Below are 137,522 nucleotides of genomic sequence, written 5' to 3'. Positions count from 1 at the left end.
AAACTTGGATCGAATGGATTTTGGTTGTATTCAAATGTCTTTCTTTGTTATTCTCATTCCGATCATTGGTCAACCTTTGTCAAGATTGTCCTATGCCTCTTTACCTTTTTATAATTCGTGCAAATGTTCTATCTAGATCATTAAGGGCAACCACAAGGAACCATACTATTGAAGCTTTCCAACCATCCTCAGGTGCTCAGGCGATCTCCCATCTTTTCTTTGCTGATGACTCTTTATTACTTGCTAAGGCATCAATAGCAAATGCAGTAGTCCTATGGAAGATTATGGAGGATTATCGTGTTACTTCAAGCCAGAATATGAATCAGTAGAAATCAGCGATTCGATTTCGCTCGAAGATCAAGCCTGTATTGAAAGATGCCATCAAAAAATCTTTGTGGGTGGATGAACAGGAAGGAGTATGGAAATACTTAGGTGTTCCAATAACAAGTAAAAGATTCTAGAGGCTTGGATGCAGGGAAATGGAATAGAGCATCAGGAAAGATTGGATAGTTGGAAGTTTAATGTTTCTCTATGATGGGCAGAATAACTTTGCTCAAGTTAGTGTTTTCTTCCATTCCAACATAACAAATACTATTGTTCCTAGGACTTCTCTGCAGAAAATAGAGCAAATTTTTAAAAATGTCATTTAGGGTGACTAGGGAGAGGAAAGAAGGGTGCACCTTGTGGCATGGGATAAGGTAATGCGACCGCTGTAGGATGGAGGATTGGGAATCCAATCTTTCATTGTAAGAAAGGAAGCAATGTGGACTAAACATACAATAAAATATATTCTTGAACCAGATAATATTTGGGGCTCACTGATGAGAGCCAAATATGGAATGCAAGCTTTGTTCCCCTAAAATCTACCACGCTGCAATTGCTCTAGTTTTAGGAAAGAGATCTGCTATTTTGCTCCAATGCTGTGGTCTAAAATCCGATGGATAATTAGTGATGGTCGAATAGTTGGTGTGCAATATGATGCATGGATAATTAATTTCTTTTTGGTAGCATGGCCCACTCATATGAATCAAGAAGCCTTGGAGAACATGAAGGTAAAGGATCTCCTCATTCCAAGTGAGAACTGCCGGAACTCCTCTCTTATAAACCAATTATTTGGGGATCACTTGGCAAATAAGATTGTCTATTGCCATTCCTTATCATAATGTGCCAATAAAATGATGTGGGGATTGGATTGTAGCTCTAAAGTTCGGGCTAGAGATCTCCACAAGCTCCTTAAGGGTTCTCCAAGCAATGGGAGAGATAGTTCTTGGGGCCTGGAAGTGTGTTGTACACCTGAGAGTGGCGTTATTCTTATAGAAATTAGTGTAGGACGAATCCCTTGTAGAGGAGTTCTAATCAGAAGGGGTTGAATATTATTTCTTATTGTAACTGTTGTTTTACAGAAGAGGAGACAATAGCCCATGTTCTTTTCTAGTGCTCAAAAGCAAGATAGATATGGCAATAGTTAGATATTCCTCTTATACGTATTATGGATCCTTCTCCTGCTAAAGTATTCATTGAATTCTTTAAGCCCAATAGGAATAGATCCAACGAAAAACTCTTATATAGTAGGGCTGCATATATTGCATAAAATATCTGGCTTGAGAGAAATAGCCATATATTTAAGAATAATGATAATTCCCCCAAGGTTTGTTATTGAAAGAGCCTCCATCCAAGCTACAAAGGTTATTGAACTAATTATTGTTGAAAAACCTTTGATTGCTCGAGACATCTGAGACTCCACTTTAGCACATGCATCTTATTAGATGATTTATATTATTTGGGAGTTTCTACCTTCAAGCTTTCACTTTGTGTAATGCCTAGCCCAGCCTTTGGGTCATTGGCAGAGCATAGCCCAAAGGTCTGCTACTAAACAACTAAGATGCTGCCTTATTGAATAGTAGAAAAAAATAGAATTTTTTGCATGGATATCTTTCTAAAAATTCAAATTTGTGTGAATACCTTTTTAAAATTTATATTTATTTTTGTATCCTCATAAAACATTATTTTTGCACAAATGCATCTAATATAATGGTTTTTCTAACACCGTTAATAAAAACCATATTTATTTTAAATAAATAAAATAAAAATTTAAAATTATTTTTTGTCCTCCATCGCGATCATCTTATAAATATTTCTTTTTGCACATCCATCCATTTAAGGGTATTCCAGTTATTTTAATTTGAAACTGTTAATTTTTTAATGGCGTTAGATGATATGGGTATATATGTAAAAATAAGAATAGAAAAAAGGATAGGACAGCAAAATAAGTGTTTTACAATGATATATATATATATATATAAATTTGGAAGGATATTGATGTAAAATTGGATATTTAGGAGGATATTCATGAAAAAAAATCTAAAAAATAAAATAAAACAAAGAAGGGGCGGATGCCGCAGATCCCCTGTTCGACGTAGAGAAGGCGGCGAACTCCGCCCTCTCCTCAAACTCCGAACGGTAGGGGGATTTCACTACCTATAAAACCCTGGCATAGCCACCCGAGAAGAATAGCACCAAAAGCTCTTTATTCCTCTCTTCGTTTCTTCTGTCTCTATTTTCTTGCTCGTGGTGCCCTGTTAATGAGCTTGTTGTGCCATCGCCAAGTCCTTGCCGGAGATGAGGTAAGCACCATCTCTTTTTTCTTGAAAATTTTCCCCTTCATGATTTCTATCAAGAGGAGCAATTCTTGGTTTGAATCCCTGCGAGAAATTGTTGGATTATTCCAATTTTAGAGCTCTCCTATTCCATAGATCCATCAATTTCTTCGCTATATTCGAAGTCGGCCGCCTCTAACTCTTCTCTGACCATCTCTCCTTGACGAAGAATTATTGCACATCCCTAGCCCCAGATTTCCTTAGTTTGGTTATCGGACTTTATACCAGCGAAACCCATTCCAACGCTCCAATTGCTCAGCATATTAAGGCTAGGTTGCGTTTAATGAATCGAGCCCACTAAATAACTAGACACCAGCAGTCCTCCCATTCTCCTCTACCGGTGGACGTTGTGGGCCGCCCCTATAATGCCGGCCGAAGCGCGGATGAAGGCCCGATCTTTAGAACCCTCCCTCATCTTTTCTCTCCACCGATCCCGCGTCTCTTCTCCGACTTTTTGATTCCTAGATTGCGTTTAAGCTGCCTTCCAAAAAAGTTATTGGGGAACATTTTTTGGTCTTGGGTTTCAATTCCTTGTAAAAATTGATCTCTTCCAGTTTTTGCTGCAAGGGAAGTCCCAGATCTCGGTTTGGAGGTACCAATTTAATATGGCACTCTGTAGTGATCGAGGAATTTGAATCTAGAGTTTGATTGCAAGTCATGACTTCCGTTGTTGTTTAGATGGTGAATTCTGCCATCTTTATAGGTTTTCTTGAACTAATGAGTGTAAATATCGGCAGCCATATTGTACTGGAAGGATAGATTTCTGCAATGTATTGTATTCTTTGTGCATTTGGTGGCTTTGGGAGAATGTTATTTTCAAAAGCTTTGTCTGGACTAAACCAGAGTTGATGCTTTTCTATTTGTTCATCATGTGATCTATTTTATGTTCTAAATAGTAGGAGATGAACTGTTATCATGCTACTTACTCAAGTCTGTAGCTTGCTGTTGATTTTGCATGACTAATGATGTGTAAATTTTCATGCTGTTACATGCATATTTGAACTTAACTACTACTGGATCATGTCTCGGGAAAAGAAAATGTCAAATTGAAATTATTCATGGCATAATTTCTTTTGTGTAATTCTTAAAAAATTTTAATTGCTGGGAAAGTTGAACCAATATCATGCTATAACATGGTACATTGATAGTGATGTCTAAATGGTAGCACTGTCCACCACCACTATATATTGGTATTCAAGCATCGAATGGCCTCCCCAGTTTCAAGGAATGACATTTTCCTATTTTAATTTGGAATTTATTGTCTGATGTAGCTCGAATTGTAGGGCTTATAAGTATCAGTTATGCACATAGAATTATTGCATTATTATGTGCTTTCTACTTAGGACTATTTGCTTATTCTGTATTTTGTCCCTGGGCAATCACTCTCTCCATGTGCATTATGCACACCTGCACATTATTGAATACTATGCATATCATTTGCTTATAGTTTGCTTTGTCCTAATCACAGGTATAGATTGAGAGTTTATTGCTGAATACCTGTTAATACTATGATGATACACCATTGAAAAGAGTTGGTTATTACCGTTACCTGCTTAGACAGTAGATAGCAGAGGCATCTGTTCTGAGAGAAAGCCTGATGTCACTGCCTTCAGAAAATAAGATGGATCTAGTAAATTCATTTTTGGGAAGATTGCTTCTGGAAGAGCTAACTCCTGTTGTCATGGTCCTCTCAACTCCTCTTGCTGAAGATGCTTGCCAAAAGAATGGACTAAATTTTGTTGAGATGCTTCTCCCATTCTCTCTGTTTAACAAAATTGATGGTAGGGAAATAGTATTTTATTTCATTCCGTGAAACATTTTTGGCACCAGAAATTTCATTTTGCTGTAAATTTCTTGTTCAGTACCTGTTCGTACTGCGAGTGATCAACCTTACAGGCTGCAGATGTTCAAGCTACGACTAGTTTATGCTTCTGACGTATGCCAGCAAAATTATGAGGTAATGTTTTAATCACTACGTAGATTAAATATGAAGTTATTGTATTGTTTAAAATTTTAAATCTTGATTGGAGATCGAGTCTTGCTTTTGATTGAAGTAAAAAACCCATATGCATTCATATTGTTATTCTTCTCATTGTTATATTTCTATAGAATAGAATGTTCTGTTTCCATTCTTAGGTAGGTGGTGCAGTTGCAAATTCAGCGCTAGCCCTTGTACTGTTTATAGATATACTAACTTCAGATATCTAGGTAAAAGTCCCACATTGTTATTAGCAGAAAATATGACTGGAACTATGGTCAGCGGAACCGTCCCGAACCAGGCGGTTGGGGCATACCAAGCCGTACCGACGGTGGACCGGGATGATTCCGGCGACCGAAACGAAATAAAAGTCGATAGAGGAGGAGAAGGAAATAGAGGAACAAAGAGAGAGAGAGCGAGTGGGGGAGGGAGGGAGAGGGAGAGGAAGGAAGAGAGAGGGCTGCGGAGGAATGGGGTCCCCTGTTTCGAACAAAACAAGGGAACCGGAGCGGAGCCCCTCTTCCGCACAGCTCCGCTGGACCTCCGCTGGCCTCCGCCATGCTCGTTCTCTCTCCCTCCCTCTCTCCCCCTTCTCTCTCTCTTTTCCGTTCCCCTGTTCTCCCTCTTCCATGCCTTCTTTACTGTGTTGGTACGGGCCTGGCATGAAACGGTATGGGGGCGTACCGACCCGTGCCGTCGGGCAACCGATTCGGGCCCCGGTTCCGACACAACAGACATTGGCTGGAACTTTATCATGTAGAAGATGGGAGCAACCAGGGGATTTGAAGTGAGAACATGGAGAGTTCTTAGGAATGACAGTTTCCATGTTTATGGTTTAAGGAATACAACAAACTAAAGCAGGGATGCTCATGACTCTTCTTGTGAAGTTGTGCAATTTCACAGATACTGGTTGCTGCCATTGTGGTGCAGAAATGAAGTGTCAGTTGGTTCTGAGGGACAAGAAGATTCTTTGACTTATAAAAATGGTTGAGCAATAGATGCGAGGCCTGGAAGTCTTGAATAGGCTTAGAGTGGGACAACTGAAGTCAAATACACTTTTGTAGGCTACTGCGACAATGTATACCACTAAGCTTGCGAAAAAATTGTTGTAGGAATATTAGAAGATAAGATTTATAATCCTGCGAATGTATTGTACCTTTCTTTTTCTTATTTGATCTTCTATCTTGCATAGGACAACTAGTGTTTGATTTCTCTGGATTTATGAGTACAACATTTGCCATTTATTTTGTCGATCAATTTTTATTTTAGGTAAATACCATTTTCTTCTTTAAAAAAGTCTTCTAAGTCATTAGGAGTGCATGTTGGAAGTTGGGACCTTATTCTTGTTCCCTCATGTCAGCACATAACTAAGTTGTTACATTTTAATTTCTTTTCCAATTATTTTGTAGTTTATTCTAATTTTAGTTCCATGATTGTGTAGGGAAACATGATTATCTTCGGGTCTATGATGTCATATTATTCTTTATATAAAACCACATTGTTGCAGTGCAATTGCCATTCTCATCCTTATTTAATTCTTCATGTGTTGCATGACAACAATACTAGTTTTACTGCATTTAACATATTTAACATATTTAACATTACTCTTTTGAGCTATACTAATCTTTTTCACTAGGGGTGGCAATTTAAGACCCAACTCACCAATTGACCTGTTTTAAGTAGGTTCGGGTTATAAACAAGTAATCCATCTAGACCTATTTATTAAATAGGTCGGGTTCAGATTTAGACCTTTGAGTCTTTGACACACTCATTTGACTTGTTTAATAATTGGTCAGGTTATGGCTTGACCTCTTTAACCCGTTTGAAACTTGTTTGACCCATTTAAAACCTACTTAACCCATTTTATGCATGTTTAATTTGACCGACGTAACTTGTTTAACCTGTTTAAACCTATTTAACCCTTTAAAAATCCACTTAACTTGTTTAACCTATTTAATATGATTAACCTGTTGAATAAACAGGTAATGTGGGATAGGTTGGGTTACCTGGTTAATAACAAGTTTGGGTTGGGATCGGGATTTTTACATATTTAGGGCCTATTTGGATATTCCTATAGGATTTTGCTGAAAATTCTGTAGGAATCAGGCTTGTTGGCCCATCTAGCTTGCATTTTCTAAAATACCATCTAAACCTAGCCTAGATCTTAGCCTTCGGGCTGCAAGAACCAAAAAAAAAAAGACCTATAAGGCTTTTTTCTGACAGGATTTGGGCTAGGTGGTGTTTAGTTGATACATGGCCATGCTTAAATGGATAGCTCAATCCATGAATCCTATAGGATTTTTAGACCAATCATGTAGGAAGATTCAAACAGGCCCTTAATAAATAGGTCGGTTTTAGGTGAAATTTTTTTGAGCCGACACGAATCCGATCCGACTAGACCCAATTGCCACCTTGTATTTATTGCTTAAATTGTTATGAAGCATAAGCATTTATGCGAAGCCTTTATCATTTATTTATTGTGTGAATCATGGTCGGCGTAACTGTCCCGAATCGGGCGGTTCCGCTCGTTCCGAGCTGATCGGTGGCTCGCCGCTACGGTTCGACCTGTAAAAATGGCATGCTGCTGGATCCGGAGAAGAAGAAGAGAGAGAGAGCGAGTGGGAGAGGGAGGGAGAAGAGGCGGCCGGACCTCTATTTTCTTCGAAACAGGGGAACCGACCGCGGCCTCGGCTGCTGCGGCCTCTGCCGCCCCCCTGCGGCCCTCCGCTGGCGTCTGCCGTCTCTCCTTCTTCCTCCCTCTCCCACTTGTTCTCTCTTTCTTTTCTCCTTCTACGGCTCCGGCAGTGTGCCCTCTCTCGGCACTGGCCTGACACAGCCTATACCGAGTTGTCTCACCGGGGAACTGGTACGGTGCTAGTTGTGTCTATGAAAGAAACAATTTTTCATGTTGATAAGTTAAAAAAAGCATGAATATGTGATGCAATAGTTTATTGTTGGTGAATTACATGCAAAAACTGAATGTGACTTTTGTTGTCCTCTGATATTGACTTTGACTTTTTAAAATCAGGCTGCAGAAGAGCATTTGAAGAAGGTGGTTTGTGATGCCAGTGAAAATACACTACCTGATTTGCTTTCTGATCCACCACAACTTGAAACCATACTCAGCAGTGAGATAACATACCTTTTGCTAGCATCTATCCACTTATTTTGTTGAAATTGAATTTTTATTTTTATGGCTGTCTAAGAAGCATTACATAAACTTCTTTACTTACAATGCAGATGAAGGTTGACAACAGACAAATGGGATATGCACATGTGAATTAAAACTTCCTTTACACTTGGGAAGATTAATAAATACAACTTTGACTATATAGTGAAAAAACTTGATAGGCATGTGTTATGTAGTGCAGTAGTACTGCTTAAGCAAAAGACCTACCGTTGTTAGAGCTTCTTTATGCAACCATTGTGCATTACACATGTTGAAGGTTTTGCCCTTCATTTGCTAGATCAGAGGATATCCAAAGTATTTGTCCTAGGGATGATGGGGGCATGGTATAGATGGATTTCTTCTGATTTATGAATTTGGGAAGGTTAAGGGTGAAGGGATGGATGAGTTACTAATAGGTGGGATTAAAGAGATGGAGATAGCTTTGTAAGGATGTTGGATGTGAAGAAAAAGAAGGGATTATGTTAATAGCTTCAACGTGCAGATGTGCAAAGCTCTATCATCATCGCTACTCCTAGTTGTAAGGAGATACTTTATGAGCTATGATAAAATTGGACTAGAATTTAGATCAATTTTGATTATAAAATATATAAAAGGATGCTTGGCTAGGTGTTGTGACTTGTCTTTCCTTTTTTTTAAAAAAAAATTGCATTGGACCTTTGTACAGTCAGGTGGACTATCAACTTTGTGTTCTTTGAGAATATAATAAAATTCTTATGTTCATCATTCTCGTGACTTATTAGGGCCTTTAATTTTTTAAGGTTTGATTCCACCTTTGACAAAGTGTATCATAGTGCGGTTATTTCTCTCCTGCTATCTCAATTGTTTGAATCATTGAAGGCTTGAAGTCTCATTCTCTATACATTTTTTGTGGGAATTTTAGATAATAGGGAAAGCAAGGTTTAGCAAAAGCATATGCTGATTCATAGACTTCAAAAGGTCTCTAGTCTCTAAAGTTCTTGGATGCACTACTTAAAGTGTCTATGTGGCTTTTCTTTTGCCACCTATGCTTTCATTCTTTTTGTAGGTAATCCTTAAAGCTCGCAAGTTCCTTTGTATTATGATATTTTACACTTACAATTTGACCTAGCAATTAATTAAAAAGCATCTAATCAGCAAAAGGAAAAAAAGAAGACAAAATGATTCATATTCTGCCCTGTAGGGTCATCTAAGAAGACGATTTTCTTTCCTCAATGAATGGCTATGTAAAGGATTAAGAACCTTGCTTTGTGTATTTGTTTGAACAACTTAAAGTGCAAATATTTGTAAATGCAAATTTGACACTCAAGGCCAACCATTTAAATTCTTGTACTTGTATAGATTTCTTGTTTAAACTAGAACATTCCTTTTTGATTAGGTTTGCCATGGTTTATTACCTTGGTTCCGTTGTGTTGAGAGAGAGAGAGAGAGTTGGTACAATTCATGGACTTAGTTTATGAAGCAAGGTATGTCGTCTCGGTATCGGGCTTTGCACCGGTGCCACCTTGTTACTATGTCGGTACGCTCGGTACGGGTGCCGATTCGGCATACCGAGTGTTGATACACTTTCTGTACCGCATACCAGTACCGAACCGAAATGGTATGGTATGCACGGTACCAAATCCGTATCATTCGGTTCGGTTCGGTACGGCATACCTTACTATGAAGCTTGCACTAAGTGGGGAACCATGAGCTAGCCCCTTGGTTTTCACATGAATGATCAACCCTCTTGTGCTGCTGACATGAAAGGAGCCAGGCCTTGTAATACGTTAAATCGCTAGTAGGTTTAACTCGTTGCGAGCACATGTGTAAAGGTCTATCTTGGAAATCTAGGCCGACTTTGACTACTTGAAAATGTAGCAGGGATTATGAAAGTTTGATGTCATTCCTTTCATATTTTAAGCTTATGGAACCACAAAAGTTGCTCAAATTGGGATTCCAGTTATACGGTAAATAATTGTGTGACTGGTTAACTCATATGTAATAGTTCTAATGAGATCTTATATGGTTATTTGCATCTTAGAGACTTGATTGATCCATCCAAGTCCATCCGAGTGTAATATTTTAGTCTCCTTGCCTTTGCTGCCATATCTTTTAAAGTAATGGCCTTTCTTCTTTGCCGTTCCTTTAAGTGGAACCTCTTTCTCAATATTCCTTTTGTTACATGTTGGATCTTGATATACAGCAAATTTTCTGCAAGTGTTGTCAATGTTTATTTTTCAAAGAATTTTAACCATGAGAATAAGTCGACGCTATAATTTTTGCTCAAGAGTTCTCAATCAGAAACCAACCCAAGAGCTTGGTTTTTTTCCCTGGAAAGGTTAGGATTCCATTGATTGCTAGGAGTTGCTAGGTTGAGGCAGCATAAATGTAAGATTTGTTTTTTCTATTTCATTCTTCATAGCTATATCTGGTGTTCTAGTCAATTCTCCATCTATCTATTGCAGGGACATACCTTCTAGGCCAAGGTCCGCAGAACCGGCCTGAACTATCCAGTTCAGGTGTTGTACGGAGCTGAACTAGTGCAGAACTGGGTCGGTTCGGCTATGAAAAATGGGACCACCCTCTGAACTGCTCCGAACCGGACGGTTTGGAGTGAAACCGGTGTGAACCGAGCAGTTCGCATCGGTCCAAACCAGTTTGGTTCCCCTCTTGTTTTAAGTAATGGGAAGGCCTAAGAAGGCTTCTCAGGCCCTTCCTTTTCATTTTTTTCAACTCCTCCCTATTCACCAAAAATACGCCAATTTTAACGATTCAAGAAGGATTTAATCCAAAACAAGGTACGATAGCTCTCCTCTACCTCATTTCCTCCATTTTTTTCAATGTCGAGAAAATTCCAAAATAAGGGGAGGTTATGCTATGTTGTAGATATATAGATGATCCACACAATCCCGCTAAAATTTTTAATTTTTTTTACATATAAATTTTTTTAAATGAAAAAAATATGTTTTTGGATTAAAAATTAATAAATAAATAAAATTCAAAAAATAATTGTAAAATCTCGCAAGGGTACGACTGCTATAGGAGACGGGCTTTTCGAGGTTGTTCAGGACACGATGTAGATGCAGATGATCTCACATGTGGAGTAGGATTTATAGTCGTATCAGGTTCCGAGTTATATGCTAGACCCTATTACTTGTAGCCATAGGCAGCTTATGATTCATACGGATACGGATATGGATATAGTGTGTTTGAGGCATCGTCTTCCGGTGGCTACTACTCTACACAGCCTAGAGCATCTTATAGGTCGGATTTTGCTTCCAGCATATTCGGATGGGCCTCTCCACAGCTGTATTATCAGCCAGAGGACACTTTCGAGAGCCAGAGCTTTAGTAAGAGATTCGAGACTGGCTATAATCTAGAGCACATTCCTTATGGGATGAGCGTATAGGACTGCAATGCTGCTTGGTTAGAGGGATGGTTGATGTGCGTCCCGATTATGTTAATGATCCGGATATTTACGAGAGACATTGCCACTCGACAAGATTTTAGATATCGGTATGTATATTGTACTTTAAAATATAATATAATGGATTATATCATTTTTTGTTTTGTATCTCACTAATTAATTTTAGGATATTTCATGTTGCTTCTTTTAGCATGCAAAGCATTCTAGAAACAAAAATTATACTTAAAATTATTTTATCTTTACATCACTCTAAAACATCAAGAGGCATCATTTAGGATGTATTGGGATGATAGAAACATAAAAAAACATCAAGAAACATCAAATTATACCAAAAATCATTGAAAAATTGAAAAAAAAATTGATTACCATTAATTCAAACTTTAAAAAAAATATTTAAAAAAATTGGTGTTTCGGTTTCGAATCGGCACGCCACCCGTACCATGTGTCTGTATGGTACCGAACTGGCATGCCACCTGTACCGTGTGTATGTACGGTACTGAACCAGTACGCCACTTGTACCGTGTGGATGTACGGTACCGAGCCGGTATGCCACTCGTACCGTATGTCGGTACGGTACTGAACCGGTCGCCAACTAGTATGGGTTTTGGTACTGGTTCGGCGGACCTTGTTCTAAGCAATTTTTTTTTTTCTTCAAATTGCTATATAGGAAAGTTTTCTGAAAAAACTTTTGTTTGTTTATCTGTTTTATAATCCCAATTGATTTCAATAAATGTGTTACATGGGTTTTACTGTATTGCATGGTTTCAATGCTATTGTAATAGTGTCTGTTTCTGACATGCAGTCTACTGAAATTGCTTAATTGAAGGATGCACTTAGTAAATTGATCCATGATCTTTCAGCTAAATGTTTTTTTTTTTGGGGTACATATTGAGCTAGGTGTTTAAGATGAACTTACTGTCATGTGGTGGAAGAATATTCTTTTATAAGAAAATTGATGTTGGAAAATTATGGGCACAACTAAACAAACTCATTCTTGTGTCTGATATTTTCTGATATTTGTGTGCAGAATCTGTATCTCACTTATGCCCATCATGGATTCAGACCTTTAATAAAGAGCTTATACGGACTCTGTCCTTTTCAGAGCATGAAACTTTTGACCACCCAGTGGCATGTAAGTTCTGAAACTTGTCTTCATTTTTAATAAATGATGCATATACTTATTAATTAGAGCATTGTGACTGTACTATGATCTATGACCCTCTATTTTATCATTTTTTGATGTATTGGTTTATGTTGTATTCTCACTTATGTGCATGGATCATGAATGTGAATTGATGTGCAGGTCTTTTAGTCGTGTCATCAAAGGATGAACAACCTATCAACAGATTTGTTGATCTTTTCAACACAGATCAGTTGCCCTCTCTTCTGAATGATGGCGCTATGGATCCCAAGATATTGAAACATTATCTGTTACTGCACGATAACCAAGATGGCACTGCAGAAAAGTATTTTTGTTTATTCCTTTTATAGATTATGGTTTATCTGCCTGAACTATGTCACTGAACCTGTTATTCTTTTCTTAATAAGCCTTGTATGAGCTATTGTAAACAATGCACTTAATATATTCACGATGAGATAGATGAGGGATATACTGATTTTGAGTTCCCTTTTCATGCTCTCAATCCTGACTCACTACAAATAAACGTCAACCTCATCTACCAGCTGCCATTTTTATAATTTTATCAAATAAGTTGCCCCATTTTTGAGCTACTACTGCTAAAATCAAATACACATCCAAATCATATTAGAAGCAGATATTTATATATTTCTTTTCTTTTTTGCGCTTACTTCAAATGGTCTTACAATTCCATATCCGGTTCCTGCTTCAGGCACTTCAGTGTTGACATGGTTGCCTTTGGATATCTTTGTTGATTGTTAAGATAAGCCATCTCCAGTTTGGTCAAAAGTGGTTACATTTGACTCAACAAATAGATAATTTTTCAGCGAGGATATATCATTTGATAATTTATAATATATTTCTCTTGTCCAAGTAGAAAGTTTTTTGATTCTTGTTAAAAAATGCTACTTTAAACCAGGGTTTGTTGAACCGGTCGGAACCGACCAGCCTGTACCATATCGGTACCGACCAACACCGGTACGGTACAACTATAGAATTCAGTTTTGACTCATTTGGGGTCGGAACCGAACGACTCCTTGCCCGTACCGGTGCGAACCGGTGCAGTTCCCACCGGTACAACGTGGTACCGGTGTGGACCGGTCCGGTTCGAACCGGTACAAGCCCGGTACCGGCACCGGGGAAGAAGAAGGGGAAGAAGAGGAAAGAAGAGGAAGAAAGAAGAGGAAGAAGAAGAGGAAAAAGAGGAAGAAGAGGAAGAAGAGAAGAAGCCTACCTGTTGCAACGGGCCTCAGGCCGACGAGGATCACCTGTCTTGCTCGCAATTCCGGCCCCTTCTTTGCTTGCGGGAGAAGGGGGAAAGAGAGGGGAAGAGAGGAGGAGAGGGGAAGAGGAAGAGAGTTCGGTAAGGAGGAAGAAAAAGGAAATGGAAAAAAAAAGAAAAGAAAAAAGGGCATCCATGCATGGGGCAACGAACCCATGCGGGAGCCCACGAAGCCCCACGCACGTCGCGGATTTTTTTTTTTTTTTTTTTTTGCAGTTGGTTGGTTCGGTACCGGTACCGAACCGGTACTGGTCTTCACTGGTACGTCGGTTTGGTTGGTTCCGCATACGTTGCTTTAGACAGAATCTGTTTGGATTTATATTTCCCTATTGAATCATAGTAAAACGAGGACACCGTCCATAGATAATGTTAATTGATCATATAATATGATGGACGCTTCTTTGTTTCTTCTTCTTGTTTGTTTTTTTAATTTTTGTAATAACATGATGAAATGTACGGGCCAAGTTTTCTCATGCCACTATGATGGTGGTTTGGGATGTTCACTTAGAGTAATCTTAATAGCAGCTCACATTAGTTGCATTGAAGTTCTGGGTGGAACTGCCTAACCCCATTCCAAAACTATGTTGGTCATCTATGTTAAAGTCTGCTTTGAAGTTGTTAGCAGTACCCAAACAGTTACATACTGGCTTTTTTGATATGGCATTATAATGCAAGTCCAGCAATGAGCATGCTGCATATCATGACTACGGACATGCCTCCTGTACCCTTATTTCCTACTTTTATCATTTGGAGTTTTTGTGATTGTTTAATTTCTTTATTTCATGAGGAATCACTAGGGTTCTTGAAGGGGACAGTTCAAGCAATTGTGAAGGAGTTTCTGATAGCAGATTACTGTTTCTTTTGTAGTAGTACCACTGGACAGAAGACCAACTCTTTGAGTAATACTTGCCAATGACTTGTTGAACTTAAAGAGAAAAAAAGGACATTGCCCATTTATGATCCCGGCAATTCGGGTTCCTGGGAGGGGCAAAGTGGGGATAGATCTAACATTTAGCTTTTTTTTTTTTGTCACAAAGTGGCTGCCTCAGAACTTGAACCCATGCCATTGTGCTTATCAGTCCAAACCTTTACCATAGCACCAAGCAATGGCCCCTTGAACTTAGAGATCGGATGGGGATTTTTGTTGGAATGAGAAAGTGCACGAGCTTTTTTTATAATCCTAATGGATATTTTTTTTTCACCATCTTGTGCTAATTGAAATCAGTATTTTCCTGATGTATACTTTTCTTTATCACCACTGCAGTTTGCAATATTTTGCAGACCTTGGTGGTTAAATTCTATATTTATCAGAATTTATTTGTTTGTTTATTTATTTTAGCATATTGCAGTTAATTTTCTGTGCTTGCTAGACATAATTCTGTTTCATTTTTTTTTGAAGAGCGGCCAACATTTTAGCAGAAATGAAGACTACTTTTGGCTCAAATGATTGCAAATTGTTGTGCATCAATTCTGCTCAAGGTCTGGGTGATAGGAGAGATATTTCATGGGTACCATATGTAAGTTTACTATGAAAGGCAGCAAGTAATTGGAAATGATTTTTTATATGGTTTGTTTAGCACAACTAATAGTTTGCAGCTGTGTCTTATTTCCATTCTCATCAGAAAACTCATGCCTCGCTTAGCCATGAAATTGCTCGTTTCCTTGACGTTGATGATCTTAATGGGGTAAGTTTGAATCATCGATGAAATTTAAACAGCATCATCTATGAAACTTTGTGCTTTTATAATACATGATTTGTTAGGCCTAAGGTTGTTTTTCTTGCTGAGGCCATAAAAGTGACGTGTCTTAGCTGTGCCTCATCAGGATATTTGTTTGGTTAGCTTCAGCATCTGACATTTTAATTGTGGCTGTTTGACAGTGTGCTTGCATAACATGCATTTTTTCTAGCAAGTACATATAATGAAAACTTATGTGCTTAACTGATTTTCTTTTTTGTAGATAAGGGATTTCATGCTAGATCTTGCTTCTAATCATGTAATTCCACATATGGAGCAAAAAATACGCATTCTCAATCAGCAGGTACTACTTCTTTGGTATTATTATCATATTTATATATCAAGTACTTATATTCTATGGACTCTTTTTGTCTTTCTAGGTTTCTGCAACTAGGAAGGGCTTTAGAAATCAAATAAAAAACTTGTGGTGGAGAAAAGGAAAAGAAGATACGCCTGAAGCTCCTAATGGTCCTATGTAAGTGATTTATTGCAAGCATATTGAATTTGCATTTGTTTTTGATATTCCAGTTTCTGTTTATGTGTCTTCTAAAACATTTTTACATCTCTTGCCATAGGTATACATTTAGCTCTACTGAGTCACAAATTAGAGTCTTGGGTGATTATGCCTTCATGTTGCGAGACTATGAACTTGCTTTGTCAAATTTCCGATTACTTTCTACCGATTACAAGCTCGATAAAGCCTGGAAACACCATGCAGGCGTGCAGGTAGCTTTTCAAATTCTTGTCATGCTGCTATTTAGTTGACAAAATATGTCGTTCCACTGCAATCCTTTTGGCTATCTTTTTTCTTTCTTATTTAGAAAGGAGAAACATTGATGGTGTGGTTTCGTACTACGATGATTATTTTACTATTGAAGCTCACTATATTCTGTAGTTCTATTTGATTTCATATCTGCACATAAAATGTTATTGGCAATTATCTAGATTCTTTTTAAGTGTTATGATTTTTGAAATAATGTTGAAGTTACATAAATTTGTCAACTGGATGCAAAATGAACTTTTCAGTTTTGTTGTTTCAAACCTGCTTGTGTCTCCAGCCCAAAAACAGTAAACAAGAATGAAGGCTTTTAAGATCCAATCCATAAAGGATGGAAATCTGGGGAGCAGCTCGGTAGAATGAAATGATTTAGTGACAATGGATGTACTTGAAAGCATGCATAAATTTTATTTGCACAGTTATATTTAGGAATTGTATGGTATAGTGATATTTTCGAATAGATTCATGCTACTAGGACATAACTCAAAAACAAAAAAAGCTCTTGCCTATAAAACAATTTCTATTTAGATGGGACCACGAATGATGCACTACCAGACCTTTCTTTTTCTTGCATTCTTGAACTTTTTTGATACCACAAGTGGTGAAAGCAAAGTTTGTTGTTCCAGTGCATTACCACCTTGTACCAGGCATACCATAGCTTACTGAACCAAGACTTGGTACCAGGGTATATCGAGTGTACCCCGAATTGACACTCGTATCAAGCATACCGATATTGTACCAGCATGGCACCAGTATGGGGTGCAGTATCTAGATGGCTAATCTTAGGTGAAAGCAAGGTGGTGCGTTAAATAGCATTTTGTACCAATAATGTTGGTTTTGCAAATATCGATTGACAATTGATTTTGAAGCAATTATTTAAAAAATTACCTAGAGAACTAGGGGGACGAGAATAATAATGACATTCTTTTTCTTGCATTCTTGAAGTTTTGGATTCCACAAGTGGCAAAAGCAAGGTGATGTGTTGAATTGCATTTTATACCATTGATGTTGGTTTTGGAAACATTGATTGACAATGGATTTTGCAACAATTCCTTAAAAAATTGCTAGAGAACTAGGGAGACTAGAGAATAATAATGCTAATTGGAAAGCGAGTTGAATCTTTGTTGAATGGTATATTAATGGTTGTAGGGCTCATGTTCCTCTGAATTTGAACAATGCTTATGAGCAGTGAGTTCGAAGTCTTATTTTCCACTTTTTTGATTGTTGATATGTATAACAAATGATGAGGCATCCACTTTATCTGGGTGCATTAAGTGTGGGGGAAAAGGGTTGTCTTGAATGGAGTTGAAGCAAATCAATTTGTGTGGGATGTCTGGTTGCTTGTATTATATTATCAGCTTATGCTGACTTGTTTCCATGGCGTTCTTTGTATTTTTCTGGGATGGAATGAGCCAAAATGGTATATAACAGTATGAGTCAATACATGATACATAAGGTGGGATCATACTACTTACTATCGTGATATGTATTATACAATTTAGTACAGTGCAATATTAATAGTTATATGCAGTGTTACTTGGACAGGTGATAAAGGTGTGAAGTCTTCAAAGTGTCCAGAAGAGTTTTAAATTTAGGTCCTTAACGTCTTTATTTTTAGTTTGGTGGAAGTAACATTAAATGTAACTTTGGTAGATGATGGGGTTTCCTAGTTATTCATTTATCATTTTGAATAATGCATGAAATTTCTTTTGTTATGAAAAATGCTAGAGGTTTAACATCAAATTGCTGATGCAAATGTTGAACATAATAAGAGTATAAGACATAAGGAATGACCATACTACATGTAAAGTGTTTTGTGTTCTCAGTTGAATTTGGAACAGAGAGCTTAATTATTGTCATGGCACACTTTTCTATCTTTTTGGGAGCTTAATTCTTGCATGGTCTTTGTAATGCTATTTGATTTTCATTTTTTTTTTCTGTCTCTATCTGTTGCATTCTTACCCGTTGTATCAGTTGTGGTTGGAAAATATCCTCACTTAGTTTACTCTATTTTCGATTTTTAATATATCATTTGCTCATCTTATTGCTCATGCAGGAAATGAGTGGGCTTTCCTACTTTATGTTGGATCAATCAAGAAAGGAATCCGAGTATTGCATGGAAAATGCTTTTACTACATATTTGGTACATTTGGCTCTCTTCTTAAAATAGAAAAAGTGTTGCTTTCTAGAGTAAGGGCTGTCAATTATTTAAAACTTATAGGATTTATGTAATAAGATTTGAATGAATGATCCTTTTATCTTCATTCGCTTATGTGTTTCCCTGAAATGTTTTCATATTAGAATAGCAAATTTTGTGCTCTTTTTATTCTTTTGAGAATTTAATTTGGCCTTGATTTTGTCTTCTTTATTTGATTTTCTAATTTTGTATTTATTCAGGGGATTTAGCAATTGAAATGCTAAATAGTGAGGCAATTTTCTTTTACAGGATTTGTTTGTGTTTGAGGTAGAATCACTACAACCTAATGTATAACATAATAAGGACCTACTTCATCCATGATGTTGGTCGTGTGATGCCATCCCTAGGAAGATTTTGAGCACATAAGCTTGGCTTTGTTTGCTTAGCACATTTTCTCCCCAAGTTTTGTGGGGAAGTTGGAGAGGGAGGAGGATGTTGTAGTGACTACTTTATTGACTAACAAGAGTTCCCATTGGAGGAGAAAGGCGAGGTGGCTGTTGATATTGGATGTCAGTCCTCTTATTTTCCAATGATTATGTTGTACAACAAGTTGCAATTAATTGATAGTCTTGGCGAAGTTGTTTCTTTCCATTCCACTCTTCACCTCTGGTTACAACTCTATATGTTCAATATTTTCCTTGGAGTTATAAAGTCTGGCCTTCTATGTGAACTTTATATAAGCAGGGTGGATGAATTGCATTGCTTTGATTATTTTGTGGTTGTGGATGTTGGTGAGCAAGGTCCACAGTACTGGAACCGACACCCATGCCAGTAGGCGGTATGGTACGGTATGCCTCCATGCCATGCTATTCTAGCATGAACCGACAGGGAAATCGACAAAGGAGGGGGAGAGGGAGGAGAGAGGAAAAGAGAGGGAGGGAGGGAGGGTGGGAAAGGGCGGCAGAGAGAGAGAGAGAGAGAGGCGGAGTGAGGGAGAGAGGGAGAAGGAAAGAGAGAAAAAGAGAGAGGGAGAGGGAGGGAGGGAGAGAGAGGGAGAGGACAATGGTGCCGAAACAGGGCCGAGGGAGCGGGAAGAGAGGGCTTTCGAAGTTCTCTCTCCGTGCGTTGGAGTAGGGGAGGAGTCCCTGTTTCTAAAAAAACAAGGGCTTGGACCTCTTTTTATATATATTTTTGAATTTTTTAAAGTGAAGTCGACAGCCACTGCCCTGCCTTGTTTTCTTTAGAAAGGGGCCGAAGCCCCTGCTTCCTTTTGAAACAAGGACTTCGCCCTTGCTTCGACACACGAAGGACCCTAATCCGGCGTTCCCGCCCTTCTCCCTCTCTGCCTCCCTCCCTCCTTTTCTTCCTCTCCCTCTCCCTCTTTCTCTTTGTCCCTTTTCCTCTCTTTCCTTCTCCCTCGCGCCTTCGTTTGTTGGTCTCTTGATTTGAAGGCCGGAACCGTCCCGGTCGGCTGTCGGTAGGCTCGGTACATCCCGTACCGGATAGTTCGGGACGGTTCCACCATCCTTGTTGGTGAGACTTGAAAAAAGATACTTGATAAGGGCTTGTTTGGTACTGTTTTTGCTTCATGTTTTTTTTTCTAAAAACAGAAACATGAAATCCAATGTAGAAAACATGTTTGGTTACCTTGTTTTTGCTTCTGTTTTTTGTAAACAACTTTCGTTGTTTCTGAAAAAAGTGAGTGAAAAATTCACTTCCAGTTTTTTTAAAAGTGGTTTTTCACCCTTTTCCCAACCCCTCTTCTTTGGCCCAATCTCGCCCATAGCCTCGTCCCCCCTTGCCCCACCGCACTGACTCTCCAGGCCTCGCCAGCCATCTCTTCATCCGATGTCGAGCTATCCCCCATCCCCGGTCACATCACTGGCCCCATCCCCACTTCTTTTTCCTCTGTTGCTCCCTCGATTGCCTCTCCGCCTGACGTCAAGCTCTCCTTTGTCTTTGACCATGTTGCCGGCCCCATCCCCCCTTCTTCTCCCTCGTCGTTGGCCCTTGTTGTGAAAAAAAGAGTGAGCCAAACATGTTTTCTGTTGTCAGAAATCTGAAAAAAAATAGAAATAGAATTTGTGTTTCTAGATTTCTTTAAAAGGAAAAGTGACAATGATGCCAAATGCAGCCTAAGATGATCATTCGTAGGGCCAGTAGGTGGAGGAATTCAAGGTAAAATTAGACTATTGTTGATATGATCAACCTCTTCGTGATCACCCATTGTATGGACATGACATTAGAAACGATGAATGCAAGAACTCATGAGAGGATGTTTTTGGTATTTAGGCATCGTGCCTCAATGAGCTTCAAGTGGATATGGACTTTTCTTTTATTGGTCTGAAGAAAATATATCATATCCTATTCTTTGCTCATCAAATATGGAGTCAACTATAGAGCATAACTTAAAGATGAGAAGTTTCCTTGGAAGGAGTGACTATGTCTTCAACTAGCGATTATGCTTGACATCAACCCTATGGAAATTTGTGCAGAATGTCGAGCCAAGGCAGATTTAGAAAAGCGAGCAGCCTACCATAAAACCTATATGGCCCTTGCCGTGTTGGGATATCTACCTTGTTGGTTGCAGATTTAGCTCAGTCAACTAAGGAGCAATCATTCAGAGTTCCCCTAGACTTGGCACAAACTAGCATACATAAATGCCTATTTGCTGTATATGGACACATAATTGGAACTACGGGTGGCCATGGGTCAAGTTGGGTTGGGTTCTGGGAGGGTCAATAAAATATTCAACCCATACCATCTCATTTATACTTGGATTGAAAAGAATGGACCCATACCCAACCCATTTACTCTATATATGGACCTATAGCTGGCCTATCGACAAAATTAAGGCTTCACTTCTCAGTCATATTCCTTGAAAAATGAAATGGAATAGTGTTAAGGAGTGGGGATCTAGGTGTGTCATCCATTTATATGTTTGTATATAAAGAGAGAGAGAGAGAGAGAGAAAATTATAGTGGAGAACTGAACATTATAAATCTTATGCTTCCTGCTTCACTTTTCTCTGGAGTTTTATATACTTAATCATGAAGTACATGGCTTTATAATCATTCAAAACAAACCTTGACTGGTACACAGGCCACCATGCTATATCACTATCCTAGAAGTCCAGGGCTGTGGTTTTAAGGGCTTGTCCAATGTATGGTGACCCACTAGGTCCACACCTATATATAATCAGTTTTTCCTTGACTAACCTAAAACTGATCCAATTATAAAAGCCACCATTTATTTTGAGCAGTTTGGCAGGTCCCAAGCCAAAAATTGCCACCCCTAATCGAAACATCTGGGTATGCTTCTTTAATCATTCTTTCCAACTTATACCAAAGAATCAATTTTTTGAAAATTTTAACTAATCTATAGATTCATCAAATATTATCCTGCATATGTTTGAGGATCATTATTTGACATGCAAATTGCATAGTTTTAACTTGTGTGTCATATAAGTTCATGTTTTACAACTAGTATTACTAATATATAAATTTGAAATTCATGGAACTAAGTTTTCAAAGGAGGAAGATAGATAAAATTGTGGAAGTACTAAATGTACACCAAAATTAAATTATGTGTGTGCACATATGATTTAAAAAAAGAAGACAAATACAGTAGTTTATAAGCAGTATTATTCTAGAAGACACTTGGCATTCGCTGAGAGTGAAAGATACACAATCTAGTTAGTGGGGATGCAACTAGCGAGCTCGAAATGCCTAGTATTTTTTTCTTACTTGGATGAATTTTTAACTATTTATACCAGTTTTTCAGCATGTGTGAGAAATACTTGTGAACTACTATATTAAGTCCAAGGTTTGTCATCATGGTACCGGACCCTATATCGGTGCCACACTAGCATAGTGTCGGTACCAAGGTCCGCCGTACCGGTACCAGTTGGCGTACCGGTGGCCGGCCGGACCGGTACGACCGGTACCGTACGTACCGGCCGGTACCGGTGGTTTCAAAAACCACAGCGCGAGGCGCTGTGGTTCTAAAAAAAAAAAAATCGTACCGGTGCGAACCGACCGGTTCGCACCGGTACGAGGCCGGTACGGGCCCGTACCGGCCGGTTCGGTTAAAAAACCGGAAAATACCTTTTTTTTAGTGGTTCCGGTACCGGTCTAGGACCGAACCGGTACGTACCGGCCGGTACGGCATTCCATGGTCGGTACGATATGGTACGAAATTTTTCTGATGCATCGATTGTCGGTATGCCTCCTGTATTAGTATCGGTACCAAACTAGTACGGTACGGTACGCCTTGTATCGTCTGGTTTGGTCCGGTACGACAAACCTTGATCAAGCCTATCATCATATGTTATTCATGCTAATTGTTGTTTAACATGTTCATAGCATGGTTCATGACTATGTTTATAGACTACGTATGGCAATTAAACTTTTTACATTAAATAATTAAATTTGTAAGGGAACTTATGTCATTTTTAATCATATATAAGATACACATTTGTTCAATTGTCAATGATAAGATTTACGATGTTTTTAAAAAACTGGCCAAATAGGTATACATGTTTTCATTGTGTTTAAGTGTGGAGTTGCTACATAGGTATACATAAATTTGCTTAAAATTGGTGCTTCCAATTGAGTTGCTACATCTTATTTGTTAATTTTATGTTTCATTTCTTAGATTAATATATATATATATATATATATATATATATATATATATATTTTCAAGTTACTCCTTATATCAATTGAATTTTCAAACATATTAGCTTTGGCAATCTTCCTATTGACTTGCTACATCTTCTTTGATAATTTTATGTTCCATTTCTTAGATTCTAATATATATTTTTTTCAAGTTTCTCCTTATATCTATTGAACTTTTGAGCATATTAGCTTTGGCAATCTTGACCTTTATCTGTACAGATTCTAGGCAACCCTCCCGGGCACCAGTCTACCACCTACAATGTTCTGAAACATTGGAGAACTGTGAACCTTGGTTTACCTATTTGAAGTCCACTGTCTATCCTTCTACATTTTTTACCATGTTCAAATCCTCAAACATATCTTAATGACTCTTTTGGACGCTTCTATCAGCGCCTCTTTGTTCTTCTCCTTTTATGTAGTTTCTTAAATGAAAACAATCGATCATTACATTATATTTTAAGTTCACTGTATATGTGATGCAGGAACTTAGAGAAGTAATGGTTGTGTGCTCAGTTTCAGGTAAAGCAGAAAGGGGATTGCTAGGTTTTACATAGACTTTTTGGACATCTTGTCTGGAATGAAGAATCAGGAGTGAGGACTGACTTCAGCCTAGAGGGTAAAAGAGGTGTTTAAAGTCATGTCCTTAGGTTTCTAGAGTTAGCATATGGTAATAGGCGATATAATTCGGGGTTAAGAAGTTATTTGAAATTTTGAAGGGAGAAGGGTTTATAAAGCTTTGATAATTTAACATCAAGGGTTTCAGCCTGGTTACTAGATACTTGGCTGAAGATCAACTAGGCCCATACTCAACCCAACGTGTGTGAGCCCAAGCTTGGCCAAATAAGCTACTAGTGAATTCAGATTGAAATCGGGCAAGCCCATGCTAGCTTGGGCAAGCCAGGGTCGTTGTACTGCCCATCAGGATAATACTAGGGTGTTGCAACCGATATGTCGACTTCACTTTAAAACCCCCAAATTAAAAAGACGCAGCCTTGGCCTCAGCCTCCGCTGCGCCTTTGCGGGTTCCCCCGGCCCCCGCCGGGCTCTGCCGCCCCCCACCGGCCTTCGATGCGCCTCCGCAGCTCTCCGATGGTGGCCACAGGTGGTCTTCCTCCCTCTCTTCCTCGTGCTCTCTCTTTTTCTCTTCTTCTTCTTCGTCTCCGGTACGGAACCGGCCTGTACCAGTTTTCACGGCTCCAGCGTACCGGTAGCTGGCTGGACCGGCTCGCACCGGCCGATACCGGCTGGTACGGGCCGGTTCGGCATACCATGATTTAATATGTAATTAACATAGTCAAGTTTGATTTTATGATTGAAGGACAGTATACTTCATAATACAGTTCCATATCCCATATTCCTAAGTTTGATTTCTCAAAATATGCTTTAAATTTCTTGCTTATGTTCTAGTAATTTGGTGTGCCAACTAGAGTGAAAGGATATAATATGTGAATGTAACAGATAATTGCAGTGATTTCCCCCATATAAAATCTGGATTCTTTATTTTGAGGATTTTGAAAGAATTTTAGTAGAGAGATAATGGGCGTTGACATGTGAGTTTTGTTCTGGTAGTTTAGTCAGGTCCTAAATCCAAATAATTTATTTGTTTTGGGTGAAGTTCCAGTTTTGTCATTCATTGCTTGTAATTGACTATTCCATTTGGAATAGCTGATTTTTATCTTCATGCCTTGGAAAAAGAAAAGATAATTTTTATCATTGTTAATCAACAAATATGAGAGCAACTTAAAGGGGAAGTTTGAGTTTTTATGATCCAAAATATGGTGCTTGTTAATATAGAAGTCTTGTGAGCCTGTGTGAATATTATGGATCAGACTTGCAGATTCATATTGCCATCGTGACACTGGATGGCATTTCTTGCATTATGCAAATAGAGAGGCTATATTGATGTTTGAAGGATTGGATTGTGAAAGTGATATTCTGTTGGAACAAAATTAGGAACTTCTAAGTTATTATTTTATCATCAGGAATTTTGGAAGCCTGTGCTAACTTATTGAATAAGTTGCTCTGGCCAGTTTATCTCTCAATATCGATGATCTTGCAATTGTAAATTGGATACTTATACTAGAAGGTTTTGGAGCTCGAGAATTTAGTTGCTTCTATTGAGAGTAGGTGTAAAACAAATTCAAGGGCCGGAATCAGACAGAAAAACTTTCAAATAGTTGAGGATGTTCAAGCTCGGTGTGCAGTTGCATTTGACAGTGCAAACATTATAGATCTACATGATTCAGATATTCAGAAAAGATAAAATTTCAAGCGATTGCATTTGTGATTCAACTAAGGTTAACTTGGATAAAATTTAGTGGCAATTGAATATTCCATTAGTGATAATTAGAGTGCTGAAGTTGGGAAGTGGGTGACGAAGTGAATTTAGATTATGAGATCTTAGGGAGGGTGCAGCACCCTACTTGGCAAAATGTACCGACTTACGGCTTTTATGATGTTGAATGTTGGTAGTCATGACTTTGGCATCTTTTACCTTCACATAGAAAACCTTGAACACTTACATAAAGTAAGGAATATTTAGACATTTTTGCTTTTTATTCCTTGAGGTTTGCTTGTTATGAAGGCCATCTGATATCTGTATTGCAAAAGCCATGAGTTGCTCAAGATGAACTTTTTAGTTTATTGTCGCAAGTGTTACCTATCTTCTATATTTATTCTCCTTTGGTTAAACAGGCCTGGAATCTCAGTCACTTAAGTTTTATGTCCAATGATCAAGACAAGCACATAATTGATGCTTAGAATATCTTTTGTTAAATCACTATAATATTTGTACTGTCATCTGGTTCTGTGCATAACAATTCCACTTAATTGATGCTTGACCATTCTCCATACAGAAAATGGGGTCTTCCGGGCAAAGAAATGCAACAAGATGTGGGCTCTGGTGGGCAGAAATGCTCAAGACCAGAGGCCAGTATAAGGAGGCAGCCAGTGTATATTTCCGCATTTCTAATGAGGTAATTTAAGAATTAGAAAAAAGACTTTTGCTTTTATATCTGCTGCTGACAGATTATAGTTTTACAGGAACCTTCTTTGCATGCAGCTGTAATGCTTGAGCAGGCATCATATTGCTATTTGTTTTCCAATCCACCATTATTACGCAAATATGGATTTCATCTTATTCTGGCTGGTAATCGTTACTATATCTCTGAACAGGTATGCAATTTATGATTGACATTTAGAAGCTTGTAAAGACTTTGTCCATGCTGAGTTTCATTTTGCTGAATGCAGAGACAACATGCAATTCGAGCATACAGAAATGCACTCTTTGTGTACAAAGGAAATGCTTGGACTTATATCACTAATCATGTTCATTTTAATATTGGAAGGTACTAAATAAAATTTATGTTTTTTTTTATATTTGCATAATAAATTTTTTAATCTGGGGCATTTCATTTCCTTCATATACCTAAGGTGGTATGCTTTTCTTGGAATATTTGACATTGCAATCAAGCACATGCTGGAGGTTCTCGCATGCAGCCATCAGTCCTTGGCAACGCAAACTATATTTCTTAGTGACTTTTTTCATGTTGTTCAGGTAATGGTTACAAATTCTTAAGTTCTTTTTGAGCAGCTGGATATAATGTTGACAAGTCTGCTGTTTTGAACAAACCAGAGAATGGGCAAGATATTTGAGGTAGACAAGCTTCAACTTCCTGTCATCAACATGGCCTCACTCAAAGTTTTTTATGAAGATACTCGGACTTATGCATCATCTGCAGATGTAAGTTGATTACTCATGTTCAGCAGATTTTCATGGATGATTGTGCATGGTGTTGAATGAGAAATAATTAGTTTCTGGTGGTTTTCTCCTATCCTATGGACAGTTATCAAACCATAAGTTTACCTTTGTTTTGAAAAAACTTCAAATAGATTCTGTTTCTGGAGTTGATGGGAACATGTTACTTGCACATTGAGCTTTCCTTCTAAAAGTTACTTATATTCTCTGTACATGGTCTTGTGTACTAGCTATCATCTTCTCCCCTGTAGCATAATGTTCCTTTAATGTCACCCATACTGCTGGGGGTGAAAACTTGTCATTCTTTCTTATCAAAGCTTGTTTCTAATTTCTTTTTCCTGATGTCTTTATGCTTTTCAATTCATGTCCTTTTCTAACTAGATCAAAATTTGAATCCAAGGCCTCTAGTGATGTTTTGGTTCTGGAGTCAGTAGAAAATCTGTCACAGTGGACAATTAGGTTTCTTTCTTCAGAAACTAAATATTCTCCATTTGCGATCTTGGGTTCAAAATAGTTGTCTTGTCCACATCATATGCTGATATTGATAATATCCCTTGATACTATCCATTGCGAGGATCTGATAGTGGTAGATGTTGTCATTCATTACTTACCGGTGCTGGTTCTTTTTTGGTGACTTTTATTGCAATGTTCTTGAAATTTCGTCTATTTCTGGGTTATTTTCTGAAGCTGGAATGAAGAGTCTCCAGTGGGGTTCTGCTTCTGAAGGTGCTAGGGAAATTACCTCTATTGTTTCCTATTTATGACCTTCTCTGTATACTTATTGGATACTGATAGTTATCCTGTCCACAATTTTGTATTTGTTGTTAGTGACAATTGTCAGAGTGCAAACGAATGATGATGTTGATGGTAATAATTGACCAAATTATTCATACATTCAGATTCAGCATTTCTATTTCAATTGACAAAGTAAACGAGAAATAGTCATCTCTGGTGTAACAAATGCACAGTAAAAGAAAGTAGAAACTATTCTGAAGTAAAATAGTTAACTGTTAATGTACTAGTCAGAGAGTTTGGAATCTATGCTTCTGTAATGTTGATTATGGACCTTTTCGGAATCATTATTGCTTGGGTTTTTGTTTCTCTACAAAATGGTGAAATACCCATGCCAATTGATTTGAAAATAGCATTTGCATGAAACTTCTGTTATTCATTGCTTTTCACTCTTTTTCAGAAGCAATCAACCTTTGCTTCCAAGAACTCTAAAAGTTTCACGAACTGTTTATTTTTTTAAAAAAATAGAAGGGTATTATCATACATATCATTTCGATGTAGTTCATTTTTATTCTTGGGTTTTTGAAAACAGAAACACAAATGAAGGCAATACCAAATGGACGCTTAGTTGTATTTTTCTCATTAAATTCAACTTTATCTGCAAGCCTTACTCAATCTATATGGTGCTGGGCTGCTGGCTTTATTTTTCTTGACCCAACAGCTTAAATGCAATAAGGATAGCACATTGATTTTAAGGTTTTTTGGTAAGAGTCGTTTCTTTTTATCATTGGTCAAGCAAGGCATTTCATTCGGCTAATTTTAGGATTAGGTGAAAAAAAACTGACGTTAAATGGATTCATATTAGTGTTAGTTTAATTTTTATTAAATCCTGTAAAAACAGCCATTGCCTGCTCTATATATTATCTGGATATATACAAATGGGATGGCATTGTTAATAAATTGCAAATTTTATTGCTTAAGTGTTTTGTATAAAAGGTCATATGCTTCAACTAATTATTTAACACAAGATACAGTTCTTTTATCTGCTTGTCTTTTATTGTCAGCAGAATAAAGTTAAATTCATTTCTTTACTTGTATATTGAATTGTTTCTTTCAAGCAGGTCCAAGTGAGTGAAAGCATGTGGCAAGCTTTGGAGGAAGAAATGGTTCCTTCGATATCCACTGTCAAATCTAACTGGCTAGATTCACAGCCAAAAACCTCCCCGTTGAAAAAATACAATAACTCTTGTGTTTGTGTGGCAGGAGGTATGGTTTAATGGGTATTGTGTTGTTCCTTTTAACATACATAATATGCATAAACCTTAATAGAATGCTTCAATTTCTCTCTTATCAGAAGTGATTGTGGATGCCAAGCCGAGTGCGATTTTGTGGAATTTGTGCTCTTGGTAGAGAGAGAGAGAGAGAGAGAGAGAGAGAGAGAGAGAGAGAGAGAGAATGAATAAGTGCCTTGGAAGTGTCCGAGTGGATACAAGAATTTAGTTATTTGATGATTGTCTCGTAGAATATGCATAAATGCATTGTTTGTAGATTTTTCTTAGAAAAATGGTAGTAAGAAGGGGAAAAAATTATAACTTGATTTGAGAGTCAAATTATGGGGGGCTTTTCTGGGTGTGTCAGCAAGATTATGAAGTATGTGGTGTCTTGAGTGGAGGTTTCAGCTACAAAGGTTTGGATGAGCCAGCATACTATCCAAGGAAAGCATTGCTGGAGCATGACCATATATTGAAATTGAAAATTAGCTTGTAGAAGGAAGGCAACATCGACCATTTACTTAGACCATGATCTCCAATGTCATCCTTATATTTCTATTCTTTCTATAAGGTGATTTGTTGCGTCTAGAGATGTTCAAATCAAGGTTTTAACTCTTGATGGGATCGGGAGCGTCCCGGCCGTCTCATTCCGTTCCTATGAGAAAACAGGACTGGGACCAGGTCGAGCCCCAAAACCCATCCTTACGGGGAGAGAAGAAGAAAGAGGAAACAAAAAAAAAGGAAGAAAAGATGAAGAAAAAGAAAAAGTGAAAGGAAAGAAGAAGAAAAAGGAAAGAAAGAAAGAAAAGAAGAAGAAAAAGAAAGGAAGGAAAGAAGGAAGAAAGGAAAGAGAAAGAAGAAGAAAAAGGAAAAAAGAAATAAAGGAAGGGATAAGAAAAAGAAAGAAAAAGGAAAGGAAAGAAAGGAAGGTAGAAGAAAAAGAAAGAGAGGGAGGAAGGAAAGAAAGAAGAAAAAGAAAGAGAGGAAGGAAAGAAAGAAACAAAGAAATATGAAAAAGAAAGAAAGAAAGAAAGAAAGGAAAGAAGAAGGGGAGAGAGATGGAGGATATCTATCGGGATGCATGATCGGGACCACTGCCGGGATAGGGCGGGATAGCGAGCATCTTGTTCTATGGAGAAACCGGAATAACCCCATCCCACAGGATTTAAAACTTTGGTTCCAATACACACCTCTCCTTATCTTAAATTGCTCCCATCCTACTACATCTATGCTTGTATATTGGCATGGCAAATATTTTATCGTAAGATGGGATATCATGGCATTTTAGCCTTGGGCAGTATGCCAGATATTCAAAAACCACTAAGTTGCAGTGATGAAATTACACCTTGGTATGGCCCAAACCATTGTTTCAATCACTACTATCAGCAAACTTCTCTTAGCAATCAACTGATGGGCCAGTCCATTAATGTGTCAGTATGTATGGGATGAGATGTTTATAAATGTTCAACTAATGTTTTCTACTTGAAATGTCTTAAAGTATCAGTAAAAGTAAAACTATTAACTTAGCACTTTCCCGTTTCTGTGATTTTGCAAGCAACTGGGCCCTTCAAGAAGAGGTTTTGCTTGCAACAATTCTTAGAGTGTAGTTATACATGTACAGGTAGTCTGGAACTGGAATTATATGTAGGATACCTTGAATCTTCAATCTGTTGCTTTCTTTCTGATAGGGAACTTGCTACACTGTAACATTTTTAATGAATCTGCAGTTCTGCACACTTGATCACATTATTTTCTTATCCTTAAGCACAATTACATAAATTTTCAATATGCATTTCATAGAGTTTATATATAATGTAGAAGTGCAATTAACTGTGTTCAATTTGGAAAGAGCTGTTCGCAGTTTTTTATGCTTGGTTAAGCTAGTATATATATGATGAGATAGTTGCAGAAAATACATAGCTTGTGGAATGTAAATTTAGTGAGAATGGAAACGAAGAAATGTAAACCAAGAGATGCCACAAAGTGACTGTTTTCGTTACTTCCTCAAGAACAAAGTGATGGAAAATCGATTTAAATGGTATGAACATGTACAACGAAGGTTTGAAAAGGGTTCAATAAGAAGGGGTACTTTGGTTTGTATTGAAGGTGGTGACAAAAAGAGGGAAAGATCTAAACTAACATCAATGGAGGTTGTGGGGAAAGATATAAATAAACTTACAATAACATGAAACAAGATATGTTGTCTCGCTAGGGGCCCCCATATCGGTGCCACACTATCACTGTGTCGGTATGGTACGGTATATGGCCGGTTTGGCGTACTGAGTGTTGGTCGTACCGTATACCGATATTGAACCGATACAGTACGGTATGCCCCGCACCACTCAGTTCGGTATGGTATGACAAACCTTAAAATGAAAAGTGGCGCTAAATAGAAATATTTAGCGAACGAGGATCCATAAAGCTGACTCCAAATTGTTGGAAAAAGGCTAAATGATTTTGTTTATTATTAACATTGTCCCTTATCATCAAAAAATATTCATCATCTACAACTAGCTTAGACCTAAGAAAGCAGCTTGTTTGAGAACATAAAAGTTCTCTTTTCGGCGACAAATTTATACAACTGCTGCATGTAAAAAAAGTTAGAGATCAATTGTTATTATAAATATGCAAGGTCCGCTGGACCGATACTGGCGCTCGCATTGGCTGGTGATCGGTTCGGTATGGTACCGATATGTACATACTGAGTTGGGGCGCACTGAAACATGGGGAGGGAGAGGGCGAAAGAGAGAAAGGAGGGAGGAGAAGGGGGGAGGCTTACCTTGAGGGCGTCGAGGTTGGGGGGGGGGGGGGGGGAGCGAGTGAGCATCCAACGGAGAGGGAGGGAGGGAGGGAGGGAGGGAGGGAGGGGTGCTACCTTGAGGGTGGCTAACGTTGTCACGATGTCAAAGAGGAGGGAGCAGAGAGTGCAAGAAAGCGAGTGTCCGGCTGAGAGAGATAGAGAGGGAGGGGGAGAGAGGGGGGAGGCTTACCTAGAGCATGTTTAAGCATTCCGTGAGCGAGCACTCGACAGAGAGAGAGAGAGTAAGAGAGCTCTCGAAGGCTCTTGAATCATCGAGAGAGAGAGCAAATAGTTGAATCATCGCACCAGGGGAGCGGAGGGGTTTTGTGAACCGAAACATCCTAATTTGCTGTTGATTTGGATTGCTATGGGTCGAACCGCCTGGTTTAGGTCGGTTCGTCGAATGCTGATTTACTGTCTTTATTTTAATTAAAATTGTGATGTTTGAATGCATTCATATGTAGTTTAAATTACACTTAAGGGTATGATTGTGTTACTCTCTTCCTTTTCCAACTAAGAGTAAATTTTTGTAATATATGTTTTATGATTTGGGAACCTTGTTTTTAATTCTTATGGTGGATATTCATTCTCTTCTTTGGAGCTCATTATATGATCCTTGTTTTCTAAGAAAGAGCGGGAAATACTCCTGTTGGTTACAGAAGGGAAATCTGAGGAATCTGCCCTAGATAGAAAAGAATTCGAAGCTTAAAACCTACCTAAGTTTGAGGAATTGGTAGAACTTGAAAGTTATTAACCCTTAATGGTAAACAATTGAAGTTCAAGACTAACCCATATTTGGTGATAAGGCTTGTCAGCGACTGGAGACGAGATAGAACTGAATTGTTGTGTTTAATCATATTTTATGCAGCAAGCTTTTTTTTCTTCTTTCATCTACCTGTATATTTCACATTATTCATGGAACAAGTTTAGATGTTGTAAATTAGGAGGCATGTTTGTTAATTTATATAACGAATTATTTGATGTAGAAGAACATATGGGGTGACCTTTTTTTCTTGATGACTGGTGACCTCCATCAAAACTTGCATTGAGTCCTTTCTTTGTTTGGTGTTGGCATGCACGTATCTGCAGAAAGTACTTTTAGTAGGCCTTGTTATGCTATGTGGATGGAATGTGCTGTGTGACTCTTTTCTTCAAACAATCTGTTTTCAGAATATCCTATCGTTGGATTGCTTAAGGAAAATAGGCTTGTAAAGGGAATGGAGAAAACTTAGCAGAAACAGGAGGATCATTGAAAAATTAGTATAAATCCTATTGCAATCTAATCTCTTTCCATCATTGCTAGGAAGCACAAATATGCCCAAGATACACCCAGGATACTTCCCGAATATTTCGGAGGATGCAGAAGGGCTAATGATGGATGCTGACCTTCTAGTGATGGAAGGCTGATTTTAGACTTTATGATGTTGATGTGACTGAATGGGGAATAGATTGTGATCTATGAGTTTGAATGATGACTAAATGATGGAACTTGTGAATGTTGATGTTATTGTATGAAGTATAGCTTTGTCATTGTGATAAACTATCATGCTTCATAGGTTCCTTTTCACATATACATACACTTTATTTATTTATTTACTGCCATATCCCAGCATTATCAAATGTTATCATTTCAGAATTTCGTATATTAGCTTATTCATATCATGTGGAATCTATACCCCAAATCCATATCCATATTTTGTAGCATCATAATATTGTGTAGTAAATGTTAAAGAATTGACAGTTAATAACATTTTAGCATTTCTTAAGAATTTAGTCCTGAAACCTGGAATATATTTATGCAGAAGCAATAAAACTGGATCTTGAGTTCAAAAACCCTCTTCAGATTCCAATTTCTGTTTCTGGTGTTTCTCTTATATGCGAACTCTCTGCAGAATCTGTGGCAACAAATTTTGGTATGCAACTTGCCTATGTTCATATTGCAGTTTGTCTCATATAGATTTAAGTTTGTAAATTTTGCTCCTTGAACCAATTATGCAGATAATAGTGCATCAGAAACAGCACTTGAGGAGGATGCAGAATTCAGAAAGCCTCCTAGTTGTAGGTACTTGTTTATGTTAAATAATCTCTGATGCCAAAATCCTTTAAAATTGTTTGAAAAGGTTAGCCTAATGCACAAGGCTCCCGCCATTGCAAGGTCTAAAAAAGGTCAAATATATGTAGCCTTAACCCTATGTGCGGAGAGGTTGTTTCCATGTTTTGAACCCATGACTTTTAGGTCACAATAGAGCAACCTTCCATTGCACCGAGGATCACCTCAAAATCCTTTTGATTATCTCCTATTTGAATTTGTTGACATTAAAGTTTGTCGTACCAATACATACCGCCCTGTACCGGTTGTATCGTACTGTATTGATACCGAACAGAGACTCCATATGGGGAGCGTACCGAGACTTTGTACGCCATACCAAGTCTATATCGGTGGTACCCAAGGTTCGCTGTACCGATCGGTACCGGTCGGTACCGAGTGTACCGTACCCGTAACGATGGGTACCGATATCGGTACACCAATGTCGGTACGCCTGGCGTACCGCATACCGTACCGTACCGACACTTGGTACGCCTATACTAGTGCGGCACCGGTACGGGGTTCGGTACCGGTACGGCGAACCTTGGTGGTACCAATATTATACCATCATAGTACCGGTACCAGTTTGGTAATGAGATGGTGAACATTGGTTAACTTTGCTTTTGCCACTACTAAATGCTTCATGGCTGCTCATTGCAGGGATTCTAGTGATGACTCTTCCCTCATGTTATCAAAATTTGATTTTGTTCTTAAAGGACGCGAGACTAAAAGGGTAAGTATTTGATTAAGAAGATTTCTTTGTTAATTGTTAAAATTCTAGAATGGTAGCGAGTAGGGATTTGAATTTGGATTATCCAGTCAGTAACTCTGATATCTCCTGCATGTATATGCTATATCTCCCTTGCTTTGCAGTTAATTAATATCTCATGTACTTTAACCTCTTCCATGAACTTGAGTGCCTGATTATGAATGTATGCAAAAATGGATTAGTTGCAATCAAATCAGTGTATGATACAGAGTATCAAACATGGTAGCTTATCTATCCTGATACATGGAAGTATGTCTATATATTTGATTTATAGTTTTATAGAGTAAATCATTCTATTATTTAATAAGGAAAACTTGCGGTAGTCAATAAAATTTTTTGAGTATGTCTTCTAGCTTTTATTAATTGGCTGAATACTGAGTTATCAGTTGTCCACAAAAAGAGCATTACAGATAGGGAGGTTTTAGTGGAAAAATATAGTGGTGTTACTTTCCATTCTCAAATACAAATTTTCTTTAATTCTTACCTGTTAAAAAATGTTAAAGAGATGCCCTATACAAGTGGTTGATTGGTGATGAAGCAAATCGGGTATGGTTGCATGGAAGGGTTTCCAGAAGAGGTGTGTTCCTTTGATGCCAGCTTTTTGAGTTAAATGCTTGATTGATTACATTTGAGAGTCAGGAGTCGGGACCTACATCTTTATGGTTTTACTTTTCTGTCTTTCGGATGGTAGTAGTGGCATTGGAGTGAGCACAGGTAGGTTACTATTAATGATGATGTAGTTGATTGACTCTACTTCAAAGCAGTAAATGCTAATGAAGTTTCTTGTCTATTCTAGGGGGACCCTTCTGAGAATAGTTGTAGACTTGTGAGTTCTTCATGAATTTTAATAGCAGATTGTGTATGTAGAAGAAAATGGCATAAAATTAAATCAAGTGTAACAATGTTTGCATTTTAAACAATAGTCATCACTTTCAGAAACAGGTGTAAGAAATAGTACGTGAAACAGAAACAAAAGCCAGGTATCCAATAAATTTTAACAGTCACAAATAGGAGACAATGATGCAAAACAAGCGACAATTATGTGGGAAATACAAGAGGAACTATGGGAAATACAAGAAAAATGTCTAGAAGTGATTCTCTTTGATTTTTTTTTGTTTTTCTTGATATGCTCCTTTCAGTTTATACTGGGCTTTTATGGGTATTTTATGAGTGTTTTCCGATCCATTCCCCATTTTAGGTAAACCAAATAGAATCCATTTTTCCACGAAAATTTAATTGCATAAGAAACATGTTTCCTGCATTTATCTTTTAACCATTATGAAAAGTCGCAGTCATATAATGTCTACCTCTCCATTACTAAATTATCACAATCTAGCTCCCTGTTTAACATCTGTGCCTAGAGTTACATTCAACCTCCACATTTATAGCTTGGTGAGAGCTATAAAACGACAGTTTCCTTGCATTATGGTTCTGTTGAGTATTGTAGTTGGATTGTAGTAGCACTTCTTTTTGCCTTTTGATGCATTTTAACTTATACTGATCAAGATCATGACATTGGAATTTACACATAATGTACCATTTTTGAAAATTTCATTCGTCGACAATCTTCGGTCTACATGTCACAAAATATGTGATTTTTTGTTCACTTTCAGATACAACTAAAAGTCACTCCACGAGTTGAAGGTATACTGAAAATAGTTGGAGTGAGGTGGACATTATCAGATTCAGTCGTCGGTTATCAGTACTTTGAGTTTGATACAATGAAAAACAAGAAAGGGAAAAAGGGAGCTAGGCATTCTTTGCAGAGGAACCTGAATTTTATTGTGATCAAGGTTCCCTTTTTTCCTCTACTTCTTTGGTATCTGTTGGAGAATAAGAATAATGACTCCTCTTTCTTTATATTCAGGGTCTACCCAAACTCGAGGGATGTGTTCATCACCTACCGAAAAAAGCATTTACAGGTGATTTACGGCTTCTCATGCTGGAACTGAGAAACCAGTCAGAATATTCAGTGAAGGTCTGATCCTTGATGCTTTGATCATTTGTTACTTTTTGCTTTGCAGCGCTATTATTTCCTTTTTACGTCATAAATTTCTTCTAAATCTATAATGCTGTAGCTTAGGAGCAATTTTTAGGCATTCTCTGAGCTATAGAGACAGTATGTCAGCTGTAACTGATGGAACTTATTCCATTTTCCTCCTATGTACTGATTGCTTGAATGAAAATACTTATTGCATTGTACCATTGGCAAATGCTCAAACTCAACTTGCTTAAACGAATTGGGAATTTGCAGAACATGAAAATGAAGATTAGTCATGCAAGGTTCTTGATTCCTGGGAGCTCTGCGGACCTAAACCTGGATTTTCCTCGGTGTCTAGAAAAGCGGATAAGTTCTGCGAGCAATGATGTACCAGGAAATATAATGGAGAAGTCGAGGGGCCTTTTGTTCTCATTTCCCAATGTGAGCAGAGAATGACACTGGCATGCTAAGCCCTCTATTCCAGTTTAGTTGGAAAAATATAGTGTTCTTTCAATGGTTTGAGAGTTTATTATCTTTATATCTGCAGGATGCTAGTATTCAGGGGGGACAACATTTATGTGGCCTCTTTGGTTTCATGCTGGACTCTGTGGGAGCATTTCCTTCTATATATCAGTATATTATGAGATGGAAAGTTCTAGCGACATGACCTATCGCACACTGCGCATGCATTATAATTTGGAGGTAAGACAATGAAATTTAGTTTATGGCTTCATTACAGCCATTCTTGTATTTTAATCTTGGATAACTTTATGAAACTAATTATCTTTGATGCAAGTTTTTGGATTCACTTGTGTGCTACCCAAAATCCTAAAGAGAGACAAATAAATACAATCACATATCATGTATTAAGCACATACATGTGGATTTAGACTACGCTAGTAACAGAAGGATGTGGGGCTTCATTCGCACCTTTTAGACTTTTAGTATATGAAAAAATGTAGAACTCGGCAAAAGACGTATGTTGCATTCCAAATGTGAGTGACAGTGCACACTTAAGTTAATTTTTCTATAAACCTACAAGACAGCCGAAGAACAGCAAAAAGAAAACATTATTCCTTAATTCTTATACATTGGGCTGTATTCTTGCCGCTCTTGTATTTGATTATTTGTTTGGGTAAGTACATTTTATTAATGGATTTTTTGCATATCTAACCTCCTAAATATATAAAATTACATGAATACCCTTGTAAAGTTGCTACTTGCATGTATACCCTTATAAATTATTTATTTATATGTATACCCTTATTTTTTCTTTTTTTATATATGTATACCGTCTAGCGCCGTTAAAAAATAAACATTTTAAATTTGAAATGACTGAAATACCCTTATAGGTAGACACAAAAAGAAAACTTTATGAGGATGCATATGCAAATAGCAACTTTGCGAGTGTATTCATGCAATTTTGCATATTTAGGGAGGTATACCCTTAAAAAATCCAATAAAAACTGACAAAATTCATAAAGATAATTTAGTTGTTTTTAATAAAAAAAGGTGACAACAAAATTACTATTATCATGTCGCTTCATTTTATGTTAATGTCAACTCTTGTAGAATAATTGTGTTGTTTTTATGAAATTCTCACCTCAACAAACAAACAACTCAACATTTACAAATCACTAAAAAATATTTTACTATTGCTAATCTAAGTATGTATAATTAATTTAAATTCGATATGCTTTAATCTTTTAAAAATAATGAAGAATATATAGATGTCATAGATTCAATAATGATAATTATATCAATATTAAAAGGAGAATAGCACCATGATGATCATCTAATATTCCAACTTGATCGAGTCAAGATTTTAAATTAAGAAAATTGACAATGTGACTTGATCTTTTTCTGACTTGTTGATCCGACTGAATCATGAAAGACTTAGCAAGTCTCCGAGTTTGATATATTTTTAATAGATTTTTTGAATGTATACTATTCTAAATATGAAAAATTGCATGAATACCCTCGTAAAGTTGCTATTTGCCTGTATACCCTTATAATTTTTTTTGCACGTCTACCCATAAGGGTATTTCAGTCATTTTAATTTTAAGGTGTTAGATGGCACGGGTATATATGCAAAAAAGAAAAAAAATGGATGCAAAACAAGTATTTTATGAGGATATACATACAAATAGTAATTTTACGAGAATATTCATGCAATTTCATATATTTAGGAGGGTATACATGCGAAAAAACCTTTATAAATTTAAGATAGATAAGATGATTTAGCATAGGTCCTGCTAGCTAAGTGCTTAACCACATTATATCAACTGTAGCAGAAAATGCTTGAAATCCATTTTTTTAACTTAATCAGCAAGCAAAGCATTTCCATGGTGGAAATCAATTGTTGAATTTCTGCCTGCATGTCTATGAAAATCTTGTGCTAATATTTCCTTCCAGCATTCAGGACTTGGCCTCATGTTTATGTTATTTTAAATGATTAAGTGTGGTTGATCAGACTGGGTTAGGGGAGAGAATTGAACCAGAATGAAGAAGGAATTCTTTGAAGTAATTTAAATTTGATTTGAACTAAAAGAGTACGAGGAAGTTAATTTTGGCATGAAAACATGTATTGACTATTAAGCCCTATAACTTGAAATTTTCAAAAAAACCCCACAATGAGTCTGCTTTATCCCAGCTACATGTGGCAAAAGATAAAGCGTCAAAAAGTAGCATAAAAGGAATTAAAGTCACCACATATGGTATGCTCAGCAGGAAGCTTTATAAGATGAAATTAAGACCATTTTGATTGTTGAGCATAAAATATTAACCCTCATAAGATGATTGCTGTATGGATGAGGATGTCAAGGTAACTTCTTCCAAAATTGGGGAAAAACAAAGTCAAGAGTATCCGATTCCGTGCGGATTAACACCCTTTCGTTTCTATCGAAGCCAGCCAACCATATGATTTAGAACAAACCTTGGAGTAGCATAAAAAGGGAGAGAATTGACACCTTTGAAGTATTGTTTTTGAGTGGATGCTACTCTGGAACAACCATCTTACAAGCTTTATTCCAACTAGAATTTTGGTCTGGCCTATAAACAACATGAAATAGCAAAAACTGTTTGTAGTATGGATAGAATACTGAATGTGATTTGTAAAAATCTAAAATCATTCACGAAGAGGCAGACATAGTTGTTGCATTGATGGGTGATGGTTAGATCTTTGCAAGGATTTCAGTGATTCTTGGTTATATGAGATTTATTTTCCTCGTAAAATAGAAAATATAAAGATATGAAAGTTTTGTTTAGATGAAATGAGAGAACATATATAGTATAAATTCCATTTGAATTTTCAATGTGATGTTATAAACCAATAGAGCCTTTAATCTAAAGTAACCATTTGATTGGGATGGTATTTTGGTACCTTTATTGAGAGGACAACTTAGCAAAATATTTTAGTGCCCCTTCCATATAAACAATAAATTTCCAAGTTAATTAAGATATGTTAACAAGGTTTTTTGTTAATTGTCCTGGTTTGCAGATTTTTTGCGAGTAATAGTGCCTATTATTTGTCAATCTCAAGAACTTCATTGGCCTAATTGTAGAGTTTTGACCTAGGAATTATGCTATAAAGGAGGAATAGGGGAAGAGAGAAATAGGTTTTATGATGCTTCAGCTTGGTATGGTCTATTTCCCTGATGGGAGCATCACGTCCTTTGTATGCTTTAACTGTTTAACAAAAAGTGACGCTCCAAGAATGATCCCTTAATGGTTTGAAAGTGTGTGCATGCATGCGTGCATGCTTGTGGTGTAACTCTAATTATTTATACAAAAATACAATTAATTAGGCATGATAATATTCTTAAAATTTCTAAGAAAAAAGCTATTTTATTGTCTACTGATTTCTTGGAATATTTCTATTTAAATGCTCTGCTAGATTAAAAATGATTATTTATGTAATATGATCTTGCTTGTAAAACATTTCCATTGCTTTGAAAATTTGAGAATCATCTGAGCTGGCATTAGATGGGATGGAGGCTTTGGTGTAATATTCTGCTAAAAGACCTCTCTTATATTAGTTTTGCTGTTTTCTCATTTGTTCTGCAGAAAATAAGTGGCCAGCTGGTAGTAATAAGTCTTTGGGGGATCCAGTTGGTCAAAGTGGACCCTCCCGCCTAAGAGAAGAGGAAATAGAAAGATGCCTGATAGTTTTTAAGAAGAGGAACAGAAAGATAGAAAAGAGTGTAGATAGAAGAAAGGAGGAAAAATGGAAAAATGAGAAGATAGGAGAAAAGAAAGGATGAAAAGGAGAAAAAGGGAAGATTTGGAGAGAATTTAGAAGTGGCCAACCACAATATGGAGAATAATTTGGTTGGCCAGCCACCATATGGCCTCATTCCTTATATTTACTTTTCAAGTTTAACTGATGGGATTCATAGTGTATTTAAAAATTATTTTTTCTTTGATATTGTTTGGTTTAGAGTTCTGTTTCTGCAGCAGAACCAATACAGCTTTAGTTGAAAATAGGCCTATATAAAAGGAGAAACTAGTCCTGTAATTTCATTTAAGCTTGAGTTTGTGAAATGATGAAACAACTTCTCTCATTCCATTATCTTCTTCACATACTGACTTCTAGGTTTCTTTTGTAGATTAATACCTTGTTTTGGGAATTCGCCTCACATTTAATTGTAAACTTGATCGAAACGCTCCATCTTGCACTTTATATGTTATATCTGATATAAATCATAGATGAAATTCCTATGAGGTTCTATTATCAAGGTTGATTTTAACTGATTACTATTGGAATGGCAAGAGCCTTGTTACGGTTCTGGGCTCAACCCATCCCGAAACATATTGATGAGTATCAAGTTTCAACTATGACAAATGGTATAAATATCATGAGGGGATAGCCCACAATCTCTTCAACGTGTTGGAGAGTAGTTTCAAGAAAATTTAATCGGAAGGTCAGAAAAAGTTAAAGACATTTGTTTTGAAGTTGCACTGTATAGGAGCCAATGTAGAAGTAGGATCCATGAAATTGATCTCATTGTATTCTTAAAAATTTACTGATATATCATAGAAGATCATGGCGCTCTTGGAAAAAGGGGGAAATTCATGGTCCTTCTATTCCATCCGTGTGATCTTGAAGACACATAATTAATGTGTTTTAGAGCCATTACAAAAGCATATATCATCAAGAGTTTGCTTTGTATGTTATGACAACCTGACTATGACCCAAGATGACATATATGTTAAGTTTGTTTTTGATGAATCCACCAGTTCGATGGAGATGACCACCATGAGACTCCCACTTTCTTTCCCGGATTAAAGTTCTTCTATAGAAGATTTTACTTTGTAATTCTTGACCTTGTTCTTCCAAACATGTTTCTACAAGTCATTAGCCTTCTCAACATATTGTTTTCTAACAAATGATTTCTTAAGGTTTCTGGTTCATTATGATTCTTGGAGTCTTTTGTTGGACTACTGATCTTCAGGTTGACTCTTGCAACTGTGAATTCTCAAGTAATATTTGCTTCATTTTGCAGGTATTGCCATCGTTAGATGTATCATTCCTGATCACTCCTTGCCCATCGAGGTTGCAGGAGTTTCTTGTGCGCTTGGACATTGTGAACAGGACAAGTTCGGAGACATTCTGTCTTAATCAGCTGTCATGTGCCGGAGATCAGTTGGAGATATCAACACTGCCAGCATATGTTTCTATCTGCCCAACACAAACTTTATCTGCTGGTCAAGCATTATCGTGCTTCTTTAAGCTAAAGGTTTGCAAGCTTTATTGTACCCCAAGAAAAAAAACGAAAAAAATGTTGTTATAGCAAGATCTTAATCGGGATATGGAAATTATAGAAATAAAAAGTAATGGGCTATACAAAATATCTTACATTGCCATTTCGTATTTAAAACTCCATTAATTAATTTGCGTTCCAGGATTGTAGAAGCACAAATAAAGAAAGAAATCTCGGTGTCCAAGGAAGTGATGTACTACTGGGTCCTCAGGGAAGCAATAAAGTTTTAGTTGATATTTCCAGGTCACCTTTGGTTGATTTTCACCACCATGAACGATATCACCAGGGGAAGTTGGTGCAGGTTCAGCAGATTCCACTTCTTTTTTAATTATATTAACTGGTTATCTATATACTTCTCAATATCATTTACATAGCTCTAGTAAAACTGAATCAGTATGAAGTTATGAACTGTTGCATAATTTTTCAACAATTTTTTTACTGCTAGTTGAATAAACTGTTTGGTGCCTACAAGTTCTGGGAAATTTAGCACATTTATAATCAATACTTAGGCATTTGGAGCTTTTCATTCTCTCAAGCTGTTTGAACAGGGTTATGAGACTCCCTTGATTTTTTTTAAAAAGAATTAATTTGCTAAATGCTCCAACAACTGGAACTGTGTGACATTAAAATCTTTAATATCTTGCCATCTGTTTTGGGATGCTTATCAACACTTCAACTTTTTGACTCTTGGTTCTTCACAACCCTGAACTCTGTATCTTGATGCTTCCAAATGCAATATGTTCCAAATATAGTGATACCTTAGGATCTATCTTAATATTTTCTTCTGTAATTTGTGATGAAAATTGTACAAAGTCTTGTTACTTTATGCCTGAAGGTTGCATAAGTTTAGATCTTTGAAATCCCTGTTATACTCTAAAGCTCTCGCCATCCCCTCCTCTCTTGGAACTTTACCATTTGTATCACCATCATTTTTTGACAAATCATTGGATTCTTACTGGAAATGTCATTTGACTTTGTCGCTTTTCAGGTGGAATGTCGTTCCATTAAATGCATAATGATGTTACCTAAAATTTTATGAGTGATGCATGGTTCTTGAAATGTGATTCCCATTGTTTTGTCCTTATGTCAGTTTCTTTTTGTGGTATGCTTTGTCTGTTCTGCTTAGCAGATATCCCCCAATATATAATCTGCATAGGAGATGTTAACTTTTTAACATATATTTGTATCGGCAATAGATGCTATTGGTTGCACTACCTATAGAGCTAATATATGTTTGTTGCAATGCTTGTAATTTCATACATGAAATGTTAAATGAATGATACTACCCTGTTCTTTCTTCTCTTGAGCATAGCATTCGACAGGATTCATCAATTGTACTGTGCAATTCAGGGAAGTCCAAGCATTGTCGACTTCATCCTAATCTCAAGCATCCTAGGCGGTAATCCAGACGTTGCGCCAGAAGCATCATCACAACTTTTGTCCAGTCATTCATGTCATTGCAGGCAAGAGCTAAAACCAGATGACTGCTGGGTTGTGCATGAGCTTCCAGGGGTCTAGTATGTTCTGATGGATTTCTTGCCTTTCTGTTTTCCAGTATCACCAGCAAGAGCCCAATATGGTGGCTAATGGATGGGCCCCGCATGATTAATCACGATTTCTCCACTTCTTTCTGTGAAGCTAGTGCCCGTGTGACTATCCGCAACTGTTCTGAAACCAGTGTGTCCATCAGGCTCACAACCTTTGATACCCTGCCAGGGACAGACCAAATAAGTGATGCTGTTCAGTCTTCTGATCCTTCTGGAAATCAAGGATGGCATGATATATCTCTGGTGGATGAAATTAAGGTAATCTCCAATGTTCAAGCAAGCCGTCCATGGAAGCCATTATCTGAAAGCATCTCTCCCTATGTTTGGTGTGGGGCAAGCTCTACTCAGCTTAAACTGGAGCCAGCATGCACTGCCGAAGTTCCTCTTAGGATCTGCATATTTACGCCTGGGACATATGATTTATCAAATTATGAATTGCATTGGAAGCTAAAACCTTCTGAGGAAGTACTTGGTGATGATGTAAAAAGATGGTCTTCTGGTACAAGTCGAGGACATCCTTTCTACCTTACTGCACTGCAGTGCCCTAGTTGAAACATCTTGAGCTGGTGCGACGATGCAACTTATGATTCAGCAGTTGGAAGTATTGTCTTATTTCATAGTTGTAAATTATAATTTGAACGATGGAAGCCAAGATGTGTTTATCATCAGCTGATAGTTGAAATTTCATGTCACTGTCCAGTGCTTCAGCAGCTAGTGTTGTATCCTTTGTTTCGTTTCAGCCTGAAGATTCTTTTGGTCCATGGTGCCCTTGAAAAGACTTGCCCTGAACATGGAGGAGTACGTTTTGTCCATATTATCAAATGATAACCTAGCATCCGCTGCTTCTGATCTTAAGTCAGCCAATTATGTTTAATAATAGTTTTCAGTTCTCCTTTTAAGGAGAATTTGATCCTTTTGACTGAGAGGTCGGTGAATGATATGGGGCAGCACAAATACCTGCCCGTAAGCTTTTGTTTACTTATTTGCTAGATCCTTGCTGGTCAGGGTTGGATATTGATCTGTGCTTGTGTTTAGAAATATTTTGCTTATGCAATTAATGCTCATTCAGCATGGTACTTTGTTTTTTATGTTTTTTTTTTTTTCCTGTGTGTTTTTTCTGCTTGAGTCTAAGGAAGTTGAGCCCAGTAATCCAACCAGAGATCCAAACTAAAGCAATTTTCAGTGAAGCAGTAGAAAGTAGGGCTTTCTGACCTGTGGAGGGCATTCTGCTGAGCCTGGAGGGTTTCATCACTCTCCAAGTTTACAATGATTTTTGTGATCAACAAACAATATCAACCAGAGTAAGGTGTATTTGAAAGTGAAATGTCGTCACTTTCACCTTACCCATGACATTAATGGTATATATATATTATTCCTCCAAAACATCAGCATGGAAGTCACAGAAAAATGACAGCATGGAACTAAGATCAGAAGCAGTCCTGTGACTGCTTTGGAGGTAAAAATTGCAAGGATGTTTGCCGGACTCCATGAATATGAGGGCTGGCAGAGCTAATTGGACTATGGAACCTCATCTTGTTGCTTGCACCAAGAAGAGATGCATCAAGTAAGCCAATCATGAGAACACACTGACCCGGAAATTTTCCATAAACGTAACTATCATGGATCCATATTTTCGCCGTCCCTTCTTTTCTTTCCAATCTACTTATTTGACCTCTTCAACCGTAGATAATACTCGTACAAAGAAGGAAACTCGAGAAAGGAAGTACCGGTCAAAGATTCCAATTTTTGGCCTCCATTTCTAGCACTCCATTCTTCCCATCTTTATCAAATTATGTTGAGGAGCAATGTAGTTCACTCGCTGGAAGATCCAAAGAGTCAAGTGTAAAATTTCCAAGCTAAAAATCTCCCTTTGCAAATACCTAAAACGGATCTCTCTGTACGATTAATTTACAAGGGGAAGAGATATATATGCAAACAAAAAAAAAAGTCCAATTTTTTTTTTTAAAGGAAATAAATTGGCCTATGGAAATATTCAACGAACGACAACCGGCATGATGACGAGGCACTTCTGGAAGCGTTCTGCGAAATGAAACGGACAAAAAGCCGAAGCGAAAGACAATTAATTAAATACAGAAGAAAAGACCTCCACGAAGCAGCCTTATCGCTTCGCCCCACATCATGCCTCATGCCCGAGAGAGAGAGAGAGAGCGTTTCCTAATTGGAAGAATGAGTCAAAGAAAACAATATGGAGACTAAATATAATTTGGTGACGATCCCATCCGTCTCCTTCCAATACCCACTTGTGCTCGATATAGAACTTTATAACACGAAATCCAAAACTCATATAGCGATCCAGAAGACGACCCCATTATTTCAAATCACATACGAATCAGCAAAGCAAAAGATGGGTGGAAGCAGCTCGGAAAATGTACGAAAAACAACATTGGTGGGTACGCAACCAATATACCGGTTAGCCTTCTAATGAACAAGAAAGGATGATCCACGGTCTAATTCTAACACGCGTTGACCATTAAATGAAAATTCCAAATAAGACATTATGGGGCCCACATATATATTTTAAAAAAATTTCTAGCCACTACCGGCCATTACCAACGTGGTGAGAAGGGAAGACATTAATCACAACGGTGCCGATATTTTCCACCCATCTTTCCTTGATCTACACTTCATCATGATGTAATGAAATAACGTCGAGTTTCAGATTTCGCCCATAGAAACTTCAATCGGGTCAACTGACCAAATAAACCGGGTAGGGATATCAAAAGATCCTCTCATCGTCCCCCAACTCGGAGACTTTGACGAGTCGTCGGAGTCGAAGTGGCCCTTCTCCTTCATCCCGCTATCGGAGACCGAAAACCCATCGAAGGAAAGCCTATATGACCACGGCCCATTCAAAGCCGCGTTTTTTTTTCTCTCTCTCTCTCTTTTATTAAATCCCAATCCTGGCGGCCAGCTTCCTTCTATTTCCCGTCTCTCTTCTCCTCTTTCCCCACCCCCTCTTCTCCTTCTCCTTCTTCTTGTCTATCATCCGGACCACTGCCGGCCGAATTGGTTGTCCCACATCGGAGAACGGAGTAATTCTAGGAGAGGTACAAAAATAGGAAGTTAAGATACGATGAACAGCCTCTTCTCGGGATCGTGGAGGCGGGAAGCGGATGGGAGCAGCGGCGACGTCCAGATGAGCCGCAACTCGTCCGCGTCCGCGGCCGGCGGCGCCAATCTGGACAGGTTCTTCGAGGACGTGGAGGCGATCAAGGACGAGCTCAAGGAGGTGGAGCGCATCCATCACCGGCTCCACGAGTCGAACGAGGCCTCCAAGACCCTCCACGCCGCCTCCGCCGTCCGCGACCTCCGCGCCCGCATGGACGGCGACGTCGCCACCGCCCTGAAGAAGGCGAAGCTCATCAAGCTCCGCCTCGAGTCCCTCGACCGCGCCAACGCCGCGAACCGCTCCCTTCCCGGGTGCGGCCCCGGCACCTCCACGGACCGCACCCGCACCTCCGTCGTCGCCGGCCTCCGCAAGAAGCTGAAGGACTCGATGGAGGGCTTCGTCGAGCTGCGGAAGAGGGTCGCCGCCGATTACCGGGAGTCCGTCGAGCGGCGCTACTACACGGTGACCGGGGAGAAGCCCGACGAGCAGACGGTGGAGACCCTGGTGGCGACGGGAGAAGGCGAGAGGTTCCTGCAGAGGGCGATCGAGGAGCAGGGAAGGGGGAGGGTTTTGGACGTGATAGCCGAGATCCAGGAGAGGCACGGGGCGGCGGCGGATCTCGAGAGGAGCCTGCTGGAGCTGCAGCAGGTGTTCTTGGACATGTCCGTGCTGGTGGCGGCGCAGGGGGAGCAGCTGGACGACATCGAGAGCCAGGTCGGGCGGGCCCACTCCTTTGTCAGGCGCGGGACCGATCAGCTTCAGACGGCCCGCAAGCACCAGAAGAACACCCGCAAGTGGACCTGCATTGCCATCATCTTGCTCCTCATCATCATCCTCATCATCGTGCTCCCCATCGTCCTCAATAAAAAATAGCCAATTATTGCATGATTTTTAATCATATGATTTCAGATAGGATGACGAGATCAGATGCATCCTTCTCCTGCTGCTCCATCTGTTCCTTTTATTTTTTTCTTCTATTTATTTTTGGAGTATCCTTTTGTTTCTTCCTTCTATATATTGCCGATAGATGATGGTGATGATGATGGAGCCGGATCGGCGTTTGCGTTTTTTCTGGACATGATTTTGTTTGGCCGTGGTCATTGTTTCCTTTACCATGACTGTGATATATGATATGATCAAAGAGGTTTATTTCGTTTATTTGAGATATGATTGCTTATTTTATTGTTACTTTGTGCAATAATTTTTTCGGAGGGGGTTTTGGGGGTTGGAAGGGTGGAGATTTATGAGAAAGGGGGAGAGAGAGAGAGAGAGAGGATTAGGTGGTTTGGCCAATTCTCCGGTCAGGGCTAGCAATTGATGGATAACAAACCTGCGAACTAGGAACTCAACATTTTAGACTTTAGAGACAGAATATATGATCCACCAAGGTCAATTCTGATTTTGGAAATTGTGATGTGATGCGCGTGGCATGAATGCTTGTGCTGTGTGATGCATAATTAATCTATTTAAAGTGCTTAGCTTAGCAAGGCAGAAATCGACTTTAATGACATAATTATTCTATTTAAAGTTTTCACAACCCACCGATAGATAGGCATGGGTTGGCTGGGTCGTTAGTCGTTAGACGAATAGGTATAAGGCTGTCCAGATTCTATCCTCAATGATGCATGCAATGATTTAGATTGAAGCAAATTATATCGTCAAATGAAAACCATCTTGCTCATTTCAACATTGGATCCGGAGGCTATGGAAAGGTAAACAAACTGGCAGATCATCATATTAGTGCTTCTAGGAAGAAGTACACGAAATCCGAGTGTCGTTGACGATAACAGTCAGTACATAATTTTTGCCTATATTAAATCATCTTTTAATCATCCTGTTCCATTAAATTTGAACTGCATCAAAAATTTTAGGGAATCCCAAAATTAATAGATGAACCGTGCGATACCAAGTGATCATGTGCTATCAGACAGCCCAATGTTAGCCCCACATGTTCCAAGTCAACCATGCGACAAATAGGCCTGCGTAGGGCGTCGCAACCCCCTCCCGAAAGCAATTTGGCCGGTACAACTACCCTTGGCCGATGAAGCAACGAGACTGCCGTAGAGACCAAAACAAGTGCCGTTTCCCTAAGACATCCTCCGGGTGAAAGGATCACCACACTTTTCTCGCATAAAGAAATCTTCCCTTGGATTGTAAAAAATGATTTCGCCAACAAGCATGCTTTGACTATGATCGTTATAAAGATGTTTCTCGGCATTAACCAAAACATTTCAAAAAGTTCTCATCTAGTGTTCTGACAGCTGTGAAATTTCGCCACCTCACTTCACAGAAACTACATGATCTCTGTCCTCTTCTCATCCAACATTGCTCCATGCGTGGTAATACAGGCATTTCGGAATCTTCCCAATATGAAGATCTCCGCCACTTCACTATAACACAGGCAAAGAAACAGGCCCACTCCTCAGCACTTAAATAATTTCTTCAGCAAACCTCAAATATGTTATCCACTCAAAACATACATTGTTGTACATCACAGCACCAGAGAAATTACAGCAAAAAATTGCTGTATGTAAATATCTATCATACATGACTGCCAATATAGGTTGTAGAACTCATCATTGCTTTTCACCAACACTATTATGTTTTCCGAACAGAAGAATCTAAACATAATAAGAAAGAATACCTAGTACAGTAAGCCTATCCATCATTGCCATGAGCAACATAGAAGACCACATACACTCACCTATCTGCCAGCAACGTTGAATATACACAGGTGAAGTTTCGCAGGAACTGAGGCAACTCCAGATCAAACTAGTTCTGGCTCAGCGAACCAACCACCTGGAGGGTATGGATTAAGTTACATGCCGATCACACATTTCACCCTTGGTCAGCCGATGCTCTGCAATTTCAAATGTGGCTGTCTGCTGACCCCTTCCAGACCATCATGGTTGACTCCTATCTTACAGATACAATTCCTCGTGTCTAAACGAGGAACAGCCGCATCACCACCAGGAGGGAGCCTCGGGCCATAGAAGAGGAAGGATTAAATATGTGACAGATTACTATATCCAGGCAAGAGAACCTCGATCATTTGCTACTTGAGGGCGACCCCTAGTTGGTGTTGGTGGTCTGTTGGCATTAAGCTCCTGATATCACAAGAAAAGAGTGAAAAATCAAACTCACGAGAAGTCATGATTACAGTACAGCTAAAGCATAAAACCTCCTGAACACTTCAGGTTGACACGACGAGCAGAGAGATACCTGCATCCATGTATCCTCAATATGATGCTCTGGTGATGCTTCGGGTGAACTAATGGCAGGGGGTAAAGGATGAATAAGTTTTGGAACGACTACAAGGTCTCTTCCCAAAACTAGAATTGCCCCTGCATTATTTGCAGTGCCTATATCCACACCATAAAACGATTAGCAGAAGAAAATGAACATAATTTTAGTTCCAAGTGACAAATACCTACCACAATAATTAGTTGCTGAAAAAAGAGTAATTAAATGTCCCTGAGCAAAACGTTCAAAACCATCCATCACACACTCGTGTGCTCGTACTATCAACTGCAAGTCATTGTTATTGCAGAACTCCATAACACGGTCAGGCTGCAGTAACAAGTAAAAAGCATCAGACACACAGAGCCCACCAATATTACAGTAGAGATGGAAAGTAACCAAACTAAAAGGTAAAAATACTAACCCCAAAAGTAACTAGGCCTGGCCCCCTAGCATTTGGTCTTAATCCTTCAACACTGTCGTTTTCTGTTGGATCAGACCTGCATGAAAAAGAAAATGGCGAGAGTGTGATGTTACTATAATGTCATTTTTACATCAGAAAGAAGGCAAAAATGAAATGAAGGCATTATAAGTAGTTGAAATACTGACCAAAGCAGATCCATAAGAACAACTGATCCTGCCTCCATTGTAATTGGTCTTTGAAGGTTCTCAATCTGCTCCACATGATTTATGGACCTACCAATGCCACCATGCATGCAGATAATCTTCTTCTCAATTAGTGCAGCCAAAGGGAGCCAATTAAACAGTCGATTTATGCGGTGCCAAGCCCAGATTCCATCTCGCTCTCCCTATTCCCAGATAAAGTAAATTAATAACGATCTGCAACAAACTGGCTCCAGAATACGATCAAGAAGACCCCAAAAAAAGTATAATTACCATTCGCTCGATGCACTCTATCCGGAAGCCAAATAGAGCATTGATATCTGCTGCCTCATGGTTCCCACGAATTAAATGTACATTATGAGGATATTCAACCTGCAAATATCAAACAGTAATGGTTTAGCTTGGTTTAACAATAATTTTTTCTTCCCCAAGATACTTCATCTGCCAAACCAAAAGTAAGTGTATGCATACATGCCAAAGCAATACCTTTAACGCAAGGAGAAGAGTAATAGTTTCCAAACTATGCTGGCCACGATCAACATAGTCTCCCAAGAATAGATAATCAATATAACTGAAAATCACAGGTACCAATAAGCATAACAAGCATAAAGAATCAGCTAAAACAAACAGATACTTCAATTGAAACACCAAATGAAAAGTATGCAGCTATTTTTATTGCAATATGCCATATTGAGTAAAATAATAATCTTCTACCATAACCAGGTATCTGAGGTACTTTTAGTTTGACATGAGGAGCATGATAGACACAAGATGAAAGTGCCATCACATTTCATATCAACTAATACAAATTATACAATACAGGATATCATATTATACCGGAAAATCAACCCATATTAGTAATCCAGTAATGAATCTCCAAGGAACGATCTACTGAAGTACATGACACAGCAATGTGTAAGCTAACATGGCATTAGAATATAGCAACATGAAACAAGCACAGAACCATTAATTATGCTATGAAGACACGTACGCTATGTCCCCTGCTGTTGAAGGAGCACCATACTCATCAAACAAGCGCATAAGGTCCCCAAACTGACCATGCAAATCACCAAAGATCTTAACAGGAGATTTGATTTGCAAAACACTTGGCTCGCTTGAAAATATTCTTTCGGCACTGTCGCAGAGATCTGCAATTTCGTTGCAATCCAGAAAAAACTGCCTGCGTACAGGAGGCTTCCAACCGCGGGGTTTTAAAAGATGTGCAATAACCTGCATTAGTAAAAAAAATGTATTAGAAAAATAAGATGAAAAATCTTGTTGGAAAATCTAAATATTTAAAGACTACTTGAAAAAAAAACAGATAGAGAGACAGACAGATAGATACTTAGAATTAGGGTTTATGTTTTACTTACCCAAGCATTTGGCCCAATGGGACAGCCACGTGTCCCACCATCCTGAGTGACGGGATGGGATCAGATCAGGACAGGACAGGACATCAACTGTCCAAAGTGTTGGGATGTCCAATTCCACAGAAAAAACCCCCACATGATTTGAATCCTTTATTTATAATTATATCTCTTTTTACCAAACAGGATAAGTTAGTTCCGTTCATCTTAGTGTTGCAACAAGAAGAAAAGAGATGGAACATATTCTATTTTATCATTTTCCTTTTTCTGCATTTCATATCATTTTGTGTGTCAATATCAACTAAACCAGAATTGACTCAAATTTCCCTTTTCTAATCCAAAATGCAAAAAATCAACTCCATGCACTCGATCTGCAGGCTAGAGTTCTCTTCAAATATAACAATAAAGTCTACCTTTTTAGGCACGCTATTGATAGACATCTGCCGATCTAGTAATTTCCTAGCTGCAGTTGCACTCTCAGGAGTACCATAGCTGACTCTCCGGCCTTCATTTTCAAACTGATCGATGGAAAGCTGCCTGACCATGCCACCCAAAGCACCCCCTGTCTCTGCAGCTACAACCACCTGCATGATCAAAAAATAAAAGTCAATTTCATGGTTCAATAAAGCAGAAGTAGCTCACTGGATTTGCCACAACATTAAGTTACCCACTATGCTTCAAACTAATGGAGACATAGGATGAAACATGGTGTCTTGCAAATCAATCAAGCGATACGAAAATAAAATACAGAGCTGAAAACACATTGACACTTATACTGACTGCTCTGTGATGTAGCCGAACCCCAGGTGGTGCAGAGTCATTTGGAAGGGAACCATCAGGAAGTTTTATCAAGCTTGAGATTTCTTTTCCACTTGGCGTAGCCTCTGAACCACGATCGCGGTCAGGCAATTGCTCGGCATCACCATTAACTTGCCGGGCTTTAGCAGCTGCAAGAGCAGCACTAATTGCCTCAGCCTCTGCTGCTGAAGCTTCAACCAAATATTCCACACCTTTGCTCAGTCTCCTGCACCAAAATCAATACTAAATCACATATTTCAATTAATTTTAGTAAATTCCACTTAATTTTCCACAAAAAAAAATTGAAAGACTTGGCCAATTTTCATTTGATACGTAGAGGAAAAAAAAAGAACTGCTAAAATATGCTAAAAACAAAGCCAGAATAGTAATAAGACATCCATATCATTTCTGGCAGACTACCTTGGTCCCTGCAGCATGGCATTTTCAGTGCTTATATCGGTGTACATATCCCCATTAGCAGGAGGAGCAACTGGATTGCCAAGCACAACTGCACCATCAGGAACTGCTTCTGGAATAGCTTGCCTTGATCTTTCATCAGCATATGTGAATCTTCCAGGTGCTCCAGGTGATCTTCCTGCTGGTACATTGGCAGTTGCTGCAGCTGCTGCAGCATGGGAAGCTGCACTTGTTGTTTCAGCAGCAGCCAGATCTTCAGCAGCAAGTAGGTCATCAAGAAGCACACCTGTGGAAGAAATCACTATCCGTTCAATAACCAAAGCAATCAACTTATGATGGTTAACATTAAGGTACGCCATCTCAGTACCAGGCTCCATGCCGGTGCCACCTTGTTAATGTGTCGGTATGTCCCGTATGGGGGCCGGTTCGGCGTACGGCCCCCGTACCGCATACCGGACTGAACCGGTATGGTACAGTTCACCCCATACAGTCCAATTCAATACGGTATGCCGTACCTCAGTTAACATCAACTTATCTCAAAAAAATTAGCATCAGAAGAAAAATTGTATACATTTTTTCCAAAACAACAGAAGCATGGGTTTTTAGAATATAAAAAATATGATGTCAATATCCACTTGTTCCCTCCACTAATGGTAGTTCTGGACATATAAACTCATCCAAAAAAAAGTATAATATAAAGGCGACCCTACACAATTTTTTTTACAGAAGAAAAGATTGAAAAAAAGGAAATAATAAGCAATGTATGCATGAGACTTCTATACCCTTATCTTGACCTTAAAAGATCATTTTATCCCTTCCTCCCTCACCTCCTTCCCTCTCCTACTTCCTAGAGAATTTGATGCGACCATGTCTAACCAAACCCACCAGTGAACATCTCAATCTCTTTTCCCTGGATATGGAAATCTTTTATCTGAACAAAACCACTAAATATAGGTCAAATTGCAGCTTTGGCAGTGCTTAGGCACTAGAAACTTGCAAACCAAAAGAGCACCTAACAACCATGGAGACATTATTATAGAACTTTAAGGCAAGGAGGACACTAGATATACTTATACATGATCTTAACATCAAAATCAAGGACCCCCGAGCCATCCCAAAGCGGGGGTTTGAGGTGTACTAAACTAGACCAAATGGTTCGGTTCATCAATCCAGCCCCCCCTTTTTTTAATAAAAATCCCTCCCCCCTTCTGATCCGCTCCCTCTCTCTCGACTCTTCTCTCTCTCCTCTCTCCCAATCTCTTGATTCCCTCCCCCTCTCTCCCCCTCTCTCTCTTGATTCTACTCTCCAGAGCTTCCTCTCCCCTTGCCTCTCTTTCGCGATGCTCTGCCGCCAACAATGACTATGCTACGACAATAGCTTGTAAGTGTGCCTCTTTCCTCTCTCCCTCTCTCTCTCAATTCCACTCTCGGGAGCTTCCTCTCCCTTCAATCCTCTCTCTGGATGCTCCACCACCACCGACAACTCCATGACAACAACGGCTCCACAACGACAGCTGCTCCACGGCGATGATGCCAAGTAGGATTAGGGTTCTGTGACAACAGGTAAGACCCTCACCTCTCTCTCTCTCTCTCTCTCTCTCTCTCTCTCTCCCTCCCTCCCCCCCCCCTCTCTCCTCCCTCTCCTCCTAGAGAATTTGATGCGACCATGTCTAACCAAACCCACCAATGAACATCTCAATCTCTTTTCCCTGAATATGGAAATCTTTTATCTGAACAAAACCACTAAATACAGGTCAAATTGCAGCTTTGGCAGTGGTTAGGCACTAGAAACTTGCAAACCAAAAGAGAAGTGTAGGTAGCATCTAACAACCATGGAGACATTATTATAGAACTTTGCTAGGTGCACACTAGACATACTTAAACATAATCTTAACATCAAAATCAAGGACCCTAGAGCCATCCCAGAGCGGGGGGTCGGGTGTACTAAACTAGACCAAATGGTTCAGTCGGTCAATCCAGTCCCCCCTTTTTTTATAAAATACCCCTCCACCCTTCCGATCCTCTCCCTCTATCTCGACTCTTCTCTCTCTCCTCTCTCCCAATCTCTTCATTCCCCTCCCCCTCTCTCCCTCTCAAGATTCTACTCTCCGGAGCTTCCTCTCCCCTTGCCTCTCTTTCGTGATGCTCCGCCGCCACCGATGACTATGCTATGACGATAGCTCGTAAGTATGCCTCTCCTTCCCTCTCTCCCTCTCCCTCCCGATTCCACTCTCGGGAGCTTCCTCTCCCTCTCGATGCTCCACCACCACCGACAACTCCATGACAACAATGGCTCCACAACGACAGCTGCTCCATGGCGATGATGCGTAGGATTACAGTTCTGTACCGTGACACCAAGGTACGTCCCTCTCACACCCCCCCTCCCCTCTCCCCCTTTCTCTCCCCCCCCCACCTCCCCCTATTTTTGGTACGCCTCAACTCAGTAAGGTATGTATTGGTACCAGGTTCAGCAACTCTTGATTAAGATAAAGTAGAACCAATTTAAAATTCTAAAACACATTGTTACCATGCTCATACATAGTGAGTTCTATTTATCATATACTTAGCTACCCTTTGTATAAACAGGCATGGCTGCAAACTCGAGCAAAGATGTCATGACGATAAATAAAATTTTCGGTTGCTTGCTGTAAAACAGACGCGGAAGCAAAATATGGCTATGGAGAGATTTCGAAAGAAGGTATCACTTCAAAGTTCGGGCAATTGAGATCATGTGAACATTTGATAAAGACTATTCCAATCAGATTTAACCAGTTAGATAGCTTGAGTAGAGTTAAAGGGCTACAAAAGTTGGTAGGTGGATTAGGGAGGTCTGGTACAATCAAAAAGTTAATCTATGGGTGGGAATGGGTCAAGCAACAAGGATCCACTAGTAGGTCAGTTGGCATCAGTCTAGTACATACATCCAACCATATAACATAACCTATATCTTACCCTTTCCACTACCACCCATAATCTACTGTCCAACGCAGTATCTAACCTCTAAACTTGCAGCCACTCCTCCATACCACTCTCAAATAACAAATCTAGTCATCTTTTATGAGTTCATGCCTCTCAATCTCTAACATGTCAGCTCAATCTCCCATTCCTTCTCAATCATAGTTTTTTTCTATATCCCACTTTCTAGAAAATTAAACTAGATCATGTATAACTGATACTAACAACTAATTTCTCCACCCTTGACAAGCATGAATAGAATGTGTGATACCGCAATCTATAGGGGGCGTTTGGTATGGGGTAATCGTCCCAGGATCAAGGGTGATGTGGGTGGAGGTGATGAGATCACCGCGTTTGGTTGCACCAGGGTGATCTTACGTAGCGGTGATCCTAAATCATCTCCACTCCTCAAATCACCGCCCAACCCGGTGATGGGATACCTGTCCTTGAGGTCGGAAATGCAAGATCACCCCAGGGCAGTGATCCTGAGTTGAAAATTAAAGACAAAAAATACCCCTCAATTTAGCAGAAAAATTGATATATCAATATATCATCAATATATTATGTCAAAGTTATATATATATATATAATATTATGTTGATATTATATATTATATTAATGATATATATTATATTATAATATATTACTAATCATATTATTATCATATTATTATTGAAGGATAAATTTAAATTATAGTAGAAATATATTATTATATTTTATACTTATATAATAAAAATATTTAATATATTACTCCTATTTATCTTATTTTTATAATCAAAATAATTATTTGTATTAAAAAAATTATTATAAGTATAAATAAAAATATTAATTCTATAATGAAAAATAACATATTTTTATAAGATTAATAATTTATAGGAGTAATAAATATATTTTTATAGAATATATTAATAATTAATATATTGATAAATATATTAATATTTTATTATAATATATTTTATATGATTAATAAATATATGATAAGGGCTACTAAAAGTAGAATATGTGACAAAATTATGGAGCTATTATAAGAATTAGCATATTGACTTAATTTTTGATTCTTGAGAATTAAAAACATAAAAAATCCATCTAAGATATATCAGGGGTATTTATGGTATTATGTGGTCGGTGATCTTGGATCTCCGTACCATACCAAACAAGTTACTAATGGATATCCGGAAATTTTTAATCACTGGACCATGGCCTACCAAACACATTGATCTTAGATCATTGGGGATCAAATCACCGCAGCATTCGGATCACCGGAGATCTTAGATCACCGTGGTGATCCTGTTGGGGTTACCAAACGCCCCCATAATTATAACTAATTGGTGCACACTATAATATTAATCTTGTCTGAATGTGAGTAAAGACAAACAATATAGTATCAATTTTCAAGGTTTATTCTTCTTCAAAATAGGAGTTGAAGCAAACAACAATTAAAAAAAAAGAATGATGTGAAGTATAGTTAAAATGTCATTAAAAAAAATATTTTTTAACTTTCATATTCCAACAAAGTTCAATTAGTGGTTGAGGTAATTTGTGATGATATATAGAGATGTATATCACTTGTAACACAATATTAAAAACATTGCATGTGATTTGCTAATCGAAGTGGTCATATTAAAAGGCAATTTCCTGGTGTACGATGCCATGATGGCAGCCACCATCAATAGCATCATGAGCATAGAATTAATACATAGTAAAATACTGTATCATTTTAGACATCTAGTGCTTAGCAAAACTTCGACATTTTCTTAAACATAATAAGCAACCAACACATATGATTACGATAGAAGCTCAAAATATGCAGCACAAAAGCAAGGATACAAATCAGCTTCAATGTCTTAGACACCAAGATGACAAGATTGTTGCAAATAAATAAATCTTAATTCTCACCACCACGTAGCCCTCCATAAATAAAAATCAAATCGCCAACTGCAGCAGCTGCATGCCGACAACGTCGTGTTAGCTCAACAGAAGCATCTCCACCAGCCGCATCTGCACTGTATCTCCCCGTCCTGGGACTCGTGACTACAGATTTTGTATCACACCAAACCCCAGCAGCAGTATCCAATACTGAACAGAACAAGAATACAAAAAAAAAATTGTGAGATCTCTATAAACAAATTCATCATCCAAAAGGTACAATAAAAGAAAGAAACATCACTAGTCTGCCATACAAAGATTCATGTATATATGATTGTCATGCACCTGTGAGAATCACTACTAATGTAACATATCAATCAACAAATAAAAAACAAATTGACAACTTCACTTTTTGTAAACAGCCATGTGGATTACATGATAACTGATCTAGGAGACTGATTCACTGACCATGCCTGATTGACAGCATTTAGAATCAACGAATAAGCACAAGCAACACAAGAAACGCTAAAAAGAATCATCAAGTTTGAATGGATCAGTTTCTATGTTGGAGCTCATTCATGATGCTGCAAAACACTGTAGCAACAAACAATCTCGGACTGTATAGTGATCCACACTTCAACTTCTGGTAGTAAATTGCCATGGAAGTATTTCAAAAACAAGAAAATAGCTCACTGATGTAAGCATTTCTGATATTAATTTTAACCAAAATTTGGAATACTGCACCATACCACTTCATGCCAGCCATATTGTACCCCGCCTAAGATATCGGTACTAACACACCCAGCATTGTACCGTGCTATATCTGGTACTACATCTCACTGTGCTGTGCGGCAGAACAGACATACTGTATCAGTACAGTAGCATACAATAACTGTAAGGTACTGAGACAAGTTCTGAGACTTTAAACTTTGATTTACTTAAACCATCCATAATCATTGCTCGTTCATCAAGGAACAAGTCAGAAAAAATCAACATGATAAATAAAAATAACTTCATTGTTAACATAGCTTTTAGATATCACTAGATTTAGTTATCTCAAACTGCTTAGGAGGAAATATGTTGAATATTCAATGAAATCAGTGCCTAAGATTTTCAATAAAGCAAAAGCAAAGATTAGTCAAGATGATTAACACCACAATTTTCCTTTTCTTTATTAAGGAAATGTAGGTAATAACACCTAAGGTTTTATCAGTAGCAAGTGGCGCACCTAAACTATGAGGATCACAATCCATACCTCCCACAGAAGCTTGTTATAATAATTAGTGAATATGTTGTTGACAAATAAAGAAGTTTTTGTATAGAAAACTCCATTTGCACATCCACGAGAAAGAAGTCTACGGATTTATTCGCTTTCCAAAAGGTAAAACTTAAGAAAGATGACCTTGATATTATACCAAGAAATATGCCCTTATTGTACCATGCTGCATCAGAAAATAAAGTTCTCATGGAGGACATCCATCATTAGCCTGCAAGATGATGTTTACCAAAACTAGTTATAAGAGAAGGGCTCCAATGGAGAAAGTCTGAACTCTGCTAAGAGATCCCGCAAAAGCTTCAGCTGAATCTACATTGAAGAGTCTTGATACTAAGGGTGTCAAAAATCACAATGAAAGAATTTTACTAAGAATCTCCCATTAAAATGACAATCCCCTAGCCCGGTAAATAGACTTACTCGTCAACAAGACTGAAAAACAATAGAATAACATCGTCCTCATGCTTTTGACCATGAATTCAAGAATGTTGGTAGTCCCAAAGATTCAACAATCATATATCTCTTATTCCCATATCACCCACATTGTAGATTGCAAGTTCATTTAATGCAAGAATCAAATAATTTGCTTGCATGTAGCAAAGAGAATTATATTATTATTTGGGGTAACCAAAGAAATAGCCAACAAAGCTATAAAAAGTTATCAACACACCTAGCCCCCTTGCAATGTAGGAGACCAGCTGACTCATCCTCCTTAGGAACACATGAAAAAGATGAAGTTTAAAGTGACCTATTGAGGCTACGCTTTTATTTATAATCAATTGTCAAGACACCTAGAAGCAAAAAAAAAGGGAAAGAAAAGAAAAGAAAAATAAAAAGAAAAATCCACACCTGGAGAGTCTTCCAACCACCTTCCTATCTGCGCATCTCCGTGTTTAACAGATTTAGAATAAACGCCCAAATTCAGCATGGGAGTTGTCAACTTACATGCCTCAAACTAACAAAGTTGGACAAACTTCCTTTTACAGGTGCTTTAGTGCAAATAGCAAAAGCATCCTAAACAGAACTCAAAAGGTCTAAAAATATTGAGAACATATCAGCATAACAACATAAAATCCAGAGAAATGGAGGATATTATGACCATATACAAAGGTCTTAAAAGTTAATGCTGTACCCATTCCTGCTGATAGCAGTATGATAAGTGTTTCAGCACATGCACGTGTCAACAAGCATCAAGCAACATGGAACGCCCAGAACAAGCATGCAGAGGCAAATGCCAGCCTGTGCATGCCTCAGTCCTTGATCACAATGAAGCTTGAGGCCCCAAATCAATCAGAAATTCAGAATATCATATGAAGTCAAAGTTTCTAAAGCACACTCTGTTCATTCTAAGGTAAATGGTGAAAGATAAAAGGGATATTATTTTTATAATTATTGCAGTAAGGATGGAAAGAATAAGGGAAATTAACCATCAATTTTTCAACTTATGCTTCCGAAATAACATGCAACAAACTTGGAGCATGCCCAGCTACACATTTTAAATTACAAACTTCTAGAGATACAAATCATCAGAATAGGAGGGCATGAGTTTTGTTATAAAGTTACAATCATCAATTCGGATAGGTCCATTCACAAGGCCTATGTTAGAGGCACTACTTGGACATTCCAAGAGAACCAAAATCTGAAAACCAATAGAGTTCCTGCACAAGAATGTCTACTTTCATTAAAGACATTATTTGGACAAAAGAACACAAATATGTATACCACTCTTTCACGACATCAGTTCATGATCAGATGGATCCACCATTGGACTTGTATCATGTCATCAGAAATTTGACAAATTCTTGGGTCCCAGAGGAACTAAAATGCAAAGGACAAAAATGCAGAAAACAAGTTCAGGCACTCTAGAATCAGGACAGCGCTAGGTAGGTGTAAGCTCTTCATGTTAACTATTACATCAACAGCAGCCTAAACAAGTGAAAGAAATCCAGAAAAATAGATTGTAAAGCAAAAGCAACATAAATCATAATTCGAGGTCTAGTAAGGAAGTTGTAAAATTAATATTTATGGCCAAAATATGCAATAAAGTTACCAATCTAAACTCCAGATGGACTCTTTGTGAGTTCAATACTGCTTTTGCTACTCTAAATCAAAGTAAAATAAAAACCGCCAGAAATGAGGCAAAATCACCTGTTATATTCAGCTCAATAGGAATGGATATAACTAGTGTTTAACCAGTACAAAAAATCATAATGAACCTATACAAAGTAATCACACAATTCACGAGCATATATTTGGTTTAGAAATAGATGTACCATGGCCTCCTTTGCTACAAATTAATTAAAAGATTTAAAAACATCATTGCATAATGTAATCATCATTCCAGATTACATTTGAAAACAAAAGCAAACGAAAAGCTTATGACAGTATTGCATCAACCCAACATTGAAGTCCTGTGGAATCCTAATCCTTCATTGACCTGGATGAGAACAGGGGCGAGCGTAAAAAAAAGATCTCTACAAAAACTTATCTACCTCATTAGGCAAACGGATATTCTAGAGAGAGGAAAAAAACAAGTAGCATCACTAATACACACAATTTCTAAGAACTTACATGACCCTCATGCATTTAAAATTCTCCAAGAACTCTTAAAGGCCAAGACAGTCCAAAGCCCAATGAGGGAGGCCTAGTTCAAATCAAGTTCAAGCAACAGAAAATCAGGCCTTTGTCCACGTTCAGACAACCATTAGATACAGAAACTTAAAATAAGTGTGCAAACTGCAAACATATGCTCCCTCCCTCCCTCTCCCCCCTTTCTATCTATACATACATTTGTATGTATTCATAGATGACACCTATGAATGCTGCCCAAAAGCTGAAATTTCATTAAGGCCCATGGTCTGCCGTACCGATCGGTACAGGTCGGTATGGGCCGGTACGTACCGGTACCGGATGGAACCGGTACGGTATAGCTATATTTTTCGGTTCCAACTATTCGCAACCGGTACCGGCCGATACCGAACCGTTACCGGCCCGTACCGATCTCAACTTTTTTTTGGCTTTTGGCCCGAACCAGCCGAACCGGTACGGTACCGGTTCGGTTTGGTACCGTACCGGTATCGGTGCCCACCGGTACGTCGGTACAGTCGGTACAGCGGACCTTGTTTAGGCCCAATCTGCACTAAGCTCAGCCATTCTTAAGGAGGACTTGACTAAGAGTAGCTGCTCTAAGCGTACTTCATTAGCAGCATTTTCCCCCACATCAACTAAACTAGATGTTATTTGATAAACAATTAGTAACTGTTGGTCTCAAATCACCATGACAATCCATCCTTCTCAAACTTGAACTTTTCACTTCAAATTGATATATGTAACAACATTGTGGGATAACTACACCTTCAGTCACCTCCATATATGTCATCTATGTGAACATGTTAGAGAGGATAACTACTGCTACATTTATTTTCATGTTTTAGGATAACCATTACAATTAATTATGGATTTCCGTGTTGTGGATGGTTATCATATTAGATCATGTTACCAACATGTGACCAAGAATCAAGATAGGAAGCTTGGGTCCTACAGTAAGTTTGAGTAACTATAAAAAAAGAGGTGATAGAACCCCCATCTGCAATCTAAAACTAAGAGACAAACTTCTCCATAATCTTCCCAAATCCTCAGCTGGCTGGTAACTCCAACAAGGCTATGTAGAATGTTTCCTCAAGATAAAGTGAGAAACCAATTTCATACCATGCAAGCAATGCTTAACAACCACCACTGTTAAGTCCCTTGCTAACTTTGTTCAAAGTTATCATGATATTTTCTACTGGTTTTATGATTAAGGACTAATTCACATTATAGTGGAATACTATAAAGAACAGCTCAGAAACCTTGGAAGGGATTAGATCACTAATTTTATTCTACCATCTGCAATGACCCAACTCGCTCTCCAGTTCTCTTCTCAAAAATTCCGACCAGCTAGTTCCAGAGCAAAATTTCTTCATAAGTAAAAACTTTAGTATGTCTCTAATCCCCCCTTCCTAGTGCTCCCATATTCTCATATGTCACCATGAACCATAATAAGATGGTTCCTAATAAAACACACCACACCATATGGTTCAGTCTCACTCACCATTACACAAAAAAATCCATTTAGTTTCTTTGAAATACATGGGCAGGGATACAGAAAAATGAAATAAAGGAAGCCAACAGAAAAAATTTAAATGCATCAAAGAAATTTAAGACAAAAACATATTACTGACAAATAAAGTCCATATTCAGAAATTCTTGTTAGCCTTGTTGGTGCAATTAAATATATGAAATTAATGAAAATGATCTTATTTATTCAATCACAAGTTATAAGCAAAAAGCAAACAGTTGAAAAAGGAGAAGAAAAAAAAAAGTAAAAGTATTCATGAGGATACCGGCCACATATTCAAAGGTTTGCCAATGATAGAAGTACAAAAGTTCAGAAGTAAAGCTCAAGTTTAATATTAAAGAAAATCTCCAACCCAAGAACCAGAAACAATTGGAATTAATTATAGAATATCTAGGACTCGTAATGCCACATCTTGATATAAAAGAAAAAGGACTTCCATTTTGATTTCCAACTTTCTAATCGCTGTAAACATTTTTCACTGGTCCATAAAAACACAACATGGTAAACTTGCCCTCAGCCTCTTGTATCCTACATCTTTTGTCTCATGATATTTGATTGGTTCTAACCATTGATGTAATTTTTGAGATTGAACAGGTGTTTCTTACAACCAGGGTCAGAAATGGGACCAAGCCGGGCTCGCTTCAAGTCAGGTGAACTTGGGTCTAGGTAGTAGAGCCCAATTTAAAATCGATTCAAAGCTCACCAAGGCCGGTCCGCTGTCTCAAAACCCCCTGGCCCTCTATCTCACATACCCTCTAGCAACCCACAACCCCTCAGAAATCTGCTTTCTTTATATCTCTCTCCCCATTGCCCACACCTCTGCCCTCTCACTCCCTTTTTTCCCACCCCAACACCCCCATCTTCGCCCCTCTTCGCTCTCTCTCCTCTCCCCCTTGATCTCCTCTGTCTCTCTTGCCACACCAAGCTCGGCTCCACCACCGTCCATGAAGAGATCCAGCCCTCAAATTTGCACAATGCTGAGCTCGGACTTGGGTGGGGCCCACTCCAGTTCAATTCAGGTCAAAGCCCATTTAGACCTCAAGCGGAAGCCTAATCCTATGAAAATTTCCAGGCCTGGGAGCCTAGCCTGAAGCCCCCAAAGTAGATTTTCTATCTTCATAAAAAAAAAAAAAAGATTTTTTTTGTTTTCATGCACCACCGCACCTATATACCATATAAAAGAGAGGTTTGAGATCATTGTTTTCTAATAAACATAAAATCCATCTGGAAAGGATATGACACTAGATCCTGATAAATGTCAAGATTTGATCCCCACAATTATTTATTGCGGGTTGTAGTCTAACACTCAATGCTACAATATATACATGTTAAACCAGCACATAGATAGCATTAGCATCCTCTTCTAATTCATCTAACTGGAAGCAATGAATGTACACCTCAAGACACTTTACCTTTTCCCTTTAAAACATTTTTGCTTAAGAATAAAGATAGATAGGGAAAAAAACATATTGTTCAAAGTTCAAACCACAGGCAGCTAGTAGAGCATTTCAGTTTTCACTAGTAAATGATGACAAAGTACCAATGTCAAGTTACCATAAAAATTCAACTCCGAGGTTGTCTATCTAACTATCTACTTGCCACAAAACCACAAACACAAAAAACTACCTGCAATGCTTGACGAGTCTTCTACCATACGCCCACCACCAAGAGCTCCTCCAGATACATGAAGTCGAGCATTGACAAAAACCTACAGCAATATGACATTTACAATAACTAAACTGAATATGATGTATAAAAAGAATTGGCAGAAATGTAACAGGGGACGAATCTTACCGCTGCATGTTGGTATCTAGGAGATGGAGAGACACCGGGAGCAATAGCCCACTCCCAACGTCCATCCCTATGTTTTGCAAGACCATATGCACTTGATAGGGGCTATAGAAACAAGTTAGAAGGAAAAAATCATGTGAATCAGTAACCATAATTTTTTTAAGAAGGAATTCTGAAACACAATATTTAGTCAACATAAACATTCAGAAATATCAACAAATAAATTATATATACCACAATGGATAATGACGGATATAGATCCTTTGCAAATAAGCAACAAGGCTTATTTAGATTTAGCATAGGTAGTTCATTGACATGGCAGAGGTGTGTGGCCAACAAATAAACACTGCATGATTGCTTTCAGTACTTATTATGTTTCTTCAAATGTCAGCATCCAAAGGGATCTAAGGCAAATGCATCAGTACAAAAAACTTCAAGTCTCTTAACCAAGGTTCGTCTTCTCAATACCAAACCCTGTACCGGTACCATCCTATTATAGTGTCGGTATGCTCGATACAGAGGCTGGTTTTGCGTATCAAATGCCGGTACGCCCTCTGTACCATGTACTAGTTCAATACTACTACGGTCAGTACATGCCAGTACCAACTGGTGAGGAAAACCTTGCTTTTAACTAATTACCAGCATAGAGAATTATTTAACATTCATATTTTGTAACATGAACCCTTGCCAACTAGAAGATTTACATCTCACTTAGCCTACTTGCACCTTCATGCAGTCCCCTAATTTGAATGAGCACAGTATCTTGGTTGCTCACAATCAACTCTTTCAACAAGCAATATTTGCACTTTCCTTAATGGCATGAGTCTGAAAAAAGCATTTCCTCAATATGCAACATAGTTGCCATATGACTACCTATAGGCCCTTTAGCTAAGATATATAGAGAAACATAAAATGAACAAAAAAAAAAGAAACACAACGAACATGATAATGAAATGTAGACAGCCCTGTTTTAGGAAGAAGATCTATAATGTGATAGTTTACTTTAGCCTAGAAAGTGAACTTCCTTTTGAGTTTGATGTCATATTCTTACATGACTAATGATATGCTTTTCACTAATTAAATTATCAACTGAAAAACATTTTGGGCAGAATAATATATGATTCGTCCCTTGATTATTATTATTTTCTAAGCACTATATACATAATTAAGTCTGATCATAGATGTACCAAATTCAAACATACTTTTACATAACTAATGATAGTTTTTTCACTAATTAAACTATCAACTGAAAAAGATATTGGGCAACATAATATATGATTCATCCCTTGAATATTATTATCCTCTAAGCACTATATACATACTTAATTAAGTTTAATCATAGATGCATCAAATATGCATATCAAAGTTTGTTGTACCAGTCAATACCATACTGTATCGTACCGATACCGAACCGGTATGCAATCTCATACCATACTAACACTCAGCAAGCCTCACCGTCTCGTACTGTACCGCATACCGATACTGTAATAAGATGGCAGCGGTACAGAGTCCGGTACCGAGACGGCGAACCTTGTGGTGAGGTTCCCTCAAATTCTTCCCTTGATGGCGGCCTAACCAAGGAGGACATGTGACGGCAAGAGGACAAGGCGGAGGCCAAGTCAAGCCCAACCTCGCCAAGTGCCCACTTCATGTCCATCGAGGATAGCCATCTTTCCTTGTTGCCACACCAAGCCGAACCTCATGTTAGGCTTAGTGCGAATCATCCGTCTCCCTTGGAATTGGGCTCGGCACGCACTAGCCCTGCGCACGCGGCCTTCGTGCAGAGGTTTGGCACGACCATGCCCAGTGCCATGGGCGCCCAAACCACTCGGGCACTACAGGTCACCGCACAGCGCGTGCGGCCTTGGCCATTCAGGCCATGGTCGGCATGCGCCCAAGCAAGGAACAGACGCACGGCCACTAGCCCGCGTGCACATGCATGGAGCAGGCGCGCAGCCAACAGACCACATATGCGCGCAAGGAGCGCGCAGCAAGCAGCCCCCGCGCGCGCGGCCAGGGCACTTCAGGTCTCGGCCGGCGCGCGCGCGTGCAAGAAGCGCGCGGCAAGCAGCCCCGCGCGCGCAGCCTTGGCGCCACAAGCCCAGGTCAGCACGTGCGCGCGCCAAGAAACGAGCGATAAGTTAGTCTACTAGTTGAACTTATAGCTTGCATGTAAAATATTAAAGAAATGGTAGAAAATCAGATCCCTGAGAAGACCCAATGTCCTAAGAGAATAGTTAGACTGCCCTAAAAAACAGTGACATACTACTATAATGCAACCTCTTAAACAATCAAAAAATGCAGATTAATATTGAAATAACTCTCATAACCTACAAATGTTATTAGCAATAATGATGGTCAATATCAAATCTTGTTGCTTTTAAACTATTAGTAAAGAGCACCTATTGATACAGTTATCATTCTCTAAAGTAACTTTTTGACTCACTACACTGTTTGTATCCCTCCCTCCACATAGCAGAAGAAGACCGTCAGAGCGTGCACTTGCAGTTGCATACCTGGAAACAAACACTAAGCAGTGAGTTTTTATAAGGAGGACACTAAGCACATTAGAGAACTTCGATAACTAAAATTAAAGCATTAACAATCTAAAATGATAATTCAAAACTTGTAGAAAAAGTTATTTCAAGTTGGTAACATAAATGAATTGAATTAACTGCTAGCAAACTGCCCGATATATTCATGGGTGGCATGGCAGTAGAAGGATATTATATACAAGCATTACACACTATAATCACGTTCATTTCATAATAAGCATCAGTATCTTTCATCACCTCAATTTGCACCTTCAAAACCAGTGCTGGCAACAGGTTGTTCAACTAAAAAGTGATATTTGTGCCATGGTCAATATCTGCAAATAGTTGCATCATACCATCATGGAAAACCAGATAAACAGATCCAAATTAACTATAGCTATTGTACAAGCATTAGAGGAATATCTCTCTTCCCTTTCACTTATATTGGTTCAATTGCACTTTCTTGTCATGCTAGGCAGTTGGTTTTGCCCACTGTCTTCCATGTCTCTTCTTCAGTGTCCATCTCATCCTATACATGGTAATGGTTATTATAGGTGGATGTCAATATGCCTATAAGACTGTTTTATACTTTCTCATTTTCTGTTGTTTTGGGTACAGCAAGCAAGATGGCATGACATAGAGATGATCTTTCACACCTTATCCAGAGGCTTCTTTCATAGAACACAAAAGAAAAGCACCATAACAGAGGTCCAGCTCAAGTCCCATGAAGATCTATTGGACCACCAACTAGCGTTTAGCACATTAAGTGTAGAAACTACATAAAGGATGCATGTAAACCACTGAACCAAAGAAACATTTGGATACGAGAGGAATATTTGATTATTGTGATCCCATCATATGTTATGCATGTTGAATCAGGCAGGGGGAATATTTAACAAATGATTGTGAAGCCATCATCCACTGAAATGTTGGGACTTTCTTTGCATGACAATAAGTAGAAGATTTTAATTTGTTGATCCAGTAAACAGGTCGGATACATATAGAAATTAATCAAATTATGATGATGTAAACAAAGAGAAAGGAAGGGGGAGTCACTCTCCAAGAGCATCAGGGTTATTATAGTTTCAAGGGTCATTAAAAGAACATGGGTCAAAGAGCTGCATGAGATATGGAAGGCATTGAGTTCACTAGGGACACAAGCCGTGAGGAATATAGGGTCCATCAAAGATTCAAGTACTTCAAAGACCTAGACACCCTTCCATCAAAAAAGGAGAAGTGGAGAGGGGAATGGAGGAAGAAAAAGGGTGCAAAGGGAATGGAGGGAGAAGATATACAAAAACTAGAAGAGGAATGGACACAAGACGAAGAGAAATGCAGTGGACTCAAAGGAAGGGAAAGACATAATAGAAGAAGAGCAATTAAGAATGTAATGGCTATAAGGTAATAAGATGGGATCTTAATCATGGCCATCCATTTCAAATGAATGGATGGCCAGGATCTGTTATTAAAGATTTTTATCTATATTATATAGACCATGATTTTAAACAAGGCCGGCCAATTTTTCCATAGTAAACAGGGCTAGCCTGATTTTTCCATGGAAAGGGGCATCCCGCATCTTGACATTCAGGGCAGTGGATGTCCTGTCATGTCCCACTCCATTTCCCAACTCATCCCGTCCCGACACTCAGGATAGTGGGACACCACACTACCGTATCAATATTTAGAACCTCGATATAAAAATATACTCTATATACAATTATATACTATGTGTGCATATTATTTACTCACATTTCCAGCCAGACTATCATCTGCACAAGTCTATCCCAAATTTAGTTTTGGCCTTGACTTCTAGACCCCGCCCTAATTATCATCCTCCTCTTTATTTTTTCTTTCTTCTTTTACTTCCGTACTCATTATTTCCTTTCATATTTCATTTTCAATTGCAATTACATGATATTTACCACATTTGATATAAAATATCGTCCTCGACCTTTCCTTTTTCTACTTTTACTTCCATACTTATTATTTCCCTCCATATTTCAAATTCAATCTCAGCCCAAGGCTCACCCTTCTATCATTTTAAATCCATCACATTAGTTATTGTTCATTTCAATCTAAATTTTAATTTGACTGTTTACATATAGATCCACACCACAGCGCTATGTTTGTAGTGTCTTCAATTAAACACTATTATTATGCCTCCAACTAATGGCGTTTCTAGTGTTACTCAGGAAAAGTCCTTCTCAGACTTCTATAGTGAAAAAAGTGCTTTTTGACAAAACTGAGGGCATGTTGCCATTGCTCCTGTTTTTTGGAAAGTTCTCACAAAAGTAGAAACTGCAAGGTACATTTTCTAGGTTCTCCTAAAAGTGTTTTTTTTCCGATTTCACTTCTCCTAGAAGCACTTTCAAATAATGTCACCCAACATTTTTCAAGAAATACTTTGTTTCTTAAGAAGTTAGAAAATTACTTTAAACAAGACTAAATATGCCCTACGTATTTGGTAACATCATTTTGGAGGTTGTTTCTTAAGGAAGCACAAGTGTAAAGGCGACTTTTAGGAGAAGCTAGGAAAACAAGCTTCTCGCATCTCCTCTTGTAAGCTTACTCCTTGATTTTCAAATATGGTAAGCCCGTCCACAAAATATTATTCTATAATATGTGATCACCAACTACCAAATATACAAAAAAGTAAGCTTTGTTTCAGAACTTCAAATGGAAATGCTTCTTGGAAATAACTTTCTGAAAAGTACAAGCAATGCCAAACACCCGCTTAAAATTAGAGCACAGTGCTACTGAATTAGAGCCCACCAAATGTGGCTAGAATTAATGTGCCAACTAAATGCTCTAGGATTAAAAAGACTAAAGAGATTACCTAACAAATGAAGGATTCTACATCTCAAAGAGTTTTACCTACTCACGCAGCATAAAGAGAATGTGAAGAAGCTCAATAAAATAATAAAAATAGAGAAATAAAGAAAAAGTGCAAAGTGTATTCATCTCATGAATTCATCAAGGAGAACATGTAAAATAAATAGATTTACTTGCAACTGAATCTGGTGTTAAGCATACAAAACAATCAGTATAGAATGGAAATAATAAGTTTGAGCCATCCAAATGGACCTAGGCATCCTAGTTTTATCCTTCGAGCATAACTAGAAAATGTGGAAATGTTACTACTCTCGCTCCATAATGCGAAGGAATAAGCTGGATAATGTGGACATCATTTTGTGCATTGGACCTCTTTTGCCACTTGCTATCAATCATTCAATGAATGAAAAACCTTACCTATTTGGGAAAAAAAGACAGTTTTGACTATGGTGCCAACGTCAAACTCAAAAGGGTTATCACTTATCACTAATGAATAAAGAAGAAGCTCATCGTGGCGGGAGATGAAAACATTCTACAAAATTAGCCCCCCACCCCAAAAAAAATGGCACAAGATATCTTCCTATAGCATCACTAATTACAACAATTAGAACATCCAAGGTTCCAAAAAGCCATTGCCAGTAAGAAAGAAAGAAACCAAATGTGCATTAATAGTTCAAAATACTCTACAAGAATGATAGTATTAGTAAAAAGCCAGGAGCAAAGGGGAATTACAGATTGATTAATATTCTAAAACTTTTAGTTATATAGATAAGTCAACTGATAGCTCTAATCCACGAAATCATGATGTCAATGATCAATAATATTACCAAAAGCTATTAATGGCAACTTGAATTGCCATGAAACAAATATAAGAAAAATGCTCTATTCCTAAGCATGATGATGAGTAATTTCTACAGTTCACGAAGAATCTACCATAATTTATGACGAAGCAAAAAAAACTGAAAACAACATAGAGAAGAGCTACATGCCGTGAAATTTACAAAAACCTAAAATATATAAAGATATACCAAGCCCACAATATTTTTTCTCTAGTTTCTTGAAATCATCAATAGATGCATGAGATATTGCCGAAGGAGTTAACTAGATGTCAAATCAGTACAAACACCAAATCAGACCTAAAATAAAATACTAAGTATGAGAACTATAGCACTAAAATCACATTTCAAGATTACATAAAATAAATTCTTGAAACAAAAACTAAACATGAGAATATACCAAAAGGCATCAAATTGTTGATACTACAATCTTGTAATCCATGATCTGGATCTTATGATCTGGATGAATATAGCCTGATCAATTCAGGTTTATATCCTGGGATTAGGATCTTTTAGGATCATAAGATTTAGATCTATGAAATGGGTCATACAATCCCTTGGATCATAAATCCAAGTTGATTATCTTATCTACATATTAAATCACATGGAAGACCATTTTCTATCATCAATCAGAATGACTAGCTTTAGAAATTACTTACTTATCATAATAATCCTCAAGTGCACAAAATTAGCTATCTAGTGAGTTTTTTAGCATCTAAAATGTAGGGGGAAAAGAGGGATTTTTGAGGTTGCGAAGTCAAAAGCAAAAGGAAAATATATGTAATTTTATAGCCATTTGTTAGAATTTGATTATTTTTTAATAAACTATTCTAGCTAAAAGGAAAATTGACTTGATACATTTGGAGCGATGGTACCTAAGGATCTTGAACAATTGGAAGTGATGTCTCTTTCATTAGACATGCTATATATGAACTTATGAGGGTGGAAACTAGACTTATTACATAAATGGATTTCTATTCTTAATTAATCTATCTTATACTTGACTCATGTTTTGATTTTTACATTTCTTATTTAACTTCAAAAAAATTTGAAAGAAATTGTAAAAAAAAATCTTACAATCAGCCATTCAGTCTATGATCTGATCTTATTATAATCCATGACCCAGTACCCTCATTACAACACTGATCAGCATTACCAGAGAACATATCTGGACCATGAAACAATATATAATTTTCCCAATAAGTTAAAAAATACAACCATCATGTAGCTTTAGGAAACCCGATAAGATTGTTGGTATTCAACAACAGAAAAATTAGAAATTAACTTTTGCAGTGGCCTGCATTTTTAAATAATAAAATTCCAGAGAGATCTTAGACAAGCAACACTGACACATTTGACCATCATGAACTGACATATCTAGAGATAGCAGAAAGGATTTAAAAAGTTTGTTTGTGTGATCGTGTCATTATGCTGGCAGTACAGCATTATCAATAAGAAGCCATGTACATCGACTAAAAGGTCAGAAAATCTTATTAGAGGAAATAACTGCATGATCATGAAACGAAATGATATGACAAGAAATCTTATCTTATTGGAGAGAAAAATAAACTCTTACTGAGAATACTCACATGCATGGAGGCGGGCCTTCACCCTCTGGTTCCAACTTCCTCCACTCATAGGGCTTGGCAGCAGTGTCTAGGGCCCAAACATCAGCTAAAGGCCGCTTCCCTGAAAATATAGTTTAAACTTCATAAACTCATTCACATTAGCAGAAAATGCTGAAAGCATCCAACTTTTGCTGGTAATGATGACATGCTCATACGCGCATGAACGAGAAGGAAAAAAAGGAAGAGCTAACCATCATTTCCACCAATAGTCAACAGAAACCTTTGCCCCACTAAAGCCATCACATGTCCATAACGTGGTCCAGGGCCAGGTCCTTGGACAACAACCCTGCAATCATGCAAAAACAATCGCAGCACTAATTAATACAGTGATAATATAGTAATACAGAATCTGGTTGCTTAGATATGATCATAACCTATGCCATCGTGGTCGCTGTTGTGTTAAGTCCAGAACATGAAGATCCTCTGCAGACAAACCAGCAGGGCCAATTCCACCCTGATTGCATCACAAGAAAGAAATCAGCTAAAAGAAGTTTTCATCTAAGAGATCTAAAAATTTTCAGCTTGGATACTAAAAACTTGACATGAAGAGCTTATCTTTCCAAAGTTATTAGCTATGAAAGTACCTGAATTACCACCATGGTACCCACGGCAGTCGCAACATGTGCAGCCCTTGGTGACGGAGGTTCCCCCAGTGGTGTCAACCTGAAATCATATGATAGCACTATCATCACACTGCCGATGTGGATGCCAAATGTTTTTTAAGCATAAAGTTTGTTAAAGAGTGTACAAAATGTTAGTTCCACGTAGTTTTTGTTGTTTTAACAGAAGTAATTTCCAGCTAAACAAAACCCAAAACAACGATGCAAAAGAAACTATATATGAAAATAAAGTCCAGTAAAGCCAGATAGTTTGAAATCATTTGAGATGTATCTACGTCAAGCAGATGCTAAAGTATGCTCTATATTGCAACTAGTTACTCAATTTTTTTATGAGCTTACCTTGTCCATTTATTTGACAACACATCATAACAATGGACGTCAGCAGTTGCACCTGCGAGACCTGCAATCACAGAAAACATCACACTTGGACGACAAAGCAACCTTCAAGTCTAGAAATTTCGCAAATCAATAAATACAGCAGCCCGCTTATGTACACAAAAGACCTAATTTTCAATCCAATAGCAGAACTCTGTATTCTTCCATCTCACTTTCCCCTATTTTTTTTGATGAATACTTAGCACAACTTCCTCAGAAATCTTTCTTCATAAAGATACGAAAGCAAGAATAGCAAAAATAGATTCTTTAAATCTTTCTAACAAAGGACTAGAAATTAGGGTTTCAAAGAAGGAGAGCAATTAGAGGATTAGAGAGAGCACATACGGATGCCGGCGCTCCCGGCAGAGGACGGCGGGGTGGCCGAGTTGCCCTCGAGGGCGGTGGCGCCGCCGAAGAGAATCAGCCTCGGCCCGATGTACCCGGACGTACCCTCCTCCCCGACGGCAGCCACGGCGGTCAGCGTGTGCCCGCACCGGCACCCAGGCCCATCCTCCTTCTTCTCGATGATCGCGTTCACCACCGAGTAGGTCGGCGCGGGCCGCGGGCCGGCGGCGGCGGCGGCGGCGGGCTGCGGCGGCGGTGGCTGCCGCGGCTCCTGCGGCGGCACCGTTGCCGTCGCCTGCGAGGAGGCGGAGGACGCTGAGGGGCCGTCGTGGTTGTTGGCAGCGGCCGGATCGTGGTCGGATTCCGTCGACATGGAGGCGTCTACGTCCATGGCGAGCGGCGGGGGAGACAGGCGCGGGGGTTTCGCAGCGGCCTACCGGCGCGATGCGGGGCGAGCATTCGACGTCGCGGAGCCCTACCGCCCGATTTATCGACAAAATCGGCCGGAATTCATCTCAGCCGCCGCGGCTCGGTCCCGAACCCGATGCAATCTCTCGTCCGTATCGGCGGCGTGTCGGATCGGAACAAAGGAACGAATTCTAAGACAGAGAGAGAAAGAGGTTAGCTTTTTTTCTCTTTTCTTGGATCTCTCCTCGATCTCTCTCCCGGCCTCCGTGAACGAATCCCACGTCGCTCGCGCGAGCGGAGGAGGGGAGAGGAATACAAATAGCAATGGATATGGATATAAAATCCGAGGAGGAGGAGGAGGAGAAATTTAATTAGGAAAGGGCAGCGGAGAGAAGAAAAGAAAGGCTGAGATAATATAATCCCTTGTCCGTCTCCACCTGTTTATTTTTAATATTTTCCCTTTTTTCTTTTTTTTCTTTTTCTTTTTTCTATTTACGGCCTCATCTCCCTCTCTCTCTCTCTCTATTTCCAAGAAGCGGCCGAGGAATCAACGGGAGAAAATCTCAAGGCTAGGAGAGAAAAAGGAAAGAAAGGGGGGTTCCCTGTATTGGTGGACGAGGCTAGACCCTGACCACCGGCAGGAGCCGGTGCCCGGGGCGGTACGGCGCCACAGCTGGACGGCGCGGGCGACGGCGCAACCCTCGGTGGGGCCCTTCGGTGTTTACCGGCTGAGCCGGGAACCAGCTTGGTGCCCGATGTCTCATGATGGGAAGTACATGCTTTCGATCGTTGGAGCTGAATTAAAGAGGGAGTGGGAAAGGATGCATGAGAGCCAATCGGACTCGCCGTCGACGTCGACCTCAGCAGAGGATGGGGTGAAGTGGGTGGACAAATGGGTGGAGATGGGGGGGGGGTTTGGGGAGGTGAAAAGGTTTCCGATTAATTTATACTTTATCATGAAATAGAATGGCCTCCTCCTTATGTTTGCATGGGTCCCATGGTATCATTAACACCATCAAACTTATAGTGAACTGCAACTTTATATTTTAATATGCATAGGGCGAGTCAATGGGGAGATTGCAATTGTGTGTCCTGGGGCAGGACATGATGTTGCGTAATTTTTTGCGAGTCGAGTAGGGTTTACTGATAGCTTGTTAATATGTGTTATGGCCCCTCTTTGGCCTTTCAACTCCTTCGTAATAATTTTTTTATTTTTATTAAAATAAATATTTTATACATGATACACTCAATAAAATGCCACTAAGCGGCTCCGTTGGCCTGAAGGATGTTCTTTGAAAGCTATATTTAGAGAGGGACTGGGTGGGAAAAAGGATTTTTTGCATGAATAACTTCCTAAATATTGAATTTTGCATGAATACCCTTTTAAAATTGATATTTGCATATATACTCTCGTAAAATACTTATTGTGCTATTCTACCTTTTTATTTTTATTTTTGCATATGTACCCATGCGACGTTAAAAAATTAACGGTTTCAAATTAAAATGACTAGAATACCCTTAATGAATAGACATGCAAATAAATCGTGATCTCGATAGTAACAGAAGAATACAAGGACAATAGCATAATTTTAAAATTTTATTTTATTTTTAATTAATATAAATATGATTTTTCTTAACACTGTTAGAACGACCATTATATTGGGGCATTTGTACAATAACAAAGTTTTATGAGGGTATACATACAAATATCAATTTTGGAAGGATATTCATACAAAATTTGATATTTAGAAGGGAAAAATATAGTATGATGGGCATGTGGAGGATGCTCCTGTGCTATGTTCGCTTCTTGGTTTAATAATAGGTCAATGGAAATGTTTAATAACTTATTAAACATACAGGAGACTGGATATCTCTATGTAGTTCTTGGATCGATCCTCTCTCATAACCCAATTATGCAATCATGACTAATTACGAGTTTTAGGAGTAATCTCGGAGTCCAATTATGCAATAATCATGGCTATTTATGTATTGTGTGATGATATTATGATGAAGCAAGGCCCGTGCATCATCTCGACCATCCTGTGATGCATAGATGTCCATTGTAATTGGACTCTCCTGTTCACTCATTCTGTATAATCTAGGTGCTCCTCTATCTACATACATTGATTTATCCATTGATCAAACATGTAGGACTAGCCACATAAAAGGCTCAAAATGTGCCATTCATCTAGCACATTCAAAAGCATGCATGTTAGCACATAAATCCACACAATCAAGTGATCATACTGGGAATCTAGTAATCCTTAAACATTAAATGTTATTTGAATTTTGGGGTCTAAAACACATATATGGTCATTCAAAATGTTGTTGTTTCAGTCTTGCATGAGAATTGGAAGATTAAGTATTTAATACATCACTAATAATAACCTTTTAAGCCTCTGAATAGTGTGTGGTAGATGCAACATGTGATCAAAAATAATTAAATGCATTACAAAGATCCGTGTTATAATGAATATTTATGTTTTCCTTTAATTCATGGTTTATAAATTAATAAATAGTATTAGTTTTTCTTTCATTTAACTAAATTAATGAATTTTTTATTTATGAGAGGTGGGGTAGCACCATTTATCATGGCAATGGTGGGGCATGTGGCACATAAGAGCCAGAAGTGTCCAAAATGAGAAATAGCATCAATTTTAGCAATTAATTAGAGCCACTTATAAATACTAGATTGTAATCCGGGCTAAGAGAACCTCCCAGCATCCAACTTATCAATGAATTCTATTTTATCCATACTTTAGCCTTTCTTTATCGTGCACTTTACATGTGGTTCTACCTTAAGAGCAGTATTAATATAGTTTTTTTTCCTATGATAGCCCAAGCTACAACCTATCCCAATCCGTCTTCCTATAACAGTGGTATGAACATGGAAAAAGTTCTTGAAGGTCAAAGTACTTAATCCCATGTTGTTCTCATATCATTCCTTTGATTATCCTCTTTCCAATTGCTTGAACGTTAGTGGCACGTCTGTGCACCTATCTACCTCTTGTCCTGAGATCCGTCACCTCCTCTTGTCATGAGACCTGTCACCCTTTCCGTCAGCCAACAAGTTCTTTAGTACACTCGAGAGAGATGGAAAGGGCAAACAACTACCATGAAAGCTTTTTGCATTTGCAGACTTATGCTATTATTAGCAGGTTATTGTATAACTAAAAACTTCATAAGTTACACCCTATTGTTCACCATGTTTAGCTCCGTTGGAGGAAGAGAAATGCAATTGTATTCTTGAAGACATTTGAAGATGTTACACATAAAGCTCAAAAGGCCTTCATCTCCTATTGCAAGTGGGAACTACTGCTGATTAGAAAGAGAAAGGAGGGATATTATTGCATTAAATACAATATCAATAGCCTCTTATATATTTGCATAGGTAACCGGCTTCAGGACTTGAAAGAATATGTGTAGACTCCCAACTAATCGGTCAAAATTTGAGTGACAAATCTTACTAATCAATGGGTCTCAGTTTCACCCACCCTCTATCATGCTAGCTTTTTTTTTGTTATTATAACCTTGATGTATTCTACTTTTGTAATTTAGAGGCTCGCATGTATTTTGTTCTGTTCGCATGTCACTATAGCCGAGAATGTCTCTTGTAATCCTTATCCTACTCTTTATGTTCAACTATCATTCGAGGATGGTAACGGGATTTAGAGAGAAAAAGGAGCATATATTTGAAAAGGAGGTAGTGGGAGTGGGTGGGGCTCGAAATCAGATTAGATAGGAAAGATGGATGGAGTGGAGGGACAACGATGAGGTTTAGAGAGGAGAAAGAGGTGTTGGAAGAAGAGGTGATAAGAGTGGGTGGAGTTTGGGACTTATGTTAGATAGAAAGGAGAGATGAGGAGGAAGATGGGATTTAAAAAAGAGGATGTGTTGGAAGAGGAGGAAGTGGTGGAAATGGATGGAGCTTCGGTGGGATCAGGTTAGATAGAAAAAAGGGATGAGAAGGGGAAAAGAAAGGACATTTTTTGATAAATAAGCCATTTCGGTGAGGATAAAATTATGCTTTATAATGAGATCTTAATGGCGTTGGATGCCAACGAGTCTTGGGATCACATTGAACCACTTAGCTAACTTCAATGACTATTTTAAAATTTTTTAAACTCAAGAGATGTTAAGTGAAACTGATCTTAAGTTGAGGGAGTGCCTAAATAATTTTTTCTTTTAAATAATAAATAAATTGATAATTTGGAATATACTCATATTTGATGCTCTTATTTTTCTTTGTTGGAAATAATACTTCAAACAATTTGAAATTTCTACAATATTAGAATAAATAAAAAAATAAAGTAATGTCAAAGAAATAAATCTTGTTTAGGCATGCTATGGAAGGTGCTTTTTTAAAATAGAATTTGTCATCGCTCATGTGCATACAACTTAATGGCATCTACCCTAAAAATACAACAAGCCACCAGAGTCTCCTAATAAGCACTCAAATCGGATCCTCATAAATACTAGAAGCTTTTGGCCTAATGCAATTCAATACCCGAAAAAAAAAAAGAAGAAGTGAATATGACTTAAAAAAGAACTCTGTGGGAAGACACCATATATACCTAATCAAATAATGTCCAATACGTGTACATGCTTATTGCACTCACACATATCAAATCTGACCAAGGTGGTAATCTACTCTCATTTTCCTACTTTAAGACATCGTGTTGTGTGGAATCAAGTAATCCATACCCTATTTAAAGTGTGATAGTATATGAGTTATACTCTACAGCTAATAGATATGTCCCTTGGGCATATTCCATCCCTTTAATGAAAGAATGCATCTCTTAAATTTAACTATTAATTCGAGAGATGTATGTTCTAGGTTTAAATCAAGATATGTGTCTCTTGGATTGATTACTCGAGAGATGTCTCATGCATACATTCTAGAATCGAACTCCCTCCCTCTTATCCAAGTGGCAAGAGATGATTATACTGGAGCTTGATGGTTGCTCAATAGTATTTTGTTGTTGAGAAATACAATCTAAACTCAATTAGTTATCATTCCAAAGTTTAAAGCAACCTTGTTGGTTAGAGAAAATAAAACAATGCAACCATTATGTACCCTTGAAGAAAAAGAAATCATTAAATGGATAGTGCCTAATTAAAATGTGCATCGGGTTTTAATTTCACATACATTATATGTGCACGTTACTAGTATATGTATATAGAAGATTACTATTGGTTGTGCAGCCTAGATCCACATACAACAAATTGGAGGTAGCTGGTTTTAATTAGTAATATAATACTTTACCCAAATTGTTGTATCCAAGTTATAGAATTTTACGCTCCACACGACCTAGAATAATTTCTCTCCTCCATCTTCTTAACACAAATCTGGCCTCATCACTTTCATTAAGTAAATGAAAGTACAAAACCCATAGCAATAGGGATGAATAAAGTGAAAAGAAGATAAAAAAGTAACAAAGGTTACCATTATAAAAATAGTATAGGCGAAAAAGCCTCCATCGGAGGAAAAGAAGCAAATCTAATCCAATCTCTCAATAAGAAAGATTACATCTTTCACTGAGTTCACAGTCCATCCTACTTTGTTCCGGAATGATTTTTTATTTTAGTGAATCCAAATATTTTAACATATTGTCCCCGCTACACTTATTCAAATCACATTATTCTATTCTTCATTTATTTGCACTACCAAAATCAAATTAATTAAAAGCAACACTTTATCATTCACTGAAGCCTTCCGACGAGATACAACTTGGTGCAAAGTGAGGTAATCTTTATCAAGTTTTTCTGCTAACATCCACCTGAATCTAAACCCTCTTTTTCATGGGAACTTCATTTGAATCTTAAAAGGTTCTTTTAAATTGACCATTTGTTTCTCCGTTAGAGGTTGCAGGAATGAATAGCCCGAAAATAAAAGAAAAGGAAATAATTTGTACACGGCCCGGCCCACTTTATATAGTTAGCGGTTTGCTTAGGGCTTTAAAAAATAGAAGGCTCCGTCGGCAAGCGTTGACCCTCGGATCGGTTTTGCCCCCACTGTAGCCCCCATCAAACACCAGGCTATGTCCTCCTCCTCCTCTCCTCCCTCCCCCTCCGAGGCCAAAATCCTGTCTCCGACCACCGATCTCTCCTCTGCTCCTCCCCCTGCCCCTTTCTCCGGCGATTCCGGCCGGCCGAATTCCTCCGCCAGGGCGGTGGCAAAGGGTGGAGATGTGGAGAAGAACGGAGGAGAAGGAGAGGCGGGCGAGGGCGGAGAAGAGGAAGAGGAGGAGGCGGAGTGCGGGTTCTGCTTGTTCATGAAGGGAGGAGGTTGCAAAGATGCGTTCATCGCGTGGGAGAAGTGCATGGAGGACGCCGAGAAGACCGGCGAGGACGCCGTCGACAAGTGCTTCGAGGTCACCACCCTCCTAAAGAAGTGCATGGACGCCCACGCCGACTATTACGCTCCCATCCTCGTGGCCGAGCAGGCCGCCGCCGCCGCCGCCGCCGCCGATTCCACCGCCGACCCTGATCCTGAGAAATAGAAGGTCATTGGCCTGCCCTTCATTTTTGTAGTTTTTTAATATCATACATCCTTTAACATTGGATTCTTGGATCGTCGATCCCGAGCTCAGAGTTTGTCATTTTGAGAATTTTTGGAATAATTTGATGTTGAGGTAGCTTTGGTGTGGGATTACATGCAAGGTCTCTTCTTCATATGTCAACTTTTAAAAAAAAAATTGACGTGATACACAAATTTTGGTTCCAGGTCGAGCATTTCTGCTTCGATTCTTGATCTTGGCTAAGTTTGACCTGGGGTGTAATGATCTGAAGCGTTTTAATGCCATGGAGTTCTGGTTCTGTTTATGGTCTTTATTTTGTTTCATTGTTCTTTGAATGCACCAATTGTAGTTTAGATGCCATATGACCTAAAATATTGGGCATTCGGATTGGTAGCGTTCACTTCTTTCTTTAAAAAGGGGGGAGAACATATCCTGGTGCTCTTATGGATATAAATTATTGAATGGAATTCTAGTTGACAAAAAGAGCAGTGTAATATGGTTTGTGATATCATAAAGAGTGGAATAAACAAATCTGTAGAATTTTATGGCATTCTTGACTTAGATTAATTCCAATTGTGAGAGTGATATGATATGTATCTTTCTAATATCTGGTTGTGAAAAAGTTCAATGTGAGCATTTGATTTGTCATTATCATTTTTGTTATTTTTTGATAAAAATATGATGTTTATCAACATTTCTCTTTGTTGGTTGTGTTATGAATCGTATCATCTCAATAGACTGATCCAACTGGATTTTGATCTTTCTTTTTTTCTTCGGTGGATGCCTATGATTAGACCTGCTCAACGGTCCGAGTCTGGTTAAGGCCGGGCTCAGCCTAAGGTACCCTTTAATTTTTTCAGGCCTGGATTTGGTTCGGCTTGGCCCTCAGGCTTACTTTCTGGGCCCGAGCTTGCTACTTATTGGGCTTCGGGCTTTTGGGTCGGGCATGGACTTTGCCCAAAAATCTCTCTTTCAAAAACAAAAAGTACTCAAGGAAGAGGGAATGGTGGGAGGAGGAGGAGGAGGAGGAGGAGGAGGAGGTGGTGGTGGTGGTGGTGGGATAGGGGGCAGCAGGGGTGGCCAAACAGGTTGGGGGAGGAGGGGGAGAGGGAGGTGGCTAGATGGGTAGGGAGGAGGAGGGGAGGGGGAGGTGGGACACATGGGGAGGCGGAGGAGGAGGAGGGGAGGGGGAGGTGGGGGGAGAGAGACTGGCATGAGATAAAGAAGAAAATAAATAAATATATTTATATTTATATTTATATTTATATTATATTATATTATATTATATGTTATATATATTATATATATTATAACACTGGATCAATGTAAATCGAGCCTAAACAGTTTATTGGGCGGGCTTGAATTTTAGGCCAGCCTAGTTCTTTGGGCTTAAAAATTAGGTCCAGATTTATCCTAGACAGTTCGAACTCGGGCGAGCCAGATGAGCCGCCTGGTTTTTGAGCAGGTCTAGCTACGACTCATTCTGGTTTTTAGTCCTAATTCATTTTGTTATCTATCCAAAAAATGTCTTAGTTCTGTTGTGAGTCCCCCCGTCCTTCTGGCTTGATAAACAGTAATGTATGGTAGAATCTTTCTATATTTCCATTAAGCTTCTTAGTTTGTACATAAGAATGTTATAGTCTAGCATGCCATGATGATCATTATTTTTTGTTTAAAAAAAAAAGGTTCAGTGATATCTGTCACTGTATCAACAATGAGAACTCTCATCTTCAATGTGCGCTATGGGCTGATATCAGAAAAATCACAAACAATCTTGCTCTTCAACCCTCTCATTTGCAGTAACCAAACCTGGATCCATTATCAGACTTAGCATAGGCGCCTAACATCACCTGACACGACAACGTGATTTGCTACGAGCAATATTTATTTGTAGTATGTCATAAAGTCAAGCATGTAATTGTATAATGTTGTCCAGGAACATATAATAATTGGAACTTTATGAAGATAAAATAATTTAGATATATTTATTCTTTTAAATTTTTCAATGATCTAATAAGTTATGCTATATAAGAATAATTGATTGTTTAAAACGGTTTGAAGGTTTAGAAGGCAAAGTACTTTACCCTGGTTGCTGTGTGCCAAGTATAAATCCTAGCATTATTTGTTGTTGATCATGAGCTACAACACCAGATCATCAAATCAGGAAAGGTCAGTTACAAAACACTTAACTTGAAAGAAAACAACTCAAAAGAGTCTTCCCATTCAAGCACTACTTGTAGCTACCTATCCCGACAACTACTAAACTTTGACTTTTTATTGGTAACATTTTCTTTCTTTCATAAGCTACAGCCTACCATAAATGCTTCATAAAATATTGTTTTGTGCAGATAGCTTTCAAATTTGGTATTTGAAAATTTTCTATCAACTATGGTGATAAATCTTTCTTTCAGTTTGAGATTCTCAATCTCAATGCCAACTACTTGCTTGAGCAATCTCATTTGGCACCAAGGCCTCTATGAACCCGATCAACTGAAGTTCAAAGACTAGAAACCAGAATTCTGCAATATAAGATATTTGATGGAAAAATGACCTAATTTTATTAAATCAAGCCCACTCTCTCTATATCTGTTAAAATGATAAAGGCTATGGAGCATCTGTGGCCTGGAACTGACTTGTCATTATATGCTTGTTATAGGAAAAAAACAAATAACGTGATTGGAAAGCAAGAACAGCAGTCACTTAAAGTAATTCTAAATTATTTTGCCTTTAAGAAAAATGATTTGATTTTTTTAAGGTAGTGTAGTGATTTTAGCCTATGCCTTTTATTACTGTTGGTTCAGAAGACCTAAAGGCTAAAACCATTAGTGTAGCTGCGCACTGACTTTTTTTCAGTCAGCTGAAGTAACCCCACTCCTAGGAAGGATAGGAGATAATGATCTACAGAACTCTGAGCTGAGACAAAGTGTAAATCCTGGCATCACCATATGGCAAACAACTTCTGACTTCCCATGAATTGCTAGAATTTGTACATCTGATTTTCTGCTCCTGTTTGAGTGTATTTCAGTTCAGTTGTAAAGGCGAAGTACTTTGTACATTACTTGCTGCAATGCATCCACCATAAATCCTAGCATTTGATGATGATCATGGTCTGCAAAGCTAGATGAACAAATTGCTGAAGCTTGTAAATAGTTTTTGGTGCTTGGCTTAAAGCCTGAACAGGTGTAATTGTAGAATTAAAGGGAAGCTTGGCTCAGTTTGTTCAAAGCTTTCTTAGAGCTTATATGAGTCAAGCCTGAACAGGATATGCCAAGATCGGCTCAAACCGGAGCCAAGCTCGAGCAGCTCCGTTGTATGCAGGTGCCAAGCCCGAGCAGCCTGATACATGGCCAGTTTGCGCCCTACTTATCATATGGGCAAAAATAACAAGATTGAAAGGCCAGACTTATTATGCGTCACAACCTTTATAAATTATATAAGCTTCTCACTAAGGGATAGGATCTAGTAGGATCGAGTGAGACCCGATGGGTGGGACTCTTTTCTCTCAAAGAGAAGCTAACTATGATGAGACTATCATAAGAATGGGTAGGAGAGATTGTTACAGCCCCACATTAACTAATAAAAAAGATGCCATATAGATTTACTAGCCTATAACAATCCTCTCAACAGCTTCAGCTTTTGGCATGAAATATGCAAGGTATTTCATTTGCCTTCTGATGCTGCCACCATTTCAGTACAATCATTAGTTGAAATCAAAGCTGTAACTGAATAAACTAGGTCAGGTCGAGATAATAACTCCATACCAACGTTATATTTGAATTATCCTAAAGCAGTGGATATGCTATATTAACAATTACAAGTTACATCTGCTTTGTATGCGGGCATTCAAATAACACAGCAGTGCAAGATTAAGATCCCCTGATACTTTGTCAACAATAATAATTATCATCACATCTCGAATTAAAAACTAATGCATGATTAAGAGCAGGCCCCTATTCAATTAGAGGCTCTTATGGCTGCCAGATCTACAGTAGGCTTCTGAATCACTCTTACAACCGGCATTCCATCACCATTATCATTTCCAACTCTCCAGGAGCGATCTTTCTTCCTCTGAGGCTTCTTATGATGTTTTTCTGTTTTACCTGACTTTTTTTGCTTCACTGCAGCAGAATTTTTAGAGTATAACTCACCAGACAATTCAAATGACTCCAGATCATCTAGAACATGCCCAACATCCACTTTACCAGTATCAACTACAGTAGAGTTGGAAGAGATCTGGTCATTGCAGTCATCAGATTGCATAATGTTTAATTCATGACCTACTAATAAGCTTGGGCTAACCAATCCATGTGCTGAATCCCCTTCTGCATCCCTGCCAGTCGTTCCAGGAGGCATTTCAAAGTGGGGAAGTTTCCCATCAATATAATCTTTCAGAATCTGGCGAGCAGCCCTCGTCTCATCTGGCAGTCCACTTGAGCTAACGTACCCACGGGATGAGCAGTAAGCCCTCAACAATTCAGAAGCCAAGGGTGGTCTTGACTGTGGTTCATAGGGTTTTGGCTTTGGCAACGTTATGTTATATGTGCTTTCAACCACATGCCTGGGAACCTTATTTGCAACAACCTGCACCACTTCCCTGTGTTCAGTCATCCGGTCGATAGGCAACACTCCTGATGCGATCATTTCATGCCTTGAGCTGGAAAAGGAAGGGAACACTAAACCAGGGCAGTCGCAAAGAACAAGCTCATCTGAGATTATCAGTGTCTGAAAATGCTTTGTTTTGCCAGGTGTTGAAGTAACTCCTGTTCGCTTCCCACCAATCAATGCATTTATTGTAGAGCTTTTGCCAACATTTGGATACCCAACAAATCCCACAACAACATGCATAGCTGTTGAATGGACCGAACCAGCATCTGAAGAATTTTCTGCCTGTGGTTCATTCTTGTCCAAAGCCTTCCGGTGCTCTGCAATAGCCTCAGCTTCAGCCTGCAGACGAGCTAAAAGTTCATCTCTGCCATATATTTTGGTATCTAAATCTGATGGTGTAGGTTCTTTTGCCCACTTATTTTCCTCCCATTGACTGCTCAGCTTCTTGCCTTCTAGAGCAGCAGAAGCAGCTTTGGCAGACCAAAATAAAAAGAGGATGTTGTGCTGACAGAAGTATTCTGCCCATTTCTGCCTGCAGTTATCAACTTCAAAATGAACTACTTGCATATTAAGATAGATATGAAATGTCCAAGAAAAGTACACTACTTCCAACCTTACGGCAATTGGTAGAAGATCTGCCTTGTTAACAAGAAGCAATGTTCTCTTGTGTTCATCAATTTCACGTGTGTATTCCTGTTGATCAGAGAAAGAGTAATTATCTGATACTATCAGGGATTTTTCCAGTCATAATAGAAAAAAAGATCAAATTCCTGTCTGGATGTCCTTTATGACTTGGAAATTCAACTAATAAAGCTGGTTACAAATACAGAGTTATACTTCCCAAAATATCAAGAGGCACCAGTACCGGTAGTCCAACTTAAGAGTTCCTAGTTGGTACAATGGTAAATTGAAGGACTTTTGGTTTTGTACACTTGATGTTTATGCTAATAACAAAGTAACAGTCTCAGAACTAAGAAGCCAATTGTTTTACAATTGAAACTTAACCTGCTGACTCAGACAATCCTTGTTCATGCCAACTGAGTTCTAACATCAAACACTAATGGAAGATTAGTTTGTCAAAGTAACTACAAACTCCCAAAAGAATGAAAGCAAACAGACTCCGTTATGCAGGGATGGAAGAAGATAACTTAAAAGCATTGAAAAATAATGAAGATGTTGATAGGTACAGGTCATGCAATGCTTCCAGTACAACTTCAAATTATAAAGCTTGTATTTAGTTACAAATAGTATGTCTATGAACTCTAACATCATTCCTTTAGTTAAATAGTATCCCACGTTACAGATCCAAGATAGACTGTCTTTTGAAAAGAAAAAAAAAAGAACATGCGAACTAAATAGACATTATCCACATCATCCATTTGACAACAATAACCTACAAAATTGAAAACAGCATTTGACAACAATAACCTACAAAATTGAAAACAGTGAGCAAACATTTCCCACAATCAAATAACAAGTTAAGATCACATTGTATTATCACTGAACAAAATGAATTTTGTAAAATTGTTCTCATTTCCATATGCAGGAAGCCATTATATTATAAAGTTAAATTATTCTCTCTCTTTCTAATGTTCACTAATGAAGTTTCCAAAAACATCAAATCAACAAAATCAGTAACCTAGCAAAAATATTTGTAGCTGTATTACTTTTCAAGTATCTATCAGAGGTTGAATCTTCACCCAAGCTGCCGCAGGAATTCCAGGGAAAAAATGAGTAATATACATCCGAAAGTTACTACGCACTGACTTTCTAAGCTCAGCTTACTACCTAGGAAGATGGCCTTCAATTTCCACCCAGCTAGCCCATGATTTGTTCTTCCAATTGTAAGGTCTCAACCCTGCTTTCTGGACCCTATCGTTGATTGCATCAGGGAATACATTCTGAAAAGGGCAAGTCTTTGTAACATCTTTAGACTAGCCTAACTCAATTTCAGGGCCTATAATAGCATTTCTAGAGAAACTGACCTTAACTCATGCCACTATCTCAAAAACATAAGACATATAAATATAATTCCTCACCTTATTTAACTTCTAAAGCTATGATATGCAACATAGGATTAAAGTCATGTTAATAAAACGGAGAAAAGAAAGCATTCAAATCATCACTTATAATCCCCACTTTGTAGAGATATGAAATGAGTCAAAAAAAACATTCTCCTATCATATCATGCTAAGTTTGTGACCAGGGTTTTAAATCTGGTACCAAACCTTGTAACTTCTTATCCATAGGTTGCAGTACTGGTGCAGTGCTGGTACCAACCAAATGTACCAAAACAAATAGCTTCAACAAAAAAAAAAAAGAAAGAAAAGCTGTTGGTACACACAGGTATGGTCAGTAAGGTACAGTCGGCATACAGTATACACTGATAAACTGGTATGGCCAGTACATATCAGTACACAGGGTTTTGGCATCCTGGCACTCAAGACAGTGCTGGTTTCACATCTGAATGGGATAGCACCAGTCTTATTGTCGCATTCTGGTGGCTTTTGAAACCATGTTTATGCCTCTACAGAATTCAGGTGGTAAATATGTACTGTCAGTGCAGAATTTGTGATAATTCTCCAATCTTGTGACTATTAAGTATCCAGTGAATAAATAAAACATAAGAATAGAGTATCATTATAAACGCAAGACGGACATACCTCAAGGTCAGGGCAACGGTAAAACAATGGATCCCGAGCATCAACCACCATTACCACCTATCAAAAAAAATAATATTAGTATCCATGTAGCATGCAAGAATAGCCATTAATTTAAAAACATATAATTAGAAGATCAATTGAACAAACTATTATGGTATAAATAAACCAGTCTCCAGCCCTAAAAACAGGATGACCAACAAAAAACGATAGTTAATATAACAAATCCCATGAAAGAGATTCCTAGGCAAGGAGCCACTTGTGTTAGGAGTTTGTCTTCCACAGCCAGCACTTCACTTGTTTCCTTCACTTTTTCTTTTCTTCTCTTTGTGGTGTGTGCGTGCGTGTGCTTGTGCATGTGCATGCGTGTGAGTGGTTATATATTACATGTTTTTTTTGTCTTTCCAACAAAGAAAACTATAACAGTTTACCCAAAAGCAAAAGGAGAAAATTAAAACAGGAAACATTGGGTAGGCACTTTGGTGTCTAACATCTATACTCACGTCACCGTGGCAACAATGTCAACAAGGCGTGATGAGGCTTAAGTTCAACGTCAAATGGTTAAGTATCACTCTGAATGGTCTTTTGTTATGTTGCTCATGAACGAGCCCTATCTTGATGTCCTCGCATGGTCTCACTTAAGATCATGGAAATTGCTTAATCGTATTAATTTTTCCCTTTCCCCTTATATGGCACATTAACAATCAGTCTGGTTACTGTGCTCCCCACATAAAGCATGCATATAAACATATATAGAGATCTATATGACACATTCATGTGGGTAAGTGTAACAAGACTATTAGCTACAAGGTAATAAAGATTAAAAATAATAAGAGATAGGCCAAGATTTCCACTAAATGGAAAAAACAATTTTAATTCTGTAACTTGGTTGGTATTTACCAATGCTGTGGTGCTTGACATGAATATCAAGCACCCATATCCATTCTCTGTGACACTTGTAAGCATGCAAGCTACCAAGCAATCATTGTTTGTTGCTAAGGTGAGGTAACTGCTAGAAGTATGATAGGATAACTGTTGAGGAATAACTGATGGGTTGTAAGTAATCCGATGCTTACAAGAACAAGTATATATGCCACAACTACTACATTTCGACAGGAACATCTCAACTGTCTACTCTTTGAATGAATGATGAAAAGGTAGATATAATCACACCAACGTTGGTGATCTTCATGTAAACCATTGATTAATAAAAACTATGCAAAGCCAACTTTCAATTGTGAATTTTATTTCTGGAGTTCCATCCAATTTAAATTTGAAAGTTGTCTGGATATTTCCTTGATTAGTTAGTAAAATTGCCGTCTACATACATGAATACCAATATTTTTCCCCCAAACAAAAACATCAGTAAGACTATCTAAGAACCTGTCACTCAAATGCAAGAGTAATTAGCTAAATGTATGAACGGAAAAGGCTGTATGCTACACAAGCATTTGAATTCCGCTTCAGATATAATTGCCTACTTCTTGATTAACTAATAAAATGTATCCCATTATCATGCTTTTATTGGTTCAGATCAAACAAGGTTTCATATTGTTGCAAAAAAAGCAATGGTTATATCATGAGACGTACGGAGCAATATTTTAGTCTATAGGTATTGATGAATCCCATTTGTATTGGCATATGTTGAAAGTAACTTACTTTAAATGCTCTTCATTCCTTGTTTAATTCAAGGTAATGTACTTTTTTGTGCTTTCATAGATACAGATCATATAAGAAATACCAACAAAAAAGTGGGCTTCTTCTTAAGGCTCTTATAGGTATGATGCATCTGAGCAATAATATCGATCTTGCTCTAAATTTTGATTTAACCTTTTTGACATCCTTATTAACTAATAATGGATGAATGAAACAACAAGATAATGGAACCTACAGCAGGTGTGTCACACATAGGGAGCTTATTGCATAGATAACCTAATATATTAAGATAATCAAAGAAAGAGAATAGTAATGATAAAATATGAATGCCATCAAGAGGATCCTTCACAGGATGACATTAGTAAAAAAAAAAAAAAAAAAAAATTGAGGTTTAGATTGAGGTTTTGTGTTCCTTTATTTTTGGGGAAGCTAGAGCGACAACTCACCAACAATAGTATATAAAATCATCAGTATGTAAAACAAAAACAGCAAAAAATTAGATGCAATTAAATGACAGTATATTGACTAGATGAATGTTGAGAATTAGAAAGTATACGCACATAAACACCTTTTGATATTTTATGAACCTTCAGATGTTAAGGCACCAATGTCCCTGAGGTGGTCTTAAACACTAGCAAGAGGTGCATTTGAGAAGGTTGAAAAGAACACATTGCTGACAAACCTCTATTCAGAGTATTTAGCACATGTAGAGATCAGTATCATTGATCAAGTGTCTGTACAGACATAAGACTGATGATGACTGGTGATCTATATTTTAAGCACAAAGAATTATCACAATGTAGTAAACCGGAAAAAAAATTAGGAGCTCTACATAGTAACCTCCCTTTCCCAATGAGACTACTCCCCACTGCATGTTGATTGAAATAAGACAATCAATTAATGGTTACAAATTGGTTAAATCTCTCACAGATTGGTTGCTGTGCAAGCAAGAGGAAGATATCAAATTTGAAAAAAAAAATCTTTAATCAAAACTAGATGAGAACATTCATCAAACAATGTTAATCAAAAAGTTAACTTCTTAACCAAAATACTTTGTTAATCCTAACTAATACTAATCCAGCTACAAGGAACATTACCAAGTCACTTCGTTCAAGCACTCTCCAGAGCTGTCTCCAAATATCCAGGTTCTTCTCAAAAGGAGTAAGGACAAGCCTCTCATTCTCCTCAAGGCTGAAATAATATTCTTATGTTGAGATAGATGCATATTAGAAATTAGTTTAGCTAATAAAAAGTATGCTAGCAAGATGAATAAGATTCACAAGTTAAGCCAAAAAAATAAAAAGATTAATTTCAAATTCAATCAGCAAATTGACATCACAAAGAAAAGAAGTTTAAAGAATATAATTCAAAGCTTAACCAGACAAGATTAAATATAATAGAGATACACTTGAATTTTAAGATTCTGCAGAAGTACATTATAAGAATCAGGATTCAAATGGAAAACCCACAACTTAATAGCATATTCCTATAAGGAAGCCAGCCATTAAAGCGGTTTCTGACTACTACTTTCTATGGGTAAGACAACTTTTACAAGTAAATAGAAATTGTACTTCAATACAAATTGAGAGAAGCTTACAAATAATAATAAATGGTTCAAGAGATCAACAAATAGAAGATATGAAAATAAACTTAATGGCTTCGTGACTGCACTGAAACAAGCTAGTAAATATATCTACAGGCTTAACATGAAATATCCCCCCATTCCATAGAGAAAAACCACCAACTCCTAGGACAATAGAAAATAGAAGCAATATTCTGTGGAGAACATGTAATATAAGTTTAAAATAGGAAGTTTAGGACCCAGCTACTAGTCAAACGAAAAATAGGAAGTTTAGGACCCAGCTACTAGTCAAACGAAAACAGCCCAAGACATGTGCTTGATTTTAGATATGGTATCAAACAAGATCCGTCGAACCAGTACTAGCAGTCATACCGGCCGGCTACCGGTTTAGCACGGTACGAATGTGTATCATGCCATTCAAAGGCATACCAAAATAGGGAGAGGAAGAGGGAGAGAGAGAAGGGGACACAAAGAGAGGGAGAAGGAGGAGGGGGAGGGATGCATTAAAGAGGGGGGAGATAGAGCACCTCGGCCCGAAGCCCTTCGAGTCTTCAACCACCCATCCGAATGCGGTTGAGAGAGAGAAAGAGATAGAGAGAAGGGGGGGCCAAAGAGGGGGGAGAGGGAGCACCTCTGTCCATAGCTCTTTAAACTTGAATTTGCATTCAAAAACTTTTAATTTCATCCAAGTAATTCATCATTGTTAGGTTTTTACAAACTAAGATTTTATAATGCATATTCTATAAATTGAAATACCTGAGGGCATTATAAATAAGAATCCACCGAAACAAATAATGAAATGGGAATGTTTAAACATAGTTAAGTGAAAATAGATTAGAAGATATGTTGTTAATCCTAAAGGATGGATTTTAATAATCACAAAAACAATTGAGTTAAATATGTACTCTAATGATGTTGGCTTAAATGTGAAGGGTTAGACCTCTAGACAAAAGTTGCAGTTACAACCTCCAAGAATCAGGAAGAATAAAATTAAAGATCTCTACAAAATCTGTGAAAAATTTAATGAGTCGATCCATACAGAAACTGAGTCGACCCCTATACAGTTCAAGAAAAACAGAGAAGAATCACCGTCTGAGACTAACTACATAAGCCGACTCTTATGTTTAAGGAGGCGACTCAATATCTACATGAGCCGACCCCAACATTGATGAGTCGACCCTTGGAAAAGCGCAGGAAACTTATGTGCACTAAAGGAATGAGACGACTCTTGTGTTTGAAGAGCCGACCCAATATCTACATGAGTCGACTCCCGACATTGAAGAGTCGACCCTTGAGACCAGCGCAGAAACTTTATATGGATTAAAGGAAGAGCCGACTCCTATGCCTAGTGAGCCATCCCCTTGATTACATGGGACGTCCCCTGAATCTAGAGAGTCGACTCCTGTTATCATGACTGTTCCAACGGATACTTTCGACATGCTTTTTCTTTGGTATCAACGGATAGTTTTTTTATCAAACAGTTCATTGTACTTTCCAGACAGCATGAAGTCTATAAATTCAAAAGAGCGCCAGAGGAGAAAAGAGAGAGAAACAATAGAGAGAATTCAAAACTCTAATTCCAAGCTTCCAAAGATCAAATCCTCACAAGAGAGCTTTCAAAGGGAAAAACCATTTTGTAAGAAAATCGGTTGGGATATTCAACAGAAAAGTGCTGTTGTGCAATCAAGATTCTCATCTGCAGCCAACGACCATCTTCAAAGATTCTGATCCATATTTATTGATTTCATTTATATTGAAGCTTTGTTTACTTTGTTACAACATTTATTTCTTTGCTTTAAACTCTGCTGTATCAGTGTCCATTATTTCTAAAATTGATAAGGTTTCTTCCAAACCTTAATTGGAAGTTGCTGAATCAGGAGATTCAACAAAGTTTAGATTTTGATTGGTGAGCCTGTGAAAACCGACTAGGTTATTTGTGAACCCGGAAAACAATCGTAAGATTTTGGTTAGTGAGCCTGTGAAAACCGACTGGGTTATTTGTGAACCCGAAAAACAAACGGGTTAAGGTTGTGGTTGGTGATCCAGTGAAAACCGACTAGGTTCGTTGTGATCCCGAGAAAACAGCGAATTGGATTGTGAGCTCGAAAAACAATCATACTATAATCTGGGTGGTTATAGTGAAATTTCCAAGAGTCTTGGAGAGTGGATGTAGGTATGGGTTACACCGAACCACTATAAATTCTCTGTGTCTGTGTGTGCTTTTCTCTTTACACTATTACACTTTAATCTCTGCTATTATTCATTCATTGCTTAAAGCACACTATATCCTTCATATTGAAATTATTGTTTATCCGCTGCATTCTAGTTAAAGTTTTTTTTTTAAAAAAAAAAAAAACAATTCACCCCCTCTTGGGCTGCATATCTGGGCAACAGATGTAGTTATTGAAATAAAAAAAAGAGGAATTTGTTTAAACAAGAGTTCATCCAATGAATTGGGAAAGATATTTAGAGTGTAGGAGAAGAACTTTATTCTGGTTATTAGCTATTCCTCCCATGATTCATAGTAATATGGTCAAACATTTTCCATCTAATTCAGATTTTAATGTGAAAGGAAGCAGGATAGAGAATATAAGAAACTTGTTCTTGAGAAGAGAAAACACGTCGCATAATGCTAATTTTAATTGAATCCATACATGATGTCAAGCAATCATTCTATAGAATACCTGACCTTGCAAGACTTCTGCGCCAAACTAAAAAGGCTTGTCTTTCATTCGCATCAAGCTCTTCCACCGACATTGTAGCATGCCACGGAGGCCTGCACCATATCATAGTCAGAAACACACCACCCTTGAGTTGCTAAACCACAAATGAATGCACCGGAAGAATAATAGAGCTTGAATAAGACACAAGTTGTCATACAATCAACAAACCTGCGGGGAACCCGAAGATTGCTGGCATGCAAGGCCTCCTCTTGTTTCTGTAGCTGCCTCCTCTCCTCTGGAGTCATTTTACTCGTTTCCGAGCCCACATCCCTGCACCCAAATTTTCAAGAACTTGCACACGCAATCGAAAAACTAGCGATTTGGCCATGAAGAAGATGATTGAAACGTAAAAGGGCAACAAATAAACAATTTTTTCTTCGAGAAAAAGAAGAATTTGGAATAGATATGTACATATTGATGAGGAGATTGGGAGCGGGGTTGTCGAGGGAGTAGATGCGGTCGGCCTCCTCGGCCTTCTCGAGGACGGCGTCGATGTCGCTGACGTCGGTCACGGACTCGAGGACCCGCCGATTCTGGAGGCTGAGGGCCCGGCCCTTCTCCTTCGACTCCCGCACCATCTGGTTGTGCTTCCTCACCAGCGCCCGCCCCAACCCCTCCGATTTGTCCTTCTTCCCTCCCATCCTTCTTCTCCCTCTCCTCCTTCCTTCCGATCGACGCCGCCGCTGGATCCTCTTTTACCACCAAAAACCCTAGTCGAGCCTCCCTTCTCTCTCTCTCTCTCTCTCTCTCTCTCTCTCTCCTCTCTTCTTCCGGGCGAACCCTAGAGAGAGCGCGGGCGGTTCTCCCTTTCTGTGATCGCCGTGCGGTTTTCGCTTTAGCTTTTGGTTTTTGGTTTGGCTTATGGGGGCGCGTGACGCGCGTCGCGGACAAATATATGTTTCGCCGCCGGGGTGTGGCCGCATCGGTGGGAATAAGCGACCTGTCACCGAAAATACTTGGCGTTACCACGGGCTTCACATTGGGTCGGCGCTGCACTTCACGGGGCACGTGTTTGGTTCGGGGGAGGGGCTTGGGTTGGGAATCGGAAGGAACCCTAATTCTAGCGGGAGGGGGCCGCTCATTCCATGGTCCTATTTCTCATTACCAGAAAGGGCTCAGAATGTTCTAACTTTTCAAAATCCAATCTTAGCTCCTCTTTTAGTCTCTAAATTTTATTCTATAAAAAAATAAAATATTTCAATCCACCAAAATTCAGTCTCAGCTCTTCTTCTAATATTCAAATTCCATTCTACCAAATTTACTTAAAAAATTAATTTTTTAAAAAAATACCATTATGCTTGGTTGATTTTTCAAAATGTTCTAACCGGCCATTCGATTCCTATTCCAGTCATGAACCAAATGTGTCAAAAAAATATGGTCATTCTGATTTTCATTCAAATTGATTTTGATTCTAATTTCAGTCACGAACTAAATGCATTAGTAATTTTTTTGATGTTTCTCGCCAATTTATGTAAAGATCAAGTTTGTGAAAAAAAAGCACAGTCATAGACAAACAATACAACAAATACAGTCTATAGTAATGGAGATTTAGTAGCATTCAACAAAATATGTTACTATGAATATTCTCTAGTAATGGTTTTAAGAAATGTCACAAAAGATATACAACATCGTAGCTTCTCGTTAGAAGTGTTACTAGAAGTTATCATATAGTGACAGTATCTTATAGGCACTACAAGAAATTATATTATGTAGTAACAATTTTAAAATTATTATAAAAAATCTATAATGTTGTGATGTTATTTTTGGGTGTGCTAAAAATTTTTATGTTGCTATAGTATGTTGTAATCACTACAAAAAGGTAGTTCTATAATAGTTTTTTTTATTACGATGGTATCATATAACCACAATAGAAGATGGCGATTTATAGAAGTAGTTTTAAAAACTAGCATAGTAAGTACATAATGTTGTAGCAGTTATTTGCAGTTATTGTAGAATATTACTAAATGTTGCTGCCACTATCTCTCCAACTACATTCTCCAATCTTACCTCCCACTACATTCTCCATTCATGCCTCTCTTTTGTTTTTTTCTTTAAATCTATGTCTAACTTATTAGCTATCTAATGCCTCTATACTTCTTCCAAACCCAATTGCCTTTTTAAATGCACCTTCAAAGATAGCACCAATGATCAAATTGTCAAGTTTTGTATCCTGCAGGAGTATGAGAAAAGGAAATTAGGGCTGGAAGTGGGCAGGGTCGGGCCATGCCCCTACCCCGACCTAGCCTGAATATTTTTTTTGGGCTTCGGGATAGACTTAGGCCCGAAAATTTTTAGATAATTCAGGCTCAAGCCCAACTCGAGCCCGGGCTCGAGCTTGGCCCGAACCCATTTGGGCCAGCCCGAATTATCCCTTTAGGCTAAAAATAAATCTGATCCAAATTTGATTGAAGTTTAATATTTATAATATTGCTTCATAAGTAAATGAGCTAATTAAATATTAGGCTCTCTCCTATAACACAAGTAAATGATACACGATATATAATTATTAGCTAAACCTATTTTAATTTATCCTTTACTTCTTCATTATTCTCTTTAAATAACAATATACAAAACAATTGATTCAGGCCCAAATTCAGACTTTGTTTTGGACCTTGTTCGGGTTTAGGCTCAGCCCAGGCCAATGACATACTCGAGCCCAGCTTGAAAAATAAATGAACTCTACATTTAAGCCCAAATCCACTCTGAATATTTTCAAGCCTATCCCAAAGTTAGCCCAGTCCGATGAGCCTTGAGCTAGTCCAAGTCCATTTCCAGCCCTAAAGGGAATAGTGGACTTTTAAAGATGAGCGTATGTTATTGGCTTAAATGACGACCCCATCTCTGACATGCTGGAGATCTCCTAAACCATTAAGTGTTGGGATCATATAATGGACTTTGGTGTTGCACGATAGTCCTATCAACAAGCTTTAATGATTTTCCAATTGACAAGTTGTAGGAAGTCCATGATAGTACATCAAGATGAAACAAGTTCAATTTGGATGTCCATGCCCAAGCTTCAAATCCTCATGATACTTTTGAATGACTAATTGAGTGCAACCATGTATAAAGGCAACATGTTACCATATAGCCACATTGGGCTACCAATCAATACAGCCAAAACAACGAATAAGCTAGGGTGCACGTGCGACGTTACTAGAAGTGCATGGTGCTCTCAAGGACTGACTCCTACGGAGTGGCATGAGTAGTAAAGCAAGAGATACTAGGCAACAACACCGAGAACACCAATCCCAAAAAATGTGTTCGTTGAGGTGATGGCAAGTAATAAAATAAAAGACATGGTACATTATACCGCATCAAACCAGATGGTATGAGGTGTACTGTATCGGTTCAATACCAGTACATAATACGAAGGGTGTACTGACACTCAATGCGCCGAACTAGTCTCATACCGTACCGTTCAGACATAGTAATACTATGGCATCAGTATAGAGTCCGATATTGAGATAGCATACTCTATGCCCAAGCCCGAGCAACCACATCAGCATGCTCTATTTAAGAAAACCCAAAGAAAGAAGCCAATCAGCAACCCAAAGAAATGAACTCTTAGTTCTTATAGCTTAGAGTGTATTTTCGCTATTTGAAAAAGCACCTACAACAAACGTGCCCATACAAAATGTATTTTTGCACAAACTTATGACTGCAAAATGTATTTGATAAACTTTACTTATGAAAACACTTTTCTTAGGAGAGTGCTTCTAAAAGCAAACATGTGCTTGGGAATACTAAGTTGAAATTATATGTTTTATAACCTTTCTCATAAAATCAATAAGATCTTTTGTGAATGTTGAAGAAAATGTTGACACATATGAATATGATAAAATTATAGGCCCTTGATAAATTATGAAATAGTGCAAAAAAAAAAATCAGTAAAAATTAATAGCATCACGACAATCTCAAAGGAAGGGAAATAAAAGGGATTGAAAAGATATGGGAAGGTAGTGGGGCGAGAAAGGAACCCTCATGAGTCATGTTGGGAGTGTCTTTGTTGATAGTAAAGTAGCAGTCTGTCTTCCAGTGCAAAAAATTAGTCATTAGAATTGATAGTATTATACGTTCAAGGGATCATAACTGCCTCAAAATAAGGGAAATGAGGGGGTTTGAAAAGATATCCTTATTGATAGTGAAGTGCAATCTATCTTGGGATAGATGAGGGTGTCCTTTTTCGCATAGAGCTCAAGCAATAATTTTTTTTTTTTTTTTGCTAGAGCAGATATATTATACATGATGAGTACAAATATATCCAAGAAAGTCAAAAAATAACAATTTTCTGAGCGCTCCGGGTAAGTCCTTTTGCAGCTAAATGGTCTCTCCAGAATGGTTAGACACATAAGAGGCTACCCAATCTGCTGCCCTGTTGGCCTCACGGTACACATGCTTTGCCTGAGCTCGAGCAGTATTTGGTGGAACAATCAAAAGAAGTTCAGAGTCCAACATCGATATGCAAGCTTCATATAAGAGCTTGTCAAAGTACAACTACGAGCAATACTAGTGAGGTAGTAATTGGATGATGAGCTCTAGCTCCCCCACCCATATCTCTGCCTCTAATCAACAGGAGGATCCATTGCTTTCACCCTCTTTTTGTTGCATAAGAGCATGAGTGCATAAGATAATCTTTTCTATAAAAATATGTTCTTGTTTCCTTTTAAAAAAAATCTCATATCAGTGTTCTTGATAAGAGAATATGAACAATTCATTTTGGATGGACTAAATAAAAGTTATTTTATAACCAATCTAAATTTTTCTATATATATTTATTTTCATTTGGCACATGCATATGCACTATAACTATAACAAGTTATATTATACATGTTAACTGTATTTACTTTTTTATCATATATCAATTTATAGTGGACTAATAACTTTTTTTAAAATATAATCTTAATTAAAATATAATCTTAATTAATTAATTTATTTTTTAATTTTATAATATATAGTATTTTATCTTTATTATATATATTTTAAATTTTATTTAATAATAATTGAATCTTTATTTTTTATTAAATAATTATTTTTCCTTGTGCAGAGGTATTTTACTTGTGCAAATCTAATGGAATCTAGGATGCATTACAAAAGATCTTGTAGGCTCATATTCGCAAACCCACGTTCCCTGCCTCGCAAGAAGACTTGAGCGCGATGCAAACCCGCATATTCTCGCCTGGCCCTCTCGCCTACGCAAAGCACCCGAAACATCCAAAAGAAAAAAAAACAGGATCAAATCCCAGGCGGCGGAGCGCAGCACGACCAGCTCTTCACGCCCAAACCCCTCGCTGGCCGCCGCTTTTCCTCCCATTCTCTTCCCTCATTGCTCTCTCGATAAAAGAGTCTCAGTTTCGTCCCGCTCCCATCCCACCTCACTGCATGCAGTTCGGATGAGGAGAAGATATCCCGCAGCTGATGGGAGCTCAGAAGAGCATCCATGCTGGGAAAGGTCCGCTCTTTCCTCCCTTCTCCTCTCACCACCTCCTTTTTTTTGGATGCTGTGCTCATTATCAGTTGGATTTTGATGGGTGTTGCTTGCTTTTTTGATGGGAAAATGATTCAGCGAAGATAGATTTCAATGTGGACCTCTCCCACAAGCTATGCTCAGCCCTCTTGTTACCTCCTCTCAGGTGCCTTCCTCTCCTTCTCCATTGCAGCGATTTCCATTCACTTTCTCTCTCCGTAATCAAAATCCGTTTTTCCCCCCCCGTCATGTTCAGGAATTCTAGCAATCCCTTTTCCCAGATTATTGGAAGGTAACGATGCTTATTTTTTTTTGTAAAAAGTTGAGTTTTTGATTGGATAGTTTGCTTCGTTTCTTTGGTGATTGTTGTAATGGTGGTGGTGTTCTTATAGGCTTTCCATCAAACACCCCAGCCTCTTTGGAAGAAGCGAGAAGTTGGACGTGTTGTGGGATAAGGGGCTCAATGATTCTAATATCCTCATTGCCTTCAGGCGCCCGAAGCTTGAATGGCTCTCTCAGCAGTCATTTGTCATGCAGGTCAGTTTTGGTATCTCTTTGCTTTTTGTTTGCAGAATTTCCTTGTTGTTGCTGTGCCTTCTGCCGGCGTTGTTGGTGGTAGAATCTTGGAGTCTGGTGTTCTGAATGAAACAAAAGGAAGGAAATAGAGAAGATGAATCCATGTTGTGCTACTTTTCTTTTTCCCCAGTTTTCTTAGACTAGATGACATAGTGGATAACATGTTTGAATACCTGGTTGAGATTCTTTGTTTTTGTTTCAATTTTGGTGGTTATTCACGAAATCATAAACCCAATTGCGCTGCTTCTTAAGTGGCCTTTGCTTTCGATATCTAGCATTCGATCACACCTGAGATTGCTGTGCATGGATTACCTGTCGATCATTTCTCTCATTCGGGGAGTGGGGGTGTCAACCTTTGCCGCCTGTCAGTAGGAGTGGACCACAATGAGCCTGCTACTTCTCATTGGAGCAGCACAACCAGCATCAAATTCGAGGTGGGTATCAATATCAGTCTTCACAGTAAATGGTAATATAGACTGAAGTCATTGTAAGTGAGACATTTGTGCTTCATCTTTTGTAATTCAGCATGTTCGTCCTGTCAACAATGATGGTCGTTCGATAAGTAGGGACCTTGATGGTTTTCCCATAACTTGCAGGTAACTAGACCAGTATTTGTCATGGATATATTATCAAATTAATCTCATGAACCAATTTTTAACATTTTGTTGCATGTAGTGGTGGTTCCCATGACAATATGGTTGTTCTGAAGCAAGAATCACAATATGCAATTGCTAATGACAATAGTTTCACGAGAGTAAGTCCCCAATGATATGGTCATGCTATCGTTTCTTTGGTAGAACCAATCTGAATTCTCACACATTTGCTTCTTAAGTCTAATGTTAGTCTTTAATCTGACTGTCTGTGGCAGCTAAATTTTCAAATGGAACAAGGATTACCTCTTCTATCAAAATGGCTAATTTTCAACCGATTTAAATTCATCACCTCAAAAGGAGTCAAATTGGGGCCAGCATTTTTAGTGTCAAGGTGGGAAAAATGTGTAGTACCTTCTTTTCTCTTTTTCTGGTATATTTTTCATCACAATCAATGCTTACCTCTTTTATCCAACAGCCTGACAGGTGGTTCCATTGTAGGGGACATGGCACCCTATCAAGCATTCACTATTGGGGGACTTGGCAGTGTTCGAGGTTATGGTGAGGGTGCTGTGGGCTCAGGAAGATCATGTCTAGTTGCTAATAGCGAATTCACAATTCCACTGGTATGTGAACTTTGCTCTTTTTGAGATTGCTAAACATGTCTTCCAAGTTCCATCGTATTGGCACCTTTAAGTTGGATCATCCATTTCCTCAGAAAAAAGTTGGATCATCCATTACATTCTTACAAAGAAGTTCTACCTTTCAATTGTTTTATTTTGGAAATTCATGCAACTATTTTTGTATATTCTAGGTTAACAAATGAACTGGAAATCATAAACATGAAAAATCTTTAGTCTTCAAAATTTTCGTAAATTGTTATGTACATGGAACTGATGCATCATCTTGTAGTAATGTGTTAGTATGAAATCCATTTATTACCAAAGATTACTGCAACTGAACTAATTCATGAACTGCAATAAGTTTGAGTTAAGTGGTGAATTTCAAATTTTATGGTAGAACATTCTTTCTGTTCTGTAATTATATATTTCAACGATCCTACTCAAGGTCCGCCGTACTGGTACCGGTCGGCGTACCGGTGGCTGCCCGTACCGGTACGTACCGGTCCCATACCGATCTCGTACCGGTCCCATACCGGTTCTCGAACGATAAGCTGCCAGTATCGAATTCCACGCTGATCCAGTACTGGTCCCAGGCCAGACCTGTACGGACCGGTACGGCAGACCATAATCCTACCATAAATCCAAAATTTTCTTGCTAAGAATACTTCCTGAAGTTTTAATCGGATCAACTTGTAAGTTGAGAAGAGAGAACCTAGAATATTTGTGGCATTGCACTTTCTAGGAAGGCGCCCTATCTCATAATGTGGCATGAAATAGGTAACAAATTCTCTATACTCAGTTATGTATAGCATATACTACCAGGCTACTAAGGTCCAACGTTTCACTAATTTTTAATGCAAAAGCTTAATTGAAGAACTACCTTAAATCCAAAATTTTCTTGCTGAGAATGCTTCCTGTAATTGGATCAACTTGTAAGTTAAGAAGAGAGAACCTAGAATATTTGCAGCATTACACTTTCCAATAAGGCATTCCCAATCTCATAATGCAGCATGAAATGGGTAACAAATGCTCTGCCCTTAGTTATGTATAGCATTTACTACCAGGCAACTAAGGTCCATCATTTCACTATTTTTTAATGCAAAAACTTAATTAATGGCAATCTTCAAAGAAAAGACTTAAATTTGACTGGTGGCAAGATTCAAGCCATCTTTATCTTTTTTCAGATAGCAAATCCCAGACATAGGTGAGATGATCTTGAAAAATTTGGTTGTCTCAAAAGTTTGTGCATCTTTCTCATAGCTTTGAACACACTCAAGTGCAAGAAGGATATGTACTTGCATCGAAAAATTTCCTAGCTTGCACCTGAGTTTTGAAAGAGTTCTATTTTTTCAATATGATTTTTGTCTTTGGTTTGCCAGGCAATACTGTAATGACACTTGAAGACAAGCTGTAATTTATCTAATGCTGTTCATAATAAGCAATAAAATTTCAGTCTGAGTTTGAAATAGGGAAAATACATTTATTAATTTCCTTTATTTATGTATATTAGCTTTTGTTTTGAACTCAAAGTTACATATAAAGCAAAGCACATGAAGGTGGTCAAGTGGCAGGTAACTCATCCCATTAGACAATCCTTTGAAACTTGCCATACTCATTGCCCCTCGAGATTTTAAAAGGCGTCTATGGTATGCAGGTGGTCAGGTCACCGCATAGTGCATATTCAGTATATGGAAAAAAAAGGCAAATGCAACAACAGAAAGAGAATTAAAAAATAGAAGAAAACAACAGCAGCAAGAGGAGGATAATTATTGACCTGTCCCCTGCTGTCCACCAGTGGTCTTCATCTGCTGGAAGTCACCATCCATTGAGCACCTCAATCGAATGCTAAGGTTTGGAGTTTTAGGCCTTGTTGAAGAAGCTAAGATGAGAGAGGTATTGGGAGAATTAAAGGAAGTTAGAGAGGCATCACCTCTTAATCACTGCCCGAACCACCCAACTTGCATGTACCTGCCCCGACCCATTTAGACCTGCCCCAGATCAAGCGGGCTGTGAACTGCTTGTGTCACATACGTGGGCTGTAGCCTGCTTAGGTGGCCCAATATGCGGCCCAGCGCATGTGGATACCGCGTACTCTATATGCAGTGCAGCTTGTGGGCCACCTATGCACATGTGGCCCCATAGACGCCTACTAAACACTGATTGTCTAAGGTTGTTCAGAATAGGTGACATTCTATCATTGAAAAACAACCTGAATTGAATTCTTTCCATCTAAAATCCCCTGTCACCCTATTTACTGAAGCCTTAAGGCCTTATCAGCAATTCTCACATCTCTAATCTCTGGGCCCTTTAATGCTTCAGTCTACAAACTATTTTGTTGGATAAGGTGCCCCAATTTTCTCTTCACACACCTCCTTTTTTCATTGCTTTTCCGTTAACCATCCCCATCACTTTCCTTTCCATATAAGCAGTAGGTTAATTTGCTTTGGTAGGGTTTAGGAAATCAAAGATTGCCAATATTAATGATTGAAAGTCTGTACGCAGAAAAAGGACTGTTGAATAAGAACCATTGAAGTAAAACAGGGTGATGTTGAAGTTAGCTTTTAAAATAAAGAAAATAAAAGGTGAGGAAGCATGGAATATTATGCGGAGAGCCTTCAGAACATTTAATTGTTCCTTTTCGGAACTTTAAATTAGTGATATGGTCCATCATTTGTCTGCAGATACGAATCATGACTTTAAATCCTACTGTTTGCATTATAGCTCATTTCTGTATTGTGCCTTACACATAAGTTAAAAATGATACTTGTTCTTGAATGAATATAGTAGAAATGAGATGTTGATTTGAATGTGTGGTAAAACTAGGATAAGCTTGAGATAAGAAGGCAAATAAGTTGCAGTGGTTTAGGACAATGTAAAGAAGAATTGATTGAGATGATATGGACATCTGCAACATAGATTTGATGAGCTTTGATAAGAAAGGTTCACTAGTCTATATCCAAGAGGAGGCTATGGTTAGAATTATAAATAACAAAGGCATGTGGGCACGTAAAGCTAGCTTATATTGTTGGGTCAATATTTGATGGGTCTAATTATGTAACTTAATAATGCACACTTTCCATCTCAATGACCACCAAGGGATTGCATCCTTGTCAATTATGCTAAATGCCTTCATTTTTATATTTTGTTTATACTTATGCTCTCTTTAAATTTTTCCATCTTTCTTCCTTTGTTTAGACCCCATTACACATAGTTGCACTGTTGCTCTCCAGACAATGCTTTGGAGAGGGACAGAGAAATAAAAGAGCACATCAGCACAAGTATCAGAAAGGGATTGTGTATATTAATCATTTATTGTCCATCTCTTTTTCCCTTCATCTGTCCTGACTGTGCCATGGACTAGTATATGTGTAAATATTCTGAAATATAAAGACTGCTTTTAGTTAATCGTGATATTAACCACTTATCAATTAAGTTGATCAATTCATCTATTGGTTGATCAAACATATTATTGAACTGAAGTCATAATTTGACTTGAACTGAAGTCATAATTTGACATTCTGATTGCCTGATGCTGCTTTGTTGGTCTTCACCATTGTACATTGAAGATCCAAATATTGAAGATTTGAAATCGGTGAGCCTTAGAAGAATCTTGAGGCAAGACAATTGCTATGGATACAACTGGTATGACCTAGGATTTAAAGAATGTCTTGGATATAGGATTTGCTGTGATTACATATTGGCATGTTTTATTTGGTGGAAACCCTCCTCCTCCTCCTCTTCTCCTCCTCCCATAACCTGCAGCAACATACTACAAATGAGTGCAAATCCAACCACTAGATTGCCCAAAAACTACCTATAATAGCCCTTATATGTACATATTGAATTCATTCTATTTCATCTATCAACAGATCTGGCCAGATATTCAACTGAATCCTGCTAACTTCCGGTAAATCCTTTTTTTTTTTTCATAAAAGGCGATCTTTTAATGATTGCCAAAACCCTAAGGGGCTTAGAAACTCTGCTTTTCCAGTTCTTTTCTTATTTTGCTGGTTGCCCTGCTAAATTGTTAACATTGTAATTTATAGACTGCAATTATATCTTCCTCCATAAGATTATTTTATTTGATCATGTATAGCTCTCTTTGCCCTATTCATGCAACCTTTAGCCTGGGGGATTTTAAAATATTGTCCCTTAAATAGGGTCAAAAAAAAGTTTAGTTTGCTAAGGACATTAGCTGTTTACGGTTGTATTGTAATGTTCCATTATTGGCCCCCCACCTATAATGCCTAGGTATACTGTCACTGTATGAGCCTCATTCGGTTCACCTCGTAATTTTTTCATCTAATTTACTTCTGTTCAGAATGTTTATTTTTTCATCATTTTAGCTTAGTATGGAATTTTTCTTTGGTTATCTATTTTTAGTAGAAAATGATTTTATATTTCATTTCTCGTGGATTTTTTTGGGCTGAAGTGTCCAGAAAACAGACACACTTTTGTCATTTTCCAAAATTTACATCTTCTTCTCAAAGGCATGACTCTTTGAGAGTTCCTGCACTACATTTTCTTGATTGAGATGTGGAGCCAATGGGAACTCGACAGGTTCTTGACAGAGGGTGAACTTGTTGCGGGACTTTATCTCCCTAAACCAGATCAATACAAGGGGAAGAAGAGAAAGATCAGAAAGATCCCCTAGCCTTTTCCTGTTGGATCGAGGTTGTGAGGCTGTACTAAGGCTATGGGTGGAGGTTGGTAGGAGATGGCGTGGTAGCGGGTCAACATGGGAGTGGAAAGAGGCGGTGAGGTGGATCGGCAGCAGTGGTAGCTGGGGGTGGAAGGAGGCTGGGGAGGTGGAGGGTGGAAGGAGGTAGCAGGTTGGAGAGGGTGGGTGGGGGTCGAAGGAGGCCATAGGGATAAAGAGTGGGGAGGGTGAGGGATTAGGGGTTAGATGGGCTAAGAGGCAAGAGGTGAACTGGATTTGGAATTGCAATATAGAAGATGAGGATTGGGAGGGGCCAGACCAAGAATTTGGTTGGATAGTGGTTGTACTGTGATTGAATTAGTCACTCATGACCTGAACCTCAAGACGCTTTAGTCTAGGTCACCAGGTCCCAAGCAATGATACATACATGCGTACGTATGTATGTACATTGACCAAGTCCAGTTTAGAGCAATTTCATATATCAAGCTAGCTAGCTTGGCCAACCCATTGAAAGCCCCTTAAGTTGATCTATTTCTTATGGTTAGTGAACAATGCAATACTTTGGATTGGACTTTTTTTTCTTTGGTGATTAATACTTACAATAAAATGTCCAATAATAACTCTTCAAAATCTTTACTATCTTCTATTTAAATTAGGTAACTCATCATAAGGGCTTTTTCTCATAGACAGATTATAATTTTCTATATAACAGGTTTTTTCGGTGGATGTTATGGCTTTCTACTTTGAAAGTCAGGATTTTGTGGTCAAAGATGCATACAGTTAGTAATTTTATGGTTTCCAACACAAAGTTAGATGTGGTGTGGGTATGTGTAAATGTATAGTAAGGTCCCATGTTGGGTTTCTAGGTATGTGCTAACCTAAGCCCAAATGTGACCTAATAATATTTTGGATTTCAACTTGAGGCCTGAACATGACCCAGTAAGATATATTTCTGGACATAAATCCGAGACTATTGATCAGTTTTGGGTTAGTTGGGTTGTTAGTCTCCATTGCCACTGCTATTTGCAAGACAATTATTATTGTTTGGCTTAAAAGGGCATCCTACTGCCTAAAGTCCCATCATAATGGAGTATGGGAGGGTCATGCAACCTTACTCCCGCGTGTGGAGAGATTATTTCTATGTTTCGAACCCCTAACACCTAGATCAAAGTGGAGCAACATTATTGTTGCGCCAAGGCCCGCCTTCTAGTTGTTGCTTTTTGGTCTAAGGTTAAAATTTTTTATTGTGTTTTAATCGGGGGGCATGGATCTCTTGACATTCTACATCACATGGAGATTTTACAAATTCTAGTGCATCTAGCCTGCTTTCTTGCAGGTTTTGATCATTGAGACCTCCATGTGGACTTGAAAGTTCAAGCTTATTATGCTTTGTGATTTCAATTTTTAAATTTTGAGGGATGAAAAAAGTTAAGCCATATCTGATGCTTTTATCTACCTTTTCTCATAGATCCTCTCTTCTTTCCATTCCTTTTCCTATCTCCTTGTATCTGATTCATTTTTAAGAACTACTTTTTCTGGAAGTTTCTATTTGCTACTGTTTATGCTTTATTTGCTGTATAACTATAATTCTTATACAGATCTATTGCTTCAAAACATGAATATTGATATCATATGCTACTGATGCTGATGTGTGCATGTGTGTTAAATCCTTAGTTTAGGTTCTGCTGAATTTCTGGACACAGTACCTAACGTGTGTATTGAAAATTTCTCTATGATGTTAAGGGCGTCCATGACCCTATATTAGCTAGATCTCTTGTTCCCATTACTTATGGAGTGCAGATACTTTTCATTTTCTCAGACAGAAACAGGAAATATGTTCGGCCTCCAAAATCTTTGATGATCGGTCCTTAACTAAAGGCTACATCAGTAATAATTCATCATTGAGATAAGTGGAAAACTGGCTCACACAACGTGTGGTTTCTCTCTTTTAAACCTAGTTTGTTGGTAATATTGTTTTTATTAACTAGTAGGCCTGTCTCCTTCCTTTCCTTGATAAATTGTGAGAGACCAACTATTTACTCCATTTCTGCTCTGCCATCATTGCGAGTTTAAATGCCTTGGCTAGTCTCATTTGTTAAATTGGCACTTTTTAGATATTTTTGGCAAAACATGTACTGCAGCATGTTGGCAAAGTTTGCTACTTCCAACTGAGCTCATCTCTCAATGTTTGTGGATGAACTGCTTGTATATGGTCATCAGCTTGTACTGCCCTGGATGCAAAATTCGTTGGTACTCCTGAATTGTGATGAATTATTGCCTTGATAAAAACATAGTCATCAAGCTTTCTTAATCCTGGTTTTAGAAGTAGAAATGTTTTTTTCTGACAGTTTATGATGACATGCCTTTAACCCAATATGCAACCAGCAAGTTCTTTTTAATGAAGTATAGAACCAGCAGTGCTTTTGGGGCTTTTGCTGATTTTAATCCTGCATTGCATCCTTCTTGATAAGTGGTTCTTACAAATTTGACACTGACGTCAGGGGGACCTGCTTGGGTATCATTATATTTTTTTGCAATGAATGAAGTTTGTGCATACATATCAAAATAGGAAATCTGAGGATGGTTTCAAGAGTTAGTAAATAAGTTGTTTATTGGCTTATCATATAAACTACTTTTGCCAATGGACTAAAAGGCATTATTTTCTGTTAAAGACAAAGGAATTGGAAGGTGCTGTCTTCATGGACTGCGGAACAGACTTGGGCTCTGCTCGTCACGTCCCTGGTATCATTAACCTTTCCAAATATCTTAAATAGATCAGCAAGTTGAATATGCATATTTATCTGGTCATATGCATAACCGTATACTTTATGAAGGACAGGCACATTAACTCTCTTCTAAGAATCCTTTGTGCTCTTACTAATGTTATTGTGGTCCCATATTCTTCGAATCTTAATGCAGTCTATGAGCATGTTCTTCATTGTTATTAAGAAATGGTTATGATGTCTCTTTTATCCACATAATATCAGGAAAATGTGATGCTTAGTTGAGAAAGCAAAAGATCAATTATTTAAGATGCATTGTTATCTCATTAAGTCATTGGACCAATATTTGTCCACGTGGAAAAATGTTGTAACATTTGTACAGTCACGCATATGATTGCCAAAAAAAAAAGAAAAAAAGAATGGAGTTCATTGGAAAAAATGATTGAAAAGTTATAATTTGGGTCATGCCAAGGTTTTTGATGATTGAGTTAATGAAAGTGAATTTCATGGTAGAACCACAAAGAAAGTTCTGTCGGCAACAAACAATTAATTGATTAAACAAAACAATTAATTGAAACAAAAATCATTAAAAAGTTGTAATATGGTTCATATCAAGGTGTTCTGATGACTATGTTAACTAAATTGATAGATTCGCACAGTGATAGTAGTTAATAAAAGCAAACCTAGATTTGTTTACGAAGTATTGCCTCACCTTCTTCCAAATCTTTTTTATTTTAAATTTCCTTAATAGTGCTCTATACATATTTTACTAGTTTTTGCACTTCATGCGTTTTTGTTTGTCATTTGTTTCCACTATCATCCACTAAAACTTGTGTGGTTGTCCAGAAAGTGCTATTTCAGTGAACTCTCCAAGTTCTTTTCTCAGACATTTTCCAGACAACAACTATACTAAATTGATATAATTAGAATGATAGGTTGCCATAGAATATTTTTCCTTGTGTCAATTTGTTTATATTGTCTAGAATATTAATAGCTGTATTTGATTGAATGTTCAGGCAATCCTGCTCTCAGGCATGGCAAACCTGGGTTTGGAGTTGGTCTTGGGTATGGTATACGTTTCAACTCACAGTTAGGTCAGCTTCGGGTTGACTATGCCATCAATGCCTTTCAAAGGAAGACAATTTATTTTGGCATTAATAGTGTTGGCTCATGATTTGCATAGATTGGTTTTTAGAGTTCCAATCTCATACAGGAAAATGGGGAATCAATTAATTTTCTTCATGATTTAGGTTTTAAATTTCTCATCTCCTTAATAAACTTGTAATGTAGATATCAGTAACAAAATGTTTGGCCAATTGTAATTGTTGACAACATCAAATGCAATTCAAACCTGTGTTGCACATCACTAATATAATTCGTTATATGAACTTAGCTGCAACCTTTTAACCTTTCTTAAGTTCTGTATACTCTTTGTAGCTAGCTTTTGTCTGGATTAGAATCCAGTGCACGATGGTTCTTCTATATTTAGTGCGAAAAAATGGATGAATAGCAACTTATCTAACAACAGCTTTCAAAATTAGATCCATACCATTAGAAATACTAGCTTATGCTATAACCTTTGAATTTCAACCATACCAGTAAGTAGAACCCTTTATTTAAAACGATGCATGAGAGAAAAAATGGGGAAATTAATACAATTAAAGCTATAAAAAAATTAAGATAATTGTAGATGGCATCCTAGCTATAAAAACTTCAATATGGAATGTTTTTAAGATGCTTTGGATGTTCATTCCCATGAGCTATCTTGAAGGGGTGGATAAAGTCTGGGAGGGGCTGGGATAGTCAATATTACAGCTTAGTTTTGCCTCTATTTGCACATCCAAAAAAATATTACCATGCTAACATGCTAATTTTTTAAGTCCCTAGGTCTGAAAAGAGAGAAGAAAAAATAATAAGCTTTACAACCCGGTAAGTAACGATTTGCTTTTATTAGTTGGATCAAGCAAGTATCAAACAACTCTCACTCAACAAAACTATATAGTGAAATAGTATATTTTTTTAATCAAAATAAGGTTTATAATCCAAATTTTGGACTCATTTAGATTTTGAATTTAGATACCAAATCTCAAATCTATCTCAACTCTAGAGCATATAAGACTATGGCTGTATTTATACTCTGCGACAGGACTATTATACCATAATAATATGGGTTCTAGAACAGTCATAGGTACCAATGTATAATTTTATTGGTAGCATCCAAAATATAATTAGGTTGAGTTTTAAAAACACATATATGTATCTAATTTTCATAATTTATTCATATACTAATTTCAAATATTTACAAATTTTAACATATTGTCAAGCATTTTCAAAACATAATTAGATATATGCATAATTCACAAGGATATTCCAGTCATGTTATTTGAATTGCAAAAAGAATTTTTGGCAAATAAAATTTTACCTACTCAATCCAATTTATATAAAGACAAGAATGACTTAAATAGCAAATATGTAGAAATAATACATCTAATTTAAAAGATATTCTTTAATATACAAGAACCACAAATTGGGATCAAGGTCCTTTTCTAGTGCCAATCTATTGCTGTTGGTAACCGGCCCGACCAAGGTGCTGAGCTGATGAGGTTGCTGGAGATCTCGGCTCGTTTGCCGTCTAGTTTAGGATAATCGGATAAGGTCGCTACATGCTTCTGCAATGGTGATTTGATGGCCACTACTCTCGATCAGTGATGGCTCTGATACTGAGCGCCTCCGTGTGGTGGGTTGGATGACTGAGGTGCTGCTCCGACCAGCACTCTGATGTTGGATTGGACTTGATACAACAAAAACAAAAAAGTCCACCTATCGAAATGTGTCCGATAGGAGATTCTTCGATGCCTAAGTTAGATATATGACTCTCGGAGAATAAAAGGAGGCTTAAGAGTGGCAGAGAAGTAGCGTAATAGAATCAAAAGAAAACTTACTTAGAGAGCCTCAAAGAACGCATTACATAGGCAAAGGTCGGAGCTCATCTCTAAATAGTTCTAAATAGTTCAGGATCGTACATTGGCCATTATGGCAACAACCCGCATATCTCATCTGTGAAACGTGCCCGCGCTTCTCGGCCATGGGGATTGCTCGAATATCGCATTTCTTTGGAAACAGTTCACGATCACAATCGAGCCGTTTCCAACTAGAGAGAGTTTGGAATACAAATGACTCTCAGTGCGCCTTTTAAGTTAGCCACGTGGTGAGCTTTGAATGATCAGCCTATAGTAAATGATAATCTTTTATTGGTTGGTTTGCTTCATCAGGTTAGGTCGGTTCCAAGATGTATCAGGAAGGTATTATATCTTTGGCCATGAAAATCGTTGGGAATTCCCCCTCCAATTTCCACTTAAAATTAGGGATAGTTGATGACAAGACTCCCTCCCAAATGTACGAACAAGAAATTTTCCAACCAATGCCAACCTTCCATCTTGCCCAAACCACCTCCGATATTTTCTCATCAAATATGATAACCCTCTTGAAGTGATTCCCTAAACAAAGACGAATTCGATTCTCTTGTTGGCTACCTCCTTCAGAAGTGAAAGAAGTAATTTTGTTCCTATTCCCAATAGTTTTCAAATGAAAGTGAGTCTCATGGTACAGACCATAGCATTTTAATGTAGTCGGACAGCAGAGAGCTGCAACCATGGCAAGAAGTATCGACATGAACTGCTAGTCCTAGCAAACAAGAAATGGATCCTGACCCAGTTTTTCCGTCAGAAATCACCATGATAAGAGGCTACTAATTTGGCCTGAATCAATGCTAGATTGCACTCTAAGCATGATATGGCACACTAAACGGTTCCCAGATTGTGATGAACCGCTTGTTATGACCCAAATGTACTAACTGACCGGTCACCAAGCCAGAATGCTTTTGATGATGAGATCTTAGGAATATTTTTGGGTGATAGGGAATGAATCCTGGGCTTAGATCCCCTCTTTAACCTAATTAACATATTCAAAACTTAAACAATAAGACATACTAGATTTAACGGAGCTCAAAAGTAAATGATCATACCATGAAGAATGCCAATAACATCCAACAACATAACTAGTTTCCACACAAATTGAGCAATACATAACCAAGTCCAGGATTCAGAATTTGCACACCAGACCTTAAGCAAACACAACACTCCAAAAACACCGTTTATCCAGACATATCACGTTCACAAACATAAACCATTCCAGAGTTTGGTTCTTATTCTCACCAAGTACTAGCACAGATAGGGTCGAACCCTGCAGAAGTCATTTTTTACAGATAGGACTTTTCAGCGTCACAACAGTCCCAAGACTGGTAGAGTTTCAGGAACCGTCGAGCAATGAGAAAGACCCAAAAAGCCAAGAATGAATTGCCATTAGAAATCAACCAAATGACGGTAGGGACGATCCCTGAACCAGAACTGGCTTCATCAAGCAGGGTACCAGTGTAGCCAGCTCTTCCATTTGGTTGAAAGATTTGGAGGGGATTTAACATGTTGCAGCATTGCTCTCAAGCTGAGTACGCATCTTCAGCTCAAAGAAGCAAATACTAAAATTTACAACCACCCCTCCCCAGCACCACCATCATCAGACTTTAAGGAGGTCACAGCAGCCATCAGCTGCTGTAGCCCAATTCGTGTGGATACTGGTAGCATGCTCTCCATCCATCATATTAGACAGAGGGTGGAAAACAGACGGACGAAGATGCTCAATGAACTGGAGGTGATCATCCTCCCGAGCATACATGCTTGTAACCTCCGATCCTGAAAAGCTTGAGCCACCACTGGCTGAGTTGACATTGCCGCTATCAGACTGCAGGGCTTCAGAACTTGGAGATGTGGAAGGACGAGCTGCTGGCACCTTACCTCTCACTTCGGTATTGACATTACCACTTTGTCCAGGGCCTTCCCTTTTTCTGCTAAGAAAGCGACCGCCGCAGCCCCTTGCCCGGCGCATTGCATGCCGGTGACGTGACTCATGCAGGTATGGCTGTAGAAATGAAAACTCAAATCAAGAATATCACACTAGTCCATCAAAAAGATGGATCGCTTTTCTGAAAAAAAAGTTGCGAAAATATATTCAATATTCACTAAGATAAAATTCCTACTCCCATCAATGATTAGTCATTTGGTCAAAGAGAGGACAACAAGATAAAAAAGGGCATTTTGGGAAAGTGAACCATAATAATGTTAGAAAAAATTTATAAAACAGATTTTGGTCTACAAGACTATATAATCTACCATATACATACGTTTTTAAACTCTAATTGGTTTGAGAAAAAAGAGGAAAGTTCTGTAATAATCTAAGTATTATAGGGTGGATGAATACCTTCCTGCTTTTGATCAGTTTGTTCTCTCTCTCTGCCTTAGCACGAGCCTGTCGACGCCGTAGGATACCGTGAAACTGCTTCGCATTCACATAGATTGGTCCATCGGCAGTCATATTCAATGGTAAAAGCATGCGCCCATGCTTCATTGCAACGAGAACATTAGTCATCGACAATGATCCAACTCTTAATAATAATCAAGCACTGACAACTCATCACCTCAAAAATTGGTAAAAATGCAATATGTTAAAGATTGAACATTGAAGAATATTCATTGATCATGTGCTATGATCCAACTCTTAATAATAACCAAGCACTAACAACTCATCACCTCAAAAATTGGCAAAAATGCAATATCTTAAAGACCGACGAATATTCATTGATCATGCGTTATGAATAAAAAAATAAAACAGAAATACCTGATTCTGCACCCAGCACCCCCCCCCCCAAAAAAAAAAAAAAAAAAAAAAGGGAAAAAATCTCTTTATTATATACATTCATGAAACTTTTCATCATTATTAAAAATAAAAATAATTGTAAATACTTTCTTTTTCGTCTTAGCAATGCTATTCCTTTTTAAAAGAGGTCAAGTATGTTTTAGAATAATATTTAGTAATTTCTTTTTTGTATGGGTTTATATTATTCATAACCGTGTCCAGATACACCGGATAAAAAAGCTTTCATATGTCAAACTATTTTACACTGTCTAGTTGTCATCTAGTCAACCCAAACTCCAGAAATGTCACTTGCACAACTCAAACAACACCACCTTTTCCTAAATGAAGCAGGTAAATTTGCTGATGCCAAGCAAGGGAAACTTGATCTTGGCGAGGAATATGAGACAGTGCAGGGAAGGAAAGCATGCTTGAGTCTTTCAATAAAAGTAAAGTTGATTCTTACTCCAAGAAAAATGAAACTCTCAACAACCAATTTGATGAACACATTTTTGTTCCACAATTTTCCCATAAAACATCTTATCCTAGCAAATTATCTTAATCCTACTATACTATAGTGTCTTCACTAGTCCCTTCTTCAGCTGACTGGTTTGCGCGGCTTCCTCCTTTGGGGCTTGTTCTCCAACTTGTTTCTAATAAGAATGCTCTTAATCCTACTATACTATATGTCTTCACTAGACCCTTCTTTAGCCCACTGGTTTGCACTGCTTCCTACTTTGGGACTTGTCCTCCAATTTATTTCTAATGCCTTCATCCATATCCAGCATAGAAATTCATTGCTAGCCCTGTCAATGGACTGGACCCCTAACCAGATCCATCCCAAAACTTAATCCAATTACAACAGATAGGCAATTACTTCTGTCCCGACAACTTGACAATGAACAAGATCCTGTCATGATATTATGCATCCATGACCTACCACTAAATCTAATGGTAAATGATGCTATAAAGTGCAATAATTTTCAGAAATGGAAGGGAATTGGGTCCTCAACCCTATCTGCACCAGCCCTCTATTTCTCCCTACCTTACCTTGCTGGCATGAGCAATGAAGATTAGAATCATGATTAGAATGGACCAAATTTCCAACAGTTAGAAGTTCAGTTTTGAGTTTCTCACACCATCATATGAATTATGTACAATTTACTATCTATAAACGAGTAAAAAGATATGCACGATCATACTTATAGGCTCTTTACTGCACCTTCAACGGTTCAACATCAATTATAAGAAGATGTATAAGAATTACTAAGCGATGCCATAAAAAGATTCCACTTATCATCCTTATGCTATTGGGGTGACTCCCTTGAGCTGGATTTTAAGACTTGAGAGGTGACCTGACTCGATGACAATTCAAGTTTAGTAGTAAGTTGAGAATTGCTTGCCAAAGTGCAACAGAGCTGCAATCAAGAACACCATGGATATTAAAGGTCAAGACTTGATGCCATCATGATGGAGTGAAGCTATTTTGAGCACTCTAGATATCTAAGCACTCTGGAACCATGCCAAGCCAATCAAGAACTGCCTCTAGTTGTTCGCTACTAAAACTAAAGAGACCAACCTAGACAGAAGTATCTTGCATGCTCTCATGATATGCATAAGTCCAGAATGTTGGAACTCAACAATGAAGTTTACAACTTCCCTAACATGGTTGCAGTCAAACAATGGATGCACTCCTTGAGTTTTGTCATATACAGCAAGGATTTTCATGGAAAGACATAATTAATGCAGAAGTTGCATTGATGTCTAATGAAGCATTCATGTATGCAACATAATCAGTTAGTGCTGGTTCCATCCAACCACTCTTATGCAACAAGAATTTTGAATTTTCTCATGATTCTGTCCTAGTCGATGAACTCATGAACGCCCCAATGAAATTCTCCAGACTATCTTATTTCTTGAATATTTCACAAATGATTGACTATCTAATAGCCCACTTAAAAAAAACTTTGATCTCCGGAAAGGGACAACAAGATGCTTGGATAGGAAAACAAACAATAGCAAAAAAACAATAGTCACTGAATAAAAGGAGAAGTTGCTGTCCTGTTTTTAAAACGATAAAGCTAATTCTCTCCACTGCACTGGCTGTTGTATATGCAATTGCTCTCATATTTTATCCCTTCTGTGATTTATAATTATCTGATTACCTAACAACCTATTTACTTTAATTATATGACTAAATCCTACCGCCACTATCATATTCAGATTCCTTATTTATATTATAGAAAAACCATGCTAGCAGCTATAACAGACTGACCAATCAAACAAAGCACATCATATTCAGAATTATAAACTGGAGAAGACTTTCCGTAACTTAACTATATTATACCCAGGGCAATAATAACCAGGTAAGCTGATTAGATGAGTGAAATATTATCAGATTTTGTATTAGCATGTGTACCAGTAACCAGATGCAATCAGATGAAATAACACTGATATTTATAATTATGACCATGATATGTAACAACAACCAGTCACCCTGCTAGCCATAAAGATACAGGAAAGTAATTAAAAAAGGGACTACTGTAGCTCACATCATATGATTCATATGCAAAGACCAAGAAAACAAGACTAAATAGTTTTACTCAAAATACAACAAGAGCTAGACATCTTATCAAAGTGTTCAAGTTCAACACCAATGCGAAAGAGGCAAAGTAGCAAACTGCTTTCTCAGTCAATTGCAAATTCATTAATTATAGAACTCAAAATTATAATTCAGAACTCTTCAAGTTCCACCTACCCTATATTACCATATTAGATCCAAAAAGCATGTTTTTACAGACATTACTGTAGGCAGCTTGCCAAAAACATCAACAGAAACAACTCCATTAATACTATTTTCCCTTGAAATCCAAAGGAATTTTCTTTTAAGAAATTAATCAAGCATTGAAAAAGAAAAGAAAAACCAACCATTGCTTGAGCTCCATAAGGTGCATACAGGCCATAGCTCTGATCAACATAAGAATAATTCGAACAAACCTACAATGTCATTTTCGGCAATCAAAGACAAATCAATGACAATAACATATGATGAATCATTAATGAAATTCTTGTCGAAAAAGTTATATGTGTTCAAGTAACCATGGCATAGAAAATGAAAAAACCTACCATAGATTGACCAAGTCCCAGTTCAAAACGACCTTGATATTCAGGCAAACATGACTGTAAAGATATGATTGCAGAATGTTGCTGAGCCTTCTGCTCTTTTCCTGAGTCCTTGAGGTCTGAATCAAAAATATTTTAGGTGTTCAAGGTTCAAATCATAAAACATTTAGCATTTAGCTAGCTGTCGACAGCAGACTCCAGAAATAAACATGTTCAAAAGCTATGTAACTTTATATTTATAAGTTGCTTGTTTAATGTTTGGCAATTTTTACATGTATTTGTCCATATCCCATGTTTTTTTGTGCCAAATAGTTGCTCCTATCAAAGCCTTTATGAAGGGTGCTATAACCCTAGTCCATCTTGTTGCCCAAATTCAGAATCCAAAAGGTCAACATATTTACCACCTAATCTATATTTTAGCAAATGAAATCACTTAATTAATTTCAAATTAGCAGGTTAGAGCTTTAATTGTGAACATCTGTTATCAGTAGCTATGGATGGGAAAAAACTGTGGTGATAAATGTCAAATTAATTAAGGGAAATCAAATCTAATGATATAACAAATGCCAAAGAGATCCAGGAGATCATGAATGTGTATAGGGTATATGAATACAGGCTCCAGGGAGATTGACCATAGTTCTTGCCCAGTGGAATGATGATCAAAAATCGCAACCATGATCAAGAATGACTCACAAGTGAAATGGAAAGAAAATTATGTACTGACTATTGGATCCAACTACTGTAGGATATAAACAAAAAGTTTGGAAGGCATGAGTAGGAATTTAAGAAACTGAAATGACCTTCTGGAGCTTAGGAGGTGATGTTGAGCCTTCAACATTATTCTACTATACAAAAGCAGTTGACTAAATGATACATAATAATGTGGGAGGCTTCATGCATTTAGTTAATGATCACACTCTATATGGTCACTTTTCTAAGACAATACTTCGTTTGCAGGTAGGGCAACTTTCAATTTCATCAAGTCATATGTTCTACAAAAATCTAAGTAGATGAAATAATTTCACATTATCAGTTACAATCATTCAACTACTGGAACGTAAATATTAATCTACCATGAAGCCTTCTACGTTATTTAACAAACTTATCCTTTAGGAAGTCTTTCCATCATTTAAGTTCATTCTAACTGAATTCTTCATAGCTTTTCATATTTTTCCTGGGATTTAATTTATTACTCTGATTGCTAGACATTACAGGTTTTTTAAACAAGCTCTCGTAAAGGTCTACACAAATCTTTAAATGAAAAATAATGCATATGCCAATATTTTTAATGGTCATTGATGAAACAATCCTGAGGCAACTTGAGTTAATTTAATTTTTTTCAAAATACCATAAGAACTAATTATTATCATGGTATAAGCATAACCAATCCATCATCTCGGAACCCATGCTTGAAGCCCCCCACCTACCTATCCTTACTGCAAATAGTATAATGCCTACCAGCATTACATGCTACAGAAACACTTCTTTAGCTATTTTTCTAAAATAAAGATTTGAATGCTTAATATATAGAGTCACCAGACCATATTGCATTTGCTTTGGGTTGATGTACTCTTTTTTTTTTTGTGTCAATCCTTTTTACTCAAAGCTACATTCTCTGTCGAGGCAAGCTTTCTGAATCATTGCAAATAGCTAAGTTTTACAATTTATGAGGTTTCCTTTTACTAGTTCACATCAACTGGTATTGATAGATCATATACTAGGTCTTACTAATTCACACCCTCTTAAACTTATAACCACCTCCCATTTGTAAAATTTTGTTATTTTTCACGATGTAACAATATGAAGCAGTAATGAGTTCATCCTATTTAGTCATCAGTTGATCATTTCTCCTCCATCTTAAGATCCACTTTTGCCTTTTCTGGTGGGCTTTTTATCTCTACTTGCTTCAAGATCTGAACTTTTCTTTTTGTATGAAAAAGAACTGGACTTCAAGGTTCTCTTTTCTTTATTATGTAAAAAAATGATGAAGAGGTGTCTATTGACCGAGAGGGAGGAAAAAAAGAACTACAAGAGGAATAAATACAAGGGTATATAAGAAGGTGGAATCACATTTTCAATAAAAGAGCTAGTCCTTTTATGTACCATTTCCTAGAAAACCCTGCGATTAAACTTTTAGCTTCTGAATGTGTGTGAGTTAAAAATTCTTATCTCAGTGAAAGGTAAATCGACCACTTCATGAAAGTTGCTGACTATTTTCCTCCTCTTCTCTACTTTTTTCATAAAGGAAATTATAACTCCCCACACTGTGAAACATAACACCGACAAGTTCCGTACTTGAAACCTCAGGAAAAATCATGAATACAACCAATATAGTGATGGACATTTGTTTTATTCTAGGACCACGGAATAATAATAATGGTCTACGTTGAGACTAATTACAAAATAACCAGTGGAAGAGAACAAGCATAAACGGTTCTTGCTTCATTTTGGAAATGGCACAAGATGGTGACTAGCGTTAGAGGTGAAGGAAATATCACCTGGAAGTATCAAGAATTTAGTCATGCCATCTCCCCCTTTATCTGGGACAGCCGGCCCTAGCACTGGCCTTGGGTCTACAGCATGATGCATTTGTCGGGGAGCAGCTGGTAACTGGCCCTCTCCGTTAGGATGGTCCTCAGTGAAAGGCTTCAGTTGGCCAAAAGGTTCCCCATAGCATGGTTGAGATCCAATCCACCAAGGCATCAGGGTAGCCTGGGATGGCTGAGTGACAGAATTCTGGCAAAGTCCTCCATGATTTTTGAAGGCAACTGCGGTCTGCATCATGGTCATTCACACCACACCTAAAAAGATGAGATCTAAAGCTAATCCTCTTCTCTCACCAAGGCCTAACTCCAAAGGTATTTCATGCCCAGCTGCTTCAACACTCACCTGCAATCCAAATATTTGCATCAAAAGGAATAACATGACATACTAGATGATGACTGACGACAAAGATGATCTCATGGGCATATACGCAAACAAATCCCTTGTGAAATTGATGCCCCAAATCTAAACCCCCATAAAAAAATGGGAAATTTAGAAAGTCCCCATAAAATCCTGAATGAATGAACTGAAACACCGAGACCAAAGTAAGTAAACGGAAAAGCAGGAGCAAAACCAAGGAAGATCCAGCAGCACAAACATCTAAAGGACAGCGAGATTAAAACCACGCAGCCATCTTTCTCAAGAAAGGAGCAATCTTTCCCCTCAAAACTCGATTTTTCTTTGCAAGAAACCTTTTTCCAACTGGAGATTGGGATCCATATACCAAAATTCAAGACACTCGACTATCAAGTTCCAGTCTTTCCAAAAAAAATAAATACAAAACCAATGAGAAATACGAAGAGCTATAAGAAGTCACTGTAAAATCTCAATAAAACCCATACATGAGAAAGTATTTTCCCCTTCTAAAATGAGGGAAGGAACAAAAACTTCGCCATAAAAGCAGGGCTTGGTAAAGCACCGAGTAAAGAGAGAGAGAGAGAAATACCAAGGATTGAGCCCGACAGAGGAGAAAAAAGCAGCGAAGAGAAGGGAGACATCACTCACATTCTACCGCATAGAGGCACCTCGCGAACTCCGGACCCATAAGGAGAGAAGAAGACAGAGAGACCAATTGTCGGACTAGAAGAGAGAGAGTGGGGGAGGAGTTGAGAGAGGCGTGGGTATATGCTTACCGAGCTGAGACAGGAGAGGGCAGCCAATGTGGAGAGGTTTTCATGCCCTAAAGCCAGTGAAATTTCCGGACGCTTCTTAATGCCATGCCTTACCCACCTCTCATTTCTTTGCTTTTGCTTCGTTTTTTTAATCACCTTTCCCCCTTCCCTTTAGTGGGACAAATATTTTAATGGGCAAACAAGTTGGGATTAATCTATTAGGGCTTGATTAATCTAGGGAGGTAAATGGCCAAACAAGGCAAACCCATGACTGCTTCCATTACAAGGCAACTGACTTCACCATCCCCACAGTGCAACCTCCTATGATGCCTTCCTTGTCTTTGTCTCATTTGATCTTTTTACTGTTGTTTTATACCTTTCACTTGGGGAGGGTTGAATTATAAAAGAGATTGTGTGGATCCAATAAGTTTGGATCTAATGCAGTCCAAAGGGTTTCTTAATGGCTCGACCATTATTTATAATTTAGCCATCAAATCTTGTTCCAACTATCCCGCATTAGCTATCACCGGAGACCCTCAAAATAAAAAACTAAAAAGATCGGAACCCATTCCTCGACTTGATTATTTCATTTCTTTAAATAATTATTGTAGTTCTAGCGATAGAGAAATTTTTCTTGCTTCTTTTCTTAGCAACATATCTTGGACTTTCCATCATTTCATAAGATTTATCATAATTTTATTGATATAATGGAATCGTACAATTGAAACTAACTTACTACCTATAGTAGTACATAAACTAATTAAAAAGCTCATGTTGCTTCCATATTAGTTATCACAACACAAATTGATATTTGAACAAATCGCAACAAGAGAACAGTTTGTGAAGTCAGTACAGTTTATATTTTCAGTTAGCTAATTCTTTATTTGTGTCTGATGTCCATGAACAGAATTGTGAAACATGTTATTCCAAGGCAACTAACAAAATCTAAAGAATGGAATTTGGCCGTAGGTTGTTGGAGTAATAAAATGGATGTGTTTGCATGCACGTGTGGTGCATCTTGGCATGGGTTGGGGTTGGTTGACAAGTCAAAGCATTCAATTACCAAGGCTACATCTAGTTTTGGAGTAAGTTAAGTGAAAGTAATAGATCAACTAACTTCCAACACTCTCCATCTTGTAATATAGAATACTTTACTACAGAGAAGTGGAAAAGTAAGTTTACAAATTTTTGAAAATATTCATTTCATCCTTGGTATAAATTAGTTGTTTTTTTGGTGTTTGGAGAGTTAAAGCGAAAAAATAGGTTAAAGGAGCCTTTCTTGCATTAAAACCCCTTTATCCTAGAACCAAATACTAAAATTTATTCAACAACACTTTTGCTATTTTAACTAGTTTTAGTTATATTTTTATATAACACTTATTCTATTATATCTTTAGAGAACTTTATAAAAATAGGAATAATGGGGCAGATAACAAATTTATTGGACAAGACTTTTGATATTTTCAACCAGTTTTGATCACCTTTTTTCACAAAATTCTTATTCTATCAAATCCATTGGAGAATTTCGTTAAAATAGAAAATATAGCTACTCTTACTACTTACAACATCAATGCATTTATTTTTCTAAGCATATAACTGGACAAGTTGATAACGTCTCTTCTATTAGTACAAGAGAGTGGGATTCGGTCGTACCCTCACCTCTATGCATGGCTAGTACTCATCTGTCTTAATTCTAAAAAAATATTTTTAAATGATAAAAAAATTTCTTAGTATTGAATGAAAGTATCCTTGGTTAACTGCAATAGTTAAAACAAATTTCAAAACTTATATTTAAAATTTTATATGAACAGTGTTAAAAATCATTCCAAATATTTTAGCAATATTATCTCTCAATATCTAAAGATAGATCTATACTTTTGATCTTCCAACGCATGAAATCTTTATTATAGAACTATGTAACATCTTTTATAATACGATGTTGGTCTACATGCCCTTTGAATAGTTGCACAATTTTATAATAGGAATTGGGCAAGTTTCTAAGATCAATTTACAAATTTGTATAAAACTGATGTAAAAAATTTGCCTGAATTTTTAATATTGCTTGTAGAAAGTTTAAAAATATGCCGCACATGTCTGTTAACCATTAAATTGAGAGCATGGACAGATACACTAGCATATATGGACCAAGTGCATTTTCATCTAATGATTAAAAGACATTGAGCACTTGCCAATTTTTTTTTAAGAAAGTAGTAGTTGCAAACAATAAACTAATTGTGATTCTTCTATAAAATTTTCAATTTCAATCTAATAAGCATCTAGCTTTAGCTTTAACTATGATCAATGACTTGCTCCATCCATATATGGGATTTTCTATTGATAATCCAAGCAGTCAGTTGGTGCACAAGAGGAGACATCAGAAGGAAGACAGTTCATGTGTCTACCACTGGATGAAGTAATTGGTAGAAAGCCATGCAGGAACTGCTCTCATGTGCTATGAAGACAGAGCATGACATGATAAGAGCTCAGAAAGGTTTCACTGAGGTGTCTGCCATTTACTGATCCCTTTTGGTTTTGCAAATGTAGAAGAGCATGATTCCTCCCCATCAGGACTTCAAAGCAAACAGTGGTGGATAGTGGATACCGCTGACCGGTTGGTGAACCCCACCCTGCCTTGTCCTGTTCAAGCACACCTACTTACTAGTTTACTTTCTTCCTTCCCTAGTCTTCCCACACTTTTTTTGTTATCATGCCTCATCCCAACCATCTCTTTAGCCTTTTCCTATAAAAACACCTTCTGATTTTCTTTTGAGAAACAGTACCTATTGCTTTTTATAACTTAGCTTTCCATATATAGATGACTATAACTATAGTCTTTTATAGCACTGACTTGTCCAAATACAATTTTATTTTCAAAAGAATATGGCCAAAACATCTCACCCTGTATGGGTCCATGATCCACATGTCCATATATGTACATAGACACTTCCATCTTCCACAAAGATATCGCCTCACAATACTTGAGAATATATTCATTTACATGTATAATAAAAAAAGTTGTAACCTAATGAGAATAATAATCATTTCATCGTGCACCACAAGGATTCCTACTACTTCTAATGCGAGACTAATATCATGGTAGTCTAACTGAAAAAAATCAGGATATTTAGATGGATGGACTCATGAGTATTTAAGCATAAAAAATAGTCCTTTCCTACCCGATGCGGGATAATATGATGCTATAAACGAAAAAATAGGACATAAGGACGTACATATAAAATATACGAGAGGGTAGTTAAAATATAAGCTTGTTAATGCATGCCTAATTGAGGATGATATGTTCCAAGTGTTGTTATGCAATGAGTTGATGCGCATTGAATAGTTCACACTGTATGTCTTCACTATGCATATCGCTATATATGTCTATTGACACTTCCAATATCCTGCACCACATGCATCAATGTGGCTATATGCCATACCAATCATCGAGACAGATTTCTGTGGACCAATCATCGAGATGAGTGTATGATGAATGAGACCCCTAGAAATGCATCTCGATGATTGGTGTGGCGCACGTCTATATGGTGTGCATGGTGCAAGATATAATTTTTCTACCTTTTATGTCTCCACTATCCACATATTGATTTATGCTTATAGACACTTTTCCATCTTCTGGAAATACACCCATCTTTGTTTGGTGCTTGCCTCTCGAGGCCGAACAATGCTTTTGGAATATATTCATTTATATATACAATAACAAAAGATGTAACCTAACGAGAATAATAAGCATTTAATCCAGCAATCTGGTGCACCACAAGTCTAGAACCAAAAAAAAAATTCAGATATTTAGATGGATGGACCCATGAGTACTTAAGAATCAAAAGGATCCTTCCCTATCTCATGCGGGATTGTATGACGTTGTCAATAGAAAAATAGGAGATAAGGATGTACATATAAAGTATATGAGTTAAAATATAAGCTTGTTAAAGCATGGGTAATTGAGGATGATCTGTTCCAAGTGTCATTACGCAATGAGTTGATGCGCATTGACACAGCCCTTGGGATGCGTCCAAGTGGAATGCTGAGCCATGGAAGAAAAAAAGGGAGGGTCTTAAGGTGGTGTGCTTGCTATGGGTTCTATGTGGTGTTGGGATCCACATCATGCAGAGGTGGCATGATGATGCTGACGAATGAATTAGAGAGCGGCCGCAAACGCAAGCCGCATGCAGGACGGGCAGAATGAGGTCAGGCAGACCTGCATGCAAAGAATCATAATTAGCTGATACTCTCTCTGCTTTTTTCCTAATGGCCATTTATTAGCTGATCTCATGAAATCAATCTATGGGTAGAAGGCAAAGAAAGATATGTGTCCATTTTGCAGCCTATTTCTTCTTTGGAAAATTACAAAGAAACTTCTTGGAGTTTGGGCTGATTATACTTGGATCCCAAAAAATTTCAAAATTTCAATAGCTATTAGAACTTTATTTTTATTCCAGTGTGGTCAGGCTGTCCATGTGGATCGCGGCTTTCACGCGTTCTCCAAGCGCTCTACTCTCTGTTATTCATCCATCTGCACATATCTTAAAGCACACCATCCTCTATCATCCATCCATCTATGCATATCTCAAAGCGCTCTATCCTCTATCATCCATCTACCTGCATATCACAAAGCACCCCATCCTCTACCATCCATCCGGTTGCATAGATTTAAAAGCTCTCCATCCTTGGTTATTTATCCATCTGCACAGATCTCAAAGCGCTCCATCTGCCATCCATTTGCCTCCACGAATCTTGAAGCACTCCGTCTCTATTATTCATAAGTTTGCATAGATCATTAACATTTGCCTCCATCTGTCATTCATAAGCGCTCCATCTGTCATCCATTTGCCTATACGAATCTCGAAGCACTCCATATCTATTATTCATAAGCATGCTATCCCCTGTCATTCATTCACTTGCACAGATTTTAAAATGCTGCATCTTCTATCATCCATCCGCATGCATAGATCTCAAAGTGCTCCATCTTCTCTCATCTATCCACCTATATAAATCTCAAAGCACTCCATCTTTTATCATTCAAGCATCCACTCATATAGATCTTAAAAGACCCAATCATTTACCTTTCATCCATCTTCTCTCAAAACACTCCATCCTGTCATTCACCTGTCTACACAGATCTTAAAGCAATTTATCCTTTATTATCTTTTCTTCTGTATAGATCTCAAAGTGCTCCATCCGCTATTATTCATCCACCTACACAGATTTCAAAGCACTCTATCTTTATTATTCATCCCCTGCACATATCTCAAAGCCAATTGTTGTCTGTCATCCATATGCCTACCTAGATTTCAAAACACTTGGTCATTTATCATTCATCCGCTTGCATAGCTCTCAAAGTGCTCCGTCCATATGATTCTCGTTCTCAACCTTTTAATTCTTGCCAAACTAAGAATCCTTGCTAAGTTAGCGAGAAAAGCAATTTTGAAATTTTACAAAAGTTTGGTTATCAGATGACCCTCACGTGATAACATTTTGTAATAAAATAGACAACAAGACTACATTGCAACAAATTGGAAGTTTTGGTGGTTAAGCGACACTTTTAAAATTTTAGGATCTAAGCATAAATAACCCAAATTTGGAGGGATGTCTCTATGGTTTTATTTTTTTCTTTTATGGTTGAGGTTTCTAATCAAATTTAAGGAGGTGCTTTTCAAGTATTTCACGTTGCAAATGCATTTAAAAAAAGATGATTAGTTGAGCACTTATCTTTATTTCAGAAAATGGAAGAAAAATAACAGTAAACTCACTTTGGCTTTAGTTTTTCTAGTATTATTAGAATCAAGTCATTTCTTATTAGTCATCTTAGTATATAAGCATGTATACCTTATAGGCTAAGGAGGCAAGCGACTAATTTAGTATAGTTAACTAAAAGGTTTTTGAAGACCGATTCACTTGAATCGATCAAATATCACTGCTTCTATTTATTTTCTCTATTTTAATTTTTATATGATTTATCACATATATAGGAATTGGGTTCTTATCAATGATATTAGAGCATTAATCATGTCCATGGCCCTGACTCGCAAGCCAAAAGAGAAGCTCAGCATCACTAAATGTAATCAATTGGAGGCATGATTAAATTCAATTCATCAACAACTTGCAAACTTGCAAGAACTGGCAATTAAGTTGTTTGGAGATATCAGAAAAGGTTGCAGTTATCCATGTTATTGTTACTAAGAGCCAAAATTATTTGGCATCAGATTCAGTTAATAATAGAAATCCTCATGATCAGTATGACAGAGTGACCATGATTAGGTCATTAAAAAAAATAAAAACCACAGGTCTCTGATGCAGTGCAAATATCAAAGAGGATTATGATGAATGATTCAATCATGATGGGAAAAATCAGTAGTCCCAACTGCCTACTACTAACAATCAAGAATTCCAAAAAGAGTGTAACCATGGAAGATCTGGCCATCAATGAAAACATGGAAGATGCAATTGCGGAAGATCTAATGATTGAAGATGTGATTTGTTGGGGGAAGAACCCCAAGCCATACATTCATGGAGGCGCTCGGCCGAAGAGCGCCAGCCGGAAAGTTGCTCGGCCAAAGAGTGCCGAACGGAGAGCTGCTCGGCCAAAGATCGCCGACCAGAAAGCTGCTCGGCCAAAGGATGCCGACCAGGAAGGCGCTCGACTAGAAGGCGCCGACCAGAGTGCGCGCCAAGAGGTGCCCAACCAAAATAAGCTGCTCGGTTAGAAAGTGCCGACCAAAGACAGCGCCGAGGCGCTCTGCTAGAAGGTGCTCGCCTAAAGGGCGCCGACCAGGAGTACTCAAAGCAGCCCCGCCACAGGGCGCCCCATTGGGCGATCAGCTAGGCTCGGCACCCTTGCCGAACCGATGCCTTTACCAAATGTTCAACCCCCGCCTAAAGTCCAAGGGACTTGACAACTCCTACGGCTTGCGACCTGCCACTATCTCCAAGCCATCAAGGCATAAGATCTCCGCAGGCGTTCGGCACAACCTGCCATTAATGCATGAGACTCCCTCAAGTCTCCGATACACTCAGGCATTTAATGAACACGGCCCAAGACGATCTCCGGATCACTGAACCATCAGAGCGTATGGCTCTACCTGGCCGCCGGTTCATTCGGTAATAAATGCACTTACCATCCATAGACCCCAGGCCCGCTACGGCCGGCGGTTCAACCACTCCAACAGGTCCGATCGACCGTGACAACTCCCTGGTTCCGGTCTGATTCGGCCCCGTTCTCCACTACGCCATAAATGGGCCAAATCGTGCCCAATTATCACAGACAGGGACAAATCCCCCGATTACCTCCCAGGTAACGTAATCCCCCCCTATAAAAGGGAACCTGGGAGAACCAAGTGAGGAGAGAGAAAAACGGAAACAAAAATAGATCCCCGGGACTGAACCCTCCGGGAAGCACAGACGCAATTGAGGACATCATCCTCTTCGTCTTCTTTATCTTATCCAAATGTTCTTGCTGTCTTCTCCATATACTCTCTTCCCTGCTCTCTCCACATACTTGCCCCCTCTGACTTAGGCATCGGAGGGCCGGCGCCGGGGAGCCCGGCCACCGGTTTTCCTTGCAGGACTTGCACACCCCCCGCAGCGGAGGACGCAGCCGGCCGGCGCACCGCCGCCCGCCTCCTACAGCAGCGGAAGCCCCTCCTTCCCCGGCTTCGCGGCGGCCCCCGGGTCCAATTTCCAGCAACAGTTGGCGCTAGAGAAAGGGCCCGAGTTCGCTGCCATGAAGCTAAGAAGCAAAGGGGCTTCCAACGCCTCTCGACGTCCACCACCCAGTCCTGAGTATTCCGTCCGAAACTCACCACCTCCGGCCGAGTCAACCCCTCAAGTCCGGCCGGAGCAGTTTGATGCCCTGGTGCAACAAGTGCAAGCCTTGGCTACCGCTGTCCAAAGCTTGCAACCCAGGGGCATCCCAACGGCACCGTCTCCTCCAGCTCCAGCTCAACCGGAGCCTCCTACAAGCGGACTTCCCCTTCGAGGCCAGGACTCCCAAGTCCAGGCCTCCCTCTGGAGACAACGGCAAGGCTGATTCCCTGGACCACCTGGAGAGTTACCGGGTCTTAATGGCCCTACAAGGAGCCTCGGAGGCCATGATGTGCAAAGCTTTCCCGGCGACACTCCGAGGGCCAGCCCGGCTTTGGTTTACCGGGCTGAAGCCGAGTACTGTCTCTTCCTTTGAGCAGCTCGGCAGACAATTTGCTGGCAACTTTGCCGCCAGCCAGCCCCAGCGGCGGACATCTGACTCCCTCCTTGACATCAAACAAAAGGAGGGAGAATCCTTCAAGGAGTACTTGGACCGGTTCACCGCCGCAACATGGGAAGTCCGGGAGCTTGACCAGTCAATCGCCATGTCGGCGCTGAAGACTGGAGCCCGGTCCTACAGATTCCTCTTCTCGATTGAGAAGAATTTCCCAGCGGACCTTATAGAAATGTTCGCTCGGGCCCGGAAGTATGCCAAGGCTGAGAAAGCCGTGGCCGTCAGGCGGGGCGGGACCGAGCAGAACCCCAAGAAGAGGCGCCACAAGGAACGCGGCCGACCCAGAAGCCCGTCTCCACGACGAGCTAAGAATCCGCCCCGCCCGAAGAGTCCACCCCGGTTGAGAGGACCGCCGCAGCAGAGGTCACTCCGCCCGAGGTTCCCACTGCAGGCCCGTGCACCTGAAGGGAGGTATGAAAAGTATACTCCCCTCAATGCTCCTCAGGCTGAAATCCTCATGGAGATTGAGAATCGGGATTGCATCCGGCTCCCCCCTCCAAAGCCAGACACCAGAATCCGGCATGATTTCCGGAAGTATTGCCGTTTTCACCGGGATCACGGCCATGATACCGAGGATTGTTATCAGCTCCGAAATGAGATCGAAGCACTCATTCGCCGAGGGGTGCTCGATCGGTTTGTGCAAGGCCGGCGTGAAGGGAAGAAGCCAGCCGAAGGAGCAGCACAGCCTGAAGGTTCCAATGCCAACAGGCCCATCGCCGGCGTCATCAACACTATCCGAGGGGGGACCTCGGCTGGGGAAGCCTCAGGGGAAGGAGCCTCCTCGAAGCGCCCGCGCACCTCTGAAGCCATCTCCTTCTCAGATGACGATCTAGAAGGAGTCGAAACTCCCCATGATGATGCCATGGTCATCTCCATGATCATAAATAAATTTGATGTAAAACGCATCCTGGTTGATAATGGAAGCTCGGCGAATGTTTTGTATTTTGATGCTTATTGTAAAATGGGGATGACAAAAGAACAGCTACGGAGGATGAATGCTCCGCTAGTTGGATTCACTGGGGATTCAGTCCCAGTAGAGGGCGAGATCGACCTTCTGGTCACAGCCGGGCTCGCCCCTCGTGAAAGTACCGTGGGTATGAGTTTCCTTGTGATACGCCTGCCCTCGGTTTACAACGCCATCCTTGGAAGGCCAGGACTCAACGCCCTCCGAGCAGCGGTCTCAACTCACCACCTGCTGATGCGATTCCCCACCAGCCAGGGAGTCGGTGAAGTCCGAGGGGACCAAATGGTGGCAAGGCGATGCTACCTAGCGACCCACAAGGCAAAACGACCAGCCGAGGTGCCCGCCCCAACGACTGACCAGCCCTCAACTGAAGTTATGGAGGCACGGGTCAACCCCCAGAAAGAGCGGGTAGAGCCTGGTGAGTTGTTAATTCAAGTTCCCTTACGAGAGAACTTTCCCGAGCTAACCGTGCAGATCGGCTCTGGCCTTGGCGAAAACGAGAGGAGTCGCCTCGTCGACTTCCTACGGGACAATATGGATGTCTTCGCCTGGTCGCCTGTAGACATGCCGGGGATAGACCCGGAGGTCATGGTCCACCGGCTTCAGGTGAAGCCGACCTGCAAGCCCGTGCGACAAAAGAAGCGAGGCGCCGCCCCTGAACGACAACGAGCAGCAGCCGAGGAGGTCGGCAAGCTCCTTGAAGCCGGCTTCATCCGGGAGATATCCTACTCGAAATGGCTCGCCAATGTGGTCCTCGTCAAAAAAGCTAGCGGAAAGTGGCGTATGTGCGTGGACTACACCGACCTGAATAAAGTCTGCCCGAAGGACAGCTTTCCACTTCCCAGCATCGACCAGCTCGTGGACTCCACCTCGGGTCACGAGCTGCTGGCATTCATGGACGCCTTTTCCCGGATATAACCAGATCCGCATGGCGCCAGAAGACGAGGAAAAGACAGCCTTCATCACCGACGGGGGAACCTACTGCTACAAAGTGATGCCATTCGGTCTAAAAAATGCCGGGGCGACTTATCAAAGGCTGGTCAGCCGGATCTTCAAAGACCAAATAGGCCGAAACATGGAGGTCTACGTGGATGACATGCTGGTGAAAAGCAAGGCGGCGCAAGACCACATAGCCGACCTCAACGAAGCATTCTCCACACTCCGAAAATACCAGATGAAGCTCAACCCAGCTAAATGTGCATTCGGGGTCACCTCCGGCAAATTCCTCGGCTTCATCATTACACAACGAGGAATCGAGGCCAATCCAGAGAAGATCCGAGCCCTCCAAAGGATGACGCCTCCCAGAACGGTCAAGGAGGTACAGCGGCTCACGGGCCGAGTGGCAGCCCTCGGGAGGTTTATCTCCCGCTCAGCCGAGCGCTGCCTTCCATTCTTTGCAGCCCTCAAGAAGCCGAAGAACTTTTTGTGGTCGGACGAGTGCCAGCAATCTTTTGAAGAGCTCAAGCACCTGCTGGCTTCCCCTCCCCTACTCACGAAGCCTCAACAGGGTGAGCTCCTCTACTTGTATTTAGCTGTCTCCCCTGTTGCGGTAAGCTTGGTCTTGGTCCGAGAGGAGGGCAAACTTCAGAAACCGGTGTATTACACCAGCCGGGTCTTAAGGGATGCTGAGACCCGATACTCCAAGCTTGAGAAGACCGCCTATGCTTTGGTCATCTCAGCTCGGAGGCTCCGACCCTACTTCCAAGTTCACATAGTGGCTGTGCTGACTGACCAGCCGATCAAGCAGATCCTGCAGAGATCAGATCGTGCCGGTCGGATCACTAAATGGGCCATTGAGCTCGGAGAATTCGACATTGAGTACCGGCCCAGACAGGCGATCAAAGCACAAGCACTCGCAGACTTTATAGCCGAGTGCACCATACCAGATGAGGTCGAGCCTGAACCTGAGCCACCGCTGGAGCGGACCCCGAGTTTTACATGGGCTCTACATGTCGATGGCTCTTCAAACTCGGGGGGTAGTGGAGCAGAATTTATTCTCACCAGCCCGGAGGGGGTGGTCGCCGAGCAGGCCCTGCGCCTCGAGTTTCCTACTTCCAATAACATGGCGGAGTATGAAGCGCTCGTCGCCGGGCTTAAGCTAGCCAAAGAGCTAGGAGTGAAGGACTTGAAGGCCTTCAGTGATTCTCAGCTCGTCGTCAACCAAATTGTGGGCGACTTCGAAGCCAGAGACCCGACCATGCAGAAGTATCTCCAGAAGGTACGGGATCTCGCCTCGACCTTGGACTCTTTTCACATTCAACATATTGCCAGGTCGGAGAATCTCAGGGCCGACCAGCTATCAAAGCTGGCGTCCTCTCGCATGAGCGAGCTTCCCAAAGAGGCAGTCCTGGAATATCTCCAAAAGCCCAGCACAGACGAGCCCGAGCAGACCCTCTGCACCGAGCTCGAGCCAAGCTGGATGGATGGACTCATCAGCTATCTGCAAGACGAAATCCTCCCTGCTGATGTACGAGAGGCTCGCCGAATCAAGCGCCTCGCCACCCGATACATACTATACGAGGGAAAGCTCTATCGGAAATCCTTCACCTCTCCCCTTCTCAGATGCCTTCGCCCAACGGAAGCTAATTATGCCCTGCGCGAAGTCCACGAAGGAATTTGTGGAAACCATCTGGGAGGACGAGCCTTGGCCCATAAAATTCTGCGCCAAGGATATTATTGGCCGACACTCCAGAAGGATGCTATGGATTTCGTCCAAAGATGCGACCGGTGCCAAAGGAACGCCAATGTTCAGCGCCGGCCCTCGGCTCCTTTGATTTCTATCAGCTCCCCTTGGCCTTTTGCCCAGTGGGGAATTGACATCCTCGGGCCATTTCCTCTGGCCACCGGGCAAAGGAAGTTCCTGGTCGTCTCCATCGACTACTTCACTAAGTGGGTGGAAGCTGAGCCCCTCGCCCGGATCACCGAGCAGAAGATGCGGGATTTCGTTTGGAAATCCATCATTTGCAGATTTGGGCTCCTCCGCATCCTTATCTCTGACAACGGTCGCCAGTTCGACAACATCCATTTCAGAGAGTTCTGCTCCGAGCTTGGCATTGACCACCGCTTCACCTCGGTCGCGCATCCTCAGACAAACGGAGAAACCGAGGTAACAAATCGTACTATTTTGCAGGGTCTCAAAACCAGGCTCGACAAATCCAAAGGACAATGGGTCGAAGACCTATATAATGTCCTGTGGGCTTACCGGACTACGTTCCGCGTCCCCACCGGCGAGACTCCCTTCAACCTGACATATGGGACGGAGGCCGTCATTCCACTAGAGATTGGGCTCCCCTCTCCAAGAGTCGAGCACCACGATGCTAGCTCCAACTCTTCGCAGCTCAGAGGCAACCTCGACCTGATCGAGGAAACAAGGGAGGTCGCCCGAGTGCGTATGGCGAGGTACCAACAAAAGACAGCTCAGTACTACAACGCCAGGGTCAAAGTCAAATCTTTCAGACCAGGGGACCTTGTCCTAAGAAGAGCTGAAACCTCCCGACCAACTGAGCGAGGGAAGCTGGCCCCGAATTGGGAAGGACCATACCGAGTCACGCGCATTCGCCGACCCGGAGCTTATCAATTGGAGTCTCTAGATGGGACTCCCATTCCGCGGAGCTGGAGCTCTGAAAATCTCCGCGTGTACCACCAGTAGAACCCTAAGGGGTCCCTCATTATTCAACCATTAAATTTCATTCTATGAATTTCACTCTATGAATTTCATTTCACGATAAACCGATGGTTTGCGAACTTATTCCGAGCTCACCAATTTTCTTGATTATCTCATGGCATCAGGTTTATTCTTCTTCCCTAACCACGGTTGGGATGCCCTGATACCTCGGGATGATGGAGTACCTGCGTGGACTCCCTAAAGATGTCCATGAGTTTGTGGTGCGCTCTCCATCAACGAGCCCGGCTCGTTCTTCTACCCTGGCCACGGTCAGGATGCCCCGAGACGTCGGGATGCCCCGGTTACCGGGAAGCTCGAGGCGTCGAGACATGAGTAGCGGTCCTCTCTGACCGGACGAGCTCGGCTCGTGCTCCATCGATTATTGAGTAGCGGTCCTCTCTGACCGGACGAGCTCGGCTCGTGCTCCATCGACTATTGAGTAGCGGTCCTCCCTGACCGGACGAGCTCGGCTCGTGCTCCATCGACTATTGAGTAGCGGTCCTCCCTGACCGGGACGAGCTCGGCTCGTGCTCCATCGACTATTGAGTAGCGGTCCTCTCTGACCAGACGAGCTCGGCTCGTGCTCCATCGACTATTGAGTAGCGGTCCTCTGACCGGACGAGCTCGGCTCGTGCTCCATCGACTATTGAGCAGCGGTCCTCCCTGACCGGACGAGCTCGGCTCGTGCTCCATCGACTATTGAGTAGCGGTCCTCTCTGACCGGACGAGCTCGGCTCGTGCTCCATCGATTATTGAGTAGCGGTCCTCTGACCGGACGAGCTCGGCTCGTGCTCCATCGACTATTGAGTAGCGGTCCTCCCTGACCGGACGAGCTCGGCTCGTGCTCCATCGACTATTGAGTAGCGGTCCTCTCTGACCGGACGAGCTCGGCTCGTGCTCCATCGACTATTGAGTAGCGGTCCTCTGACCGGACGAGCTCGGCTCGTGCTCCATCGACTATTGAGTAGCGGTCCTCCCTGACCGGACGAGCTCGGCTCGTGCTCCATCGACTATTGAGTAGCGGTCCTCTCTGACCGGACGAGCTCGGCTCGTGCTCCATCGATTATTGAGTAGCGGTCCTCTGACCGGACGAGCTCGGCTCGTGCTCCATCGACTATTGAGTAGCGGTCCTCTGACCGGACGAGCTCGGCTCGTGCTCCATCGACTATTGAGTAGCGGTCCTCCCTGATCGGACGAGCTCGGCTCGTGCTCCATCGACTATTGAGTAGCGGTCCTCTCTGACCGGACGAGCTCGGCTCGTGCTCCATCGACTATTGAGTAGCGGTCCTCCCTGATCGGACGAGCTCGGCTCGTGCTCCATCGACTATTGAGTAGCGGTCCTCTCTGACCGGACGAGCTCGGCTCGTGCTCCATCGATTATTGAGTAGCGGTCCTCTGACCGGACGAGCTCGGCTCGTGCTCCATCGACTATTGAGTAGCGGTCCTCCCTGACCGGACGAGCTCGGCTCGTGCTCCATCGACTATTGAGTAGCGGTCTTCTCTGACCGGACGAGCTCAGCTCGTGCTCCATCGACTATTGAGTAGCGGTCCTCTCTGACCGGACGAGCTCGGCTCGTGCTCCATCGACTATTGAGTAGCGGTCCTCTGACCGGACGAGCTCGGCTCGTGCTCCATTTGTTGAGTAGCGGTCCTCTGACCGGACGAGCTCGGCTCGTGCTCCTACCCCGACCTCGGCCGGGATGCCTCGAGACGTCGGGATGCCCCGATACGTTGGGATGTTGTCTTTATTGGCCAAATGAGCTCGGCTCATTCTTTACCAGCTTCAACCAACGAGCTTGGCTCGTTCTTTCCTCTTTTGGATTTCTCTGTCGACGCCCTCCAAGAACGGAGTCCGAGCAGAGAGGCGTCTTCAGTCGCCTCGGCGCAAGGACGCACACGGTACAAGGTACCCATTTATTTAATGTTTTTTACATTATCTATTCTGCTTCTGGATTTCTCTGCCGACGTCCTCGAAGAATGGAGTCCGAGCAGAGAAGCGTCTTCAGTCGCCTCGGCGCAAGGACGCACACGGTACAAGGTACCCATTTATTTAATGTTTTTTACATTATCTATTCTGCTTCTGGATTTCTCTGCCGACGTCCTCGAAGAACGGAGTCCGAGCAGAGAAGCGTCTTCAGTCGCCTCGGCGCAAGGACGCACACGGTACAAGGTACCCATTTATTTAATGTTTTTTACATTATCTATTCTGCTTCTGGATTTCTCTGCCGACGTCCTCGAAGAGCGGAGTCCGAGCAGAGAAGCGTCTTCAGTCGCCTCGGCGCAAGGACGCATACGGTACAAGGTACCTATTTATTAAATGTCTTTACATTACATTACCTATTATTGGATTTCTCTGTCGACGCCCTCCAAGAACGGAGTCCGAGCAGAGAAGCGTCTTCAGTCGCCTCGGCGCCAGGACGCACATGGTACAAGGTACCTATTTATTAAATGTCTTTACATTACATTACCTATTACTGGATTTCTCTGCCGACGTCCTCGAAGAACGGAGTCCGAGCAGAGAAGCGTCTTCAGTCGCCTCGGCGCAAGGACGCACACGGTACAAGGTACCCATTTATTTCATATTTTTTACATTATCTATTCTGCTTCTGGATTTCTCTGCCGACGTCCTCGAAGAACGGAGTCCGAGCAGAGAAGCGTCTTCAGTCGCCTCGGCGCAAGGACGCACACGGTACAAGGTACCCATTTATTTAATATTTTTTTACATTATCTATTCTGCTTCTGGATTTCTCTGCCGACGTCCTCGAAGAACGGAGTCCGAGCAGAGAAGCGTCTTCAGTCGCCTCGGCGCAAAGACGCACACGGTACAAGGTACCCATTTATTTAATGTTTTTTACATTATCTATTCTGCTTCTGGATTTCTCTGCCGACGTCCTCGA

General features: G+C 39.2%; 7 protein-coding genes across 12 annotated transcripts; 4 read left to right on the top strand and 3 right to left on the bottom strand.

Moving 5' to 3' along the window:
• The first annotated feature begins 2,385 nt into the window (after positions 1-2,385).
• On the top strand, positions 2,386-44,741 carry LOC103705726 (trafficking protein particle complex subunit 8). Its single transcript, XM_017842411.3, is given in 30 exon segments — positions 2,386-2,624; positions 4,126-4,438; positions 4,520-4,614; positions 7,664-7,763; positions 12,238-12,342; positions 12,514-12,676; positions 15,030-15,147; positions 15,253-15,315; positions 15,590-15,670; positions 15,747-15,841; positions 15,942-16,092; positions 18,201-18,287; positions 25,816-25,935; positions 26,003-26,134; positions 26,210-26,307; positions 26,393-26,516; positions 26,595-26,702; positions 28,571-28,715; positions 33,323-33,433; positions 33,519-33,582; positions 34,267-34,339; positions 35,989-36,168; positions 36,243-36,353; positions 36,630-36,797; positions 36,904-36,931; positions 36,934-37,058; positions 41,861-42,094; positions 42,261-42,419; positions 43,469-43,581; positions 43,674-44,741. Coding segments are annotated over 29 exon segments (3,879 nt in total). The 5' UTR covers positions 2,386-2,624; positions 4,126-4,254; the 3' UTR covers positions 44,218-44,741.
• A 1,457-nt stretch (positions 44,742-46,198) lies between these two features.
• LOC103705725 (syntaxin-121-like) lies at positions 46,199-47,960 on the top strand. The gene has a single exon (XM_008789557.4). It carries the CDS (start codon positions 46,760-46,762, stop codon positions 47,666-47,668), a length of 909 nt encoding a protein of 302 aa, XP_008787779.2. The 5' UTR covers positions 46,199-46,759; the 3' UTR covers positions 47,669-47,960.
• Positions 47,961-49,239: 1,279 nt separating this feature from the next.
• On the bottom strand, positions 49,240-75,309 carry LOC103705724 (serine/threonine-protein phosphatase BSL3). Of its 2 annotated transcripts, none has more exons than XM_008789555.4 (21): positions 74,414-75,309; positions 74,033-74,093; positions 73,658-73,736; positions 73,448-73,527; positions 73,265-73,359; positions 73,035-73,134; positions 67,690-67,759; positions 65,247-65,348; positions 65,079-65,160; positions 58,093-58,272; positions 53,245-53,527; positions 52,807-53,047; positions 52,440-52,610; positions 51,651-51,889; positions 51,146-51,230; positions 50,933-51,031; positions 50,645-50,844; positions 50,460-50,535; positions 50,230-50,365; positions 50,018-50,157; positions 49,240-49,902 (listed from the first exon to the last, which is right to left on the bottom strand). In XM_008789555.4, exons 1-21 carry the CDS (start codon positions 74,802-74,804, stop codon positions 49,819-49,821), a joined length of 2,994 nt encoding a protein of 997 aa, XP_008787777.2. In that variant the 5' UTR covers positions 74,805-75,309; the 3' UTR covers positions 49,240-49,818. The 2 variants fall into 2 exon arrangements, with proteins under 2 accessions (XP_008787777.2, XP_038970458.1); XM_039114530.1 differs by having other exon boundaries at positions 52,807-53,050; positions 74,414-75,305.
• A 5,492-nt stretch (positions 75,310-80,801) lies between these two features.
• On the top strand, positions 80,802-81,932 carry LOC103705723. Its single transcript, XM_008789553.3, has 2 exons — positions 80,802-81,327; positions 81,549-81,932. Exon 1 carries the CDS (start codon positions 80,863-80,865, stop codon positions 81,322-81,324), a length of 462 nt encoding a protein of 153 aa, XP_008787775.1. The 5' UTR covers positions 80,802-80,862; the 3' UTR covers positions 81,325-81,327; positions 81,549-81,932.
• A 3,151-nt stretch (positions 81,933-85,083) lies between these two features.
• LOC103705721 (GTPase LSG1-1-like) lies at positions 85,084-95,439 on the bottom strand. The gene is made up of 7 exons (XM_008789552.4): positions 94,980-95,439; positions 94,737-94,838; positions 94,535-94,621; positions 91,361-91,454; positions 88,611-88,667; positions 86,561-86,640; positions 85,084-86,479 (listed from the first exon to the last, which is right to left on the bottom strand). The coding sequence occupies exons 1-7, from the start codon at positions 95,207-95,209 to the stop codon at positions 85,297-85,299; spliced, it is 1,833 nt and encodes a 610-aa protein (XP_008787774.2). The 5' UTR covers positions 95,210-95,439; the 3' UTR covers positions 85,084-85,296.
• A 4,270-nt stretch (positions 95,440-99,709) lies between these two features.
• LOC103705720 (outer envelope protein 39, chloroplastic) lies at positions 99,710-110,592 on the top strand. Of its 2 annotated transcripts, XM_008789550.3 has the most exons (11): positions 99,715-100,017; positions 100,132-100,198; positions 100,289-100,324; positions 100,425-100,569; positions 100,884-101,042; positions 101,134-101,204; positions 101,284-101,362; positions 101,477-101,592; positions 101,677-101,824; positions 109,154-109,223; positions 110,221-110,592. In XM_008789550.3, exons 1-11 carry the CDS (start codon positions 99,984-99,986, stop codon positions 110,376-110,378), a joined length of 1,083 nt encoding a protein of 360 aa, XP_008787772.1. In that variant the 5' UTR covers positions 99,715-99,983; the 3' UTR covers positions 110,379-110,592. The 2 variants fall into 2 exon arrangements, with proteins under 2 accessions (XP_026659937.1, XP_008787772.1); XM_026804136.2 differs by lacking the exons at positions 109,154-109,223; positions 110,221-110,592 and adding an exon at positions 108,301-109,147 and having other exon boundaries at positions 99,710-100,017.
• A 2,651-nt stretch (positions 110,593-113,243) lies between these two features.
• On the bottom strand, positions 113,244-121,839 carry LOC103705719 (nuclear transcription factor Y subunit A-10-like). Of its 4 annotated transcripts, none has more exons than XM_008789546.4 (6): positions 121,750-121,839; positions 120,571-120,961; positions 118,076-118,191; positions 117,878-117,946; positions 114,518-114,658; positions 113,244-114,178 (listed from the first exon to the last, which is right to left on the bottom strand). In XM_008789546.4, exons 2-6 carry the CDS (start codon positions 120,860-120,862, stop codon positions 113,777-113,779), a joined length of 1,020 nt encoding a protein of 339 aa, XP_008787768.2. In that variant the 5' UTR covers positions 120,863-120,961; positions 121,750-121,839; the 3' UTR covers positions 113,244-113,776. The 4 variants fall into 4 exon arrangements, with proteins under 4 accessions (XP_008787768.2, XP_008787769.2, XP_008787767.2 ...); XM_008789547.4 differs by lacking the exon at positions 121,750-121,839 and adding an exon at positions 121,563-121,743; XM_008789545.4 differs by lacking the exon at positions 121,750-121,839 and adding an exon at positions 121,622-121,743.
• Positions 121,840-137,522: the final 15,683 nt, after the last annotated feature.

This window comes from Phoenix dactylifera, chromosome 16 (genome assembly GCF_009389715.1).
Source record: "Phoenix dactylifera cultivar Barhee BC4 chromosome 16, palm_55x_up_171113_PBpolish2nd_filt_p, whole genome shotgun sequence".
In the NCBI taxonomy this organism is placed as follows: Eukaryota; Viridiplantae; Streptophyta; class Magnoliopsida; order Arecales; family Arecaceae; genus Phoenix; species Phoenix dactylifera.
This window is presented reverse-complemented; position numbering and strand designations above follow the sequence as displayed.

What these genes read in the sequence shown, in the direction of transcription:
- LOC103705725 (XM_008789557.4), top strand. Translation starts at nt 46,760, where the DNA reads ATGAACAGCCTCTTCTCGGGATCGTGGAGGCGGGAAGCGGATGGGAGC.
- LOC103705724 (XM_039114530.1), bottom strand. Translation starts at nt 74,804, where the DNA reads ATGGACGTAGACGCCTCCATGTCGACGGAATCCGACCACGATCCGGCC. An exon ending in AGACTCGTCAAGCATTGCAG is followed by an intron (nt 58,273 to 65,078) that starts GTAGTTTTTTGT and finishes TGTTCTGTTCAG; the next exon opens with TATTGGATACTGCTGCTGGG. An exon ending in CAGGCCTAGTTACTTTTGGG is followed by an intron (nt 50,366 to 50,459) that starts GTTAGTATTTTT and finishes TTGTTACTGCAG; the next exon opens with CCTGACCGTGTTATGGAGTT.
- LOC103705723 (XM_008789553.3), top strand. Translation starts at nt 80,863, where the DNA reads ATGTCCTCCTCCTCCTCTCCTCCCTCCCCCTCCGAGGCCAAAATCCTG.
- LOC103705721 (XM_008789552.4), bottom strand. Translation starts at nt 95,209, where the DNA reads ATGGGAGGGAAGAAGGACAAATCGGAGGGGTTGGGGCGGGCGCTGGTG. An exon ending in TGGCGCAGAAGTCTTGCAAG is followed by an intron (nt 91,455 to 94,534) that starts GTCAGGTATTCT and finishes ATATTATTTCAG; the next exon opens with CCTTGAGGAGAATGAGAGGC. An exon ending in ACCGTTGCCCTGACCTTGAG is followed by an intron (nt 86,641 to 88,610) that starts GTATGTCCGTCT and finishes TCTGATCAACAG; the next exon opens with GAATACACACGTGAAATTGA.
- LOC103705720 (XM_008789550.3), top strand. Translation starts at nt 99,984, where the DNA reads ATGGGAGCTCAGAAGAGCATCCATGCTGGGAAAG. An exon ending in TTTTCCCAGATTATTGGAAG is followed by an intron (nt 100,325 to 100,424) that starts GTAACGATGCTT and finishes GTGTTCTTATAG; the next exon opens with GCTTTCCATCAAACACCCCA. An exon ending in GCGAATTCACAATTCCACTG is followed by an intron (nt 101,825 to 109,153) that starts GTATGTGAACTT and finishes TTTCTGTTAAAG; the next exon opens with ACAAAGGAATTGGAAGGTGC.
- LOC103705719 (XM_008789546.4), bottom strand. Translation starts at nt 120,862, where the DNA reads ATGACCATGATGCAGACCGCAGTTGCCTTCAAAAATCATGGAGGACTT. An exon ending in TAAATTCTTGATACTTCCAG is followed by an intron (nt 118,192 to 120,570) that starts GTGATATTTCCT and finishes TTTTTGATTCAG; the next exon opens with ACCTCAAGGACTCAGGAAAA. An exon ending in CTTATGGAGCTCAAGCAATG is followed by an intron (nt 114,659 to 117,877) that starts GTTGGTTTTTCT and finishes GTTGCAATGAAG; the next exon opens with CATGGGCGCATGCTTTTACC.